The sequence below is a fragment of the Chelonia mydas genome, chromosome 1 (assembly GCF_015237465.2).
Source record: "Chelonia mydas isolate rCheMyd1 chromosome 1, rCheMyd1.pri.v2, whole genome shotgun sequence".
NCBI lineage: Eukaryota > Metazoa > Chordata > Testudines > Cheloniidae > Chelonia > Chelonia mydas.
The window spans coordinates 183,379,584-183,496,685 of NC_057849.1; the positions used below are offsets into that span (position 1 = coordinate 183,379,584).

The following is a 117,102-nucleotide window of genomic DNA, read 5'->3' on the forward strand; positions in this document are numbered from 1 at the left end:
AACTGCCAGTGCTGTAACTCTGCCAGTGTAGACATACCCTAAATCCTGTGCATCTACCAAAAAAATAAAAAAAAAAGAAAGAAAAAACAGCTTTACCACCACAACTGTAGCTTTATTTGTCAGTGCTCAAGTCTTTACTGAGAAAAGTAGCATCCTGAATTAGCACCTCTGACTAAGTGGTGAAAGAAAAAGACTGGAAGTGGAAAAAGTCAATCCTGTTTCAGTCTAGCAATTTACATCTCCAGTTGGGACCATCTTTTTATTCTGTGTTTGTACAACACCTACCACAATGAAGCCTTCATCCCTACAAATATAATAATGATATGTATCTCCTCCTCTTATGTTCCCCATGCCCATCCCAAGTGTCAGTTAAAATCTTCTCACCCAGCTACAGATTAAAAAGGTCAGAAGTTGAAAGAGGAGAAGAAAAAGACAGAAGGAACGGCTGCAGCAAAAGGAAAAGACTGCAGATCCAGAGAGGGAAAACGACGACAAACAGAGGAGGGAAAGAATGCAGATGTAGGGAGAAGAAGAAGAAAGAAAAGAAAAAAGAAGAAAATTATGGTGGGAGTATGGACAGAAGAGAAAGAAAGGGAGAGATACAGAGGAAATACACACTTAGTGCCCCTATGTTTGGGCAGAGCAGCAGAGTTTGCTGCTAGCATTCTCTTGAGCCCTGCACTCTGGGAAGGACAGTATCTGTTTAGATTTGTGTCTAAATTTAAACCCTGATTGCTTTGCCTCCCCCTCCAGTCCCCACCCTCCCTTCCTCTCAACCACCCTCCCTCCTTCCTTGTTCTCTAGTGCAGGGCTGCTCACTGGGCTCTGTCAGTTCTCAAGCTGAGCTGGGGCTTGGATATTATATTAGACGTGCCTCAGCAGTGAGTTCTCACTCTGGCTGGGCAGAAACTTTCCACAGCTAAGGGGGGAAAGGGTGGGGAAGAGCGACTGTCCTGAGGACACCCCTCACTTGCAGGATATGGAGGTAAAAAATTTATTTCAGTAGCCGCGTGTTGCTTTGCTGACTTACTTGCCCCAGCAGTTCAGATTGAATTAGCTCCACCTTTACATGGCACTTTCCCACTTAGGAGCAGGTAATCATTTCCATTTGCTGTATCAAACGGTAAATGACCCCCTCAATGCCCCTTGGAACTTCTTGCACAGGGTTATTCTAAAGTTGGGAGGGGAGGAGGAGAGAAGAGATCATGTGAATATGGGGTAGGAGTGTGGAGTATCATTCATTTTTGAGCCTCTTCCTCTGAGTTGGAGAAGGCAGTAACCTTCAAGGGCCTGCATAATTATGAGGCATGATTCAAACACTCGGTTATAAAATTGGGCACAGAAGGAGGAACTAACTGATAGAGCTAAAACTCAGGCTTCATGTGGATAGTTGTAGCCATACATCTTAGCTGCCCTTTTGCAGGAATGTCCTTTATTTTAGACCCCAGTGTTCCTTCTGTCCCTTATGGATCTTGCAATCTCATTTTCATTGTCAAAATCAGAGATTTTTGACTCAGGAAGCAGCGGACATAGGAAACCTTGTTTATGTAAAAAAATTCATACCATATAATTAAGAATTTCGTGTACTTTTCATTGTACCCCCGATCCAGGGAATGCAGGGAGCATGGTCTGATGGTGGGAGTACAGAGATATGGGTCAGGATTCCAGAGTTTTATTCCAAACCCTGTCCCTGGCTTGCAGCATGACCTTGGGCACAGTGCTTCTCCCCTCTGTGCCTCAGTTTCCATTAATGCAAAATGGGGTGATAGTGCTTCCCTAGCTCCTAGGGATGGTATGAGGCTGAATTCACTCGAGTTTTTAAAGCACTTTGAGAGCCTTAGATGAAAGTTGCCATAGAAGAGCAAAGAGTTCTGATAACTCCCAGTTGCTAAACCAGCCCCTGTGTGTGCTGTGATGCCCTAAGGGCACGGGTTAAAGATAAGGCACCTTCAGTAGAAAGTCCTCAAAAGGCAGTCAGACCTGTGCTCACCCAGGTTTTATGTGTGGAACAGAATCAAGCAGTGATCACACCAGCTCAAGATGAGCCATGTTGCAGGGGTCACAAATTAAATGGATTCCTACGGGGTTGTGGATTTGATAGAGCCAAGCCTGGGTCATTAACTGTCCTTAAGTTACAGTTAGTTTTATCCTCTTTCATTGTACAGCATTCTGTGATGTCTTCTGTCTGAGAAGGGGCTTTGTTGTTTGTCTCATAAGCCAATGAAACAGACTAAAGCTTATCCAGGGGTGATTCTCAGCCTGCTAGGAAACTCAGAAAATATATAAAGCTATAAAGCCAGACACTCATGAAATTCAGGGGCTAGTAGAAAATCTAACATAAAAAGTACTTACTATGCAGGAAATCACATGCTTATAGTCAGACTAATACTTAGAGTGGGAGCAGACATTAGGTCGCATCTAATCCATTCTCCACCAATACGGGACAATGTATTTTCTAGTGTTTCATGCAGTTGTGTTTTAAAGGTCACAAGAAATGTGGCTTCCACTTCCTCTGGGAGACACACAGGGCCTACCAGATCTCATTACCAAGAAGTTCTTCCTCAGATTTAATCTAAGATTTTCCTTCTCTAGGTGTTTTCCATTATTCCTAGCTATCTCCTTTTTACCATTATAAATTATTGTCCTGCCTACATATTTACTTGCTTCAACCATTTGTAGACCATCACATATCCTTTTAGTTATTATATTTAACAGCACCTTTCATCTTCAAAAACATTTTACTAATCATGAATTTAGTCTCTCAAACCTCTGTAAGGAAGGTTAATATTATACAGAGGTTTAGGCCACATATGAAGCCAGTGGCAGAGGTAGGATCAAAGACTCAGGAATTCCCAGGTCCCTTCTCAGTCTGCTTTTCTCTCATTAGAGCATTTTGCAGACAGCTGGGCCAGAATATAGTCATAGATGCAGCCTTTTGTCTGCAGGATCCATGCTTAATGCATTGGTGCAACAGGAACAAGTTCTGTCATTTCCCCCTTTGCCAGGCTGTTTGCTTCAGTTGTAGAGTGCAGAGCAGCTATATGCTCTGTAGCTGGTATAACTGGCAAGCTCCTCACACTAATGGGACAGATGATTACCAGCACTACAGAATGATATGGGCTACCTCCAGATGATTGCCATTTCCATCAGATCTCTAGAACCTTTAGAAGAAAAATAACTAGGGCTCACTTGCCTTGTGTGCTTTTACTGCTTCTGTTTTTCTTTGTGTTTTGTAGCTAGAATCTTATCCAGTCTGCCATCAGGAACATACTGAGCATTTAGTTAGGTCAGCTGCTTTACAAACAAAGATGGGTTAGCACCCCAAGTAAGGGAGAATACAGCAAAGTCCAAGGTTGCCAATTCCTATGGTTTTATTGTGAGTTTCATGATATTTGTTTTTCTTAATGCCCTTGCTCCTTGAGTCAGGTTTAACCTAAAAATTTCATCTTTCATTTTTAAAAAGTAAGCTTCTAGCCTTCATGGCTCCAGACTAAAGCTTGAAAACATGAATCCTAAAAGGTTCTACCGGCCGCCTGCAAATAAAAAGAACTAAATGTAAAACACTTGGGGTTAGCAATACTGAAAGTCAAACTTCCCTCAAGAGAACATTCACTATATTTTCTCCCCAGGACTCACAGAATTGGGAGTAGGGGAAACATGCAGCCCTGTTAGTTTGTAATTACCTTAGAAGGTTTGGAGTTTGATCTGAATAAACAGCCTCAAGTTCAAATGCATTTTGGAACTGTAAGAGCCTCTGAGATTTATGAAACACAGCTGGAAACCCTGTGAGATTAGGCCTCTTGTGGAACTACCTCCTGCGGCTGGTTAAGTAGGTTATTGTTATGGCATTTTCCCTGCCACCCTTATGCTGGAGACTGGTAGCGCAGAGGCACATGAAAGTTACAAATAAGGTAGGCAGAAGCAATCCAAGTCTCTGAGCTTCAGTTCGTTTTCTGGACTAAGGTGAGAGGTGGTTCTTATTTTCTCTGAACAGTAGGGATGCAGCTGACCACTTTATTTTGGGGACATTTACCTCTCCCTTCTCTGTATCCCTCAGTAGGCTTCATTTCTCCTCCTCTTGGTGTCTGTACTCCTATCTCCCTCCAGGAAGCTGACTCCTGATGGGTTCTCATTTTGCCAGGGAGGAGAGCAGTTCTCTGCTCCTTTGGCAGCTCATTTGGTCATGTTGTTTCTGTGGCTATGTACTGAATGGGTTCCCTGTCCCATAGCCTGTGTTCTCTCTGCTTTGGGGCATCCTCCACAGGAGGCATGTGCAGAAGCTGCTGGCCTATGGGTCCTCACTTGATACAGGCAGGGCACTGAGTGTGAGAATGATATCAACTCCTTACTTCTGTCACTGCCACAAGAACCCATGTTGGCCTGTCCCCCAGTCCCGATAGGTGAGATAGTGGGGAGAAGCAGAGGAGTGGAAGGAAGATTCTCTCAGCCCTCTGTTCCCCTTTCTTCCCACATGAGCTGTCAGACTCATCATGAGAGTCCAACACAACTGCTCCCTCTGAAGGGAATACAAACAGACTTACCTTCCTATTTAAAGGACATTCAGACAGACTGTGGTAGAGCATAGCGCTGAGCTCTAGTCTACCATTACTATATCATACTAAAAATCCAGGGGGCTATAGTCCTCTCTCCAAGCCCCAACACCTCTGCAGAAGCAGTTATTCTGTCCTACTAATAATTATTCGGCATCAGGCAGAGCAAGGACTTGAATGTGGGTTTCCCACATCTCTGATGATTGCTCTAACTACTACGCTATTGGTTATTCTGGCTGGTGGTACTCTCTTAGGGCATGTTTACACTTCAACATGGGGATATAATTCCCAGCTCAAGAAGATATACCCATGCTAGCTCTGATTGAGCTAGCATGATAAAAATAGAGCGTAGCCACTGCATGAGCAGCAGGAGGGGCTTGGCACCCTGAGTACACTCTCATCCGAGACATGAGGCATGTACCCAGGGTGGCTAGTCCCTCCTGCCACTCACCCTCTGCTGGCTACATTTTATTTTTAGTGCACTAGCTCCATTAGAGCTAGCACAGGTATGTCTCCTTGAGCTGGGAATTACACCCTCGGCTCAAAGTGTAGACATACCCTAAAAGTCTCATTTTCATTCTGATGAGAAACTAAAGCAATTTTTGAAACCTCAGGGGTTTTATTTTTCACAAAACAGAATTCTTGTTTTCCAACCAGCCCCAGTATGACCCTATCAGCCTCCTGAGCCAAGGACTGGACAAGTCACTCTTCCCCAGCCCATCACCACTTTTTAATAGGCTGGAAGTGTTGCGGTTGAGCAGCATAATACACTTTCTTTAGTGAGTGAGTACATCAGCTCCACCACATTCCAGGCATCTGTGTCTCTTGAGAGTGGAGAAGGGGAAAAGTCAGCTTGCTTTATACATACTGTTCATGTGGGTCTAGGAAATCCTGTGACCCTTCCTCATGAAAGTGATGGGATCAGTGCTAACTAGGGCATCTGTCTGTAATTTTGTCAAATAGTGCAAAAATGTTTTCCCCTGGATGATCCTGTGTGTGCAAGTCACAATTCCAATGACAGTTGGGGGAAGGCACTTGTGTGTGTGATCCTGTGTACTTGCTTCACAATTCAAATAACAGTTGAGTGTGTGAGGCAGTGGGGGAGGAGGTTTGAACTACCAGCCCTGCAGACTCAGTCTGGGATCTCCAGCAATAATAAAGACTCTGTATGCAGAACATAAGAGTCTATTTTGCTGACAGGGCCAGCTCACTCTCTCGCCGCTGCCTTAGCTCTGCAGAGTGAAAGCCTGTTCTGATCTGTCAAGTCAGCAGATATGACTTGAGGACAACCACATTTAGCACTGAGATGACAGGAGACTTCCACTTACTGCAATGTGAACACTACCTGCTTAAGCTAGGGTGGAGTTTGGTCCACAGGGAGCATGTATATTGTTTTAAAAGAGCTATTTTTATTTAGTCACTTGGAATATATTACTGAGTCATTAGTCTCATCTCTCGGCTATTAGTCCAAGGCCTTCCAAAGTCAATCAGTGCAGGATCCAACTGATCCACCAGCTAGGAGCCTCATCCAAGGAATGCTTTTACATTAACAATTCCAGCTTATAGCTTTGTAAAATCTTATCGCCAGCATGGGCAACATAGTGATGCAATGATACTGCCAGCAGGAATTGCAACAGGGTTATCTTCCCTGATATTGTCAACTAAATAGAACTGGACCAAATTCTTTTCACTTACATGCATATAGTCTCACTGAAAGGATTTAATGGGTGTAACTGAGTAGAATTTGGCCCTTGGTAAATATTCTATAAAATAACTATGGTGTCCTCTACTGAACAAAGGAAGAGGTTACTCCAGCTTTAGCCTCACGGCAGTCTTTACAGTTGGAAGGAAGTGCAGTGATGTTGTACAAGGTAATTCCATGGTGGTTCTTGTCCTTTGGACAATAGTCTCCAGTTTTAGAACTATTGTTCTAAGTAGCAACAAAAATGCTATTTAAGTAGCAACATTATGGTTCTTGATCAGAGCATGTCTTGTTACAAGCAACTCTCCGGTTGTCCTTGTCATTGACTAACAGGTGTTGAAAAAGGTAACCCAGTGGCTGTGCTGGCCACCACATGTGGGCTGTTTGGGATAATACCATAGTTGCCTTTGCAACACAATTTGTTTAATATTAGTACCTTGATTTCCTTGGATGAAAGGTGATCTAGATGGGCAAAGTGCTTTCTAAACACAGTGGATGATCACACACTGCCCCCACACTATGAAATGGCTAAGACTCTCAACTGCTGTAATGTAGAAGCTATTCAGTACAACATAGCCACATTAAAAGTTTAGACCGTGAAGTGAAAAAACAATACCATCTCCAACTGAAACTGCAGATGGAATTTTAGTAGGCAGAATATAATTACCAATGTTGAAATTTGGCTAGGACACCTGAGATCACTGTCCTGCTCCTATGAAAGTGTTATGAAATCTTGCCACAAAGTAGTACAGTTCTACATTTCATCTCCGACAACACCTCCAGTAGCATCATGGCCCCAACCCCATACTGGTGCATTGGTTCTGCATTGACTCAGTTAAAAGGATGCCACATTTTGAATCACCATTGTCATTCATTTCAGCACCTAGGTGTAATCTGGAGGTCTCAGTTTCAAGCATAGATCTAACCTCACTTGTGCAATCTGACAATATCACAGCACAAACTGATATAGCTGCAGACCAGGGTATTTTTTTTAAGTATGGCACTAGTGACCTTCAGAAACAAGTCTGTCCATACCTCACACTGTATGTAACCCATTGATCAGTGTGTGTTGTACCCAATCCACAGAGATATAGGTTTGTTACAGTCCTGATTCCCATTCCTTTAGTCAGATCATACTGTAAAGTGAATAATTCACATAGAGGGACTGCAAAACAAGAATAAAGACGGGCCCAGTGGGCCTAATATAATATCCAGCACAATCCTACAGACAAAATTGCAACTACATTTTCTTCACATATAGCATAAATTTATAACTTACTGCAATTCATAGACAATGAACTGCTTTTTAGATCTATGCAGAATCATTTTTCTTTCTATGCTTCATTTTAATACCTTGAGTTATTTTTAAAGAGTTATTTATCATTTCATCTTTGGCCAATAGTACTACAGTTTTAGTTTTAAAATTCTCAGTGGTTTTAGCCTGTGTATCAACACACTACGGAATCGTAGAAGTCAGAGATAGGCAAACAGTTTTTTCTATCAACCTGGCTAGTGCAGGATTGTTCCCTATAGCATGTTCTCCAGCACGTCTGTCCAGATTGGTTTTAAACGACTCAAGCAATGGAGCTTCTATCACTCTTTTTAGCAGAGTACTTTACAGGCTGTCTGACTTCACTGTTAACAAGTTTCTAATAGTTAGTTTGAGTTTTAATTGCGTCCCATTAGTCCTCACTGTACCACTTGTGACAGGGCAAGGCCAGATGACTATAGGAAAGTAGTGGGAGACAGATATATTAGTCCCAGGCTAAACAAATCCCTGTTACCAGGGTAAGCAAATGGTAGTTGCTCCAGGTCAATTAAGACCCCTGAGGCCAATTAAGATCCTTCCAGAAATCAGTGGAGATAGCTAGGTTGATTAGGACACCTGAAGCCAGTCAGGGGCTGGCAGAAACTACTTAAAGCCTCCCAGTTAGGTCAGGTGGGTGTGCATGTCCGGAGCTGTAGGAGGAAGCCATGCTGCTGGAGAAACTAGGCAGTACAAACCCTATCAGACACAAGGAAGGAGGCCCTGAGGTAAGGGTGAAGTAGATGGTGAGGAAGTGTGGGACTGCTGCGGGGAAGTGGCCCAGAGAATTGTACACGTCCTGTTTCAAAATCAACTACCAAAGGTAGCTGCTATTAGGGTCCCCTGGGCTGGAACCTGGAGTAGAGGGTGGGCCTGGGTTCCTGCCCTTTCCTCCCAACCACTCTCCCTGATTAATCACAGGGACTGTGAAGCAACAGAGACTGTGCGAGGGAGGGTTGCTTCTTCCCACCTCCCTTGCTGGCTTATGATGAAAATGGCTCAGTAGACTGTGACCCTTGCCCCTAGAGAAAGAAGTGCTATGTAGAAGGTCACAGTGAGTCTCTGAGGCTAGTATAATCAGCCTGGAAGTGTGGGACCCTCTGAGACAAGGTTGGAGCTTTGTCACACACTCTAAATAATTCCTTACCCTCCTTACACCTGTCAGTTACTAGAAGGATTCTTCAAGAGTCCAAAATTGCTTCACTTTCTCCAAAATATGCTATCACTTGGGGCCACACCTGTGCCAGAACTAGGCTTCTTAAGGGAGGAAACACGTCTATACATTTGTACAGGACTGAGCACACCAGTACTTGATCAATACAGTTATACAAGTGAACTGGATTGCTGCTTTCAGTTCTGGAAGCTTCCGCATCAGGAAGATGTAAACAAAACATAGCGTGTACACAGAAGAGCATCAAAATGTAAAGGGCAAGAAAGATTGACTTATGAGAATGGAGTTAAGTCACTTGGCCAAATAGTAAAAGGGAGAATGATAACTGTCTAAATATATTTGAAGGGTGTAGACCTCATGGTAAGGAATAATTTAGTTTACTGAACCAGGGGGTATTCCTTGGAGTAATGCGATGAAATTAAGAAAAGGAAGATGTTGGCTTAATAGCAGCAACGTTTTCTGGCAGCAAAATCTATTATGTTTTGGAACAGTTATCCAAATGCAATGGAAGCCCCATCCCTTGGGACATTTAAAAATAGACTGGACAAAGCACTGGAAAGAGAGACTGTCAGGAGCTATTTTGAATTGAGTTGGAACAACAGCACTGAGTAGAGGTCTGATCCTGCAAGCTTCCATGGACCAGTGTACACTACCAAGTGAGGTCAGCTTAACTACATTGCTCAGGGCTGTGAAAATCTTCACACCCTGTGTGTTGTAGCTAAAACAACCTAAACCCTGGAGTAGACCCTGCTAGGTCAGAATTCTTCTGTCAACCTATCTACCATCTCTCAAAGAAGTAGATTTACTCAGGTGATGGAAGAGCCCCTGTGAAGTTAGTGGCTGCTCTGCCCGTGATTGGCTTGTAGGAGCACCCCTCAGAGGACCTAGCAGGTCAGATGAGTTTCTCACCAGTGTCTATGGCTTCATCCTGCTCCCTCCGATTGTTAAAGACTTGGAAACTCCCACATATAGGAAATGTAACTCAGAAAAGAAACATGTACAAAGTTTGCAAAGCCTGGGAACTCTTTATTGCATATGCAAAAAGATCCAGCATTACTCTGTCTTCCTTTTTCCAATTGCTTTCCATAACAGCAATCTTTGTAGGTAACCAAGCTCTTGAAATGTCTTCTTGTCTGGACGTCATGTTTACTTTGTTGAAAATGATTTTTTTTTCCCCTTGAGTTTATGTTCTAGGTTTCCCTGGAATTTCAAATCTTTACCCTTGCTGTTATTAGTCTGTTTAACTTGTGAAACACACAATTTAATAGTTTGGTTTTTTTATACTCCATTAAAAAAAAAAGAATAAGTGGCTAATCCAACAGGTCTCGGAGTAATAAAGACCCTCCCTGTAAAGAACACGGCCTCTTTCAAAGTGTTTATCCTCTTGTCGGGTAGGGGGACTGTCAGTGCAAAGCTCCACTCAAGTTCATGCTATTCACTTAATTATAATAGCATTCAGAAAAACAGAAAGAAATGTGAGAAGGCCCTTGCATCACTGAACAGAGCTGAGTGGGAGGTACCAGAACACATGATGATAATATACAAAACCTTCACGAGTACCGAATGGAAACAGCAGCACTAGCGCAGTCCCACACCAGAGCTGAAGTATCATGAAATCATAGAACTGTAGGGCTGGAAGGGATCTCGAGAAGTCTAGTCCACCTCCCTGTGCTGTGACAGGACAAAGTAAACCTAGATCATCCCTGACAGGTGTCTGTCCAACCTTTGCAAGTTTTTAAAAACAGGATGAGGATTCCCAATCCTCCCTTGGAAGCCTAATCCAGAGTTTAACTACCCTTGTAGTTAGAAAGTTTTTTCTAATATCTAACCTATATTTGCCTTGCTGCAGATTAAGCCCATTCCTTCTTGTCCTCTCTTCAGCTGACATGGAGAACAACTAATCACAGTCCTCTTTATAACACTCCTCAGCATATCCAAAAACTGTTATCAGGTCACCCCTCACGCCAGCCTTCTTTTGTCAAGATTAAATATACCCAGTTTTTTTTAACCATTCCTCATAGGTCAGGTTTTCTAAATACTTGATCATTTTTGTTGCTCTCCTCTGGAGTCTCTCCAATTTGTCCACATCTTTCCTGTGATGCCCAGAACTGAACACAGTATTCCAGCTGAGGCCTCACTAGTGCTGAGTAGAGCAGTACAGTTGCCTCCTGTGTCTTACATATGGCACTGCTGTTAATACACCCCAGAATCATATTCGCCTTTTTTGTCAGCTGCATCACATTTTGTTGACTCATATTCAATTTGTGATCCACTATAACCCATACATCCTTTTCAGCAGCACTATCATCTAGCCAATTATCCCCCATTTTGTAGTTGTGCCTTTGATTTTTCCTTGTCTTTATTTAATTTCATCTTGTTGAATTCAGACCAATTCTCCAATTTGTCAAGGTCATTTTGAATTCTAAACCTGTCCTCCAAAGTGCTTGAAACACCTTCCATCTTGGTGTCATCTTCAAGTTTTATAAACATACTCTCTACTCCATTATCTAGTCATTAATGAAAGTATTGAATAATACCAGACCCAGGACTGACCCCTGCGGAAACTCACTAGATACGTCCCTTCCAGTTTGACAGTGAACCATTGATAACTACTTTTGACTACAATATTTCACCCAGTTGTGCACCCATTGTGACGAAATGCATCCCTCTATTCACACCCTACTCACGATTGTAATAATCTTTGTACAAAATTTGCCTTGTGAGGTATCATTTGAAAACTAATAACTCATTGGCCAATAATATCATGGTTAAATGTGTGTAGCAACATCATATGTAAGATTACGTGCATAAGCTGAAATTATGACTGACATGTTTACCAGACAAGTCTGGGGAGGGGGTAAACCTGTTCCTCAAAGACAAAGGACAAGCTAACGCCTCTAGCCAGGTGCCATCAAAGTTGACTGGCACTCACTTGTTAAGCAACCATTCTTTGGCAACAAAGGGGAGAGTCCAAGAACAGATGGATCTGCATTTTAGCAAAGGACATGCAACTTCTTGCACCACGAGACTCCATGTCTCAATTCTCACAGTGGGAAGGAACTTTATTTAGGGATAACCCTCAGGAAAATGCATTTCAAAGGGTGACTGGACTATAAAATTGAGGGGCAAAAATACCTCAGGATCGATCTCTCTCTTCCACCTAAGAAGCCAAAGGAGCCAACCTTTTGACTTTAGGAGGGACCCTGACATGAAAATTTGGTTAGCAATGTCGCTGGGAGCATGTGGTAAAGATTTTACTTTGAACCAAGTCTAGTTTAAGTTTTGGCTGCTAGAAAGCATTTTATCTTTATTTCTATTGTAACCATTTCTGACTTTAATGCCTTGTACCTGAATTCACTTAAAATCTCTCTTTGTAGTTAAATGTGTTTTATTTTTAATCCAAACTAATCCAGTGCTGTCTTTAAACTGAGTTTTTTGGTAACACTATTTAAAGTAGCAGGCTGCTGGATATTGACCCTTTAACAGGGGCAACGGACCTATAATATCTGAACTGTCCAGGACAGGACTAGACAGTACAGAACACACATTTGGGGGAATATGTGGGATTGTGAGTATGTTCAGGTCACCCTGCTAGTAGTAAACTAGGCTACTGGAAGCCAGAGAGTGGCTGGTGTGTTGCTGACAGGTTACTGGACCAGGGCTGTCGCTATATACAGACACTCAGGGTGTGACCTGAATGGTGTTTGGCTGTTTGTGAGCAGCCCAAATTGGGAGCTACTGCGGCAAAGCATTGTGAGGCTCCCTAAGCTTCAGGGGAGGTGGTGACACAACCCCTCACTGGTCTGGATTGCACCTCAGAATGTGACAATGGAACCACCTTATAGTAATTTCCTCTGGACCACATTTCCCTAGTTTGCTTATGAGATTGTGTCAAAAGCCTTACTAAAATCAAGATAAACCACATCTACAGCTTCCCCCCATCCACTAGGCCAGTAACCTTGTCAAAGAAGGAAATTAGGCTGGTTAGGCAAGAGTTGCTCTTGACAAATCCATGCTGGCTATTCCTTATAACCTTATTACCCTGTAGGTGCTTACAAAAAGTATTACTAATATTTATTATTTGTATTACTGTAGCTCCTAAGAGCCCCAGTCATGGACCAAGACCCCATTGTGCTAAGTGCTGTACAAACACAGAACAAAAAGGCAGTCCCTGTCCCTAAAAGCTTAAATACCTTGCACCTCTTCTCCATTCTCAATCTAAGGCCTTAGTGTCCTCTAGATTGCTAGGGATGTCTACCCCATTTGACATAAAAAAATATGGGCTTGATATACAGCTAGCACAAGTGACCTGAAGCCAAATTCACCAAGAGGTCTCTTCCCAGATGCATACTTCCTGTTCCTTTTTAGGAGATTTGGAGCATAATTTGTAGCATCTTTGCTAGTCAAGCAATCTGGTTTTAGTCTGTAGATTCCCACAAGGTAAGATTGAAGCCTTTAGGGACACCTTTTCATCAAGTAGCTCATGAGAAAGAAAACCCAATAAGTAATGCAATCATCTAGACTCCTACCTTACTGCATTTACTCCACTCCCTCTCTGCAACTTAACATTGTTTCTTATGCTCTCTAGAAGCCCAAGTATAATTTTTTCACTACTTTTCTTTCACACATAATTTTTAAATTAATTTTGTGCAGGTGAAGAGTGCTGTCTTGATAGCCCTGGAAGCTAATGTTCTCCATATTCCCCTCTAAATATGCATAGCTTAGGCAGTGACAGCATAAGATGCCCCTGCACCATGGCTCCCCAGTGCTTCATCTTTTACCTGGAGATCCTGTTTCTGGGGAGAGGAAATTTTAGTCCCCATTCAGTACTTGGCCTTTCTGTCATCCAAGGGAAATTTTATGGTTTAAACTACCCACTTAGGAAAGTACTGCAACTGTTTAGTTATAATACATTTCAAAGCATTTTAAGAACATTAATTTCTACCTTAGAGGTGGATTGTGAGAATGAATTATTTTATAGGTGGGTTAACTGAGAAACAAAGGATAAGTGACTTTCTCAAGGCTACAGAGGGAATCAATGTCAGAGGTTTGATTAGAACTCAGGAGTTGCTGGCTTCTACTGTTCTCCTCAGACCACATTTCACTCAGTCATTGTTGAACTTGTTTGCATAGGAAGATTATTGAGCGCCCGATGCATCATTAGAAGTGCCCCAGAGTAAGTTTAAAGTGTTTAGGCCCACATTCTCAAGAGTGACCACTAATTTTGGGTGCCCAATTTGACACAATTAGTGTAGGGCCTGATTGCAGAGGTCCTGAGAACCCAGAACTCCAGTCAAAGTCAGTGGGAGTTGTAGGTGTCTGCATCCTCTGAAAATCAGTCACTAGCAGCCAGATCCTTAGCTCTGCTATCAGCTCCCTGGAGCTGTTCGAAGGTATTTCAAAAAGTCCTTCCTTGTTTTAAAAACTCTCTATAGACTCAGCTCAACATTGACACTTAAAGCTAATTAATAAATTACATGCATACCGTCACTCTGCCACTAGGCTACATCCTTTTCCCCACCCTTTGTCTTTGTCTGTCCTCTTAAGCTCTTCCTGTGCAGGCTATCTATTCCTATGAGCGATCCTCGGTAAGCACTGACTATATCTTGGAAGCTACAACAATAGAATTAGTTTCAGAAATGAGTTCTCTCTACTCCAGTGTCTGCTTCCTCTTCTTGTCTACGGTCAGCCACCTCTTTTTCTCTTCACTCAGCTGTGTAACTGTTGGTGTGAGAGCTGAGTACTATGCAGCTCCACTCATCTGAAGCAGCCTTTTCTGTGTTCCATCCACCTGAAACACCCAACTCATTACAAACCTCCCCAGATAGCAATTTCTCCATTGCCTCTACCTCTCACTAGCTGAGGGATAGAGAAATTACTGAACTTTGCAATGTATATGAGGACACTGTTTGTTTGAAAGACATTTCTCAAAATGAAGTTGTTGTACACTGCTTAGGCCAAGTTCTGCGTTCAGTTACATCAGTGGTATTCATTCCCTTCAAAGCACTTATTCTAGATTTATGTTTGTGTAAGCGAAAGCAGAATTTAGCCCAGAATTGTTCCTACAGCTACAATTCCTGCTAGAATGGCTTAAAATATTACTCTTTAGATAACATTAATAATTATATTTTACCCTTTTTTGGGGAAAAAAATTCATCAGCAGAAAGCTACTTTGTTTACAGAGGGACTATGGTCTAGTGGTATACACAGAGACCCAAGGCTCTTTGATTTTATTCCTGACTATCAACTCACTTACAAGCACACATCCAAGTTGTCCTTGGCAAATTTACTTACCTTGTGTGCCTTAGTTTAGTTGGCTCTAAAACAGACATAATGCTTACTTCCTCACATGTGTGGGGAGTTGTCAGCCTCAATTAGTGTTTGCAATACTTTGAGATCATTAGACAAAAGCTGCTATTGAAGTGCAGCATATTAATTTAAATTATCCCAGACTGCATTATTCTCCCCCTACACGCACACATTGTAGATGGGGTAAGTGATTCTGACAGTTGTTTCCAGGAGCAGGAGGTATCTGACTTCTACAGAAGGACAAGGGATTAACACACAGAAGAACAAGACTTGGGGAGTGCGTATGGAGAGACACTATTTCGTTTGGGTGAAAGCTGACAAGTTGTGTATATTTCCCAGACCAAAGCAGTCAAATCTTATATCAGTTAAACAAACAAGTTTGGTAGCCAAGCAGGATCCTGTACATGGGAAGAGACAGGCTGGGAAACTCAGGAGTGGGAGGTGGGGTGGTTGTGGTTCAAACGGCATTAGCTAAATGGGCAATGTCTTAGTAGAGTGGTTATTAATGCCCCTCTCACTGAGCACTGCCATGTTCCCCTGATGCACCTTGGGGAAAGTGTTAACAGAATGGAGACCAATGACAAACCCCATATACCACCAATAGAGTTTCCTGTTAATGGTTCCAAGAACTTCATGGAGATGAAGCAATAGGGACCATCTCAGTCTGGCCATAGTCTTTGTAACAGCTGTTGTCAGCTGCAGATAAAAGCTGCCAGCATTGCTACATTAGGGGCAGGATCAGTCTTTGTGTCTCAAGAAGAGGATGAGGCAGGCTATCCCAAAAACATGAGTATCTCTAGATTCCTCAAGCTTCACATGACCTCAGAAACCTCAGTAGCCTGCTAGCTTCAAGGCCCCTTTCAGAGAGGATCAAATTCTTTCTTGCCCCAAACCACATAAAGTGTGTGCTTAAGTATCTACAGAAGTTTTTTGTCTGCTTGTGTCTAGAGCCAGTCCTGTGCCTTTGAGTTACGTCTGCCAGGGATAAGCAAACCAATATGAGAGTACAGTTTGTATGTCGGGAAGAAGAGGTCTTCCTGAACTGTGGTTACAGGATGACTTTAATAATTGCTAACTACTGCTTTCACACTCAGGAGAAGAGGCTTGAGTTTGAAAGTCCTGGGGACCAGGGACAATCAAGTGTGGTGCTTTTGGAAAGGGATCCTGGATCTTTAATTGTTCAGGAAAGTTACTGGTAAGGTGATGCACTGAGTCTCCTATAATACAGGAATTTAGCTGCCAGAATTATGGATGCCCCTTTCCCTCAGTTTGACTTCCCAGTAAAAGGAGCCCTGAGCTACCTCTCAAGCAGCGCATTTTCATCTAGTCTAAGATTCTTATTTTCAACATCAAAAACTAAGATTTATTTTAAAGTGTTCTGGTTTCACTACTGCCAGCTTTTGATTTAATACCAACCAGTGCTTAATTTGTGCCAGGGCTTGCCAGGGATGAGCCTCGGCACCTCTAGGCTTGGCAGTTCATAGCCCCAGAATTTCTGGGCTTGCTGCGTCAGTCATGAATGTAAAAAAATTGCTTGAGCCCCGGCACCTCTTTCATTACAAATTAAGCACTGAGAGCAACGCATGCTTATTTCTCAGAGGAATGGAGTATTTCTCCCCACTCTGACACACATATATTATCTTGGCATTCTCAATGATTTTTATCACAAAGCCCTGAACAAGTGCCACTAACAGTCGCTTGGAACAGGCAAAGAGTTTTGTCAGTGTCCCTATTCCTTTGACAGGTTTCAGAGTAACAGCCGTGTTAGTCTGTATTCGTAAAAAGAAAAGGAGTACTTGTGGCACCTTAGAGACTAACCAGTTTATTTGAGCATGAGCTTTCGTGAGCTACAGCTCACTTCTATTCCTTTGGCTTCTCTTTACTCCACACTGTTCATCACACTGAACACTCATTTCATTAGATTGTTTGTTCCTGGTAAATAAAGCAATTCTACTTATTCTGTAATTCTAAAAACAAAATGTTTTGATTAATAAAGTGAAAAGCCAGGACACTTCAAATGTCCAAAATTAAGTTCCTAGGACCACATAAAAACAGGACATATGGTCACTTTAATCTAGTGTGTCCTCATTATGAAAGTTACTTCAGTGGTCCTCAAAGTACTGGGGGCTCTTTCACTTTGGAGAGTGGATATGTGGTAGGGAGTGGCTCCTTATTTCCTTTCCCCAAAGACAGTATGCAGGCTACGCTAGACAAGGCTCCTGTCACAGGAAGTGCCTACTATACATATAGCCAGATATAATAAACAGTAACTGGGGACACAAAGGGTTTGCACTTTTCCAAGACAGGATGTTGACTGCCCTCTAACAAATATATTGTAGTATGTGCATATTTAAGACTATATACTACAGTTTTCAAATGAAAAAAGCTATCCGTTTCAGTCAAGACCATTTACCCAAAAGAATGAATCCCCCTTAAGGAAAGATGAACACTGAGACAAGGAGTAACCAATAATTCACTAGGAACTAAATAATCCTGTGCAAATGCTAGGCTGGTCTAGGCATGGGTTTGTGACAAGTGGAACTCTCACATTAGGGAACACTTTAACGTGTTGCACTAATAAAGAACCAATGTGATCTGGAGGAATATACACTGAGCTGGGAATCAGGAGGTCTTAAAGTCACATCTAGATTTTTTGTCTTGGACTTAGTGTGGCTGTGGACAAGTTGTTTACCTTTGTCCATCAGCTTCTCAATCTGTAAAAGTGAGGTAGTATTACCCACATGCCTTATGAGGATGTTGTGAGTATTCATATATATAGTGCTTTGATTATGTAGGCACTATGCAAATGCTAAGTATCATTATTACTAATGAAAACAATTTGTTTCCATCTTGTATTTTTCACAGCTTTCTTTTCTAGTTTTCCTAATCTCCAAAGACATTGTTTAGGCAGCACAGGCCATATGCTCCTTTGACTTGCATACCATGGAGTGAAGAAAAGCACAGAAATCTACTATTAATCTAGTCTCAAAAGTTTAAGCACCAGCCAAAAACTACTGGGTAGCTGGCATACCCTACCTCTATAAGGCCCTTTTCAGTCCTAATTGTAATGAAGCTAGGATACCAGATTACAGAGCTCTACAAAGGCAGTAGAGGTGTCTTTGTCTCTTCCACTTTGTGACCCATACCGCTATTTCAAGAGGCCCTAAGGCCAACACTGAGTCTCTAAACTGTCTCTCCTAAATAATTAAGCTTAGATTTCAGACACATTTACTCTTGTGGAACAAGAAATCTACCTGGAAGATAGAACTTGCACAGAAAGGTGTCTATTTCTGAGCTTGCATCTGCCATAGCAAGTCTGACACTATGTAGCATTAGTCAGTGCGTCTACCTTACTAGTGGAAAGAGGCCTCAAGAACAGGGAGAATGACTTTATCAGAGGATACATTTAAATAGAACTTGTATCATTTATTTTAATTACAATGACCATTTTCTTTGAAACAGGAAACTGCAACTGTAGGCAGCTTTTCTAAAGTCTACAGATGTTTCCTATAAGTCTGCTGGGAAGGGCAGAGCAGCTTATTTGCAGGGTTTGCCTCAGCTGCATTCAGCCACCAAGGTTCTCACAACTCCATACCAGAGTCACTGCTGGCATAAACAGCACTATTCAGAGCAATGGAGCTGCAGCTGATCGTGTGACTCTTTGATTAAACAGTCTGGAGGGTTGGAAGTCGCCGTAGTTGGTGAGGTTCATCATTAAGCAAGGCCACTTTTTTTTTTTTTTTAAATCCAGTACATGGGGTAACTAGGAGTGCTGGTGTGGAGGAGCCATAGGCAATCTGCTTTACGCTCCTCTGAGGTAATTTTGGCAACAGGACCAGAGAAGGAGCCATAAGCAAGTGCCATCTTCCAAACACACACAAACAGGAAACAGCTTTGTGATAGAGTCCCAGTAGGAAAACCATTGGGCTGTTTCTCCTAGCCCTTCGTAGTTGGTGACACAGGCTGATTGCATCATCATGAGTAGGGACTGCTAGACACCAAATTGGAACAGTGCACCCTACGGTACAACAATGTACAAGCAGGTGCTCTCCCTCTACTTTTAATAAACAAAGGCATGTTCACTCATAACATACCTTAACTATTATAGCTGCAGCTATCACCAATGCTTTGGCAAATTCCTGCTCTTTACTAATTTCCCCTAGTGTTGGGTTGTCCTCTTTTAGAATGTTTTCCTGAGAATGCCCTTCTGATTGTTGGCTCTTTAAATTTGGCAAGACCAAGCAGCCATAGCTCTACCTCAAAAAGGAGTGATTTCATAAAGGAAATATTGTTTTTTGACAACAAGTTAGTATGGTTGGGTGTGAACATAGTAATAGCATGGATTCCAGCACATGTTGGGATAGGTGGCAATGAAATGGTAGATGAGGAAGCAAAAAAAGCTTTAAAATGGAGAAATTGATATAAAGATTCCTTTCAGTAAGTAGGAATTTAAAAGTTTAATTCATAAAGGACTTAAAAGGAGTGGCCAGAATTTTTGGACCAAGGAGAAAAGAGGAAGAATATTCTGTGAAGTATGCCCCAAAATAGAGGACAATGTACTATTCCAAAGTTATAAAAGGATCAGTGAAGTAGTCCTATTTAGACTGCCAACTGGTTGCTCTGGTTTGAATAATTATTTATATATATTGAATAGACACAAAGATGGGCTCTGTAACACATGTAAGGTTAAAGAAACATTGATCACCTAATATGAGAGAGTGACGAGTGTTCCAGTAAAGAGAGGCTCTTTATGAAGAGTTTAAATCAGTGGTTCTCAACCCACAGGCCACTTGTAGCCCAATTAGCACAAAGCTGCAGCCCATGTGATATCCTCAGGGCCATATATGTAGAGTGTGTGTGTGGTGTAGATGAGGCCCACATAACACATAGAGACCTGCACATGTGGCCCACAATGGTAAATTGGCTGAGAACCACTGGTTTAGGTGATGTAAGGTGACAGACTATACTATGAAGGGTTTAGTGAAAGTATCAGGAAAGTGGGGTAACATTAAAAAAGCTCTACTACATTTTTAAAGGATCTAGAGTAGGGTAAGAGAGTAGTGGCATGAATGAATGAAGAATATAGTAGGTGGTGGTTATAGACTCAGTAGATGAATCTACTTTGCCATAGAGCATCATAAGAAGAAGCTGTAGTTCTAAAGTAGCCATGTTGTAAGTAGGAGCTGCTGTTCTTTTGCCTCTTCTGGCTGATTAAGTATCTATTTTATGTTTTCTATTGGTCATTGCTGCAGATGTAGAATACTCTTATGTTAACCATTGTAGGGTTCTTGCCTATGAGCTCAAAGACGGTAATTGTGCTACATGGAGTTCTCAGGAGAGAAAAAACAGGACTAGACTACTGGAAATCTGTAGCAAAACTTGGATTTTTTTTTTTAAAGCAAACTCTTTCAGAACAGAAACAAAAGGAGTACTTGTGGCACCTTAGAGACTAACAAATTTATTTGAGCATAAGCTTTCGTGAGCTACAGCTCACTTCATCGGATGCATTCAGGGGAAAATACAGTGGGGAGATTTATATACACACAGAACATGAAACAATGGGTGTTACTATACACACTGTAATGAGAGTGATCACTTATGGTGAGCTATTACCGGTGGGGGGTGGGGGGTGGGGGGAAGGACCTTTTGTAGTGATAATCAAAGTGGGCCATTTCCAGCAGTTGACAAGAACGTCTGAGGAACAGTGCAGGGGAATAAACTTGGGGAAATAGTTTTACTTTGTGTAATGACCCATCCACTCCCAGTCTCTATTCAAGCCTAAGTTAATTGTATCCAGTTTGCAAATTAAATCCAATTCAGCAATCTCTCGTTGGAGTCTGTTTTTGAAGTTTTTTTGTTGAAGAATTGCAACTTTTAGGTCTCTATGTATATAAATCTCCCCACTGTATTTTCTACTGAATGCATCCGATGAAGTGAGCTGTAGCTCACGAAAGCTTATGCTCAAATAAATTGGTTAGTCTCTAAGGTGCCACTAGTACTCCTTTTCTTTTTGCGAATACAGACTAACACGGCTGCTACTCTGAAATCTTTCAGAACACATACACTAGTGTGTTTAGTGGAATATTTGTATCTTGAATAATTTTAAGTAAAATTGAATTTTTTTCACCCAGTTTTGTCTTAAAAAAATCCACTCCCTGAAGTTTTTCAAGTGCACTTTAATGTGCTCATCAGAGAACTTTCCCTTCCTCTTTCAAACGAACACCCTTATTATTGTGAAATGTCTTTTCAAGAGAATTCAGCTACACTGACAAAGTGTTTTAGCCGTATGCTTCTATTCAAATTATCCAATGGAAATAATTAATGTTCCTCGTTGTTGTTATACTTCAGACTTAACACCTTATTCATTTGAAAAGGGGGAATTTTCCACTCTTATACCTATTCTTGTGGCTAATCTATTTGCAGGGGTAGGAAGATGGAACTGCAATGGTGTGGAAACAGAGGCTAGAAAATTATTCTGCAGAAACACTGGAATCTCAAAGAATCCGCAAAGAAACCCTAGGGCTATGTCTACACATGAGACCTTACAGTGGCACAGCTGTACCGCTGCAGCTGCACTACTGTTAGGTCTCCCTTGTAATCGCTCTATGCCAATGGCATAATTAATCCACCCCCAATGAGCGGCGGAAGCTGTCGGCAGGAGACGCCGTCCACATTGGCGTGTCTGTTGGTGAAACTTTTATGTTGGTTGGGGTGTGGCTTTTTTACACACACAAGTGCTAGTGTAGACATAGCCTGAATCAGTGCTATAGTGGAAGATTATGCTGATGCATGTTTGCAGTGACCCTACTTGCATGTCTTCCTTGAAGTTGCTTGTGATGGCTCCTGTTTTCATTGAAATTAGGGCTGAGGAAAGGTGGTGTAGAGTAGAATACTGGGCTCTAGCAACAAAGTAGCATTCACAGTTCAGGAGTTCCTTTCCTTTTCTTACTTCCTTGCCTATTTTTTTCCTTGCTTTCTGGCACTCATTTGCGGTTAATGAGCACTCACTTGTCAAAGGGCCACCAGAATCCACATAAAGGCAACAGCTGGGAGAGTCCACAGGGAGAAATGTGTAGTCAGAGAGGTCTCTAACCTGCCTTCAGGGCCTTGGAACTGAGCCAAGGGACCCATTCACACTACTGTGACAGCCTGTAGGGTCACAGAGTCTGGTCTGAGAGCCTTTTATATTAACAGCTTGTTGGTGGTTCTAGAGCCTGACCAGGGGCCTTTTAAAATCCATGACCTATTAGCATAATGTTCAAACCTTCCCCTAAACTAAGCCTGCAATATCAAATCTGTCACATTCTCAGGCTGCCTAATGAGATCATGGGGCCCCTTCACTCATTGCTTGTCAATCTGGGTTAGGGGAAGCCTTGACAATGGAAGTTTAAGGGCTTGACTACATGGGGAAATTAGTGTTACATAGTTAGGGTGTGTATTTAAAGTACAATAGCTATTGCACACTAGCTCCCCATGGGGACAGTCTGATTCCACATTAAAACTGCCTTTTTGTGATTTAGATTAATCCATGAAGTGTGGAATCAGTGTGTCAACACAGGGAGTTAATACAGAATAGCTATTCAGTAAAAGCTATTCTGCCTTAGCTATTCTGGGCTCTTCCCCTGTGTGTACAAACCATAATAAAACCATAAAGTTCAGACACTTGCCATCCCAGATGATTTGGGAAAAGGTTTTATGGCATTTAGTTTTCTTTACTATTTTTAATTCTCCTTTATAAAAATTCATATTGGAGCCGTGTTTACTATCCCTTTAAAATGGCAGACATTGCACACAGAGGGCAGAAATTTAGCAAAGCATGCTGGGAATATTACATCTCCCATCATGCTATGTGACTTTTTCACAGCCAGGTTGTGTACTGATATTAGTCTGGAATTTTTTTTTTTTTTTAAATTTCTCTCTCTTCCCCTCCCCTTAGCAATGTTTGTACCTTAAATGGAAGTCTGATTTTATTTCCTTGGCTTTCTGCTATATCTTACCCCTGCTGTCTAGCAGGGAGAACCTATGGACACTCGAGGCCAGTTGTTCTTCCTCTGAAATGGGGCATCAAATGAGTGTGAAGAGAAAGAAGATGGGAATTCCTGCATTCTGGGATCTTTAAACAACACAAAGTTCTGATCTATCATGTGGCTCGAATGCATTCAGCTTCTCTGGCTGCTGAGAGTTTCCTCTACGGTCAGCATCCTAACTGCATTCCCTAACATGGCTCCTTACAGAGGAGAGTGGGACTTGAATAACTGTGAACTCCTCCACAGCCAGAGCTACTGCATAAGCTCCTGCAGCACCTTCTTCTGGAGAGGCTGGGGTAATTATGGGAACTCTAGCCAGAGCCCCAATCTCTCTCTCTCTGCAAGCACTTCTGCAGACAGCTGCATTAAGTTAACACCATCAGAGCAAGGAGAGTCTTCGCTGCAGATAAGAAACCAAAAGGAGAAATAAATCACACAAATCCCTCCTAAACTGAAGACCTGAAGATGCCAAAATGCAATGATTTGTTGAGTGGGCTGCAGGGAGGGAAGAAAGCTGCTTTGTTGGGATGGAGGAAGGTCAGTGTATCAAGAAAAGGTTTGTTTACTCAAGTCTTACATCTTTGGATGTAATGTTTCTTGTTCTGGGGGCCCAGCATGATCCTGAGCTCTGAATCTGAACAATCATTGTGGGATTTCCTTCTAGGGATGTAAAGTACAGACCAATGTAAGCCTGAGCCCTCCCACTTCGTGGGTAACCTCTGCTTAGCTTTAGCTGATATTTTCATAAGTAATACAGAGAATTAATAGTCTTGTACTGTGCATAGGCTCTGCTAATTTTGTTTTCCTCTTTCTCTCCTGTTCTTGTGCTATCATTCAACTACTTTCCTAACTCCGTGCCTCTTGATTCATTTTTTTTTTCTTGGTTTTGTGCTCTTACTCCTCCCTTTTTACTTATTGTTCCACTTCCTGTTCTTACATGGCTCCCTTCTTAATAGCATCCTGATGAAAGTGGCAACATATCGTTTATAAAAAGGCTTAACTGAAAACATAAAATAGAACCACTTTTTTTCACCTTGAATTTCAGATAATGAACAGTATTTTTCAAAAGAAATCTGTTCATCGACAACCTGGATCTTAACTCTGCTCTGACCAAAGTAAATGGCTATTCCAAAGTTTTTTGTATTAAAATTAGTTTTTAAAAATGAAATTTTAATGAATACTCTGGTATAGGCTATTGTATGTTTCTCCTTTAATTGCAAACCACTGATTTAATCTGACCTGCACTTAAAAATCCATTCACTTAACAGGTATTCCCACATGGGATTCAAAATGAAAGCTTGTCTCCTGTCTGTTTCCAGCCACCAAATAGAAAAATGACTGACTTGCCCACATGCTGTGCTATATCTAGCCAGCTCTGCAGCTTTCCCAATTGAGAGAGCAAGAGACTGGACTAGACCTCTTTAAATTCTTCTTTCTGAGTAAAAATTAATCTGGGGGTGGGGACAGGATAGTTTTTGGGACTGACAAAGGTGGAGCCTTTCCTCTCTAGACCAGATTCAAATCCTGCCCAAACAGATAGTAAATAAAAGCTGTTATCATCTTATGGCTGTTTGGCTTTCAGTTTAGTTTAAACCCCTTCCCAAGTGACATAAGCTAAACCAAATAAGCCACTATTCTACCAGAATAAGAGTGTCCCCAAAGGGAGTTATAGTGATATAATTAGAGGTTTAAATTCACTCCTTAGTTTATACTAAAAAAACATTCCTATGTAGACAAAACCTAAAACTGTCTGATTGCCTGGCTGCTGAACTTCAAAGGAAACCCCAGTGTCTCTCCTCAGTCTATCTTGGTATTCTTATGGATCCCACTACTGCAGTATCTGAAAAATCAAACTGACAATCTTTTTCTTTGCAATTTTCAGGAGAAATAGGTTGATTAGTTAGTCAGGTGTGCATGGAAGACATGACAGAGGGATAGCTCAATGTAAGAGATGAGTTTTGCATTTAGTTCTGAATGCAGTGAGGCCTGTGCTCATTTTTATCTCCTGCAGGGGTGAATTCTGTAGTCTAGCCAGCTCCTGTGCAAATTCTGTCTCCCACACTGAAGAATCTCCCACTGTTGATGGACATTTGAATTGTTCCAGTGGAATGCAGCTGCTGCTGAAGGTTAAGGTAGTGGAGGGAGAGCCCTGGCCACACCATTTGCCAGGCTTTTATGAATCTTGAGATTTTATTTTATTTTTTTCCTAATCACTCAGCTGCAAACAACCTGCTGTGTCTGAGGCACATCACTAGAGCTGTATGGGAGTCACACTGACCGGACTTACCCAGGTATCAAACTGGGGGAAAGCATTTTCAAGGGTGGAATGGGAATTCAGAGAACCTACATCTTCAGCAATAGCCATTCAAAAAATAAAAGCGGTCTCTGCTATGCCATGCTGTACCAGGCAAAGCTGTCCAGTGTCCACTTCTGGCTTTAGGACTTCTGTCTAAACTGTATAGCAGGTTAGAGCAGAAATCTGAAGATCAAGATTCTTGGGTCCTATTCCTTTATCTACCAAAGATTATCCATAGTCACATAGATAAGATACTGATTACTGAGATTTCTCTGCCTTAGTTTCTCTATCTCTAAGAATTAACAGGGTAGATCTGGTTATTTTTGCTACGTTTGTTCTGTGCCTCTTTGACCTTTTGAAGTTATATGTGTGGTGGGGAAAGAAACATGAGAAGAACCACCAAGAAGTTAGAATATTAAATGGGGGGTGAAGAGGATTATAAGTTACTGTTGTTATCCAGCTGGTATTTAAAAACTACTTAAACCAGACCATTGAACTAGATTCTTGATGACCTAAATGAAACTTGGTCTTTCTTGACAGGCTATAAAGTAAACTGGTCCAAGAACAAGGTCATTTCTGATTATATGTCTAGGGTTGCCAACCCTCCAGGAATTACGGATTAATCTTAAATTAAAGATTTTGTCCTGTGATGAAACCTCCTGGAATATGTCCAATGAAAACTGGCAACCCTACTTCTGCCCCCATTGCCATCCTAACATGGCTCATTAAAGGCATGATCTAAGTAGGCATAAAGATGAACAAAACTGGGAAATGCCTGGTCAAGGATTCCTACTGGGATACCTTTCACACACAGGGACCATGAGGTTCAAATCTAACAAGAATCTGTACTGTGACCATCCAGAGGCTTTGGGGTAGAGAGGCAAAGCCAGGGTTGGCTAGAGTGGAGCTTCAGAGAAGGCCTATGTTAAGCACACAAAAAACCTCAGGGGTTTCAGGTTTAATTTCACAGGATTCTTGTGAAATGAAAAGATGATCAAATCTGCCCCCATCATTTAGTCTCTGGCTACATTCATTTTATGTGGATTAAATCCAGGATCCCCCACAAAACAGAACTTTTTGTAAATGCACAAACAATACACACAGGGAAGCTCTTCTGTCTCTAAATCTCCCTGTCCTGGGTGCTTCAGTAGAACTTCTCTCTTTTGAAATAAGCCAAGTCTAAGGCATAGGCTATGCCTACATTAGGAACTTTACAGTGTCACAGCTGTAGTAAATCCACCTCTCAGAGGCAGTAACTAGGTCAAAGAGCACTAGCTCGACAGAAGAATTATCTACCCTGGGTCGGCTTAACTACATCTCTGAGCGACGTAATTGGGTCGACCTAACTTTCTAGTGTACACCAGCTCCCAAGCTCTAACTAGGCTCAGTTGCATCTGATTACCTCAGCTCAGAAAGGCCCTTATTTCCCACACAACTGTCTGTCTTGCCAGGGCCTCCCACAAGGGTCATGAATGGGATAGGGTGAACCATGCCGGTGAGGGGGGGGAGGGATTCTCTCCAGAGGGCACTAAAAATCTGTGCACCCTGTCACAGATGGCCTGTGTGATCTCAGTCCTGTCCAGGGCAAAGTCAATATGTATCCACATTAAAACAAATCTGATTGGCCCTGGGTGGGACAGTGTCAGCAGAGGCAAAGAATTGGATGGGAAAGTAAATTCCCCTTTTAGCTCAATAGGGGGTCCCTCTAGAACAGGGAAGAAGGACATTGTCAGGGAAGTGTTGGGAAACTTGAGTTGCTGCAGTGCTGGTTCTGTGAATAAATAGGAGGCTTCGCTCTCCAGGGCTGCCTGATCAGCACAAAGTTGACTTTAAAAGAAAGTGAATAATAAGAATTGGCTTGGAAAACATGCTAATGTCCGTTTCAAACCCACTAACTGAAAAAGGAAAATGTGAAACTTTTATAAATATCGGTAAACTACACTCCCCTTTTGAAGGCAGAAACATTCCAAACTTGATGCTGCAATTTGAGTCCCTCTTCACTGCTCTCCAACAGAGAGTCTGACTGACATTACTCCAAATAACACAGGATCCCCTTGGATGCTCATTTTTGTGGGAAACTAAAAGACCTCTGAGACCAGCAATCACCATTTTACTGACTATTGGTGGGATAGGACTTCCTAACCTAGCATCTTATTAATTCACCTATAATAGAGTCATAGGGTTTAAGGCTGGAAGGGACCACCAGATCATTTGGTCTGATCTCCTGTGTATCACAGGCCAGCACCTGCAAACTAAACCCAGCAACCAAAATAAGACCAAAGTATTGCAGCCCAAAGGAGACTAAATGATTAAGAGGGATTGAGGTACACCACTGCCAGAGGCCCTCACCAAAGCATGGAATTGATTACAATTACAATGGGGCACTCATGACTGCTCTGGCAGGAAAAAACCCAATTCCTTCCTCAGTGATGCTACTCAACTAAAGTTGACTACAAACAGCACAACTTATTGGCCTGAGTAGATCTATCTTTCTAACAAGACAACAGCAAACCTATTCAATTTTATCAAGGTGACAGCTGGTCTTAGTGTCCTGTTTCCCAAGCACAGTCTCGGAGAGCCTTGTCATATCCCCCCAAAGTGAAAAGAATACCCTGGAATTGGCCAAACACTTGTCTAGTATATTTTTTGGACCATGAGAGAGTGAGAGCAAGGGTTCTACACACCTACTGTGAGGGTGAGGTACATGCCCCTGGAGGAGTGGGGAGAGAGGGGTCTAGTGCTGTCCCTCTAGTTGTGGGGAGGGAACCTTGGTGTACATCCTTTTAATTGGAGAGAGTGCCGACGTACATTCGCTAGACTAGGAAAAGGAGAATCCCACTGCACCCTCAGCAGTGAGAGAGGAGCCTTCTGCAATAGAAAGAGCCAGATGAAACACTGCAGTGTAATGGCCAGAGAGGATCTGAAAAATGGATTTTCCTGTTGTGAAATCGGAGGTGTAATCAGAGAGCCTGCAGCTGGCAGTTCTGTGGGCCACAGCCCGTGGACTACTTGTTCTAATATTAGAATGGCATGTTCACTGCTTCCTGTGGCCTGAAGGACAAACTTACTCACGCAAGCATGTATTCTATTTACAATGTGTTTTATCAGCTAAAGGGAAACTGCTTGGGGACATCCAGCTTTTGCTGTGCACTTGGGGCTTTGACGAAATCTGAGGGAGAAAGGGAGACAAGCTTTCAGGCACATAGTGCCAACAAGCCAAAAGAAGCTGCCATATCCTCCCAGGTGAAATCTGGGGCTGAGGGCTGGAGAAGGAGCATACTGTCCTGCTCAGATGAATCAGAGTGTACAAGTGAGGACAGCCATGCCATGTCAGGAAAAAAATAATGTATGGAAGAGTGGTTGCTCCTTAGACTTACAGTCAGAAGAATGCACTGCATGCCCTAAAATAGTTTATAAGGCACTTTACAAACATTAAAGCCTTGCAACCCTCTGTGAGGTGGGTCAGTTTTATCTCCATTGTACTGATGAGGAAAGAGTAAGGTGGTCCTTAACCACACTGTGCTGCATCTCAAAGTTTTAGCCAAGAACTTGATCCAAAACTGAAGTGAGACTCAGGCTAATTCTCAGTATAACCCCATCGATTCACTCTTTGTCTAGGAAATAGCTATCTAAGGACCTTTTAAGTTTCCACTGCTCTTTCTTTCAGCATTCCCCACTGTATTACAAGGGCCAAAGTCCCATCTTTGGGCTGCCTTGGCATACTGAGAGCGCCCTCTGCCTATCAGCTAAGCCAAAGGCGCAGTTCCACTGTCTTAACCCACAATTCCTTCCAAATGGAGTCAAGCGAAAAGGGAAGAATCTTGGGGGTTCCTGCTGTTGTGGAAAATGTGCGTTGGCCTAAAACCAGCTTCTGGTGGGACTTTTCAGACTAAGCAATAGAAGTGTGGAGAAGGAAGTGGTACAGGTCAAACACTAACACTGGTGCTGCGGGGATGCAGAAGTATGAGGTTCTCTAATGAGTGGGCTGCAACCTGGAAAACTCCCTGTTGTCTGAATTTTATGAGGTTCTGAAGAAAAGGCTCAAGACAAGCCAGTCAATGCGGTATTCGCAATTTACCCAGTTTGGTTTTTTTAATCGATGCTAACCAATGGAGCTTAGCAAGTTTGGTTTCCATGGACAGCTTATTACAAGGCTTTTCACCAGTGTCACATGATAAAAATGACAAAACAACAATATATGAGGTGACATGGGCCACTGGGCTGTGGCAGAGGGAACGCTGCCTGGGGGTGGGCAGAATCACGTGATCCAATTCCCCAGTTCCCAGCAAAGTACAGAATGGGTATGGGGGGGAGCATCTTTACCTAAGCTCCTACAGCCTGATACCTCTTTGCAGAGGTGAGATACTGGGAAAGGGCAGAGAGTAACACCCCAGTCACACTTACACATTCCCCAAGCAGAACATAGGCTTTGTGAGGGAAGGCTTCTGAAAGCCCAGTCTCCTTGCAGAAGAGTCATTGGAAAGGGGGAAATCTGATTGTGAGAGGCCTTCCATCACCGCCACACCACAGAAAAGACGTTGGAGGAGATGTCTGCTATTGCCCAGTTCTACCTGCTGCTGGAGACAGATGGTGACCGGGACGATGTGGGTAGAAATATCTCATTTAATTTCTTTCCACTGAAGTGGAGAACTGGAGACAGCATCTTCTGTTAGAGATGAAAAGTTCCCTGCTACACTATCAAGTCCCTGAGCCATTCAGGCCTTACTAATAACCTTGTATACTTTAAGATATTAACAGGTCCTATTTTCAGGGATGGTTTCTTCCTAGACCAGGTACTCACATCTGGCAGCAGTGCTCTGAGCCCTCAGTTACTCTTGCACTCAGTAATAAATAACCTGTCTACTTTTCAACCTTCCAACTTTCCATATCTGTGAGACCTGGGCACATACTATCTTGTTTCTGATTTGTCAGGGCAGACCAGCAGAGACCAATCCAGAGGTGGAGAAGTCAGCATCCCTATCTGTGGCTCAGCTGGCAGGAAAGTTCAAGGAGCAAGCAGCCACCATTTCTGGAAAGGAGGTAAGGAGCAATTCAGGCACAGATAACAAAAATGGAGAAATGGGAGACTCATCCCTGGCCAGTGAAGGTGGGGAGACTGGGTGATCCAAGCATTAAAATAATGGCTTGAGTTTTGGATAGCAACTTTTATCTTGAATGATCCCATTGTGCTTCGCAAACTGTAGTAGAACACACAACAATCTCATGCACAGTATACGCTATACATTCTAAATTTACATGTAGACATTCTTGCATACCTATTCCAGCTGCTACTAAAAGAAGTTTGTTAGCCAGTGGCAGGATGTTTGTGCTTTAGGGACACTGAAAAGCCTGCTAAGACATCCATGAGTTCCCCAGTGGTAGCTGGCATCAAAGCAAGGTGCACATGTATAGCTCAGCACTGGGCCTTTTTGGCTACTGATTAATTAGAAAGCACCCAACTAGCTTTTCTTACTCAAATGTTTTGATATTTATGAAACAGAAATGAGACTCTAAATAGTGAGGCTGAACAACAAACTAAGCAGCTTAGAAGCCAGCATGCATCTCACTAGCAGCTCTCCATCAATAATAAATAATAATAATAATAATAAATAATGGTGATAGGTTCCTTAGCAATCTTCTGTAAAGCTCTGAATCAGCTGTCCAGGGCTCAGAAATAGTGAACAAAGTTTTGTCCCTCTTTATTTGATCCTAAGCAATTCTATCCAGTCACAGCACAGCAGACAAACAAACTGCAGTTTAGTCCGTGTGTATACACACTGAGACCTAATTAACGCAGTAACTGTTGGATTAAAAACAAACAAAACTATTATATGCAAGGCATGCATCTCACAAATGTTTCCAGTGAGGACCAGCACATACTGCTATCAGGATTCCCCTCCTCCCCTAAAAGCAAGAAGTTGACGTTCAGTGGGATTTAAACAAATGAAGATAGCTGGATCAACTGTCTACAGCCAAACAAAAAACTATCTCAAAGATTATGCAGTTTTAATTTCATGTACGGGGGCTACAGTATGACTGAACTCAGGAGTAATAAATAGGACCCATTAGAGTTCAAGCAATGGTTTATTGATGGGTTAGACAGCATAGATTGGCACAGCAGGAAAACTGGTGCAGTCTTGCAGGTTGTTGGAATATTACATGAGACAGGACTCATGTTCTGCTAGCAGCTGGATTGACTCAATGTAATTGAGGACACTGGACATTTTACTAGCCCCAATATGCTGTCATTTATCACCAGAAAGCATCCCAGTCAGAGCAGCCTTGTCTTTCCTTCCTCTTCTACAAGGTATAAAGGCAGATTAAGGTAGAATAACTGAATCCTTGTAATCCAGGCCTGCTTTGCTGAGTCCTAGATGCAGCAATGAGTCAGTGAGAAACAGATTCTGTTGGGAAGCAGGAAGGAAAAACCTTTCTTGGTAAGGGGGACTGGAAGAGAAGTCTAGGAAACCAGGGTAGGGGTGACCGAAAGAACTTAAGCAGCAAAGGTACCCAAAACTGTGATGAGTCTAGGCCCCAAATGGCTTTAATCCTCTGAGGAGGCAGGGAAAGTCAAAGGACTCATGGCCGCTGATCCGCTTTCTGTGACCGAGCGAGTCCCCTACTACCATCACAAACACACGTGTCAAAAACAAAAATCATTTCAGCATATCACAATCCTGGTGAGTGATGTAATAATCATGGTTGCCCGACCTCACTATCTTTGTGGCCATCCTGATATCAGAATGGTGAGCTATGTCCTGCAAACTTAGCATACAGGACATTAATGGATGCCCACAAAATATCACTGCCTCGCAATGTGGTATCATAATGTTGTGATACGATGACTTTTCCACAGCATAGGATGATACTGCATACCAAGATTGTGATGTGTCAGGATGATATTATGTTGTGATGGGATGACATGGTCACAGCTTGATTACATTGCTTCACACAATGATATTGCATTGCTATCTGCTGACACAACATCACCAGTTAACAGTGTAAACCTCATAAAGCCATGGTGCCCAAGTTTGTCACTCCAGACAAACTCTCTAAAATGGCCAACTCTTCGAAGATGGAGTTTGCCACAATCTGATGTTTGTAACTTTCCAGATCTCTGGACACTAAGGGGGTAAAAATTATGAGAAAAGTCACCAAATACTGCACCACAGAGCATACTGGTAACTTGCCAGAAGGTCACAGAAATTGGCATAAAATAGAGGAAATTTCAGTTTCTCTCATCTCCAACATAGAAACATACACAATTCAAATCAAGTTGGAGCTTTCCACACTGGTGTAAGTATAAGTTTCAGGTTACTTGCAGGGGCATGACTGTGCAAATGAGATGGATTTTTGGAGAGACTGCGCTGATGTCTGTGCTAAGCCTCTCCTCATACCAGGGGTAAGCTAGATCCTCCCAGGAGCCTGTGTAGGTTCAGACTGAGAGGAGTGTTTGTGCAGTTAATAAAAAAGTGCTGTCCCTTCTCTCCGGACAAACCTGCTTTCTGAGTCACTTGTTAAACATCGCAACTTGGGACCTGTAGTCTCCGTGAGCTGCACCTCCATTTGAAAGATTAGCAAGGCTGTGGGCCGTGTCCAGAACTCTGAGCTGCCCTTCAGCCCCTGGTACCACAAGTAGGATAGTGAGCTCAGTGAATGAATGAAGCAGGAAGCTGAGGCCCGTTCAAAAGATGAAAGCTTAGTGATTAGCAGAGACAGGAAAGAAAACAAACATTACAAGACCTTCTACTGTGGGGCTTCCAATGGAATACTTGTTAGAGCATCTCCAAGCATGTGGCTGCTCTTGGAGACATCTCCACCCCCACACTGCTTTCTGTTGGGCCTTCTGCAGACACACAACACTGGAGGCTGCCTTCTGGTGCTTGAATGTAACCTCCTTGCACTTCCTTTGTCACTCAAATGGCTGTCTTTATCTTCAGGTACCAGGTAATAAACCAACCCGGAGGAAACCACCATGCTCCCTTCCCCTACACACCCAAAAGGTGGAGTTCGGCTACAATGGGGAGCCGGTGAGTACCAATGCAGTAAGGAAAGAGCTTCCTTTTTGCTGGGTCTTATTCCCTCTGATTCCCTAAAAGGCATGTGAACCTTGGGCCTATGTGGGCCTACCAGAGGGATCCTCTGATAGTGAAACATAAACCATAAGCTCTGAAGCAGAGAACACTTCCCCTATCCATCCACAGCAATACCCCACACGTACTCTGCTCCTTGCTGCCTCCTTACTGGTGCAGACACATGTACATTTCCAGTTCTGCTTGTGAGGTTTCTCCTTCTGTGGCACCACATCTCCATAGGATCCACCTGATTCTCCCATACCAGCTCCATCCTCACATCTTAAGCTCTTTAGGGAAGGGACTGTCATATGTTGTTTATACAGCAAAATGGAGTCCAACCTGGTTGTGGCCTTTAGGCACTACTGCAACATAAATATTAAGTAATAATTTGCTCTTGGATTCTTCCCTCCTTCTAGATTCACAGTTGAAAGGGTGAATGAGTGTGTAATTTATCCAGTGTCAAACATTTCTCTTCAGATATGCTAGAGGAATAGTTCATAAAACACTTTACAAACATTAAAGCTTTGCAACCCTCTATGAGGTACGTCCGTTTTATCTCCACTTTACTGATGAGGAAACCGCACCACGGAGAGGTTAAATATCTTGCCCAAAGCCATGCAGTGGCACAGCCAAGACTAGAACCCTGGGGTACTGACCCCTAGTCTTCTGGGACTAACCATTACACAATCCCTAATATGGATATACTAGTCGGAAGAGACAGAATCCCATTTTCTCTCAAAAGAGGGCACTGTTTGGGTGGTGGGAGGGGAAAGGGAAGATCATGTAGAGGGCTTGGCTACCTTCTTTTGATGATCTTCCTCACAGCGGAGTGATATTACTCTGTACAGTGCTCTCCGATTCCTCAGTCCTGTGTGATCTAATTCCTCTTTATCATAGACTTAATGGCTGGACAGCAGACGAGGTGAGAATAGTGGGAAAGGGAAGAACAGACTTCTTTGTAAAGATCCCGCCAAAGCCTTCAGTGACAGATTCTTCACTTTTCTTCCTCTTCTTCCATCTCTCACTTCTCAGGATCAATCTGGACCGGTTCAGGCTTCAGAACTTTTCTTTTCTTCGTCTAGTTTATTTTGGTCTTTTCCTGTTTGTTTACAGAAGCAGTCTCCAAATGCTTGCCCCCTTCCCAGGGTCAAGGTGAAAAGCTCTCCCCTGATTGAAAAACTGCAGGTAGGTGCTGGATGCTTTCAACATGGCTGTTGTAACTCTCAGGGAATTAAATTGATTAGCCTTTTAACATGGCTCCTATATTTGTATCCCTGAGGATATGTCTACACAACAGCATGAGTAGAAAGACAAGTACTAGCTCTGTTTGAGCTAGAAAGCTAAAAATAGCAGTGTGGCCATAGTGGCACAGGCTGCGGCTTGAGCTAGCCACCCAAGTATGCACCCAGGGGGTTGGGTGGGATTGTACTGGGCAACTAGCCCAAGTCACCACCCATGCCAGTGTGACCACACTGCTATTTTTAGTACAGTAGGTCAAGCAGAGCTAGCACGTCTGTCTGCCCGAAGCACCCTCCCAGTTGAAGTGTAGACATACCCTAAAAGCTTCTCACTTTTCTTTTATATTTCCCAAGGAACTCAACAGCTTACCCAGCATTTACTACTCCCCTGTATCTCTCAGTAGCTGGTTTATGCCAGTTAGGACAACTAACAATGTGAGTCTCTTCACATAACGTCCTGCTAATGCCAGCTGGCACGCCTGGTATTGTGAGCTTCCTCCTAGCAGTGCCCAAATAATAGCATCCTGTTCATGGCAGTGTTGTGCTCAAGTCAAGAACACTCAACTATCCGAACTAAATAGCACTGTTCAATGGGATTCCAGAAGTGGGAGCCCCATCACAAAGCATACCCAGTTATTTCAATGGTATTCTCTTGTTAAATTTAGTGATCATTTGAAGGGCCTGAGAGTGCCCACAGCTGCAAACTTCAGGTGCTATCTGGCAAACACAGAATGATTTAAAGTTCCTTGTTGTTATTGACTGCTCTGTTCACAGCCTCTCCTGTGCAAAGCTATGAGAGACATATTCACTTGGCTGGGACACTGGAAAATCCCTAACACTGCAGATGACACAGGAATGGTCCTGAGATCCAGCTGTTCGGGAAGGGCAATTGTCCATCCAGAAATTCTCCACATAGGATTGTTTGTTGACAATATCACCAGGAGAAACACAAAACCAGGAGCTGTATCTCTTATGTCAGCTGGGAGGCTATCATGTTTGTTAAGGGGAAAGGCTCCCCCACGTGGTCACTGTGTGATCATATTACCATACAAAAAGAAAAGGAGTACTTTTCGCACCTTAGAGACTAACAAATTTATTTGAGCATAAGCTTTCGTGAGCTACATCCGATGAAGTGAGCTGTAGCTCACGAAACTTTATGCTCAAATAAATGTGTTAGTCTCTAAAGTGCCACAAGTACTCCTGTTCTTTTTGCGGATACAGACTAACACGGCTGCTACTCTGAAACCTGTTATTACCATACAGTATGTTGTTTCAGTCCACTTCACCTCTGACAGGGGGAATTTGGGTGGCAGGTAGAATAACAACAAAAATCATGATATTAAATCTGAGGGGAGGTTTATTATAATGACTTCTTGTTTTTTTTTGTAGGCCAATCTGGCATTTGCTCCAGCTGCCCTGGTGCCAGGTACATCTCCAAAAAGCCCAGGTCTGAAAGTCATACCATCTCCCTTTAGCACTCCCCCTTCAACTCCCAGTAGCCCCGGCATCCAGTCCCATTCCAGTGAATCGGATGAGACACCAGTCAGTTTTGATCAACCACCAGAGGGCACTCACCTGAAGTTTTATAACAAGGTATAGTGTCTTCCAGGCCTTCTCCAACACAGGAAGCCAAAGCCAGTTTACTGCTTGGAATGGAAGTGGAACAGTTCTTACCCTCCAATTCAGTCTTCACAGGGTGTGTTTGCAGCCAAATGAGGAGATCGCTGCATCTGTTTTGAAATTCCCTCTCACTGTGATCCACTGGACTCCCTCTTTTGCCTACCTGCAAATAGAGTTCCATAGTCCAGATTCCAGCTGGCTTCAGGTGATGAAGTGGCATGACTCACCTGCTTCAACTCAACATGAGCTGGACTGATCACAGCTTTTCAAACAACATTATGTCAAAATTAATGACCAACGCTTAGTAGTGCAGTGCGTTAGTATATTAATACGGCAGCTTGCAAGTCAAATAAACCTTGAAATTCTGCAGTGTGTTCCATGCCCATCCCTTTAATACAGAGGCATAGCCCATGGAGAGCCAATCATACAACACTTAACCTAGATCTGAGCAGGACAGGCTGTATTGACTACTGGGAACTGTAGTCTCTGTAAACCACAATTCTGGATTAAAGAAGAAGGCAGCTGGTTAACTTCTCCAGTTTATGCAATTAGGTGCAGTTCTTAGTTTGCAGGCTAGCTGCCAAAACAGCCTTCAACTGGGAGAAGTTGGGAGGCCCAAGACATACCAGAATAGCAGGGGCTTCTGCAGATTAGGACTCAGATGAATTGGCAACAATGGGGAGAGAATCTGGACTGCTTGATTTCACCATTGGTCCTCAGATTACTGAGAAGTAAAACTTCTCTATCCTTTCTCATCACCCCAGTGCCCAAAATAAAATGGCAGAGGTTTCCAAAGTAATTCCTCACTCATAAGTAACTATATATCGAGTCTAGTGTCCTTGTAGTCAAACTTAATGTTTTCAGATTTGATAATGTAAATTGGAGAGAGAGCCACAGTTTAAATGGGGTAATGATCTCTCTCTAGTTATTCAAAGTGTCAATGAGAAGGAGAACCAGTGTCTTGAGTCACCAGCTAAGCATCAAAGTCATTCACCCTAAGTTTCTGGGCTGACACTGTACACTGGTGTGGTTTATTTAAATTCTTCAATCTCAGCTTTACCTGTTCTTAGGTGCGGACACGGGGATCACTGAAGCGCAGACCCCCTTCCAGGAAATTCCGAAAGTCTCAGTCAGACTCCGGAGATGGTGAAGATTTAAGGGCGACTGGATCATCTCAAGAAAATGGGGCCAAAGAAGAGGATGGTGATGAGGTATTCGTGCCTAAGAGTCAGAAAGAGGAGTCACAGTCACCTGTGTGTGAAACAGGCAGTAAACTGATGCAGAAACAGATAGGATCCAATGAAAAGCCACCCTCAGGGAGAAGGTCAAGCAGGACAGAAAACAAAGAGGAGAGAGAAAAAGAAACAGAGGCAGTGAAACCATGCAAGAGCAGCACAGGAGATAAGGAGAAGCCGTGCAAGAGCCCTCCAGGGGAGGAAGAGAGGAAGTCGTCCCAGAGCACGCCAGAGGAGAAGACATGCCCAAGTACCATGGGAGATAATGATAAGAAGTTGTGCCAGAACACCCCAGAGAATAAGGAAGGGAGCACTCTGGGGGAAAGGGAGGGTGGCAATGCCTCTGAACAGGAAAAAAGGAACAAAGAAAATAAAGAGGTGAAGAAGGAAGAAAACAGTGAGGGCAAAGACACACAGGAAACATCAGACACCCAGGAAAAGTCCCTGAAGATGGGGATGTCGCAGCCGGCAGCAGACACAGGAACTGCCAGTGAGCATCACAGTGTGCTGCCAATGCAAGAACCGGGCACAGAGTAAGTATGAAGCAGAGATGAGAGAAGCCACCATGGTAATTACTCATGAAATACCAGAGGTTCTCACAAGCGTTTTGCCTTAAAAATAAAAAGGCACTTGTGCCAGAGTGTCAGTGTTACCATTTCCCTCTGGTGCTTGTTAAATCCCAGTACAAATCAACTTCAATATCAGAGCATCTAATACAGACAATTAAAAGGCTCAGCTCCCCAGGCTGGCATGACAGTGAAAGGGATGGTAGGTGAAAAAGAGAAAGAAATGCTGACCTTTGACACTTTGCTCAGCTGCCCAGTATTTTGAAAGTACATGTGGCAAAAAGCATTTTTCACCCTGAGACCATTTAGATTAAACTGTCTGATTAAAAGGGACATTTTCAAATCTCTTGTTGGCACTGTCAGCCCTAACTGTGGTGCAAGCATACCAATTTCGTGGTCACCCACTGAACCACACAAACTTGTTCCTTCTAAATCAAAAAACACAGGCCTCTACCACTTGAGGTAAAGGAGAATTTCCACTAGCTATATTAGGGTTTACACTCATCGTACCTGGCCTTTAACCACTGGTGACCAACATAATCCCACACACCTAAACAGGTCTCCCATTCCATCCAAGAGGGCAGTGGTGCCACCTGCACACTAGCTATTACAGAGTTACATTGATGAAAAGTCACCCCAGCAACATGGGACCCTCTGCATTTCCCCCTGTCCTGCTTTCTAACTGAACTATCTGAGTTTGGAGGGCTCAGATCTGTGTCTTAAAGGGCATGTTGTAGGGAGAAAAGATCCAGAATGAATTTGGATAGGAAAGTTTAAAAACTGAAAAAAATTGATTCCCTGTCTTCAATCCAAGTCTGACCCAGCTTAGCTGGTGAGAACAGAGGAAATCAGTCTGGAGTGGTCTGGCTGCAGCTGTCTTTCAAATTTATAGCAGGAAAACCATAACCCAATTATAAAAGATGGCCAAAAAGACACTCAGATTCCAGACTTTCCTAGCGACTCCTATCAATATAAAATTGTAACATATGTTTATTTTTATAACTTTCCTTACTGTCTTCTATCATTCTTTCTCTCTCAAAATGCTGAACCCAATCAGGACACAGGAGACTTTAATGTGAAGAGAAGCCAAACAGTCCAATGAAGGTGCAGCTACTGGAGGACTCTCCCTTGCAACAGAGCAGCAGAATATTAATAACATCAAAGATGTCCACTGCTCTTACCCATAACATTCTGTAGCAATGGGAAGGAGAGACTGGAATTAAGACTTTTTTTTTTTTTGCTGCAGGGTTCAAAAAGGATGTACTGGCTGATTCTTCTTGGGGTATATTGAGCAACTTCATGGCTATGTCTGGAGACCTGATGCACAGTAGCGTGGGCATGACAAACACCACCGTTTCTGGGCCCACTGTTCACCATTACAGCAGAGTTCCAAATTTTGTTTGCTCCCCCATGTTGGACTTTGATGCAGTTTATCAGTTTTGGACATATATAAGTTGTGCCTTTTTAAATAGCTTCCTTTGAAATATTTTCAGTTTTCAAATGTAAGTAAATGAAGTTTTTAAAAATAGGGAAAAATGATTTTCTCTCTACACATATATATGCTGTATGGCAGACAATGTGAATCCTAAATCTGGAGAAGATCATTTTTAAATGGCTTATACAGCATCTTTGATGAATATCTACTTGGACTAGTGTTGGGCTGGCAAATCTGTATATGAAACACCTAACAGCTAAAGATTATTTTTCTATAGGATTTTTTGTGTGTGGTTTTTTTTCGTGCTGGTGAGAAGTAGCAACTGAAGTACCATATCCACAGAACACTTACAGCATGGGAAGTAATAGTGCAAGCTTTCCTCATACTACTCCACCACTGTATTCAACTGTTACACTTGATCCTTGCAAGTAAGTCAGTTGTCATGACATCTTCAGTCTTTGGACTCTACTGAGACTGCCAACAAGTGGCCAGTTAGAATCACTTTTAATTTTTTTGTGATATGGACACTTGTTTACTGCAAACTGGACTGAAATAACCTATACATTTCATGTAAGCTAGTGAACAGCCTATGTATGATTGAGTTTCACTTACTATGGCAGTGATGGGCAACCTGTGGCCTGTTAGGGTAATCTGCTGGCAGGCTGCCAGACCATTTGTTTACATTTGCACAGTCACCCGCAACTCCCAGTGGCCGTGGTTCGCCTATTGCCTAGGCTAAATTTGAACTGGTGAACTATCATCCCATGAAAAAATTATTTTAAGGAGCCAGGTTCTCTCCTTAGAGTGGGGTTTCTCAAACTGGGGGTCGTGACCCCCTCAGAGGGTTGCAAGGTTATTACAAGGGGGTCACGAGCTGTCAGCCATGCACAGGGTTGGCAGCCCAAGCCCCGCCAGCCCAGCACCATCCCCAACCCTGCTCCAGCATTTAAAAGAGTGTTAAATATAAAATCCTGTGTTTTTTAATTTATAAGGGGGGGTCCCACTCAGAGGCTTGCTGTATGAAGGGGTTTGCCAATACAAAAAGTTTGAAAACCACTGCCTTAGAGCATTTAGAAGGAGTGTTTGAAAGGACTGGATAACAGCAGAAGTACTCAGATACTATGGTGATGAGGCCATATAAGTGCTTGGAGCTGGCATTTAGGGTTCTGTTAAAACTTTCAAAGGACTAGCTGGCTCAGGGGACTAGTTGTGGTTGGGCTATGGAGCCATTTACCTCCAGATTGCATTAGCTATTGATTAGTCTACATGAAATGGGTTTGGGAAAGTATCACAATCCCATTCCTGACGGACAGGTGTCCACCTCACTAAAACCACCAGCACATTATCTGACACCCAACACCGCCCCTGACCCAACAGTATCACTGAAGAGGCCAAAGTCTGAAATGGCCATGGAGACCGAACTCCCTTTCATCTTTGAAGCAGTTGCACCAGGACAGGGGTTAGACACACTGGCAAGGCAGAGAGGGATGGAACCTGGCTCTGCTGCACCTGCTCTGTGGATGGAGATCTATGAGGCAGAGGGTCATTTTGTTCTGTGTTTGTACAGAGCCTACCACAATGGGATCCTAAACCATGACTGGAGCTCCTAGGCACTACAGCTATACAAATAAATAATATCCTATGTGTCACCTTTTACCCGCACTAAAGTCATAAAAAGACAAATGGATTTATGTTCTACTTAATGTGTCCTGCCTCCCATCCTCCCACATGAAAGCACTAAGGATTGTTCATTCAAAACCAGTGAAAAATGATTGGTGTTGCCATTTGTACCTAGAAGAGGTTTCTCAGTATATGCAACCCTCACACCCTCTCTGAGCCATGTCAGCAAGTGTCATCACCTTTGAAATGTGTTTTAATCGGCTTGCTTGGACTTGTATCTCAGGCCAGGCTGCAGGCATCACTGTAACACTTCTTTTCTCAGCTGATGTATCTGGACGTGTGTGATTGTCCATTACTGTATATATGCGTGTGCATGTTTAGAGAATGTGTGTGCTGGTCAAGAGGGTGGAATTTGTCCCCCTCATCTTGAAAATATAATGGAAAAACAGAGGAAATAAAACAGTGGAGTTGAAAAGAAAAATAAGTGTTTCTTCCTGGGGAGCTGCAGAAGCCCAAACCAGGATGGGTAGAGTTGGTAGCAGCAGGCAGAATGAGGGTGGGATTACAACAAGGGGATAGTGTAGTGTTAAACCATCAAATTTGAAATTTGTGGACTCCCTGGAGCTAGGTCCCAGTACTGATAGCTCTGACTTAACTATTCATCCTCTTAAAGTTCACTATGTGAAGGTCTTCAGGATGAGATCTTAAAAACACAAATCCTACCTGTGTAGCCATTAAAGATTCCATGGTAAGAATAGAGGTTTCTCCTTCAGACAAAATTGCCCCCTCCACACCCACAATGGTGTAGCAGGTATGACGTCACTCTCTGCTTCCATGTGGCAGACACTACTTAAAGGGTGTCTTTCTTCTGTTGTCTGTTTATAGGTCTGTTTTTATTCTATGGTAACAGACAGAGTCCTAGAAGGAGAGATGGGGAGCTGTTCAGTATTGGATTGAGGGAGTGTAGCCTTGCTGAGTGGGTGAAGGAATTTACGCCATGAAGGACATCTTAGATTAGGGGTGGGCAAACTTTTTGGCCTGAAGGCCACATCTGGGTATGGAAATTGTATGGCGGGCCATGAATGCTCACAAAATTGGGGGTTGGGGTGCAGGAGGGGGGTGAGGGCTCTGGGGAGGGGCCAGAAATGAGGAGTTCAGGGTGTGGGAGGGGGCTGGGGCAGGGGTTTGGGGTGCGGGGTGTGTGTGATTGCTCCAGCTGGGGGTGCGGGCTCAGGGGTGGGGCTGGGCATGAAGGGTTTGGGGGGCAAGAGGATGCTTTGGGCTGAGACCGAGGGGTTCGAGGGCGGGAGGGGGATCAATGCTGCGACAGGGAGTTGGGGCGCAAGAGAAGATCAGGGGTGCAGGCTCCTGGAGGCACTTACCTCAAGCAACTCCCAGAAGCAGCAGCATGTTCCCCCCCTCCAGCTCCTATGCGGAGGCACAGCCAGGCAGCTCTGTGCGCTGGTTCCTGGCCAATGGGAGCTGCAAAGCCAGCGCTTGGGGCAGGGGCAGTGTGTGGAGCCCCCTGGCTGCTCCTATGCATAGGAGCCAGAGGGGACGCATGCCGCTGCTTCCGGGAACCGTGCGGAGCCACGCCACGCGTGGAGTGGGGCAAGCCCCAGACTCCACCCCCCGGCAGGAGCTCAAGGGCTGGATTAAAAGGTCTGACAGGCTGGACGCAGCCCACAGGCTGTAGTTTGCCTGACCTGTCTTAGATCAAAGACACTCTGTGTGTGAAGAGAGGGGCGGAGAAAAGATATGCGTTAAAGCAGGCAATCTCCCCAGCTTTTCTGTGAGAGTAGGTTTGAGCTGCAGACCTCCACATATCTCCTGTGTGGACCTGCTGGATGATATTTACTAGTTACACACAACCTACATTAAAAACTATTTTATATAAAAACACAAGGGGCCCTGGACTGTGCATTCAGACCAAGGGTAGCCACAGGGGCATCTCAAAATCTCTGGATAGAAGAGCACAGGATCAGATCCTAAAACTCTTAATGATTGGACAGGAAAACACCACAAGTAAGGAAATTCTATTATTTATATAGCACCTTTGGCATGCCTGGTGCTTTACAGCTAAGTAGTGTAACAATACAAGCTTCCTGCCCAGAAGAAATTTAGAGAAACAAAACACAACAGCGTGGGGAAAGGAATGCAACATCAAAGCTAAGAGTCTGGGCAGTTGTGTTCAGCCGAGGTCTTCTGAGTTCTGTGGTTGTCTTCCGGTTTTAATGGTTTAGACTGAAACTGGAGCCAGATGAAAGGCCCAGGAGGTGAGGAAGGAGAGCAGCTATTGGTGGAAGAGTGATTTTTGGAAAGGCATTGCCAGCACTATTAACACCTAGTTCTTACCCAGCGCTTTTCAGCGGCAGATTTCCCTGCACTTCACAATCTTTTAAAGTATTAGCCCCGTTTCACACAAGGGAAACCGGAGCACAGAGGGAGGCTACGTGAACGGCCTGGCTCACCCAGAAAGCCTGTGATGGAGCCGGGGGTTCAACCCAGGGCCCCCCAGTCCCTAGGTCACTTGCTAAGCGCCCAGGCCGCAGGGCCCGAGGGGGCGCGGGCAGCGCGGAAGGGGGTGAACGGGGAGGCCAGGAGGCAGTCAGGGCTTCGGCATGAGGAGCAACCCGGCTCCCATGTGGAGCTAGAGGAGGCTCATCTAGGGGGGCGGGGGCGGGGGCGGGTCCCACCCCGGACGCTCCTCCAGGGGCCCCTCCCACCGCAGGCCCGCGTCCCGGGGGGCGGGGCTGCGCCTGACGCGGCCAGAGGCCCCGGGGCGGTGAATTGAACCTGGCCACGCCCCAGCCCGGGGAGCCCCGCCCCGCCCCTCCGCGCGCGCGCCCAGCTCGCCCCCCTTCCTAGATCCCAACAGGGCAGAATCAGGGCGGGAGGGGCCCGCTGTTCAGGGAAAGGGAGCGTGGGGAAAGGGAGCAATATCCGGGTAACTCGAGCGACCGTCACCTGAAGCCCAGTGGGGAAGGGGGGCGGGCGAAACCATGGTTCCACGATGGGAGCAGGGGGAAGGACGGAACGTCCGGACCGCAGCGTGTGTGTGGGAGCAGAAGCGGGAAAGACCGGCCCCCCCCTCCACTAGGGATGAGCTCGCCCTGCTCCGAACTCAGCCGCCGTTGGGGGACAGTGGGTTACCTCAGAGTTTAGGGGGCTGAGGCGTCCCCAGGGGAAAGCGCAGCGTGGGATTCCCCACAGAGGGCTCGAGTCCTACCATCAGGCGCCCTCCCCCACGGCAGGAATCGGAATAGTATCTGCCAGATGGGGGCGGCTGAGCGGGCTAACTGTGGGCGCTGGAAAGGCGATACCATCAGGTGGGGGGATCCTAGTGGGGAGCGGAATGGTATCTTCCAGCCGGGGCCGCCTGTGGGCGGAACCATCCGGTAGCGGGGCGGGGGAGGGACCACGCTGGTAGTGGCTGGCGCGCTGCAGGGAGGAGGCGGGATAATAGTGAAGAGTCTGGCTGGGGAAAAAGGAACAGACAGCGGCTCGTTGGTCTAGGGGTATGATTCTCGCTTCGGGTGCGAGAGGTCCCGGGTTCAAATCCCGGACGAGCCCGCTTCGAAGGGGGGGCGCGAGCCCTCCCGTTTTGTGGGTTTGATCCCTGAATTCATTTTATTGCATTACCTGCACAGCGGGGCCCCGAGGGCAGTAAGGGAGGGCTCCCAAGGTGAAGTGGGTGGGAGGAGGGCAATGCAGAGAAGGGAGGGGGGGGTAACTGGGGTGGGTGGGAGATGCACAGGGGGAAGGGGTGCACAGGGGGGCAGTGGCTGGCCGGGCGTCCTGGGGATGGGGAAAGTGGGGGATCGTGCAAGTGGAGACACAAATATTGAACAGTGAGATCAAGCTGGTTTTCAGGCTGGGGAGGCAGGCAAAGAGAGATTGCTGTATTGTTTCCCTTTGTAAATACGGGGGACGTGTCCCCCCGTGACAAGGAGGGTTAGGGTTAGGGAGGGCATAGGAACATGGGGAGGACAGGGTCATAGGGAGACGAAGTAGGGGGCACAGGAGGAGGGGGGAAATACACAGGCAACATCCGCTGTCCTCGTGCACCCCAAGATGTGTTTCTTCCCTTGTTCCTGCCGCCTTCCCTGACCCCCTTGGGCTCTCTACGTAGTCCCCCGCCCCGTAATGCTAGTCTCATTAAAGGGTTGAGCAATGTTATTAGAGGACGAAGACGGGGAGGATGTATGGGGGTACTCGTGGGAAAAGTGGGGCTAATAATAGTTCGTGTGGAGGAGGCCAGGGGACTCACGAAGCAGTGAGAATAAATGTAATATTCAAATTAATGCACTGTCAATACAGAAAGCAAGAGGGCCATGTTTTTAGTTGCAGATATTTCCTCATTTCTTTTATCTTGATGTGTAAATGTACTTTCAATAAAAATAATGTAAAATGATCGTAGAACTGTTCAAGTGTTGGGAAGAGAAAAACAGGGCTCGTCCGGGATTTGAACCCGGGACCTCTCGCACCCTAAGCGAGAATCATACCCCTAGACCAACGAGCCGCTATATAAGTGGCTTTCTAGCTACTGTAAAGGACGCTAACGTTGGTTCAATCCTATCCACGTGGATATTTCTGATTTAGCCAGTTGTTATGCTAGCTCTATTCTGCCCACTATGTAGGTTCTTCCACCAAGGATCGTTCATTACCCCTTCATTTGTTATTAGAATTTTTATTAGACTCAAATTAATTAATTAGATAAACAATAGTATTATTTGTAATAGAGATAATAATGCACATATGACTGCACAGACTCTTTAATCAAGCCTGAGGGCCAGTGCATGATCCCTTTTCATCCTTCAGATCTGTAAGAGCTGCCTTCTCCTTGGGAAAAATTCACCTCTGTGCAGTGACCCAGTACAAGATCTATAGACCATTTAAGAGCTCAAAATTAAGAAGGAATAAAAGCCCACAGAAAACAGGCTGTTATAACAATGTCAAGCAGCAAAGTCACCTTGTTTAATGATAGACAAATATTTAATTTAATAACTATGGTCCCAACCGTGCAATCTGAGCCACACAGATGGATCCCTCCAACTGTGAGGATCCTCACTGACTCCAGTGGGATGCTACATGGGCATAGGGGTGTCTGCTTTTATTCAAAAGTCTCTTGGGCATTATACACCTATCTGCCTGTTATATTTACAAAGAACCAATCACCATAGCATCCAGGTGCTGAAGTACAGTTATATAAGAGAGTCAGGACTCAGAACAAAATTAGATCTGCTCCTACCGTCTTATGAGTCAGTCACTGTATTTGGATTTTTAAAAATTATCTTAGCATTTTTATTATTGGTTGGCTTTGCAAAAGATAAGGTTTTGCAGCTCTAAAGGTGGTCAGACTAGGTTACATTCTGAGCTCAGTTTCACCTACAATAGTCTATTTCTTAGCAAGATCTCTGAGCCTTGGCTTACGCTAGGAGTGATCTAAGGGAAGCGCTATGTTTTTCTACAATGTAGGCTGCAGCTGTGCTCATTTTAATACAGAGGATGTTTTAATTGAGCTGGAACACCATTCTTGGACCTGTAGTTTCTCTGGAAAGGACCACTCCAAGGCAGTGAACTGGTGTACTGTTTGGTGGACCATGCAATATATGAACCATATTGCTTGGACTGAGACTGAGCAATTCCACAGTGGGACCTGCAGAGTTCTCAAGCAGCTCTGTTTGGATCAAAATAGGCTTTTTGCAGCACTGAATGCTGCATCCTGCTGCCCATTTGAGCAATCATGGAAGCTCAGATCAAGATGGGATATTGAACACTAGGACTCGTAGTTTCCGCATAGGGACATGATGTGCACAAAACAAAACCACCAGTATGATCTGCAGGACAATCTAAAAAGTTTGTTCCAGCACCTCCTCTTTTGACACTTCAGTCTTTTGTACCTCATGTTTATTACCTGAAAAGAATAGGTCCAGAGTAGGCCTCATCCAAATATACTTGAAGAGAGATGCTCTTACAACTCACAGGGTGAGCTGACACTTTAAGTGGTTTCGGGCTCAGCTGCTCTTGTGTGAGGCTTAGCCCACCTCCCCAAGTGAAGGGAATGAACGTAGGAGTCACATGACAAGGAGAAGTATGTGACTAAACCAAGCTTGCTGGGATAAAAAAAGGGCAGCCTATTTAGGAGAAAGATTAGGTGGGAGTGCTCTGTTAAGATGGAGGCTACTAGCTAGAAAAGGGGCTGGTGAGGAGGCAAGGGTGAGCATCCGATGAAGTGAGCTGTAGCTCACAAAAGCTTATGCACAAACAAATTTGTTAGTCTCTGAGGTGCCACAAGTACTCCTTTTCTTTTTGCATATTGGCAGAGGCTCTAGGAAGTAAAGATGGGACAGTTTGTTATGGGGCAGATATAATTGTTTCGCATCCCAGGATGGTAACTTGTGGTAGAGGGTAGGTGTGGGTTCCCCTGTGATCTTCCTTGTGCAGAGGTACAGCTGCTCCTGTCAACAGGGAGGAGAAGGGACTGATTAAGGACCAGGAGGGCTGGATGTTGGACCCAGGTGAAAGGCTGTTTAGGGAACAGGACAAATCCTTTGAGCAATGGTTATGTATGGCAAGAGGATGGGAGAAAAATTTTTGTTGTTTGTGTTTCTGTTTGGACTCTAATTCTGAAAGGGGTAGACTTTTGTGACTTAGCTGGAGTGATTTAACTATACTGGGGGCTGGAGAATCATCTGAGAAGGAAAACTGAGGTGTAATACTAACTGGAAATCAGACTAGGTAAGCCTCTGCAGTGGCCTTATCCTCAACTGGTCCTAACGTCATGGGAATCCAGGGTCTCCCTAGAAGACAGGGGAAGTCATTTTTCTGCCTGATACACTTTAAAAACCTGTTTGATGCAAGATGCACCCAGCAATGAATTTTAAAACTGCTACAGAGTGGAATAACATACAACATGGTTAAATGTGTGCATCAGTTATTTAAATATTAAAGAGATTGTCCCCCCCCACCCCCACCAATCAGATCTTCAAGAAAGAGATGGGAATAAAAGTGGGATGTAACCATGTCTCTGTCCTCTTTTGTGTATATAACAGCAGCCTAGTGACTTGACTGCAGTAATCCCCTAACCTGTCTTCCATGAAACTACCCCCAAGTCTGCAAAAGAACCAATATTTACTATAAACCTGCTTCAGAACATAGGCTGTGCAGGTCAACTAGGCAAAGACAATGATCTTTAGGTAGAAAAACTACAACAACCAAAATAATTCAACTTTGTTGAAAGAAATGGGAAAACACACTGAATTACCCTTACCCAAATGCATCGGGGAAAATCAAACTAGGAAATGGAAGCATTACGTGAAAAAGCCTCAGAGACCTTCTATTTTCCTAATCCATCAATCCTACTGTACGTAGTAAACAGTGAACCAGTAAAGTGCTTAAAACCACTATGGCTTATTGCTAATAGTAGTCAAGGTAGCAGGCCATACTGAGGCATTTTTGCTTATTGCTAAAAGTAGCCAAGTCAGCAGGTCCTAAATTGGTCATGCAGAGGCCTCAGCGTAAGCAAGACAGGAGGGGAGAGGGTTTTGGGTGCCACAGACAGGGTGGCTTGACCCCGTGCCCTTCCTGCTAAGAATGTTGAAATTGCTGATGCATGTATTTTAGAAAAACAAGAAGTCCGTTTATATGCACCCTCGGGAATGTTTGTCAGGGCCCTAAGGCATGGACACTCTGAAAAAAAAAATCTCTGGTTAATCAACAATCATAAGGTGCTTGATCTTTTAAACCTGCTTACTTAGCAAGTTTTCTTTAAGGGATATGTCATTGTATTACTAATGTATAAATAAAGGGGAAAAGTTTGAGGTAGTGGGACTTCTCAGAAGGGGCTCTTCAGGGACGCTCTCTCTGGACGCATCTTGGTCTCCACCGGCAGACAGAAGCCTGGCCAGCTGAAGCCTGTCACGGTGCCACTTGAAAGCCTCGCTCAGCTTTGGTAATTATCGAGGGTTGGGGGTGTTTTACTAACCTGTTGCGGAGGTGTGTAAGTGCTTGAGACTAAGTAAAGTTTAGCTTTAAGTGAAAACACTCTTGTGTTGTCCTGTTTGTGCCAGCCATCTTTCAGTCGAACGGCCATGTCTCCCTTGATTTATTTCCTGACACCACCTTGCGCAGAGTAAAAATTACCAAGAACTTTGGGTTAAAAAAACCTCAGGTAACACTACTACTGATAAAAAGAGAAGGAGTACTAGTGGCACCTCAGAGACTAACCAATTTATTTGAGGATAAACTTTCGTGAGCTACAGCTAACTTCATCGGATGCATGTAGTGGAAAATACAGCAAGGAGATTTATATACACACAGAACATGAAAAAATGGGTGTTATCATACACACTGTAAGGAGAGTGATCACTTAAGATGAGCTATTACCAGCAGGAGAGCGGGGTGGGCGGGGGGAGAAAAACCTTTTGTAGTGATAATCAAGGTGGGTCATTTCCAGCAGTTAACAGGAACGTCTGAGGAAGAGTGGGGGGTGGGGTGGGGAAATAAACATGGGGAAATAGTTTTACTTTGTGTAATGACACATCCACTCCCAGTCTCTATTCAAGCCTAAGTTAATTGTATCCAGTTTGCAAATTAATTCCAATTCAGCAATCTCTCGTTGGAGTCTGTTTTTGAAGTTTTTTTTGTTGTAATATTGCGACCTTTAGGACTGTAATCGAGTGACCAAAGAGATTGAAGTGTTCTCCAACTGGTTTTTGAATGTTGTAATTCTTGATGTCTGATTTGTGTCCATTTATTCTTTTACGTAGAGACTGTCCAGTTTGACCAATGTACATGGCAGAGGGGCATTCCTGGCACATGAGGGCATATATCACATTGGTAGATGTGCAGGTGAACGAGCCTCTGATAGTGTGGCTGATGTGATTAGGCCCTATGATGGTGTCCCATGAATAGATATGTGGACACAGTTGGCAACGGGCTTTGTTGCAAGGATAGGTTCCTGGGTTAGTGGTTCTGTTGTGTGGTGTGTGGTTGCTGGTGAGTATTTGCTGCAGGTTGGGGGGCTGTCTGTAGGCAAAGACTGGCCTGTCTCCCAAGATTTGTGAGAGTGATGGATCGTCCTTCAGGATAGGTTGTAGATCCTTGATGATGCGTTGGAGAGGTTTTAGTTGGGGGCTGAAGGTGACAGCTAGTGGCGTTCTGTTATTATCTTTGTTGGGCCTGTCCTGTAGTAGGTGACTCCTGGGTACTCTTCTGGCTCTGTCAATTTGTTTCTTCACTTCAGCAGGTGGGTTCTGTAGTTGTAAGAATGATTGATAGAGATCTTGTAGGTGTTTGTCTCTGTCTGAGGGGTTGGAGCAAATGCGGTTGTATCGTAGAGCTTGGCTGTAGACGATGGAGCGTGTGGTGTGGTCTGGATGAAAGCTGGAGGCATGTAGGTAGGAATAGCGGTGAGTAGGTTTCCAGTATAGGGTGGTGTTTATGTGACCATCACTTATTAGCACCGTAGTGTCCAGGAAGTGGATCTCTTGTGTGGACTGGTCCAGGCTGAGGTTGATGGTGGGATGGAAATTGTTGAAATCATGGTGGAATTCCTCAAGGGCTTCTTTTCCATGGGTCCAGATGATGAAGATGTCATCAATATAGCGCAAGTAGAATAAGGACATTAGGGGACGAGAGCTGAGGAAGCGTTGTTCTAAGTCAGCCATAAAAATGTTGGCATACTGTGGGGCCATGCGGGTACCCATAGCAGTGCCGTTGATTTGAAGGTATACATTGTCCCCAAATATGAAATAGTTATGGGTGAGGACAAAGTCACAAAGTTCAGCCACCAGGTTTGCTGTGACATTATCGGGGATACTGTTCCTGACGGCTTGTAGTCCATCTTTGTGTGGAATGTTGGTGTAGAGGGCTTCTACCTCCATAGTGGCCAGGATGGTGTTTTCTGGAAGATCACCGATGGATTGTAGTTTCCTCAGGAAGTGAATGGTGTCTCGAAGATAGCTGGGAGTGCTGGTAGCGTAGGGCCTGAGGAGGGAGTCTACATAGCCAGACAATCCTGCTGTCAGGGTGCCAATGCCTGAGATGATGGGGAGTCCAGAATTTTCAGGTTTATGGATCTTGGGTAGCAGATAGAATACCCCAGGTCGGAGTTCCAGGGGTGTGTCTGTGTGGATTTGTTCTTGTGCTTTTTCAGGGAGTTTCTTGCGCAAATGCTGTAGTTTCTTTTGGTAACCCTCAGTGGGATCAGAGGGTAATGGCTTGTAGAAAGTGGTGTTGGAGAGCTGCCGAGCAGCCTCTTGTTCATATTGCGACCTATTCATGATGACGACAGCACCTCCTTTGTCAGCCTTGTTGATTATGATGTCAGAGTTGTTTCTGAGACTGTGGATGGCATTGTGTTCTGCACGGCTGAGGATATGGGGCAAGTGATGCTGCTTTTCCACAATTTCAGCCCGTGCACGTCGGCAGAAGCACTCTATGTAGAAGTCCAGTCTGTTGTTTCGACCTTCAGGAGGAGTCCACCTAGAATCCTTCTTTTTGTAGTGTTGGTAGGAAGGTCTCTGTGGATTAGTATGTTGTTCAGAGGTGTGTTGGAAATATTCCTTGCGTCTGAGACGTCGAAAATAGGATTCTAGGTCACCACAGAACTGTATCATGTTCGTGGGGGTGGAGGGGCAGAAGGAGAGGACCCGAGATAGGACGGATTCTTCTGCTGGGCTAAGAGTATAGTTGGATAAATTGACAATATTGCTGGGTGGGTTAAGGGAACCATTGCTGTGGCCTCTTGTGGCATATAGTAGTTTATATAGTTTAGTGTCCTTTTTCTTTTGTAGAGAAGCAAAGTGTGTGTTGTAAATGGCTTGTCTAGTTTTTGTAAAGTCCAGCCACGAGGAAGTTTGTGTGGAAGGTTGGTTTTTTATGAGAGTATCCAGTTTTGAGAGCTCATTCTTAATCTTTCCCTGTTTGCTGTAGAGGATGTTGATCAGGTGGTTCCACAGTTTCTTTGAGAGCGTGTGGCACAAGCTATCAGCATAGTCTGTATGGTATGTAGATTGTAATGGATTTTTTACCTTCAGTCCTTTTGGTACGATGTCCATCTGTTTGCATTTGGAAAGGAAGATGATGTCTGTCTGTATCTGTACAAGTTTTTTCATGAAGTTGATGGATTTCCACTCCATATGGCTAAACGCAGTGCCTTGCATAATGACAGGTTTCAGAGTAGCAGCCGTGTTAGTCTGTATTCGCAAAAAGAAAAGGAGTACTAGTGGCACCTTAGAGACTAACCAATTTACTGGTATTATCTGAATTTACTACTGATATTATCTGAAAGGATAATCCAACCCATGTTACTAGATGGGAGTGAAGAGTGGGGCCTAACCTTTCCAGCTGCCACACCAGCTAGAACAAAACACCTGCAGTTTTGCAAGCAGATATTATGCATGCATAAAAACTAACTGAATTGTGACCACAGAGCAGAACGGGGACACTTTCTTTCTAATCAGTATTCCCAGATAAAAGTTAAATTAACACTGAGTTAAATTTGAGCGTATACTAAGTAATTTAGGGTGAAAAACATTACAAAGAGATCTATGCTTAAAACATACATTATAAATCCTAGAAGTAAGGTTAAACTTAAAAGAAATTTAAACAAAGTTTTGGAAATGCACAGTTAAAGCATTCAAATAACCTCGATTCTGCCCTATAGTGATGCCAATAATCAAAAACTAATCCCATCTGAAAACATAATTCTATCCTCTCCCTAACACCTGTCAGGCTCTTGCCTCATGAAATTGAGCAAAATGTTATACTCCTGTGTCCTATCAATCTACGCATAAACCAGGTCCAGATTTCACCCAGCCCAAATAGAACTCTCATTTGTGTGGTCTTCAATAAAACTATGTGGTCTGATAGTTGCTCTCTCCAGTGAAGAAGCTGTTATCTGTGAAAAGAAGCCAGGCTGCCGAGGTAGCACTGTGGCTGCTCTGCAGTTTTCTAGTGTCAGATTGGCTAAGAAAGGACAAGTGTGTTTGAAGAGGTTGAGGCCCAAACACAGAAGGTGTTGAACTACACCCCACTGGCCGACACCCTGAGAGCCCAGGGCTACAAGGTCCAGATACATACCCTGATCGTGGAAGCCCTGGGCGCATGGGACCCCCACAACGAGCTGGTACTGAGAGCATGCGGAGTCGGTCGATGCTACGCCTGGCTCATGAGATAGCTCATGGTGTCCGACACCATCAGGTGGTCCAGAGACATCTACACGGAAGACATAAGGGGACACCATCAGTAGCAGTTTGAGTAACCGAGATCACCGACCAGGGAAATAACCCACTTCCTTCCCTGACAAACCGAGGGACACATCCCACCCATGTACTTATTCTCTACACCAATACTGACTTGGACTCTTAATACATTCCATGGGTGGCATACCCGAGCCCAGTTATCCACTGACGCTTTAAAAACTCCTACACCCCAAAACTGGATCTATGCTGGCTATATGATATGTATGTACCTCGTGAACCTTGTAACCAATACTTGCAGTCCCCCATAACCCAAGCCCGACCCCAGCTGTACACTACCTTCCCTCTTACCTTGTGTATAAATTTGGTTTTAAACATTAACTTTAATAAAATTCCTTCATCCTTACAGTTCATGATCTGCTATTGATTTGTTACTGTTTTAAGACCTAAACAATGAATAACACTAAAACTTGAAGGCAGGTGGTCAGTGTGGTGCAGGCTGGGGTGCAGCAAGGTGAGTGGAAATGGCAGAGACTGGGACATAGTGGGGTGGGTGAGCACTGGGGCAGTATTGCTCAGCCCATGAGTGAGTTCCCCAAAAGCCTGAGGCTGACATAAAATTAATGAGATTGTTAAAATAAATTTGAAGGGTGGTATTTGTCTGCTGGTTTTTGAGCCCCTAAGCTCTTCTCTGCAACAGTGAGGGCTAGAAGCATTAAATAAATAAATAAAGAGCTCAGGTGCTTGTAAAATCACATGACTCCAGAAATCGGGGCTTTAAGAACCACACCCATTAAGAGTGAGCAGCCCTGGTGGCTTGGCCGGGAAGGCGAGGGGTGGGCGCGCAGAGCTGGCGCAGGCGCAGGCGCTGGGGCTGGGGCTGCGGTGCGGTGCAGCCCGTCACACCGGTACGGCCCGGGCTACATAAGCCACAGTCCGCCAGCAACGGCGGAACATCCCCGGCATCCCCCTGCACCCGCTCAGCGTCACGTGATCCACGGAGGGGCGGGGCGAGGCGAAGCGGGCAAAAGCGGGGCCAAGGCAACGACCCTCCTCTTTCTGGTAGGGCGCTCCTCTAGCGAATGACAAACCAACTCGCCAATCACGTAGCCGCATCGGACACGCGGGGCGGGACCAGGCAAGGGCGGTGGGCGGGACGCGGGAGGCGTGCGCGATTGACGGCTCCTCCGTCCCATCTCCTGGCGGGGAGCCCCTTTCCCCGCCCACCGTCCGGCCCGAAGGGGCGGGGCTGCGCCGGGGGCCGGGACAATGGGGGCACGGGGAGGGGGAGGGGGAGGTGGCGGCCGGAAAATGGCAGCGGCAGCAGGAGGCGGTGCGGGGCGGCCGGTGGCGGCTCCAGCGCTGATGTTGGCGGCGGTGGCGGCCGCTCTGGGCTTCCGTGAGTGCAGGGGCGGGCGGGGGGCTCCCCCGGAGCGGGCGCGGTGACCGGGGAGCCCTGGGCGGGGCGGCGCCTGTGCTGGAGACCCGCAAAGCGCCGCTCTCGGGGGCTCCGCGGCAGCGGGCGTGTCCTGGGCCCGTGGCCGCTCGCCGGCGGCTCTGGGCTGCCGGGCCCGCCGGCCGTGGGGGCGCCCCGGTGCGGCTGGGTGAGAGCAGCTGTTGGGGAAACACGCTGTCCCCGGCCCGCCCCACCCTGGCCCCGGGCTGCCGCGGGGCTTGGCTGGCGGTGACCAGATTTAAACGCTCTCCAAGGAGGAGCTGTTTTAAAACGTACGTGTCGCTTGCGTCCTTGGACGATATCCCACCCCTGGACCTGAGGGCGGCAGCGGCAGCCGTAGCAGCAGCAGCAGAAAGTCCTTGAGGAGCCTGGTCCCCTAGGCTGTGCTGTCTGACTGGGGGCCTTGAGGATTTCCCCTTTACCTGTAGGGACTGGACTGGTGGCTTCCAGCTGGAAGAAGTGGGTAAAGCATTGCGGGGTTCCGGCCAGAGCTAAATTCTGTGTTGTTGCAGCTGCTTCGGAAATGGGGCACCCGGTCCTGGGGTCTGAATTGATATACACCACTGGGCACAGAGTAGAGGGGCAGCTGTAAGGATACCAACCTCACCTGGTTAAGAAGGAAGCTACTGTTGGGTATAGCCTATCCTGCCAATCCCCCACCATACCTGTTGCTGTTTCCTGGGCATTTCCAAGTGTCCAGTCACTTGGAGAAAAGTGATATTAAAGGGACACTCAAGAGAAACTACTGTTAATACTTCATCTATTAGCAAGCACTAGGCTAATAACAGCCATACTGGGTCAGTCCAAGGTCCATCTAGCGCAGTATCCCATCTTCTGACGGTGGCCAATGCCCGGTGCTTCAGAGGAGATGAACAGAACAGGTAATAATCAAGTGATCCATCCCCTTAAACTCTCACTGTAGTTTCTAAAATCTGATGCGTTTGCTTTTTCAGTTAGGCCCTGCAATGAAACTGACTAATTTGGGTTTCCCCTTTCTTAAATCGTTTTACTTCCTGGTTCTGGAATGGTGCTATCCCAGGTTGGTAGGAATGCTTTTAAATATAAACCAAAACCCTGTCTTACATGGCAAAGAGAAAATCATATGTGGTCTTGGGTAAACTCTGTCCAGAAGGGTATAAACTGTAGAAAATAACTTCCTTGAAAATTTATTTTGATAGTGAAAAGTGCTGGACTGCTCACTCTTGGCAGTGATGTCCTCTATCCACAGAGCAGCGTCCATCTCAAAGGCAGAGATTCCCAAATGGTGGTCTAAGGAACACTTGGTAGTGGACTTGAGGGAGAGCTGCTTAGTCACATGGGGTTGGATCTCCTCTCCTCCATCTGCTAAATTTAGGGCTAGTTTACACTGGCAAAGCTAAAGCGCTGCTGCGGCAGTGCTTTAATGTGCCTTTTGTGGTCACGGCACACAACGAGCGTGGCTTCCAGCGCTGGGGCACTGTTTACACTGGCACTTTACAGCGCTGCAACTTTCTTGCTTAGGGGTGTGAAAAAACACCCCCCTGAGCACAGCAAGTTGCAGTGCTGTTAATTGCCACCGTAGACAGACCCTTAACTGACAGCTTAAAATACACAACTGTTCTGCTAATATTACTTTCATGTAAGGAATTGCTGTAGCTGTCAGAAGTTAGGCACTCATGAACAGGAGGGGAGACAATACACAATTGCTCAGAGATGTCCTTCACGCAATGGGGAAAACCCTGAAACCTCTGACAGTTCTTGCCCAGAGGCATTCAGCCACCACTTATATCGCAGAGTTAACCCTCAAATTCAGTTTGGGTATTGGGAAGTGAAGTGTTTGTGTGGTGGTAGGTAGCACATTTCTGAAATTTCTGATAACTGCGAGTAGGGAACAAATTGGATGTATGCCCTGTGTGTGGATGAATTAGCCAATGCAGAAGAAAGGCTGTATGTTTGGCTCACTGCTACCTGTTTGTGTGTGGAGGTGAAACACTGGAATTCACGTGTGGCATGGAGTTTATGCAAAACAGGTTAGAACATCCCTGGAGAACAAGACTCCCTCTGGCTACTAAATCCCACTCTGCAATAGGGTAGTTTCTATTAAGCAGTTTTCTCTTTGTTGTGAGATGACTCATGTGGAGGAGGTGGTAGCTATCAGATGCTTAGCTTTCTTTCACTGCAGAAGTGACACTAATCATTGGTGGTGGTAGTGGCTGAAAGGGAATGCAAAATATCCAATACCAGTCCCCTCTGAAAAACAATCCATGTACTAAAACATCTGGAAAGGCAGACTTGTCTTGTTTCAGAATAGCAGCCGTGTTAGTCTGTATCCGCAAAAAGAAAAGGTGTTCTTGTGGCATCTTAGAGACTAACAAATTTATGTGAGCATAAAGCTTTCGTGAGCTACAGCTCACTTTATTCGATGCATGTAGTGGAAAATACAGTGGGGAGACCTTATATACACAGAGAACATGAAACAATGGGTGTTACCATACACACTGTAACAAGAGTGATCAGGTAAGGTGAGCTATTACCAGCAGGAGAGTGGGGTTGGGGGGAAGGGAGACCTTTTGTAGTGATGATCAAGATGGGCCATTTCCAGCAGTTGACAAGAATGTCTGAGGAACAATGGGGGGGGGGGAGGGAGAATAAACATGAGGAAATAGTTTTACTTTGTGTAATGACTCATCCATTCTCAGTCTTTATTCAAACCTAAGTTAATTGTATCCAGTTTGCAAATTAATTCCAATTCAGCAGTCTCTCCTTGGAGTCTGTTTTTGAAGGTTTTTTTTGTTGAAGAATTGCCACTTTTAGGTCTGTAATCGAGTGACCAAAGAGATTGAAGTGTTCTCCGACTTGTTTTTGAATGTTATAATTCTTGATGTCTGATTTGTGTCCATTTATTCTTTTACGTAGAGACTGTCCAGTTTGGCCAATGTACATGGCAGAGGGGCATTCCTGGCACATGAGGGCATATATCACATTGGTAGATGTGCAGGTGAACGAGCCTGTGATAGTGTGGCTGATGTGATTAGGCCCTATGATGGTGTCCCCTGAATAGATATGTGGACACAGTTGGCAACGGGCTTTGTTGCAAGGATAGGTTCCTGGGTTAGTGGTTCTGTTGTGTGGTGTGTGATTGCTGGTGAGTATTTGCTGCAGGTTGGGGGGCTGTCTGTAGGCAAAGACTGGCCTGTCTCCCAAGACTTGTGAGAGTGATGGGTCGTCCTTCAGGATAGGTTGTAGATCCTTGATGATGCGTTGGAGGGGTTTTAGTTGGGGGCTGAAGGTGACAGCTAGTGGCGTTCTGTTATTTTCTTTGTTGGACCTGTCCTGTAGTAGGTGACTCCTGAGTACTCTTCTGGCTCTGTCAATTTGTTTGTTCACTTCAGCAGGTGGGTATTGTAGTTGTAAGAATGGTTGATAGAGATCTTGTAGGTGTTTGTCTCTGTCTGAGGGATTGGAGCAAATGCGGTTGTATCGTAGAGCTTGTCTGTAGACAATGGATCGTGTGGTGTGGTCTGGATGAAAGCTGGAGGCATGCAGGTAAGCATAGAGGTCAGTAGGTTTCCGGTATAAGGTGGTGGTTATGTGACCATCACTTATTAGTACCGTAGTGTCCTGGAAGTGGATCTCTTGTGTGGACTGGTCCAGGCTGAGGTTGATGGTGGGATGGAAATTGTTGAAATCATGTTGGAATTCCTCAAGGGCTTCTTTTCCATGGGTCCAGATGATGAAGATGTCATCAATGTAGCACAAGTAGAGGAGGGGCATTAGGGGACAAGAGCTGAGGAAGCATTGTTCTAAGTCAGCCATAAAAATATTGGCATACTGTGGGGCCATGCGGGTATCCATAGCAGTGCTGCTGATTTGAAGGTATTCTTTGTCCCCAAATGTGAAATAGTTATGGGTGAGGACAAAGTTCAGCCACCATGTTTGCCGTGACATTATGGGGGATACTGTTCTTGACTGCTTGTAGTCCATCTTTGTGTGGAATGTTGGTGTAGAGGGCTTCTGCCTCCATAGTGGCCAGGATGGTGTTTTCAGGAAGATCACCGATGGATTGTAGTTTCCTCAGGAAGTCAATGGTGTTTCAAAGGTAGCTGGGAGTGCTGGTCGTGTAGGGCCTGAGGAGGGAGTCTACATAGCCAGACAATCCTGCCGTCAGGGTGCCAATGTCTGAGATTAGGCATGGTGTTGGGCAGGAGTGCTGACTGGTAGAGTAGCTGACGTGGGTTGTTACAAAGAGTCTCAGTCTTACAGGTAGATGAGCACTCTCACTGCCCTTCGTAAGCACTGTTGGCGTGAACTGGAAGGTTCCTAGTTCACATAGTTGTAGTGCTACCTTAAGGCAAACTAGGTACCTTTTATATTGCACCAGCAAGGTTAGTGCACGGCACATAAGCATGCTTCCTGATTCATGCCCTCATAGACCACAGAGCTGTGTTGACAAGTCTGTGGGGTAGGAGCAAGGCCACAACGAATGCCCACCCCTGCCCCCCTTGGCCACGGCAGGGGAGGGGGAAGAGGTATAATTGAAAGTGATACCACCAATAACTCATTGCCCCTTGGGTTGAGAACCCTGAATCCACCACTGAATTACGTATTTTAATGTAGAGAAAATAAGTCTTCAAAATGTTGTTTTCCTATTCTTCTTGTGATTGGCTTAGATTCTGCCCCACAGCATAATTACAAAGCTTTATATACACTATACAGAGTTAGTTGTGTTGCTGGCCTATGTGCCTATTGGATACATGCAATCCATAGAAGAATTCATCTCACTTTGGAAGGTCATTGGGTCCCCTGCCAGATTTCAGAATGTTTGCCTTGAGACAGAGCTCAAAGGAGAGGATACTTAAATTAGTCTTTGAATTTAGGATATTCGCTTTAGGTGGCCTTATGCCCTCATGTTACATAATTCCCCAAACAGCTTCCTCATCTTGGAAGTAAACTACACCCATTATCCTATACACGGGTAGAGTGAGAAATTCCATGCTGGGACTTACTCCCAAGTCAGCAATAGGTAAGAAGGGACTGAAAGCCTGGTTGTGATGCTCTTTTTCTCGGGGGAACACCCAGCAACCTATGTTCATCCTTCTAATATAATTGTGTGGTATTCAGTGCAAAGTTTGTCATGTCGGGTGTCTTCGGAAGGCTCATGATGCACTGAGCATTGTTGTTATAGTAATGTTATAGGTTGTAATTTTATGTATATAGTTGAGGCTGAAAATGTGTCCTCGTGGTTTAAAACAAGCCCAGGCAAAACTCTCCAGGAACAGAGGCAGTTCATACATGCCCTGATGAGGTGTGGGTCAAACCCAGCGCAGCCTCTCAGGAACAAAGGACACTGGCCTAGGCAGCAACAAAGGGTCTGTTGGACTCTTGAGTTTGGGATGACAATGAAGTAATGCTCACCTGACCCTGAAGGGTCAGGGGGAGGGGGCGGCAAAGCCAAGAGGGAAGAAAGAACATGGTAAAAGGGAGAGATGTTTGCCATGCTCTTCCTCTCTCTTCCACCTCTATCAAAAAACACCACCACCAAGTGACTGAAGTGCTGATCAAAGGGGAGAACCTGGCTGAAGGATAGCCAGCTAGCCAGTGGTGGGAATCATCTAAGTTGTAAGGGCACTGAAAGTGTTAAGATCAGCTTAGAATGTGTTTTGCTTTTATTTCATTTGACCAAATCTGACTTGTGATAATAAGTCAAAGCACTTCAAATTTATCTTTTGTAGTTAATCAATTTGTTTGTTTGTTCTACCTAAAGCAGTGCATTTGGTTTGAAGCATGCCAGAGACTCCACTTGGGATAATGAGCCTGGTACATATCAATTTTTTGGTTAAATTGATGAATTTATATAAGCTTGCAGCGTCCAGCGGGCATAACTGGACACTGCAAGAAGGAGATTCCTAGGGTTGTATCTGGGACTGGAGATATTGGCTAGTATCATTTGGTTGCACAATCCAAGCAGCGGCTGGCCAAAAGTGCTCCCTCATGTAACTGGGAGCAGCTTACATGCTAGAGGCTGTGCGTGAGCAGCCCGGGAGTGGGGGTTCTCACAGCGGAGCAGGGTAAGGCTGGCTCCCAGAGTCGAGGATTGGAGCGACCTAGCAGATCACTGGTTCAGATAACACCAGGGGAACGTCAGACTGGTCTAGTCATGTCAGCCCGAGGCCTGGTCACCACTTAAATAAGAGGCTGACCTAGCTATGTTGGTCACGGTTGTGGAAAAATCCACACTCCTGACCAACATAGCTAGGTCAGACTCATATTCAAGTGGAGACCAGGCCTCGGGCTATGTACCAGGCTTGCCCTTCTGGAAAAAGGGTAGAGTTGAGACTTGAGAATGTTTGTTTGCGAAATTGAGAGAACGTGCACTAGGAGTGGAAAGTATTCTCCACTTAGTCACACCAAGTTCTTTGACACAGTAGGACCAAAGTGAATATTGCAAACCAAGAGCTGTAAATCGAGTAAAAGTCAAAGTGCAAGGAGCAGCAGAAATAACTGACTGCAACAATAGTTTTAAAAGCAGCAATGCAGTAGGGAGGAAAGCTGATTTAAAAAACAAAGTAAGTCAAGAGGGCCTGAAGAGCTCTGTGTAGCTCCAAAGCTTGTCTTTCACCAACAAAAGTTGGTCCAATAGAAGATATTACCTCATCCCATTTGCCTCTCTTTATCAATCTTGACTTTTTTTAAACAGTAGTCCAAAACAGGACAATACAAGAGGTTCCTAAAGTTTCTCCTTGAAACAGAGCAAAATCCTTCCTCATGAGGGAGAAATGTAAACTACTTAAAATTAACTCAGAGTGAGGGAGTCTGCCTACAAATACCAACATTTGGCAGATCTATTAAAGAAAATTTTTTTCTGGAATTGGATATATTGGAATTGAGTTTTAGATAATCAAGTCCCTAAAAACTGAATCTGTATCAGTTTGTTTGAGCATGTGCTTAGTAGCCAGATGTTTCAAGGACCAGGGCTGGGTTTGCGGGGAATTTAAGACTGCAGATGTTTGCAGGTCTCTGCCAGTGGCTGGGAGAAAAACCCTCATCCAGTTGAGCATCTGTTGCGAACACATGTTCAACTGAACTGATGTTAGCAATGTTGGGAACCCTAGGGTAGGCAATCCAGCAACTGCTGACAGTTTGCAGCATCATGTTGACAAAACTTGCAGTGAGAAGGGTTAGATGATCCTGTGCTGAAGACTGTACCAGCAGCCAGTGGGGTGTGTACACTAAGCTCCCAGATGTTGCTAACTCCAGTTCAGAAGTAGAATTAGCAAAGTTGGAATTTTTTCAAAAGTTTCCTTAGTATAGACAAGGCAATAAAAGCCTAAAAAGTTCCACCATCTATTGTCTTGTATCTAGAGTATACAAGAGACTAAAATCTACAAGCTTACAAGATAATGCCATTCCTCAAGTCTAGATAAGCATGGAAAATCTTATTATCTTATTATCTATTTCTTTAATAATAAATTACATGCACACATGAAGAGCTACAGGTCAGGTTTGTGGCACTTTTCCTGGAAATCTGCCTCCCTGTGAAATTAATGTTGCACGCCTTATTTTTCAATTGCACAATAGACTTGAAAATGTGCCACACACATACCTAAAGACTGTGGAAGGAAAGTTGCCCCTGTGCTACTGAAGTAACTCTGTCTTCTCCCAGTTTGAACCACAGGAAAAAAACTTGTACAGTGTATGAAAGGTACTGTCCAGGTAACGTCTCCTTTTGCTATGTCCAAACAGACTTGAAACCTCTCTTCTCCTCTCCCCCCCCCCCCCCCCCCCCCCAATGGTACTTTTCTAGCAGAGATGATCAAATGCAATGTGCGTGCTTTGTTACACTGGCCTGTGGGATTTAAACCTTAAGATGTGTGTGCAGCCCCCATATCCGGGGTCGGCAGCCTTTCAGAAGTGGTGTGCCGAGTCTTCATTTATTCACTCTAATTGAAGGTTTTGCGTGTCATTAGTACATTTTAATGTTTTTAGAAGTTCTCTTTCTATAAGTCTATAATATATAACTAAACTATTGTTTTATGTAAAGTAAATAAGGTTTTTAAAATGTTTAAGAAGCTTCATTTAAAATTAAATTAAAATACAGAGCCCTCCGGACTGGTGGCCAGGACCCAGGCAGCGTGAGTGCCATTGAAAATCAACTCGTGTGCCACAGGTTGCCTACCCCTGCCCTATATACGACAGGGTCCAGTATGCAATGCTCCATCTTGATCAGAATAATTTGTTACTCTGGCATTTAGTCTTCACTGGCTTCCCTGGTATATTAAGGATTGAGGGTAGCTGCAGTGTGTGCTCCATCTCATGCAAACTTGATACAGCCTTTGGGTCCCTTTCCAGCTCTCAAGATCTTACTGGGGCAAAGATTGGTCAGTGAAGCAGAATGGAGTAAGAGGCTTCTTAGAACAAGGACCCTTGCCAGTAAGTGTTGTCTCAGCAGCCTAGAGATAAAGGTGGGACTTCAGGACACTTGTAAAATGCCCAAAGCTGTCTCAAGTGGGTGTATTTTCACCCTTCTGATTTTACAATGGCAGTATGCCATAATGCCATTCTTTGACATACTTTTTTATTTTTAACTGGACATATCTCAAGCAATATTGTTGCTTAATTGTGGTGGTGTGGGGAGTGTCCCCCAGGGGAAAAGAATTGAATGTATGGTAATCATAGTTTGATTATACAACTTATCAGAGGTGGGCTGGCTGGGTTTTTCAACTCGCACTTACAGTCTTAAGCAAAAGACGAATAAAGTTCTTGGTTTATATAAAACATAGAAAATAAAGTGTGGTAACTGTTTCCTTTCCTGTTCTGCCTTAGCAATGACTCCTTAATTACACATGGGAGGGTGTAAAGACCCAACAAGTCCACTGACTCCCCATTTTTTGGTTAAAAACTGCCTTCTATGGAATTGTTTCATTTGCACTCCCTAAGTCCACCTTATGAATTTTCTCTCTGTTCCTCTTTCTACTCACACTTTATCATCAGTCTCTTCTCTCTTCCTTTATGGTCCAGCAGTAGGTATTGTCAATGCAAGAGAAGTGTCTTCCTCATTTAGATTGGTTTCATCCCCTAATTTCTCTTGGAAATAAAAAAATCTTCAGTTGTGAAACTTTATGAATATGTATTGGTAGGAATGGTTGTGAAGGCAGTCAAAAATGAGTCATTTGTTGCTAACTAGCAAACCTTAGAGATTCTGTTGGCTATCTGGATGAGGTGGTGATCCTGCAATACCAGGGTAGGATGGAGATTGTGGTGGGGTTTTAAGGACCCAAAATTTAGGCTATGTGTACACTTCATAGCTTTTAGTGATGTGGCTGTATCACTACAGCTGTGCTGCTAAAAGTTGCGCAGTGTAGCCCCTGTTTGTCAGCTCTCCTGCCGACAAAAATCCCCAACAAGCGGTGTTTGTGGTGTTGGCAGGAGAGCGCTCCTGCTGACAAAGTGCTGTTCACACTGGTGCTTGTCACCTGCAAAACTTTTGTCTTTTAGGGTGGGTTTTTGTTTTGTTTTTTCTCCAAACACCTCTGAAAGACAAAAGTTTTGTCCTTCAATTGCCAGTGGAGACATAGCCTTAGTCATCTGACATTTTTTCCTGTTTGGCTGTCTTCACTAGGAAAAAGGTTGTTAAGTCGAGTTAGCTAACTCACTTGATGCCTAGTGAAGACAAGGCAGGCTGGAGTCTTCACAAGAATTAGCAGGTTTTGTTAGATTTGATTTTCCTCAGTTTTCACACTTATCAGCAGGCTGAATTAAAACTCCAACCTGAAAATTAGCAGTTTGAATTAAAACTGGAGGAAATCTAATCTTTAACACTACCTAATCTTGTGAAAACACAAAACCTGCATGTCTTCACGGGGATGGGAGAGGAAGGTGTGCTCATGAGGAAGAGAGGAGATCTTAACAGCTCAAATCAAGAAGACAAAGCCTCAGTGGGTGGTGGGATTACTGGCCCCTGCAGAATTTCGCACTAATTACTACACTGCTACTTAAACCTACAACTGTCAGCAGGACTTACTCTGGGATGGAGGCTAACCTTGTGGTATCACTTCAACACTTCACTTCATACCTTTACTTGTCCTTTTTATCTTGCTTTATTTCATTACCTTGTTAACATCCTATTTACTTAAATCTTTTGACTTTCATTTTAACCTTAATCTTATTTCACTTAATTTTCACACTTATGCTGTGTGAAAGTTATCTCTATCACTTTTTGTATTACCGTAGCACCTAGGTGCCTTTGTTATAGACCAGGACCCAATGTGCCAGGCACTGAGCACAGAACAAAGACAGTCCCTGCCTCAACGGTTTACACTCTGAGGCCATGTCTACACTACAGCCTATGTTGACAAAACATGTGTGTGACTATTCTTAGTGACACAAATTACACCAACATAAGCATTCAGGTGCACAGCACTGTGTCAGTGGAAGAGCATCTCCCACCGTCATAGTTTATGCTGCTTGCGGAGGTGGGTTTTTTTATGCCAGTGGAGAGCTGCAGTGCTGTATGTATAGACAGAGCTTGTGTATAAGAAGAGACAGATGGGGGAGTACAAGGAAACGATATTGGTCAGCATGATAGGCAGTGCTCTCAACACAGCAATGGTCTCGTTGTTGTTTTTTTTTTTGTAGCCATCGTGGCAAAGGAGTTGAAGAGGGATTTGAGGGAGGATAATGGAGTAGGATTGCAGATGTTTACAGGGAACTCCTAAGTGTGAGGAGTGATGAGGTATGCAGGGGACACAAAGATGCTTGTTTGAAAGTTTAACAAGTGGGTGATGGAGGCTGGCTTCTTGGGCCAAGTGGAGATGGGAGCTGAGAGCTTGATAGCAAATGAGAGATGATAGGTAGGGCGGGATTAGGCTGTGGAGGACATTGAAAGTGAAGGTAAGTAGCTTATGGTTGATGTGATAGAGAAGGGAGAGCCAGTGGAGCGATGTAAAGAGCTGGGCTAGGAAAACTCTCTTTGGAGCAGTATTCTGAGTGGGTAAGATTGGGGTGAGATGGCATTTGTCAAGGCCAGAGAAAAGGTTATTGCAGCAATTGAGAGACATGATGATGATGACAGCATAGACAAGAGTTTGGCTGTGTGGATGGATAGGAAAGGCAGTATCTTAGATGTTATGTAGAAAGAATCAATAAAAGTTAGATGGTCTGGATGGCAGGATCTCCTTGGATCATCCTTCCCATCTTCCGTCACTCTGCTTCTACCAATCTTCTGGTTCCTGGCACTCCACTCTTTTTGGCTCTTCCAAGCTCAGTATACCTGTATACAACTTCACCTTTTGCTGACAATACCTGGTTCTGCTCCTTTACTGCCATTCATCTCTCATTTTCCCCCATCCAGAGAGCAGTGACACTTAGGCTTTCCCACTCCTGTCTCTTCAACCTTCTCTTAAACTGAGTGTCACCCAGTGGATAACAACCCCATGAGAAATGGGAGATGGGGGTAAAAATATATAGGACAGGTTTCTAAGCAAACTACAAGCTTGTTCTGCCACAAGAGCACTTGGTCTAATTGGTTGAAGATTAATAATTTTTAGGGGTCAAAATGAGTAACTTAGCTTGGAAACAGTCTTGGTGGTGAACATCTGTTCTGTAACGCAACTTTACAGTCACGCTGAATAACCTTCCATGCTCTCCCTACTACAGGATGATTGCTGTGGAGCCTGCCTCTGAGAGGTGAGAAGGTCTAGTAACCGATATAGTCAGTCTGTCAAATTGCTGATAATAGGGTCAGTTATGACCATCTCCAGAGAGGCTTTGTGCCACTGCTGTTTGTACTTTGCCAATGCACCTCTGATAAGTTGGTGTTATTAACCTACCCAAAGACTGTTTCTAGCTGAGAAAAAGTGGACCTGCACACAGTGGTGTCTGCCTCTTCGTAATTATACCTAAGACTTATACTTCCAGAGGAGATGTTCAAGTGCAATTAACTTTATTGGTGATTCTCTTGTCTTGTTTAATGCCAAATAGCAGAGTATGGGGTTCTGTATTTGGTATTTCAACTTCCTCCTTGGGTTTGTCTGTGCCTTCAGACAAACCCTATCTCCTGAATATTGGACTGTGATTCTGCTGATGGTTCTCTTTTTATTTTACTCTTACTTGGCTTGATTACACCAAATGGAGAAAAAATTATTCTGCAATAGCTATTTTGATCAAGAAAATACATTTAAGCTCTTCTCCACATGGGAAAATTGATCTCCAAACCTGTAGACACTAGGGTTCTCAGGACGAATGATTTGGTGACCTCAGAGTGCGGCCACCAACTCTTGCTGGTGGCCACTCTCACACTTTTTCCTAAAATACAAATAAACAACAAAAAACAAATAACAATAAAAACAAATAAATTTGCACATACACATGTCCACATCATAGTAATTTATTTAGTGCTGTCTAGTAAGTCTATGAAAAGTGATATCAGCAAACATACAAGTATCACTTTTCACAGCAGACTTACTGGCCCCAGCAAGTTTGGGGACAAATTAAGCCCTGGATGGGGGCATGGGGAAGGCAGCGGGAGGCTGGATCCTGAAGCCTCGCGGCCAGAGCCTGCTACTCCAAGGTTGAAGCCCAAAGCCTGAGCCCCACTGCCCTTGCGTAGATGGGGAACTCACCAGCTGCCTGCTCCTCTATTGTGCCCCAGGTGACTCCAGAGGGGGGCAGGGTCCAGCCCGTGCTGGAAGCCCCAGCAACCAACACCAAGGCTGTGCATCGAGGAGCACCAGGGAAGGGGGAGAGGCCACTCCTCTCCCCCCCGCACCCTTCCGAATCACAGCCACTGAGGCTGTGGCTGCAAGAAAAGCCCCTGGTGGCTGCATATGAGAAGTGCTGCACTAGATGGTTGGAGTTGTGGGTGCTGTTTGGAAAAACTGCACTTGTAGCTCTGGCTGGCTGTCTCAGCTGCTAACCTCTGTATTTAGGCAAAGATCAGGAAACTGAGTAAGGCACTTTCAAACCACAGTTTTGAGTAGAATGGGAACCTGTTCTTCAGCTGACTCTTTCCTTATGGAGAAGGGAAGAGAGGAAAAGACTTACTGATTTTTACCTACTTTTGTAGGTGCAGTGACTTAAGGGAAGGCAAATTTGGACTAAGTACCAATCTGAATGATTAGATAACTACACAGTTGGGACCTAATGCGTTTTACTGGCCTCTTAGCTCAATAGGTTGCAGTGGAAGCAAAAAACAGCAAGATTTCTGGAAAATCTAGCTTCCCTGAAGAACTTTGATAGAATTGCTTGGGGGAGCTGTACCATATTGTTCTGCCTGTGAGTGAGCATAATCTCAGAGGGGGTGTGGTTTAGAGACCAGCCTGTTGTTTGGTAGAGCATAACCTATGAGAGTGCCAGATATTGGTGCCAAGTTCTACCTTTGGCAGCAGCACTCTAAGTTATTTATCTTTGTGCTGAAGTTGCTGCGTTCCTTGGTAATTTTGGGTTTTACAACATCCATTTATAGATCTGATGCAATCTTGGGACATATTTTACTGGTATAGTTAAACCAATAGAATTCCCTGTGGGGGCACTCTTATTCCAGAATGTTCTGCAACTGTGTCAGAGGCACTGCATGAGGTGACCCGGAGCTCTTTCAGGCTAATGTGACTCCTGACTGTTGCAGGGAGTGATGGGAAGGGATAGCTGAAGGATGGTGTTCTGTATCACAGTCCTCTGAAATCTGCTTGGGATTTGAGGATATGGTCATAGATTCAATGAGGCTAGTATCAGGGTTGGCTGGAGACTATAAATGGGAGCTGTCTTTGTTCCTGAGATTAATGCAGTTATGTTGCTGCAGGGTTCAAGTCTGTAAGATCTAATCTTTAGTGAGGTTACAACTTGGGAGACTCTGTAGAATGGTATGATCTAGTGCCGGCTGGCTGTTCATGTAATTCAGGGGGTTATTACCTTCTCCTGGCCTTAACACAGTTCTATCAAAGCATCAGGGTCTGTGGCTAGTGAGAATAAACTATCCATTGTTTGTGATCGGGTCAGCTGGGAATCTTAGTTTGGACCTGAGGAGACAGAGTCCACTTATGAACTAATTGGGAAACCTGGCTTCTGTTCCAGGAGTGAAAGGTGGTTATTATCCAGGTGTACAATAGTCCTCAGATATTAAGCAGGAGTTTTACTAAGTGTGGGCTGAAAGAGGGAGATGAGGCTTTTCTTCACCACACTTCCAAGGGCTATTTATGTACAACAGTGGCTTCTTGGAATAAACAGGTCAGTGCTTACTCCTTCCTATTGGTAGCAATGAATCCTCTGTCCCCTATAAAGGCAAGCAATGTCTCAGTGCTGATTCTTCTTCCTACGCTAATGTTGAGGGCATCTTGCTTGCTTTTTGCCTGAAAGGGAGATTTGTTCTGTGGTTTGGACTTGAAACAATGGATTGTTTTCTGTTATCATAATATCCACTCCATTAGCAGAAAAATCTTCTTACAGCACTGCAGCTATGTATTCACTTCACTGAATTGCCAGAAGACCTCTTGTGTGTTCAGAATAAACATTTGGTAGGAGGGACCCAAGGAAAGGAGCATTTCTTGGCCTGTAGTTAGATTATATGTAGGGGAGAAGGGAAGCTCAGACGCAACCTTTTGTTGAAAATCCACCTCTCTTAAAGGGCTTTTCTGTTTGTTTGATACAAGGGCGGTGATGACAAGGCAGTCAGACCCTTCCCTGGCCTCTCAAACAAGGTTGTTCTGTAGGAGAATAAATAACTAGCACTTCTAGAGCACTCTACAGACTAACTTATACAGAAGATGTACTTACTCTAATGAGCCATATGCAGTCTTCAGGGCTCGCTTTAACTTTGAATACCTGCAACAGACTTACCGACCCTCGTTGTTTTGACTATCCCTAGTTAAACCACAACTCATCACCATGATAGCTAGGTGTCTGGACGCTGCCTCAGTTTAAAATATTATCTGTCTTTAATAGAACTGACATGTATAGGCTGTTTTCCAGGCTTGCTGCGTGATGTGATCCAACTTCCTCTCAGATTAAACTGGGATCTAATGGCAATAACACACACCAGAGTTGCTGTTACCAACTTCTCCATTGTAAAATACTCTGAAGTTTACTCTTTTGGAAGTGAGGAGAAGGATGGGGTGACAAAGATTCCAGTCTGTATGACTGGCTGTGCACATCTATCACCGGCTCAGTAATGAGAAATCTTGGTTAAACAGATCCTTTACCTGAAATGCTGTAGGAGTTAAAAGCTTTGGTAATGTTGTAAGTCAAACAATTCATATGTATTTCGTTGATGATTTATTTAGGACTCCTGCAGAAGTGAGCCAGGGAATGGTAACATTACGCCTTATGGAATTAGGTGGTGCACTTAGGCAAAAGGTTAGTTTTTTTGTTTTTGTTCTGCTTCATAACGAGTGGAGTTGAATTTGGTGTTTTGTTCCAGTTGCAGCAGAAATTCAGAGTGTTGTGGGGAGGAGAGAGATGAGAACCAAGCAGGAAATGGATTAGCAGCAGGCCCAAAACCTTTCTCAAAGTTAACGTCTCAAAAATTGCCAGTGGAAGTCAGAGCTATAAATACGAGGGAGTTTCGTACTATACTGTTGTCTCCCACCAGCTGCACTACAGGAAGCATCTGTTGGCATGGAACAGCCCATAGCAAACATCACAAGAAAGGGGAAGCAGGATCCAGCCAATGTGTCCATGCTATAAACTTGATGTGATGTCTGCACAACCCATCACCATAGGGGTGATGCTGCTTTCTTGGTTTTCTTGTGTAGTTCTTGAGGTGGTACCAGTTCATCCCATGTTGCTTGTGCTTTGCTGGTCCTTAAAGACATCTCTTGACTCTTTCATTTTTCCTTTTCCTCTTTCCCACCCCCAAACAGTCAGAGTATCAGCACTTGATGTGAAGACACCAGAGGAGCTCTTTGTGGAGAATGGGACAGAAGCAAGACTTCCATGCACATTTTCATCCCGAGATGTGATCAGCAGTGCAGCGTCCATCTCCTGGAGCTTCCAACCAGAGGGAGCAACAACCCCAATATCAGTAAGAGCCCTTTGTCTGGGTTGATCCTGCTGTTTGTGGCAGGGCTGGGAGGGGAAAATCTTGGGTATGTTTAAGAAAGAACTCTTTGGTTTGGTATGTTTGTAGGGCAGGTCCCACTCCATGTTGCTGCTCCTTCACCCATCCCTCACGTAAGCTTTTGTTTTTAGCTTAGCATGAAATGTCACCAAATGCTTGTACAAAGTGTCACATCTTGTGTTTTAACATCGGTTCTCTTCTTGCTGCCATGTAGTTTGGTTTGGAAAAGGCCAGGGTGGTGATATGTTTACACTGCAGCTGGGAATGAGCCTTCCAGCTTTGGTAGACTTGTGCTAGTGGGGCATGATCTAGCATACTAAAAATAGCTTTATGGACGTTGTGGCTCTGGCAGAGACTTGGGCAAGCCACCTGAACTGAAGCCTAAGCGGTCAGGTGGGCTTGAGAGGGTGAGCCGCAACATCCACACAGCTATTTCTAGCACACTAGCTTGAGCCCTGGTACTGTGAGTCTGTGTCTATCTGGGCTGTGGGGGCTTGCTCCCAGCTGCAGTGTACACACACCCTTAGGCTTGGTCTACACCTAAAAATTTGATCTAGATACGTTGCTTGATGCTGTGAAAAATTTCTCTCCTTGTTTGACAGAGTTAGGTCAACTTAATCCCCACTGTAGTGGGAGGCAGGTCTAGCTACAGTAACTCATTTAACGTTGTAGTTATGTTCCTGGAAAAAGCTACTTTAAGCTAAATGATATTAAGCTAATCCAATTTCCCCATAAGAATTAATGTAAATGGGGGGAGGTTAGGTTCCATGGAAATGTTTTTTGCCAGACAGGACTATATACTTTTTAAATATATACGCACACACACACAAACTATAAGTTTTTAAGCAATTTAATTCTGTACACAGCAGTGATGATTGTTAAGCTTGATTGAGGTGGTGAAGTCAGGGGGTGGAAGAGGGAGGGATATTTCCCAGGGAATGCCTTACTGCTAATTGATGAACTAGCACTTGGCTGAGCCCTCAAGGGTTAACGCTTGTTAATGTAGCCTCTCACTCTACAAGGCAGCACAAATGGAGGGAGGGGAGAAAGCATGGCAGAGAGACAGACATACACCTTGCGTGAGAGAGAGAGATGTGCATTGCCCCTTTAAGTATGCTGACCATACTCTAAGTACACTGCCTTTTTAAGTAGATCAGCTAGTTGAGACAGCAGCTGCTACCAGCAATCTCCCTCTGTCGTGTGTCGTCCCCCCCCCCCCACCCCGCTCTGTGCAGATGGCCTAATGGGGTAAAGGAGTGGGGGGGAAGGGGACACCTGACATTAGTACCCCTCTTCCCCATCATCCCCGCACAGCAAGCAGGAGGATCCCAGGAGCAGCTCCAAGGCAGAGGGCAGGAACAACACATGGCAGTAGGGGGAGGGACAGCTGAACTGCCCGGCAATTGATAGCCTGCTGGGTGGCTGCTGCACAGGGAACTTAGGGGAGCGGGGAGCCGATAGGGGGACTGCTGGTCCATCCTGGTTCCAAGCCCCCACCACTAGCTCCAACTGGCTGCTCTTTCTGCAAGCAGTGGACAAAGCAGGTGGCTACCAAGCCACGTTATAAGGGAACGTTGCACAACTTCAAATGAGCATGTTCCCTAATTGATCAGCAACATAACAATGAAACAGTGTTAACAGGGATGACTTTAAGTGAGGAGTTACTGTACTGCCTATTGAGAGGGTGGATTTACTACAGTGACAGAAAAACCCTTTCAGTCATTGTAGCAAGTGCCTGTGCTACAGTGGCCTCGCTGTAGTGTGCTGCTGTAGCATGTGTAGTGTATACATACACTCAGCTTTTTCGAGTGCCTCAAAAAGGTGCACAGTTAGGGAATAGGGAAAGTCAGAGCAGGGAGGAAGCATTGGAGCAGTGTGGAGGAGTGCACTGGGTTTGGAAGGGTACGAAGTGAGGGACCTGCCCCTGTATCATGTTTTGCCCCTTGGAGCTGTGCACTGAAGGGCCAGCACATCCCAGATGATAAACCTTATTGATGTAAAGAATTCAGGCACAAAACAAGAAAACCCAGTTTGACTAGAGCTTTGAAGAACTGGGTTTCCTAAAGAGGCTTTCTATCCTTCCTCAACAAATAAGGGATTGATGTGGTCTGGGTTGGGGAACAGGGAATGAGCATGTGCAGTGCCTGGGGCAGGGACTGCATCACCACTTTCCTGCCTCCATCTGGTACATGCACTCTTCACAGCCTCACCATCTCCCCTCCTCCTCATGGCCTCTGCGAGCTTATGAGGGGTGTGGAGTGCAAGGGTGCGGGTGAAGCAGCTTGGGGGTATGTTTGCATTTGAAGCAGTGTATGCGAGGGTGCCTAGGGGGCTTGGAGCCTAGGGTTTGTGGGGGTGGTCAGCAAGGGATGTGATGGAGGGAACGTTGGAAGAGTTGGAGCAGGGTCAGAGCAGTGATGGGGGGAGAAGGGCAATGTGAGGGGTGTTGGAGCAGTGCAGGGAAAGGAGGGGTCACAGCTGTCCAGTGAGGGATGTTGGTCAGCTTCATCTGCCTCCCCAAATTTCCATACATACATGCTCTCCTGTCTTCCCCCACAGGCTCCATGCTAGTTCCTCCACTGTTCCTGCCTCTTATTTCCAGCTCCTCAACATGCAGGTGCTATGCTGACACCTGCCACTGCATGTTGCGGTGGATTGTGCTGGAGAAGCAGACTGGAGATGATGCAGGGGCAGTGAAATGACATGCATGCACCCAGTGCATTTTGTGATAATCTTGCCCAGGACCAGAAGCAGTGGAGGTGGAATGCTGAGCTGTGCTAAATGGGAACGTTGAAAAATTGGGGAATTTTTTTTATAACTAAACGTCAGTAACACAGTAAAGTTGCCCAGTGGTGTCTTGTGCCCTTCTAGAATGTGGAACCTCGCTAAATTTAAACTTCTGAAAACCAAGAAATGAAGACTTAGGTGTATACCGTCCCTGCAATGGAGCCTTAACTCTACTCTCCTTGAGCGATGCCTGAATACACACAGACTAGCCCTGTACCGGGCCTAACAGATGCTATAGAACGCATGATCACTGCAGGGCTAAGTCTAACACCTTCTCTTTGCTACTGTAGACCTCTAATTTAGAGCAGGCATAGCATACAGGACCTGCTGATTCTACACACATTATGCCAGACTTGCTACCACCCTTTGGCCTGAGGATTTTTTTCAGAGATGGTGCCTTCACTTCCCTCTCAATACAAGAAGGGCACAGTGGTTGTGACCTGTGACACCTGTGTGTGAACCCTTCTCTCGCATCACAACACCCAGACTGAGACTCCTTCGCCTAAAAAAAAATTTGCATTGGACTTGAAGGCGAAGTCATACTGTGGCTACTTGAATGTGTGATTAGTGGAGCGACAGCATGCTTGCTACAATCTGCAAAGCTAGAAGTAGCTGGCCTCTGGAGGAATTTCTACTCCTACCTCCTAATGTGGTTTTGGAAAGGGCCCAGCAGATCTGGAGAAACTATCTTAGTGAAGGAGGGGTGTAAGCTTTGCAATGTTCTGATGTGGATGTTCTTACATGCTCTCCTCTCTGGCTGCAGTTCTTCTATTACTCTCAAGGGAACGCGTACCCTGGGAAGGACACACCATTTAAGAACAGAATCAGTTGGGCTGGAGACCTTAACAAGAAAGATGCATCTGTCAGCATAGCAAACGTGCAGTTCCGGGACAACGGCACTTACTTCTGCGATGTCAAGAACCCACCTGACATAGTTATGAAGCCAGGAGAAATCAGACTTAGAGTCGTGCAGAGAGGTACCTCCCCTCACTAACTCTTCTTTTCTTTAGGTGCCATTCTGGGCATGGGAGAAACTGTTGATTTTATCTCTAGTCTCCAAAGCCACAACAGCCACTCTCAGGATTTGTTTTCAAAGTTAATTTTTAAACACTGAAGATACCAGTCTTAACCAGTTTTTCTTACTCAATCCACAGTATTCCCAAATCCTAATTTTTCTCATACCCTAAAGTCTGCAAACAAATCCCATCTCTCTTGCATGACCGTCATAGTCAACAGGCTGCGAAAGGGCTTAGGTGGGGTGTGGGTGACATCTTGCAGGGAAACTAACATTTTGTCTGCCTTTGTGTTGGTGAAATAGATGCTTGGTTCCATGCTGTTTAAATTTCAGATGATGGAAGTCACTCCTCTCATAACAGGAACTAACCATGCAGGGATTTGGAAGGGGTCTAATGAAGACCTGTGGACTGTCTGTATGTTAAGGCTGTTACCTCCCTGAGAGCACTGGAAAGTAGAACTCATCCAAATGTTAAAACTTCCTAAATAGTTATTAGAAGAAACTGTCTAGAGTTTAACAGGTTTACAAATAATTTTCACCCGAAATGAAACACTAATCATTACAAACTGAGCTAATCTCTGTTTAGAGAAACGTTATGCAGTAGTATAATCAAATCTCTCAATTTAGCAGGGTGTTATATTACAGGTGACAAAAAGGGGTTTTATGTATCTCTCTGAGCTACTCTAAGACTTCCATGCAGCCAAGAACCCACTTCCCTCTTTCGTTTCAACCACATCTTAATGTGTGCTTGTGACTTTTGACATGTAAAATTGATGTGGAAGGCAACTATTGAATTGATCCTGATGAAATCATGGAGTGAAATCCTTTATTTCATTAAATTAAGGCTGGAAGAAGTCAAGAGTTTGCTTTGCTCTCTGAGTCACAGGAATAAGAGAAACTTTGGTTGTGGGGAGTAATTGGAACATATGGTGAAGTAGGTGTCTGTTTTCCAAAAGCTCATCACTACTTCAGGGATTCAGAATAATTTGTAATGCAAGCGTTTGTCACAGTTCAAGGCAACTACACCTGTATTTTCCCCTCTATGGTCCACCAAGAACATCCACTCTCTGTTTTTCTGGCTCCCTAGCTGTCACCTCTCTTGGGTGGAGACAGGCATCTCACTTTTTTCCTGACTGGGGTATTTCCATGGTGCACAGTTCCCTGCCTACACTGTGAATTCCCCAGGAAGTCAGACTGCCTCAGCAGGCCTGCTTTGCTTTTCTCCTCAGAGGCTGTAAACAGCTTAAGTGCCCACAGTTATAAGCTGTGACACAGCTTTTTGTAAGCAAGCACTTTTATTCATAGGGTGAAAGCATTACAGAGAGAACATATAAAAACCTACATGTATGCTAATAAGATTACCAGAAATCACCCCAGTGCTGACAAGGGCTCTGTAGGAGTCAGTCTTTCAAACTCCAACGGGTTTTTGTGGTTAAGATTATAACTTAGCTCAGGACTAGCACACACATGAATTTTTGTGTCTCCTTTATACAGGTTAGGCCTCTCATCCTGTCTTCATGTAACAGGTGTTGAGCAGACTAAGGTCCCCTCTTCAGGGTGAAGTTTCAAAAGGCTGCGTTCTTGCATAACTGGAAGGGGTACATTTACATATACCTCCGCCGAGAAATGCACTGAACTTTAAAAGTTCATTCTTGTCTGGCACATTGTTTTGTATAGTTAGGGCCCTACCAAATTTACGGTCCATTTTGGTCAATTTCACGGTCATAGGATTTTAAAAATGATAAATTTCATGATTTCAGATCTTTAAATCTGAAACTTCACGGTATTTTAACTGTGGGGTCTTGATACAAAAAGGAGTTGGGGTGGGGGGGAATCTCAAGGTTATTGTAGAGGGATTACAGTACTATTAACCTTACTTCTGCGTTGCTGCTGGTGGTGGTGATGCCTTCAGAGCTGGGTGGCTGCTGGCCACCTGGGAGCCCAGGTCTGAAGGCAGGGTCGCTGCCAGCAATAGCACAGTAGTAAGGATGGCGTGGCATGGTATTCCCACTCTTACTTCTGTCCTGCTGCCTTCAGAGCTGGGCCATGGTCAGCAGCCGCCACTCTGGCCACCCTCCTCTGAAGGCAGCAGTGCAGAAGTAAGGATGGCGCGGTATGGTATTGCCACCCTTACTTTTGCGGTGCTGCTAGCGGGGCGCTGCCTTCAGAGCTGGGTGCCCAGCCAACAGCTACCACTCTCCAGCTGCCCGGCTCTGAAGGCAGTGCAGAAATAATGGTGGCAATACCGTGACACTTCCCACCCCCAAGATAACCTTGCAACCCCCTTTGGGTCAGGACTCTCAGTTTGAGAAATGCTGGTGTCCCCCTTGAAATCTGTATAGAATAGGGTTAAAGCACACAAAAGACCAGATTTCATGGTCTGTGAAGCATTTTTCCTGGCTGTGAATTTGGTATGGCCCTACATATAGTCCTCTGAAATGCATAACACTTCTCAGGGTTTACATTAATCATGTTCCCTTCCTTTCTCTCTCTCCCCCCGTGTCTACCCCCGCCCCTAAGACATCACAGTCCCATAATAGATAGATACAGTGAACTCATAAAAGACTGAATTCAGTAAAGTTTGTCAGTGCAGTATATATCATTGCGGAATAAGGAGGAGAGTTGGGTACACTCCTGTTGGAGCATAGACCCTGACCTACGCTAAAAAAAATTGCCATTGTAATTTCCTGGCAGGCTTGTAACACCACACATCAATCTTCAGCTTTGCTAGCTCCAGTGCACAAATGTTCACACCACTTCTGGAATTACATTTGCTCTGAGCAAGGCTGATGTCCATGACCAGTGCAGAGCTAGCATAGGCAGCAAGGGCGGATTATGTAGCTGTTTTGGTTTACTTGATCTTCCCAGCGGCATCCCTCAATGCTCCTGACCAACCTTTGCTGGCTACTTTTACAGCTGAGAGCACCTGTCATGTCAAGTTGGCTGCATGGTCTTGTACTTAGATTATAAAGAGCTTTGGGGCAGGGACTGTTTTCGTTTTGTGTTTGTGTTGTGCCTAGAAATAGAGTTTGGGTCTGTAGCTAGGCCACCTAAGTGTTATAGTAATACAAATACAGTTTATAAAAAGATTCCTGGAGTGTCACTCTGGAGCCTAAAATGTTTGAGTCAGTGTGAAGCCGTGGAAACACCTACAAATATGGGTGAGAGCTCTCTTTGTTCAGAATCTCACCTGGTTGAATAATCCACTGGGTTTTATGGTATGTTACTGTCCAATTTAAGTTCTCAGCCATTTTGACTTTAATTACACCCATGTGGTGTACAGCTACAGTGAGGCACATGTCTATGCCATGCCAAGAGACCTAGACCATTGTGATTTCAGAGATAACTCAACCAATTACCACCCTTGGTCTACAGCTAATCTGCATGCAACAATTTCATTGGTTGTATTAGGGAGACTGCACAAATGTTGTATTACCTGGCCAAACTGCCACCCTCATAAATCTTCCAGCACAACCATCAGTGTAATAGCTGCAAACACACAGCCCCTCACTGCAGCACACCCCCCTCATTCTCCACCAACACGAATCCACACAATTTTCCCAGCACAGTACGATGACGCAATGCAGCCTCCCCTCCCCCAATATGACCACCACACAATAAACCCAGATATCACTCTGAAACCTAGAATGTCTGAGTCAGTGTGAAATGATGGAAACAGCTACAAGCATGACTTAAGAGAACACTCTTTGCCCTGGTCTACACTAGGACTTTAGGTCGAATTTAGCAGCGTTAAATCAATGTAAACCTGCACCCATCCACATGTTGAAGCCCTTTTTTCGACTTAAAATCGATTTCCTTACTCCACCCCTGACAAGTGGATTAGTGCTTAAATCGGCCTTGCCGGGTCGAATTTGGGGTACTGTGGACACAATTCGATGGTATTGGCCTCCAGGAGCTATCCCAGAGTGCTCCATTGTGACTGCTCTGGACAGCACTCTCAACTCAGATGCACTGGCCAGGTAGACAGGAAAAGAACCGCGAACTTTTGAATCTCATTTCCTGTTTGGCCAGTGTGGCAAGCTGCAGGTGACCATGCAGAGCTCATCAGCAGAGGTGACCATGATGGTGTCCCAGAATCGCAAAAGAGCTCCAGCATGGACTGAACGGGAGGTATGGGATCTGATCGCTGTATGGGGAGAGGAATCCGTGCTATCAGAACTCCATTTCAGTTTTCGAAATGCCAAAACCTTTGTCAAAATCTCCCAGGGCATGAAGGACAGGCCATAACAGGGACCTGAAGCAATGCCGTGTGAAACTTAAGGAGCTGAGGCAAGCCTACCAGAAAACTAGAGGCGAACGGCCGCTCCGGGTCAGAGCCCTAAACATACTGCTTCTATGATGAGCTGCATGCCATTTTAGGGGGGTCAGCCACCACTACCCTAGCCGTGATGTTTGACTCCTTCAGTGGAGATGGAGGCAACACGGAAGCAGGTTTTGGGGACGAAGAAGATGATAGCTCACAGCAAGCAAGCAGAGAAACCAGTTTTCCCGACAGCCAGGAACTGTTTCTCACCCTGGATCTGGAGCCAGTACCCCCGAACCCACCCAAGGCTGCCTCCTGGACCCGGCAGGCGGAGAAGGGACCTCCGGTGAGTGTACCTTTTAAAATACTATACATGGTTTAAAAGCAAGCATGTGAAAGGATTAATTTGCCCTGGCGTTCGCGGCTCTCCTGGATGTACTCCCAAAGCCTTTGCAAAAGGTTTCTGGGGAGGGCAGCCTTATTGCGTCCTCCATGGTAGGACACTTTACCACTCCAAGCCAGTAGCACGTACTCGGGAATCATTGTACAACAAAGCATTGCAGTGTATGTTTGCTGGCGTTCAAACAACATCCGTTCTTTATCTCTCTGTGTTATCCTCAGGAGAGTGATATCATTCATGGTCACCTGGTTGAAATAGGGTGCTTTTCTTCAGGGGACACTCAGAGGTGCCCGTTCCTGCTGGGCTGTTTGCCTGTGGCTGAACAGAAATGTTCCCTGCTGTTAGCCATGCCAAGAGACCTAGACCATTGTGATTTCAGAGATAACTCAACCAATTACCAGGGTTGAGGGGGTAGCCACGTGGTGGGGGGAGGCAAAATGCGACCTTGTAACGAATGCACATGTGCTGTGTATGTAATGTTAACAGCAAGGTTTACCCTGAAAGAGGTGTAGCCATTGTTTTATAAAATGTGTCTTTAAAATACCTCTGTCCCTTTTTTTTTCTCCACCAGCTGCATGTATTTCAATGATCACAAGATCTTCTCCTTCCCAGAGGCTAGTGAAGATTAGAAAGAAAACAGACACACTCGTGATGAAATGTTCTCTGAGCTCATGCTGTCCTCCCACACTGACAGAGCACAGACAAATGCGTGGAGGCAAATGATGTCAGAGTGCAGGAAAGCACAAAATGACCGGGAGGAGAGGTGGCGGGCTGAAGAGAGTAAGTGGCAGGCTGAAGACAGGGCTGAAGCTCAAATGTGGTGGCAGCGTGATGAGAGGAGGCAGGATTCAATGCTGAGGCTGCTGCAGGATCAAACCAATATGCTCCAGTGTATGGTTGAGCTGCAGCAAAGGCAGCTGGAGCACAGAGTGCTGCTACAGCCCCTGTGTAACCAACTGCCCTCTTCCCCAAGTTCCATTGCCTCCACACCCAGACGCCCAAGAACGCGGTAGGGGGGCCTCCGGCCAACCAGCCACTCCACCACAGAGGATTGCCCAAAAAACAGAAGGCTGGCATTCAATAAATTTTAAAGTTGTAAACTTTTAAAGTGCTGTGTGTCATTTTCCTTCCTTCCTACACCACCCCTCCTGGGCTACCTTGGTAGTCATCCCCTATTTGTGTGATGAATGAATAAAGAATGCATGAATGTGAAGCAACAATGACTTTATTGCCTCTGCAAGCGGTGATCGAAGGGAGAATAAGAAATGGTGCACCTAAGTAATTGTTCTTATTGGAACAAGCAGGTTGGTCTGGCCTCTGATTGATACATGGCTAGATTTACCTCGCTGCACCTTCTCTGTGAGTGACTGCAGTGTCCCCATAGAGGAATGAGTCCCCTAGACTGGGGTGGGGGGGAAGCAAATGAGTACAAAACAAATCTGGTCTATTTCTTGTTTTGATCCACTCCATCTATCTTTTACATCTTTGGCTGGCAGCAGACGGTGCAGAAGGACTGCAAGCCATCCACATCTCATGGCTGCTCGGCAGAAGATGGTGCAGTAGGACTGCTAGCCATCCTCCTCTCTTGCCTGCCCGGCAGAAGATGGTACAATAGGACTGCTAACAATCCGTATCGCCTGCCTGCTCACCATAAGATGATTCAATAGGACTGACTGCAGGATTAAAGAGAATGACCTGGTCAAGTCACTTCTAATGTAGTCCCTGCACCCAGGTCTGCCCAGGTGCTCCTGGCCAACGTGGGCAGGAGCATCTCAGACGTGACGATGACGGCTACTGGTCCTACTGTGCCATCTGCTGCCACAAAGCAAGGGGTTGCTGCTGCTGTGTAGCAATGCAGTACCACGCCTGCCAGCACCCAGGAGACATACGGTGACGGTTACCTGAGCGGGCTCCATGCTTGCCATGGTATGGCGTCTGCACAGGTAACTCAAGAAAAAAGGTGCGAAACGATTGTCTGCTGCTGCTTTCACGGAGGGAGGGAGGGAACGGGGGCCTGACGATATGTACCCAGAACCACCTGCGACAATGTTTTAGCCCCATCAGGCATTGGGATCTCAACCCAGAATTCCAATGGGCAGCGGAGACTGCAGTAATTGTGGGATAGCTACCCACAGTGCAACACTCCGGAAGTCGATGCTTGCCTCGGTACTGTGGAAGCACTCCGCAGAGTTAATGCACTTAGAGCATTTTCTGTGGGGAGACACACACTCGAATATATAAAAACGATTTCTAAAAAAACGACTTCTATAAATTTGACCTAATTTCATAGTGTAGACATACCCTTTGTTCAGAATATCACCAGGTTCAGTCATCACTGGAAATCAGACATTTTTGGCATTTTATGCACAACTTTATGAATTACACCTCTGCAAGTCCACGGGCATTCAGCTACTACTACTAGTGATGCTCTTGGTTCTGCCTGGCCACTGAACACCTCACCTAATACTAGGCAAGCTGGATAGCAGCCTAGGCAGTGCCTGGGTGTTTTCTTGCCCATCCCTACAATACAGATATCACCAGCTCTCGTGATGTCCGTATCCCCAGATCAACAAGTGAGGACAGATCAATATGGAATTAATTAATGATAATCATGGATATGCATATCAATGCTATAGATCATGTCTGTACACAAGATTCACAGGTTTAATGGTCAGTTTTCGGGTGTAGCTACATTAGTGCAAACCCCTCTTGATTTGAGAGGCTTATATCAATTTAGCTTAGTTTAGTAAATTAACTGGGGTTTATACCAGTTTAACTAAATCACTTTTACAGAAACACATTTATTTAAATCAGTGCAACTTTTTATGCAGGCAAGGCCTTTCTCTCTTCTAAGGTACTCAGTAATTCAAAGTCTATATAAAATAGATCAGTTTGATAGCTTATAGGTTTTTTTTTTAAAAGATATAATAAAAGCTCTTAAGCTACCTAAATTGGATTCCAAGTCTGAAAGAGCTTTGTTACCATGGCAACCTTAAACAAAAAGAGGCAGGTCTTCACTAAGAACATATATGTAACTGATCACTAACAGAAGTATTACAATTTTTTTGTGATACATTGACTATAATGCAAAACCTTTGAAGAAGCACTGAACAGCGAATGCCTATGTGGTCACAGAGTAGTCATCGGCTGGTAAACAGTTACACAAACAGCTTAGTGTACAAAAGCAATTTTAAGTTTACACCTGAAATTAAGAATAATCAGGAGCTGAGACAAAGGTGTGCAGTTCCCTTGTCTGCAACAGAATATCACTCCAAAAAGATGTTTGTAAACTGTGCAAGCCATTTTTTTCCACTTCAAAGATCATGGAATTTTCCATGGACAAAGCAGCAATAAACTATTGCAGGAATTCAAGGGACAACTTTTCTCACTGGATGGTGAGAAGGTGACATAAGACACTTGTATTCCAAATGGAACACTGCAAGTCTTTGTCAGAAGCAGGAGGTAACTTTCTGATTGGCTCACATGGGCTTTGCCAAGAACAGGTTAGACAGCCCATTGGTAATGGCTGAGAGGCCTTTTTTATGTTCAGTTATTTGATCCTTGAGGCTGAGGTATCTCGACAAAAAGAGACAGTCCACTAGCTGCCTACTGAAGGGTCTCCCTATCCCCCAACACCTTATCTTGTCCTAAGACACATACCATATTATCTGTTTCTTTAAAGTCCTTGGGAGACAATGAAATCTGGGAAAAGAGCCAGCTATAGCTGTCAGAACACCTTCGTTGAAATTAACTACCTGAATGTTCAATCTTAAGAAATTAGTTCTTGCAAATGTTGAGATGTTTGCAAATGTTGATACCTTTGTATCCATTTCAACTGATAAATAGATTTTTATGCATATTTTGCCATGTGATAACTTAATATAACCAAGTTAAGTACTTCCCAAAGCATGTATCTGAGAGACAAAGTGGATGAAGTAATATTTTTTATTGGATCAACTTCTTTTGGTGAGAGAAAGGTCCTGAAGAAGAGCTCTGTGTAGCTCAGAAGCTTTTGGATCAACTTCTGTTGGTGAGAGACAACTTTTTGAGCTATTCAGAGCTCTTCTTCAGGACCCCTCTCTCTCTCTCTCCCTCCCTCCCCCCCCCCCCCCCCCCCCCAAAGAAGTTGGTCCAGTAAAATATATTACCTCACCTACCTTGTCTCTCTAACATCTTGAAACCAATAAAGCTGCAACACTGCATACAGCATGTAGCTGAGTCAGTTCTGTAAGTGACTTACAGGTATGCATTATACATTTTGTTTTAGTTACAAGCTTAACCATAGTTCTTTAGAAATAATACTAAATAAGTAACTGAGAGCTAAGGTTTAAAGAACTTGCTGCATATATTTAGCCTTACTCTAACAGGAAACTGGTCACAACAAGGTTTGCTCTTGGGACAGAAAGTCCCTGAATAGTATCAATCTGGAAGTGATGCATCTTGTGGTTTCAAGCTCTCAAGTTCTCCGTTAGGAGGGAGACACTCTTTGACTTGTCAGTAAAATAATTTTACCATTGTTTGAAAACTTGGCTATTGTGGCATAAAAGTCTACAATACTGGTAAATTTGAGATGAATTAGGAATAGTTTTCAATTGTTACTGGCATATTTGAGAGTAAATTGCATCTTAAGATATGTCTACACTACAAAATTAGGTCGATTTTGTAGAAGTCAATTTTTAGAAACCGATTTTATACAGTCGATTGTGTATGTCCACACTAAGCGCATTAAGTTGGCAGAGTGCGTCCTCACTATTGTGGCTAGCATCGACTTACAGAGCGGTGCACTTTGGGTAGCTATCCCACAGTTCCCACAGTCTCCGCTGCCCATTGGAATTCTGGGTTAAGCTCCCAATGCCTGATGGGGCAAAAACATTGTCGGGGGTGGTTTTGGGTACGTGGCGTCAGGCCCCTCCTTTCCTCTGTGAAAGCAACGGCAGACTATCATTTCGCGTCTTTTTTCCTGGGTTACCCATGCAGATGCTATACCACGGCAAGCATGGAGCCCGCTTAGCTCACAGTCACCATGCGTCTCCTGGGTGCTCCTGGCAGATGTGGTACTGCATTGCTACACAGCAGCAGCTCCTTACCTTCGCAGCAGATGGTGCAGTAGGACGGATAGCCGTCGTACGTCTCCTGGGTGCTCCTGGCAGACCTCGGTGAGATTGATCGGGGCGCCTGGACAGACATGGCTATCCTCCTCTTAGAGCACCAAATGGGAGCCAGAGACTTCAGGTCATTCTCTTATTTAAGTTTCGTCTCATGGAGATTCAGTCCTACCTGGAATATCATGCGAGCTGGAGGCTTCTGCCTCAGGCTGCTCTCCCAGCTGGCAGCACTGCACGGTCGTACCTACCCCAGCCTACCCATGGCTCATGAAGACTGGACAGTAGTAAGGAGCAGTTCAGCTATAGGCTGAGCAAGTGCAGAATGGTGGTAGAATGTGCCTTTGGACATTTAAAAGTTTGCTGGCGCTGTTTGCTGACTAGGTCAAACCTCAGCGCAACCAACGTTCCCATTGTTATTGCTGTTTGCTGTGTGCTCCATAATATCTGAGAGAGTAAGGGGGAGACGTTTTTGGCGGGGTTGGAGGTTGAGGCAAATCGCCTGGCCGATTTTGAGCAGCCAGACACCAGGGCGATTAGAGGAGCACAGCAAGGCGCGCTGCATGTCAGAGAGGCTTTGAAAACCAGTTTCATGACTGGCTAGGCTTCAGTGTGACAGTTGTGTGTATTTCTCCTTAATGCAAACCTGCCCCCTTTGTTGATTTTAATTCCCTGTAAGCCAACCACCCTCCCCCTTCAGAAATAAAGTAACTATTGTTTGAAACCATGCTTTCTTAATTTAAAAAAAAAAGATAATGGACAAGATAGCCTGGGTGGGGTGGGGGAGGATGGAAGGACAAGGCCATGTTGCTTATTGTAGCCACACTAAAAATCAAACTGTTTGAATGACAGCCTTCTGTTGCTTCGGCCATCCTCTGGAGGGGAGTGGCTGGGTGCCCGGAGCCTTCCCCCCCCGCCCCCGCGTTCTTGGGCGTCTGGGTGAGGAGGCTGTGGAACATAGGGAGGAGGGTAGGTGCTTATACAGTGGGTGCAGCGGGGATCTCTGCTCTTGTTGGCTTTTCTGGAGCTCCAACAGATGCTTCATCATGTCTGTTTGCTCCCCGATTAGCCTCAGCATCGTGTCCTGCCTCCGCTCTTCGCACTCACTTAATTCTTTCCTGGCCTCTGCCACTGAATGCCTCCATGCATTAGGCTGTGCCCTGTCAGTGTGAGAGGACTGTATGAGCTTGGAAAACATGATCGCGAGTGTGGTGTTTTTTTTTTTTTTTTTTTTTTTTTTTGCCTTCTAATCTGCGATAACATCAGGGACGGAGATGATAGGTGAGCGTAGAAACATTCTACGCTGTACGATTCTGGGGGGACTGCATGGTCACCTGTGCTGCTGAGTTCGCCGTGCTGACCAAACAGGAAATGAAATTCAAAAGTTCCCAGGGCTTGTCCTGTGTACCTGGCTAGTGCATCGGAGTTCAAAGTACTGTCCAGAGCGGTCACAATGGAGCACTCTGAGATAGCTCTTGGAGGCCATTTGCGATTGTCGATTTGCGTCTGCACTATCCCAAATTCGATGCAGCAAGGTCGATTTTAGCGCTACTCCCCTCGTCGGGGAGGAGTACAGAAGTCAATTTTAAGAGCCTTTTAGGTCGACGGAACGGGGTTGGTTGTGTGGACGCAGTCATTTTTAAATTGACCTAACGCAGCTAAATTCGACCAAACCGTGTAGCGTAGACCAGGCCTTAGCTAGGAGTATCATTAGAAAGGGTAACATTTGAATTAAATTGACAACTTCGTAAAGCAAAGTGTGTTTTAAATTTAGGCTTGAGTTATAGGCAATTGCACCAATATTGCAGTTCAGCCAGTTGTTTAATTGACAAGTTGATAAGGATTCATAGTCCTGTGTTGGTACTCAAACCACATGTCCCAAATATAGTAGAACTAAGGTAGCTTACCTGTAGAAGACTGTCATAAGTCTCAGATGCATTTGATAGATTTTAACATTCCTGTTAAAGTAATTCGTTTAGATTTTGTAAAAACTAGCATCTTGCTTTCTGTAACCAATTTTTAAAAATTCTGTTCTGGCTAATAAAACCTATAGATCTTGAAGTAGTGCTCCAGCCTTTACCCTAAGGAATAAAAATCCAGAGCATCATGACAAGCTTGATATCCATACTGATTAATTAAAAAAAAAAAAAAGTGTTTTGATACCACTCTCACAAAGCACACAAGTATAATGAGAAATAACTTTTTAAATATTTTAAAACATGGTCCTTTGGGATTTTCCTGAATTACACAAGACAATCAGTGGTGGGTTAGCAGACATACAGAGGCACGTCTTCCTGCATCTCTGTGCTTTACTGCGGGATGCTAGGGCTGTCTGGGTGCTATTTCAGCAGCATCTCCCACTCTCAGATGTGAAAACAAAAACAAAGTGACTATTTTCAGAGTAGCAGCCGTGTTAGTCTGTATCCGCAAAAAGAAAAGGAGTACTTGTAGCACCTTAGAGACTAACAAATTTATTTGAGCATAAGCTTTCGTGAGCTACAGCTCACTTCATCTTATGCTCAAATAAATTTGTTAGTCTCTACAGTGCCCTAAGTACTCCTTTTCTTAAAGTGACTATTGGCTCCCATGTACACCACAGTAATTCCACTTATCGCTGCATGGTGCTCAAGCATCTCTCCCCTTCTGCCTGTGAGAAGTGATGCATCCGCTGGGGCTCCTCTTCCTTAAGTGGGGAATGGATCACATAGAACGGCCTAGAGGGGATATCCTGCCTGTAGACCAGGGGCAGATGGCTCCTGTTCATTTTTAGTTCCTAAAGGGAAACGGAGGGGAAGTAGTTCAGCTGCAAAACAAAAACAAACAAAATTAAAACTAAAAGATGGGGAGAATAAAAAGCTGCTTATCACTAGTTTCTGCACAGACCCCAGCCGCCCAAAAAAGCAGGGTGCCCACTGTAATAACTACCAGTGCCTCTGGCACTAGGTGCAGAAGGAAAAGGTGCCTCATCATGACATCCGCTAGAGTGGTGACAGAGCCGTGACAATGAGTCGGCAGCTCACGCAGGAAGTAGGGGGCAAAACAAAATGTGGAAAGGACAAAATGTGCAAATATTCCATAAACTTCGTGCATTTGCACAGGGAGCTGTACTGGGCATTTGCAATAGTCTAGGGTACAGCAATCTATATAACCTACAGTGCTTGCTGTGGGAATGCCTTATGTGGACATAGTACATCATGAGCAGGCTGAAACAAATGCCTAATGCAAATGCTCTGCACCCTTGAAACCTGAGTAGTTCAACTGTACCCGGGGCCGGTTGCAGTGGTGCTGTTATCTAAAGTAAATGCAACCCTGGACTGTCTCATTCAAACTCTTATAGCTTTAATTGGAGACCTTGAAACAAGTGAAGGGTATGGAAAACCTTGCAATTATGTATGATAGCTTTTCCAAACAGCAATGGTATAGTTAATGCACTCAGGGTATGTCTACACTATGAAATTAGGTTGATTTTATAGAAGTCAATCTTTAGAAAGCTATTTTATACAGTCGATTGTGTATGTCCCCACTAAGCTCAGTAGGTCGGTGGAGTGCGTCCTCAATACCGTGGCTAACATTGACTCACGGAGTGGTGCACTGTGGGTAGCTATCCCACAGTCCCCGCTGCCCATTGGAATTCTGGGTTAAGCTCCCAATGTCTGATGGGGCAAAAACATTGTCACCGGTGGTTTTTGGTACATGTCGTCAGTCTCCCCTCCCTCCTTGAAAGCAACGGCAAACAATCGTTTTGCATCTGTTTTCCTGGGTTACCTGTGCAGACGCCATAACACGGCAAGCATGGAGCCCGCTCGGCTCAGCACTGCTGTTGTGAGCATTGTAAACACCTCGCACATTATCCTGCAGTATGTGCAGAACCTGGCGAGGAGATGCCAGCATGAGGACGATTGTGAGGAGGACGTGGACACAGACGTTCCTGAAAGCACAGAATCTGGCAATTGGGACATCATGGTGGCAGTGGGGCAGGTTGATACAGTGGAACACCGATTCTGGGCTCTGGGCCCTGCAAACAAGCACAGACTGGTGAGACCGCATAGTGTTGGAGGTATGGGATGATTCTCAATGGCCGCAAAACTTTTGCATTCATAAGGCCACTTTCATGGAACTTTGAGTTGCTTCCTCCGCCCTGAAGCGCAGGAATACCAAGATGAGACCTGCCCTGACAGTTAAGAAGTGAGTGGCGATAGCCCTGTGGAAGCTTGCAATGCCTGACTGCTACTGGTCAGTCGGGAATCAATTTGGAGTGGGCAAATCTACCGTGGGGGCTGCTGTGATTCAAGTAGCCAAGGCAATCTGTGACCTTCTGCTAATGGGTAGTGACTCTGAGAAATGTGGAGGTCATAGTGGATGGCTTTGCTGCAATGGGGTTCCCTGACTGTGGTGGAGCGATAGACGGAACGCATATCCCTATCTTGGCACCGGACCACCTTGCCAATGACTATATAAACCACAACGGGTACTTCTAAATGGTGCTGCAAGCACTGGTGGATCACAAGGGACATTTCACCAACATCAACGTGGGATGGCTGGGAAAGGTGCATGACACTCGCATCTTTAGGAACTCCGGGTTGTTTGAACAGCTGCAAGAAGGGACTTACTTCCTAGACCAGAAAATTACCATTGGGGATGTTGAAATGCCAATAGTTATCCTTGGGGACCCAGCCTACCCCTTGCTCCCATGGCTCATGAAGCCGTACACAGGCAGCCTGGACAGTAGTAAGGAGCTACAGGCTGAACAAGTGCAGAATGGTGGTAGAATGTGCCTTTGGACGTTTAAAAGCTCACTGGCGCTGTTTGCTGACTGAGTTAGACCTCATTGCAACCAACATTCCCATTGGTATTGCTGCTTGCTGTGTGCTCCATAATATCTGTGAGAGTAAGGGGGAGACGTTTATGGCGGCGTGGGAGGTTGAGGCAAATTGCCTGACGGCCAATTTTGAACAGCCAGAGACCAGGGCAATTAGAAGAGCACAGCTAGGCGCGCTGCGCATCAGAGAGGCTTTGAAAAACCGTTTCATGACTGGCCAGGGTACGGTGTGACAGTTGTGTGGGTTTTCTCCTTGATGCAAAACCGCCCCCTTTGTTGAATTTACTTCCCTGTAAGCCAGTCCCCCTTCCCCCCTTCGACACCAGCTGGCAAAGGAAATAGTCCCTGTCGTTTTGAAGTCATGCATTCTTTATTGATTTAAAGAAAAAAAGTGAGATCACTGACAAGGTAGCCCAGATGAGGTGGGGAAGGAAAGGAGGACAAGGCCACATTGCTTATTGTAGCCACACTACAAATCAAAGCTGTTTGAATGACAGCCTTCTGTTGCTTGGGCCATCCTCTGGAGTGAAATGGCTGGGTGCCCAGAGCGCCCCCCCGCATTCTTGGTCATCTGGGTGAGGAGGATATGGAACTTGGCGAGGAGGGCAGGCGGTTATACAATGAATGCAGCGGTGGGCTGTGTTCTTGCTGCCTTTCCTGCAGCTCCACCAGACGCCTGAGCATGTCTGTTTCCTCCCCCATTAGCCTCAGCATCTCCTGCATGTTCTCATCACACTCACTGAATGGTTTCCTGGCCTCTGCCACCGAATGCCTCCATGCATTCAGCTGTGTCATATCAGTGCGGGAAGACTGCATGAGTTCGGAAAACACCTCATCGCGAGTGCTTTTTTTTTTTCCGCCTTCTAGTCTGCGATAACTTCAGGGATGGAGTTGATATGGGGAGCATAGAAACATTTGCACCTGCAGAGGGAATAAAAAGGGAGAGTAAAATTTAAGATACATTTCTGTGAACAAAAGGGAGACTTTCACAGTGAATCAAGCAATTCACAGCAGACAGCACATGTGCTTTAGATACAAGGTCGCATTTTGCCTTTTATATTGAGCACCTGCCGGTATGGTAACACATCACACAAGGCTGGGCAACAGAATTCGGTTTCCCGGCAGCCATGGTAAGCCAAAGGATACACGGGGTTGGCTTCTAAAGCCTTCATAACATGTGGGAATGGTTTCAAACTGCAGCGTTCTTCTTTCTCTTAGCAAGCAATGCTGGTTGGGTTTGCCATTTAAAAGGAGGGGCTGCGGTTTTGGGTTGGATGTGCAGTACACCCCTCCCCCCAGCACATGGCTATTCTCTGGGATGATCCCTTTTAGCCAAGCGCAAACAGCCCAGCAGGAACGGGGTCCTTTTACTGTTCCCTTACAAGAATTCCCCCTTTCAGTCAGGTGACCATGAATGATATCACTCTCCTGAGGCTGACACAGAAAGATAAAGACCAAATGTTGCATGAATGCGAGCAAAACCGAGGACCATTTGCTGCAATGCTTTGTGCTGCAGTGATTACAGATTACTTGCTACTGGCTTGGCGTGGTAAAGTGTCCTACCGTGGAGGACAAACTAAGGCAGCCCTCCCCAGAAACCTTCTGCAAAGGCTTTCAGAGTACCTCCAGGAGAGCTTCATGGAGATATCCCTGGAGGATTCCCGCTCCATCCCCAGACATGTTAACAGACTTTTCCAGTAGCTGTACTGGCCACGAATGCATCCTAGTTCTTCAGGGCAAATAAAACATTAAACACAGTTGCTTTTAACCCCTGTAGTGTAGTTACAAATGTGCTCTCACCAGAGGTACCTTCTCTGCCTTCAGGGTCTGGGAACCCGCCTTGTGAGGATATTGCCTTCAGGGTGATGAAAAGGTCCCGGCTGCTGGGGAGAACAGATTCTCGGCTTGCCTGCTGCGCATTCTCCTCCTTCTCCTCTTCTTCCTCATCCACAAAATCCTCCTCTGTGTTGTGTGAGACAACCCCCCTTGCAGGTGTCCACGGACAGTGGTGGAGTAGTGGTAGGGTCCCCCCCATAATGGCATGCAACTAATCATAGAAGCGGCATGTATGGGGCTCTGACCCAGAGTGACTGTTTGCCTCCTTTGTCTTGTAGTAGGCTTGCCTGAGCGCCTTAACTTTCATGCAGCACTGCTGTGTGTCCCTGGTGTAGCCTCCCTCCTCCATGCCCTGTGTGATATTTTAGGCATATATGTTAGCATTTCTTCTTTTCGATTGGAGTTCGGCCTGCACAGATTCTTCTCCTCATACAGCAATCAGATCCAGTGTCTCCTGTTCAGTCCATGCTGGAGCTTGTTTGCAATTCTTGCACTGCATGGTCACCTGTGCTGCTGAGCTTGCCACGCTGACCAAACAGGAAATGAAATTCAAAAGTTCCTGGGGCTTTTCCTGTGTACCTGGCTAGTGCATCGGAGTTGAAAGCGCTGTCCAGAGCGGTCACATTGGAGCACTCTGGGATAGCTCCCGGAGGCCAATCCTGTTGAATTGCATAACACTGCATCTGCACTACCCCCAAATTCAACCCAAGAAGGTCGACTTTAGCGCTACTCCTCTTGTCAGGGAGGAGTACAGAAGTCCATTTTAAGAGCCCTTTAGGTCAACGGAATAGGGTTGGCTGTGTTGCTGCATTGCTTATAAAATTGACCTAACACTGCTAAATTCGACCTAACCTCATAGTGTAGACCTGGGCTCAGACTTCCATTATAAGCAGTCTTTGTGCTCATTTTGTTTTTTTAACTGTTCTGGCTGTTCTCACTTGGCCTCACTCAAAAGGTATGTGTTGGAGACTATTTGAGCAAACTAATATTGTCACTCTTCGATAACTTGAAAAGGAAACATTACAGATATGTACAGTGATGTATTAAGGTTGAGGAAGCACTTGTAAGGACTCTAGAAGTAGCCTTCCTTTGCTCACATATATACTCTTGGATTATAGTTGTGCTGTATGCATGCTACTTAACTGTGTTACAACAACTATATATTATTTATCAGTAGATCTCAATATATGTTACTTATGCCCATTTCTTCCCTCAAATGTGCCTACTCTTTGCAACTGACCTTAATGGGATTTGCACAGATGTACCGGAGAACAAAGTAATGTGTAACATGAGTCAAGGTTCTTGCTGTACGTTTAACTTCTGCATTCCTTGACTTTTGAATGGTTAAAATGGAGGCTCTATCCTTGGTTTATGGAAACTTTTGTTCTTATGTAAAGTACTTGGAATGCATGCTCAGAACAGACAGAACTCTGCTTGTCCTCGGCTAGCTTTTCCGTTTGTGCTGCATGTGTTCACCCTTGACTCTGTGACTTCCTCCTGCTCTGAAAGGATCTAAGGGAGGAAGGAGACTTTTTGTGGCTCACATTTTTGCTAACTAAAAAATGAAGCAAAGTGTTGAATCTTTTTTCCCCCCAGACAATCTGCCTGCGTTCTCCACTGGCGTGGTGGTAGCAATAGCCATTGGTGTGACTCTAGTTGTCTTGGTGCTCATCGCTGTTATCGTATGTGTCATCAGAAAGAAGAACTCTAAAAAGCATTACTCTGGGTAAGAGATAACACTCTTTTTACCAGTGTTGGGGGGAAGTGAGGGAAGAGTGAAAGGACCACAAGTGGTTGAGATGAGGCAGGAGTCATTCCAGCCAAGTCCTGTCTTCAGCTGGCCATCGTGACCTCCCCAAAGGGATGTAGTACAAAGAGGAGCAGTAGTCTGATAGCTGGGGAACTGTCATTCCTACCAGTGCTCTCTAGGTTTATGCATTATTATTGGTATCTTTCTTTGTAATACTCTTTAAAGCAGTGGCTCTCAAACTGTGGGTTGGGATCCCAAAGTGGGTCGCGACCCCATTTTAATGGGGTCGCCAGGGCTGGCTTAGACTTGCTGGGGCCCAAGCCCCACCACCCAGGGCTGAAACCTGAGGGCTTCAGTCCTGGGCATCGGGGCTCAGGTTACAGGCCCCCTACCTGGGACTGAAACCCTTGGACTTCGGCTTTGGTCCACCCTGCCCGGGGCTTGGGCTTTGGCTCCCCCACCCAAGGGGTGGGGCTCGGGCATGCTCGGGCATTGGTCCCCCCTTCTGGGGTCATGTAGTAATTTTTGTTGTGAGAAGGGGGTTGTGGTACAATGAAATTTGAGAACTGCTGTTTTAAAGGACAAATCGACCCTCAAGTGGTTTCATTACAGTGCAAACAGGAGACACTTTGATGTTTCAATCCGTACTAAATAACATCTGCCCTCAGTGATTTTTAAAAATAAAATAGTTGAAATATTCTATTTTAAATTTGTTATATTATGACATGTCAGTAGTGCGCATTGTATGGTACTACTAACATGAAACGTAAGAATATAAAAATGAGGAACTCATTAAATGAAACACAGTATCCAAAACATTTTTTAGAAGTTCTGTTTCTCAGGAAACTTTTTGAAACTGTTTTAATTCGATTTGGAAAGAAAACAAACTTCAAAATGTCCAATTTTTCAGAGTAATGGAAATTGAGTTTTGACCTGCTCTTTTTGTTAGTGGTTGTATTGCTAGCAATACATGGGTAAGATAGAGAATGATTCCTGCAGGAACTAAGGACACCAGGAGAGCAATTAATGAAAATTCCCAATACTGAAACAATGCAGGTTGCAAGTCTAAATTTTACGCCCTGGGGAAAAACGCACAGGCTGATTTGAACTGGTTCAAAGGCCTTTGTAAGTCATGGCCTGGAAACTATAAAATAACAGATCCTGACCTGGGTCTGTGACCAACACAGAAACGGATCCTGTGGGAGGACCTGAAGTGTATTAGACCAACTAGGTTCTCCATGTGGAAGGTGGGCGACCGCCTGGTAAGCTAGGCTTGTGTATAAGCTTTTTATTATGTTTTCTCTGAAATGCTTTTGCTTTGAATAAATAGTACTTTGCTTTATGAAAGCTGACTGGGTCACTCAATAACCCTGTTGCTGTTCCTGAGAGAAGAGAACTGCAGGTGCTGAAGTCAGACCTGCTGAGGCGATCATAGTGACTTTCAGGGGTCTGCAGCCGAAGACCCCAGTCTAGAGGGAGAGAATCACAGGATTCCACCCCAAGGAAGGTGAGCGCAGAAGGCTCAAAGCTGAAACCTAAGCAGGAGAACCTCAAGGAGACCATGATGGGGACAGAGGTGCAGTTACCTCTGGCACTGTGCCATATGTGGTGGTGGTAGGTGTGGGATCTATGACAGTGGTAAATTTCCAACAGTACCAACAGCAGTGAAAACAAGTATTGTAGAAAGAAGCACCGAGAAAAGTCAGTCATTCAGCGAAAGAGATAAAACCAAGAAAGATGAGTTATGAGCAACTAGGAAAAATCAGCTGGTGGAATTATGCAGAGGCAGTTAAACTCAAGAGCTGATAAAGGCACCTGCCATTGATATTGACCTGCCATAGTCTGAGGCCCAGAAATGATATTTCAAGGCCACAAGAGCACCCAGGTCTCAGGGAGAGATGGCAGAGGTCGAGGGAGACCTTGGAGACTGCTTCCTAGCAGGAAGTGGAGAAGAGGAGGATCACAGGCAGCAACTGTGCTTCATCCAGACTGAATTCAGTACTTCAGCGGTCGATGTGGAACAGCTTGCAGTTTGAAGCGAAAAAACTGCAGCTTGCTAGAGGCAGGCTGCACTTGGAAACCCAGAGACTTGTGGACCGGGGACCAGGAACAGCAGCACCAGCACAAAGACAAACAGCACCAGTGTGAGCAAGGAGAGAGGGATAAGCAGTAGTAGGAAAGAGAAAAGGAGAGCCAGCTGAAGCTTGAATTGGAGAGAAAGTGCTGAGCACCCCCTGACACAGGAGGTGGAGACAGATCCTGTATATTTGGTTCCCCTGAAGGCATAGACTCCAAATTGTTCCCTTGCTTTAGGAATAGGTGTATTTTTAAATGCTTTTGAAATGAGTTGTGAATTGAACAGGGTGGGTGTGAGGATATGGTAGTGTCTGGCTTCACTACTGACAGGGAAGACCTTAAAGCTTTCATCCATGTGGCCAGAGAGGACTATAGAAACTATGAGCAATATAAGCATGTGTTACTGCTGAAGTTTAAACGGACACTTGAAGTGTATAGGAAAAAGTTCCAGGGTGTTGAAAAGAGGCTATGAACTATGCTGAGGTTGCAACCCAAATTAGGAGAGCAGGTCTGGGGACCGCAGCTGGAAAATGGAGGCTGTTTGCATATTCATTAGCCTAACAGGGATGCAGTGGGCTCAGAATCTGGGGATCAGGCCTAGATAGCGATCCAGCTCTACTGGGAGGGAGGCCACTTCAGAGGGACCCCTGGGTGAATGGTGAAAAGCAGTACAAACTGGATCATGTTTCTGGAATTGCCTAGTCTGTCTGCAAAGGCCCAGTGCAGTCCTGGAAAGGTTGTCTGTATCTTAACCTTAGAGTTAACTCTGTGGCTTAGTCTCCAGAGGGAGGAAGTCACACAGCTAACTTGTTTGGGGCATACAGTGTTCATGCTGATGGGTTTACACCCCAAACAACTGCACGTAGGCCTTAGCAGACAAAGGACTTGAAGCTATATAAAATAACAGCTCTGGCCTGTGGTGAGAGACCCTATCTGGGAACTGACTGGCATGACACTGTGGCCAACAAACAGGCCCTGCAGGAGGACCTGAAGTGTATTAGACCTCCCAGGGTTGGCCTCCCGTGAGGAAGATGGGTGACCACCTACTGAGTTAGGTATGTATGTGAGTTGTTTAAGATTTTTTTTATCTCGAATACTTTTGTTCTAAATAGATAGTAAGTTGCTTTCTGAAAGCTGGCTGGTCACTGGATAACCCTAACACTGCCCCTGAGAGAACAGAACATCAGGTGCTGAACTGAAGTCAGACCTACTGAGGTGATCACAGTGACTTGTAGGAGTTTGCAGCCAAGGACTCCAGTCTGTAGTGAGAGACTCATGGGATTCTGCTCTGACAAAGGCAGCAGCTACAGGCCTGAGACCTAAGTTGCGTGCCCTCAAGGAGACCATCGGGGTCAGAGGTGCAATTAATTTGAACGGTGACAGTGTCTAAAGAACTCTTCCCCACCCCACCCTATTCCCAGCTGGAGACCTTGGAGAAAATGGGTTCATTAGAGTCTAATGGTAAGACTGAGTGAAGTGAAATCAGCTGTGTGTGCTCAGAGTTCAGTGTGGAAAGCCTGGCTTCCTTGCTGTATGTGTTTTCCCCATAACTAAAGGAAGCATGCACTGATACTCATCAAAGGTGCTTATATCAGGATTCAAATGCCTTGCTTCAGGTTGTTCCACTCTAGTGTTTTCCAGGTGAAGGATGGCAGTGCAGGTGCCAGGGTTGGGTCAGTAATATTTGTGCATTGTAAATTCGAATAGATTTAACTATTATAGGTTGCCTTCCAGCAAAGTCATCTTTTAACTTAATACTGCTTTCACTGACCATACCAGCCCTGCATGTGTTGGTTAAGGGGAGGGCCAGATGTGCTGTGATTGCTATTAATATCACTACCAAAGGCTCATGGACTAATTTTTAAATGAAACTACCCCAATTTGTGGCAGTGTAATGCACAGATTGGGATAATGGTTCTGTCTTGAGCTCAGGTGGGGAGGGGGCATTTGGGTGGTGGTGGGAACCCCTGCATGGCAGTGCCAAAACCTCCATTCTTCTTCTGACTTTGGTTTTTTTTCCTTTGTGCCTTGATGTGCTGGGATCGGATCCTGCTTATCTTCCTCTCCTTACAGAGATCCTGATATAGACGCCAGATTGGGAATGTAACAGGGCTGGGTCTCCTCTTCCAGTCCCACTAGACACCATGGTAACTAATCACATTGGTGGTTGCTGTTAATAGCTGTGTGTATGTGTACACATTTCCTCTTCCCTCGCTGACTAACCAGCTAGCTCTGTGCTAACATAACTCCATTGTGACTTGTGCTGGATTGTCCTGTTACAGACTGTTGGCAAGGGGATTTCATTGGGTGCTTGGGTTTCATTATCTTCTGTCTAATTGGGGTGGGGATGCTACTTATCCCAAACAGTGTACCTCAGTCTCTTCTAGTCGTGGACTCACCAGTGGACTAGAACATTAGACCATTCAGAGTTATTCCCTGTGAGAATAAAACTTCTATATTACTGGTGCCTATTCCTCTTTGCGACAATAATGATGGATTTCTAAAGTACCCATCACCATGATCTCTAGTTTCAGAGTAGCAGCCGTGTTAGTCTGTATCCGCAAAAAGAACAGGAGCACTTGTGGCACCATAGAGACTGACACACTTATTTGCGAATAAGCTTTTGTGGTCTACAGCCCACTTCATCGGATGTATAGAATGGAACATATAGTAAGAAGATATATATACAGAGAACATGAAAAGGTGGAAGTAGCCATACCAACTGTAAGAGGCTAATTAATTAAGATGAGCTAGTATCAGCAGGAGAAAAAAACTTTTGTAGTGATAATCAAGATGGCCCATTTAGACAGTTGACAAGAAGGTGTGAGGATACTTAACATGGGGAAATAGATTCAATATGTGTAATGACCCAGCCACTCCCAGTCTCTATTCAAACCCAAGTTAATGGTATTTAGTTTGCATATTAACTCAAGCTTAGCAGTATTTCGTTGGAGCCAGCAATGCCTCTCTGCCGTGTACATTGGCCAAACTGGACAATCTCTATGCAAAAGAATAAATGGACACAAATCTGACCTCAGGAATCATAACGTTCAAAAACCGGTAGGGGAACACTTCAACCTCTCTGGTCACTCAGTAACAGACTTAAAGGTGGCAATTTTGCAACAGAAAAGCTTCAAAACCAGACTCCAGTGAGAAACTGCTGAGCTTGAATTAATATGCAAACTAGATACCATTAACTTGGGTTTGAATAGAGACTGGGAGTGGCTGGTTTGTTATACATATTGAATCTGTTTCCCCATGTTAAGTATCCTCACATCTTCTTGTCAACTGTCTAAATGGGCCATCTTGATTATCACTACAAAAGTTTTTTTTTCTCCTGCTGATAATAGCTCATCTTAATTAATTAGCCTCTTACAGTTGGTATGGCTACTTCCACCTTTTCATGTTCTCTGTATGTGTGTAATGTGTGTGTGTGTGTGTATATATATATATTCTTACTATAGGTTCCATTCTATGCATCCAGTGAAGTGGGTTGTAGCTCACAAAAGCTTATGCTCAAATAAATTTGTTAGTCTCTAAGGTGCCACAAGTACTCCTGTTCTTTTTGCATGATCTCTAGGTGCACAAACTTCTTAAAATTGCATTGTGACCTTTAGGTACAATACAGACGTGTAGAAATACTCAGTCAACCCCAGAAATTCACTGTAACACATTTTAGCCACTTAAAGGGCTGCTCTCAGTCAGTTTCAGCCAGAGTAGAAGCTCCTCACTGCTGGGTCTCCAGGTCCCCTTTCCCAGTATTCCCCTTTTTACTGTCACATGTCTGAGATGCTGGCTCTCTAAAGGTTTGATTAACCCTTTGGATAACAAAAAGGTTGGCCTATGAGGAGTTGCATTCTGCTCAATGTCATTGTCATTATTCATGTGTTTGTATTTGCTGCATGTGTTGTTTGTGTAAGAGGTTGGGCATTATGGGGGAGAGGGGAGTTAATTAGTGGGCAGAAGAGTGGTGTTAAAGGGAGTTCATATATTTGTTTTGTGTATAGGAAGAAGTGGCATGTTTCTGTAGTGTATCCTTGGGTAAGAGGAGAAAGATGAGGCCAGTGTTCAGAGGAATAGGCTGCTCCTGGGACCAGGGGTTACCTAATGAAATATTAGAGGACCATTGCTCATTTTGGTTTCCTTAATCTCAGGTCCATCCCAGATATGTGGAGGTTTCCTTCTACCTTCTCTCCCCAGTCTCTTCTATGGAGATTGAAAGGAGCAGGTGGAAAAGCAAACCTAACTGAACTAACTTTAGAGCTGTCCGCCTCCTCCCCAAAACTGTTCCCAGAGTTTCTAAGTGAAATGTCTTTGATCTGTCCTGTTAGAAGTATAAGGGCCTGGAATTACGACCTAGCCAGTCTGTCAATTGTGGCTACTATGATAGCTACTACAGGAACTGGCATCCAGAGAACAAGAGATTGAATTAGTCTGGAACCCCAGACAAGTCAAATACAAAAGAATTAGCCAGGAGACATATGGCAGCCATCTACGTAGCATGGAAGAGCTGGTGGCTCCTGCCACTCTTGTCACTAGATGTAGTAATGGTGAAGTCCTCACTTATCTGGGCTGGGGAGGGGGTTATTTAGCCTATGCGCAGTTAGAAAGTAGTTTGTATTCACACCTGGATGTTCTCTGATGCCTCATATGTAGGACAAGCAAGTACATTCCCAGGTTCTTATGGCTTAATCTGGCTTTATTGGGTAGAGGAGAATAGCTGTGATATGTATGAGGACAAGTATACAAGTGACTGGGTAGGCAGGGAGAATGTGTGAACTGGTTCCAATACCCATTGTGATCACTTTTACTTTGGCATAGCCTGCCACTTCATCCTGCCATCACTCGCTTTTGTTTTTGTTCCTGTTTTTTGTTTGTATCTCTTGAATGTTGTCCTGCAAATTCTGCTCTGCCGCCTCGTCAGCTGCAGTACCTCTGAGAGCTTGATGTCGCCGGTTAAGCAGGCTCCACGGAAGTCACCCTCCGACACAGAGGGTTTGGTAAACCACGTGCCCGCCAGATTGCACCAGGTAAATTTCAGTACTCTCCAATGCACAGACCTCCCAGGGTGTGGGAGAGGTGGATCCATGCTGTGGAGTGGATGAAGGTGGGGTGGGAGAGGTGAATTAGCTGGCTGTGTTGTTCCATGTACTCAGGCAGCTGGAAGGAAAAGGGATCTGCTCTGTATGGGATTGGATGTAAAGCTGTAGTTGGGGTTTGTGAACTATACTTAGTAGCTTTAGCATTTCCAAAAAGCAGGCATTCAACCTAGCAGTTAATGAACTGACAATGAGGTATATATCCCCTTTGGCCTTGTCCTCTCTATGGGAAAGAGACTTGTTCTTACCTCGTGTTAGTTAACGTGGTACCTGACATGAGGTAAAACTCTAGTGAAGACCCGGCAGTTTGCTGCCTTGGCTTCTGTTAGCAGGTTGAGGAGGTCATAGTCTCTGTGTGTGCTAAGGTGACACGTGACCAGGATTCATCCCTGAATTTGGTCTGCTGGTTGGATCGTTAACTTCCCTGGCTTGGACCAGGTACTGATAGGGAGTGTGATGTGAGTGCTGATCTGTGCCCCCCCAGATTGAAATAAAGATCTTCTTACATGTGAAAACTACAAAACTACCTTATCTTCACTAGCATTTTACCTCATGTCAGTTAGCCCATGTTAACTAACATGAGGTAAGAACACACCTCTTTTTCCTAGTGCAGATGCACCCTAAGACTCTGTCTACACAGTAGCTGGGAGGTGTAATTCCCAGTTCAGGTAGATGTATATGTGCTAACTCTGCTTAAGATAGTGCTCTAAAAATAGCAACGAGCCCATGGTGGCATGGGCAACGGCTTGGGGTAGCTGTTTGAGTAAGTACCTAGGATCTTGGCCAGGGTTGTACTCTTGCAGCTAGCCGAGCTGCTGCCCGCACTGTTGCAGCCACGCTGCCTTTTTAGTGTGTCAGCTCAAGCAGGGCTAGCACATACGTCTTCCAGAGTTGCGCCTTCCAGCTGCAGTGTTGATGTAGCCTAAGTGGTGAATAGGCCTGTGTTTGAAAGAATGAGTCAATGCAATTGAAGCACGAAACAGTAACAGTCTGCCTGTGAGCATGATGCCTTTGGCTCCTGTGTGTTCATTCAACCTTGTGGACGTCTAACAGTTCATTTCACCCTCCTGGGGCTTTGAACCTCTTTCTTTCCACTCAACAATTGAAGGCAGAATCTGATACTGACCTCAACAATCATCCCACAGCAAATGAAAAGTGCCTTCATGAGCTTTGGGAAAACTCTAGTGGAAAGCCTAGAAACCTCTCCAACAGGGACACTATATAATATGGGTGTGAGTTGGCAAGAATGTTCAGAGCTCCTTGCTACATCTACATTACAGCACTTGCAGCAGCACAGCTGCGCTGCTGAGGCACTTCTGGTGAAGATGCTCTAAGCCAATTGGAGAGAGGTGGTAGCTATATCAACAGGAGAGGCCCTCCCGCAAGATAGTGCTGTCTGCACCGGTGCTTAGGTTGGTGTAATTTATGTTGCTCAGGTGTGTGGATTATTCACACTCATGGCTGATATAACCTATACCGAAGTAACCTGAAACAAGTACCTTGTAGACAAGGTCCTCGTAATGCATAACTAGATGTCTGACTGGAGCTGATTGAAGAAATGAGACCTAATAATTGAAATGAGTGATCTGTATGAACACTCTAAACGTACTGTATGAAATCTTTTATGTTAATAATGCTAAGCACTTCATAGAGCAGAATGAAGGCAAAGTCCCTGGCCCATAGCGTTTACATTTTACATGTATGAAAAGCCACTGTGTGACATTCTGAAAAGGAAGATTAGGTGGTTTAATAGATCTGTATTTCTGGTGACTTTGAATTTTAGCCATGGCGTTAGCTGGAGGACTTGTAAGTGATTGGAAAGGAAGCATACTTGTAGTTTTCAGAACTGTTTCTTAATTTTGTAAAATCACTTTGTATTCCCTTTGGATGGAGTTTAATAGATTAATAGATTTTTTTTTTGACTGCTTCCAAGAACAGATGAATGAAGATAAAACTTTCCTTTCAGCTAGAGTCAAAATTAAATATTTCAGATTTATAGTAATGTTGGGCTGCCCTGACCAAGGAGGTAGGCGGGAAGCATGAGGCTATTGGTTTGAGCTGGGGTAAGCAAAGTGGTGGGAGGGGCATAGTTTGAGAGAGATGAAGCAAGAAAAGCTTTTCTAGACTAGGAGAAAAGGTATTCTTAAAATCAATAGTTAATCCATTAAGTGGAGCTTAAAATGGGTTAGCACCTAGTGTAGACAGGATTTAACATATTTGAAAACATGTTTTCCAATTGTGGTGAGTCTAGGCTTTCCTCTAGGTTTAACCTTGACTAGTTAAATGGAGGTAAAAGATACTAATCTGTGTGTACAACTAGAGAAAAGGTTAGCAGCTAACTCAGACCTCTTAATCTAGGCAAACCCTTCTATAAAAATGCCAGTGTGTTTTTTAAAGATGTCTATGCTAGTGCTAAGTGTTTCACAACATGTTAATTAAAAGGTGTTCTTGATTTTTTTGGTTTTTTCCCCCCCAGGGCTTTTGTACACAAGAAATTTATTCCAGAATAAGATAAGGTGTGAATTTAAAGCACAATAGCTGTTCTGGAATAGCTCCCCATGTGGATGAGTTTATTCTGGAATCAGAGTGTCCATGGGGAAATCTATTCTGCAATAGCTATTCCAGTCAATTTTCCTGTATAGACAAGCCTTTAGACCAGGGGTTCTCAAGCTTCATTGTACTGCGACCCCCTTTTGACAACAAAAATTACTTCATGACTCCTGGAGGGGGGACTGAATCATGAGCCTGCCTGAGCCCCAGTGGGTGCAGGGGAGGACAAAGCCTGAGCACAACCGCTCTGGGCTGGGGGACTAAAGCTGAAGCTCAAGGGCTTTAGCCCCAGGCAAGGGACCTGCTATGTGAGCCCTGCCACCCAGGGCTGAAGCCCTCGAGCTTTGGCTTCGGCCCTGGGCAGTGGGGCTCAGGCTTCAGCCCTGGGCCCCAGCAAGTCTAAGCCAGCCCTGGTGACCCCATTCAAAGGGGTTCACGACCCACAGTTTGAGAACCGCTGTCTTAGACTAAAATAGGGAGCTGAGGACCAGTTTTACTCTCCTTCAGTCTGTCTACTGTGGTCTAAGAGCTCGCGGCAGGAAGTGCCTTTCTGTATTGGTGTTGGACTTAATTACATATATATATATATATATATATATATATATATATATATATATATATATATATATATATATATATTCAGACGTGTTTATCACTGCAGAGAGTCACTTTCTAGTTTGTAAAATTGCTATCTTCCCACTGTCTCTTGTCTGGCTCTTATTCCTTGTCTTACAAAGCTCCATGTCCCATGTGGCATATTAGATCTAATTTAAGCACTGGAGACCTCAGTCTTGTGGGACTCTCCTCTTCCTCCTCACCCCTCTAGTACAGTTAGTACACTATTCCATGTTATAAATTAAATTAACAAAATATTCTGCCCCCACATTTTAAAGTTTGCAGCACATTGACAATAACAGTAACTATGAGTATGTCTACACTGCCCAGGTTACAGCACGGCTGCAGCTGTGCTGTGACATGGGCAGTGTAGTCACACTATCGCCAGGGGAGACCTCTCCCGGCGATTTAAAAAATAACCATCCCAAATGAGGGTGGTAACTTTATTGCCGGGAGCGCTATCTATACTGGTGCTTTTCAGCGCTAAAACTTTTGTTGTTCGGGGGTGTTTTTTCACATCCCTGAATGACTAAAGTTTTAGAGCTGAAAGTGGCAGTGTAGACACAGAAATTGTTAACATTCCAAAGGGAAAGCTAGAGGTGTTGCTAGCTGGGTAGGGAACACTTGAACTTTTTAGGTGTAGAGAAAGTTCTGGGAAGTGGCTTTGTTTGGTTTAAGGGTGATAAGTAAGGCTTTTAGTACATCCTCATCATTGTATCCACTCATTATACTCCACACCTGAACATAGCCATTATATGAACAACATACCCTCATATCTCAATGTCTATACTTTGACCCGTTAACTTTTTACCCCCAATTGGGGATATTGCAGATTATGTATTCCTTACACTACCCAATCCTAAACCGAACTTCACACCCCTTGATAATCTGTACGTTATTCCCTGATAACCAGAAACTTCTATGCTTAAACTCTGTACCGTTTTCTTTTTATTTTAACATCATCTTAATAAAATTATTACAGTAGGGATGAGTTTCTTTCAGAAGGTCAGAGGGGATTTTGAACTTAATTCCCCTTTTTCCTCATCTATTTCAGCAAACCTAACAGCAACTAGCTGTTCCCCCGTCTCTTACCCCAATATTTGTCACTGTCTCCAGAAATGACACACATTTGCTCGAATGTGTTCGTTAAAATGATTTACATTGAAGTGAATGTTGACATTTAAGTGGTTATCAAACTTAAGGGTTGATGCCCTTTAAATGAATGGGACAGTTCACACCGCTTAGAGCTATTGTGTCAGGCTGTCTGTGGGCTTGTGCAGATCTCAGTGCATTGGCTTAAACTCTTCATTTTTAAGATTATCTGTGTTGCCATAAAGGCTAGGGGCTTATACAAAACTTTCCAAATCTGAATGGCCCTACTTCCAGAGGAGCTGAGCACCTGCAGTTACATTGATCTACATGGTAGCTGTGGGTACACAGCACCTCATTTGTCTGGTTTTTTTGGATGTTTAATTCTTACTCTAACTTCACGATGTAGAAGTGCTCTCTCAGGATAGCCCACTGTCTACCTTACCAGTCAGTACCCAGGAAATCCAGATGTTTTCTGCATCTGGTTCTCTAAATGTTCAGACAGTTGGATAGCTCAAGTTCACTTTCACTGTACTGTCCTTTCCTTCCCAGCAGATCTGTGTTCCATCATGTCAAACTATGTATTGTCTCAAGTACCCACTCCCTCCTCCTCCTCCTAGTTGTTTCATAGTACTTCACTCCATCCTCCTAGTTATGGCTATTCTGCCATCACCATTATTTGGATGAGAGAGAGAAGCATCCATTCTTGAGTGCAAAAATTTTCTGTTGTCTGAATGACTTCCACATTAGCATAAGAAATAGCCATATTGGGTCATACCAATGGTCAGTCTAGCCCAGGATCCTGTCTCTGACAATGGCCAGGGCCAGATGCTTCAGAGGGAATGAACAGAACAGGGCAGTTTCAAGTGATCCATCTCCTGATGTCCAGTCCCAGCTTCTGGTAATTGGAGGTTTAGGGACACCCGGGGCATGGCATTATATCCCTGATCATCTAGGACTAATAGATGGAGTGCTCGCGCGTGCGCACGCGCGCTCTCTCTCCCCTCCCCCCTCCCACCTCTATCAATGGGGGAAGATGTGGGGGGAATCCTCCAGCCTACCTGGTGCTCTGGATTCCAACATATTTGGCAGGCAAATTAGAAGGCAAATACCTTCTGTTACAGAACTATGCCAAATACAGTGAATAGTCAGCACCTTTGAATACTGAGCTCCTGTATCCTGGGTTTGCAAACTCTTTTCTGGTCGTGCAGAAGCAGCATTGGCTCTAAAACTTGCTTGCAACTTCACACACACACTCAGGCTAAGTCTACACTACCACTTATATCTGCAAAATTTATGTTGCTCAGGAGTGTGACTATTCCACCCCCCCCACCCCACCCCCGAGCGACATAAATTACACTGGCATAAGCGCTAGTGTGCACAGTGATATGTTGGCAGGAGAGCTTGTCCTGCTGACATAACTACCATTGCTTGTTGTGGGTGGATTAATTATGTCAATGGGAGAGCTCTCTCCTGTCAGCATAGAGTGGCTACACGAGAGATCTTACAGTGGCACAGCTGCATCTGTACAACTGCACTGTTGTAAGCTCTCTTGTGTAGACATAGCCTCAGTTCTTCTCCCCTGAGACACGTTTTTAATTTGGCTCTACAGATCAAAACCAAATAGTATTTCACTAATGATTAATACGTAATACTACATGAAGATGCACAAACAGCCAGTACACAGGTGCATCAGACACTTACAGAAACTGTTTTGTCTGTAATGTGTTATTCAGTCCAGTACTTAATTTAGAGCTGGAGCTTAAAGTTGTAGAACATTTATTTAGCATCTTTTTAAGGAATCTAGGAGCATATCCCCATTGCAGTCGTTGTAGCTGTCTGAGTCACAGGCCTTATGTATGTTTAATTTCAGTGTTCCTGTTGCTCCAGTAACCTTAATTCCCTGGCTCTCCATTGACACATTTTTAGTGAGATAATAGCCCTGTCTACTTCCTCACTGGTTCGCTTTGAATTATGCCCTATTTATGCATATACAGGTTAGCGTGAGGCAATGTTTGTTCTTGAATAGCCAAAATGAACTTCAGTCCCACCACAACTGGGCTTAAGGTAAAACTATTGAACCATCCATTAAAACTCCTTTTGGCATTTGTGTATGTTAAAAGTTAATTGACCAGCTTTCTATATAGATTCAAGTAACCTTTCCCACCCTACCAGGTTTCTGAATAGGTTTTTGTCATGGATATGACTAAAACCACAGATATGGTTTTAAATGTTTTCCCAAATATGTACCAGGGCACCACTAAGGAGATGGAAATTGCCAGATATTCCCTCTCATTTTATAAGAGGTCTGCAGAAGGGTGTCTGGAAACATGTCTGTACTTTGTGTAATGAAGCTCAATGTAACCCGACTACATCTGGTGTCTTAAAAGGCATGCTGGGTCATCCTTAGCCCCAGACTATATTCTGGTTAGGACCATTGTCTCTAGTTTAAATCTTTGAAAACTCTGCAAGTCTTTCTGCTCCTTCCCCCACAGGGTTAGTGTTTTGCTATGGAAGAAAAGACTGAGGTGTCTCATTAGTGGCATTCACCAGTGTGATTGCATTTGCTTCTCAGGAATAACTACATGACATTTGATCAGTTACCCAGCAGACAGATATGTAGAGTACAAATTCCTCAGAACAGGGCGTGTTTGCAGAGATTCTACTTTCTCATATGGTGGAGAGGTCTGTTGGTAGCTTACGATCTGATCAGACAGGTGGCAGTGATCTGAATAGGTGGGATATCTTTACAGTATATTGGCGTGTAACCCTTTGTGCTTCACAATCACATTGTGTCTGAGGAGTAAAGGAGCTTTTTCTCACTCCTAAAGAACAAAATCTTGGGTCATTTGGCACTTTCTGTACAGGCGCATTAATTTGCATGAGGCACCCCTGCATTCTGACTGTAAGTAGTGACAGAATCTTGACGTAGCATCACAGTTAATAAACGGACCACCAGTGCCTACTGTCCAGTCCAATGCATGAAATTGCTGTATATAGACAACTTTTTATTTTAAAAACCTCATTAGACCATTTCCCTTGGAATTCTTCACCTCCCAGTTTCCTGTTTAATAATGTGTATATCTTTCCAGTACCCATGCGTCTCTGGAGGGCATCAGCCTTACTTTCGCTGTTACCTTTCTTGTGCCTCCCCTTTTTCCTAGGAGGCTTTTAGCTTAGTTTGATAAATATTTCCCCCAGGTATAATTTATAACCTCCAATTCCTCTTTTAACAGAGAAGTAGAGTATTGTTGAAGAGCTGCTGAGCAGCGGCACGCAAGAGCTGGCTTTCAGATAGCACATCTCTCTCAGTAGAGGGCCAGACTTTTCTCACCCGTGGCTTCTAGTTACTCTATTGGAGAGTAGATTGTAGGGGCGTCTGATTCAACACAATCAAATTTGAAACATGTCCTTCCAGGAAAGAAAGGGAACCATAGTGGGTATGTGAAGGCCACTTTCATCCAGAGAGATCAGGGAAGCTGCGAAAATAACTCAGACTGACGAAAGGGAAATAAGTGCTGGTGTAGAGACTTGGAAATATCTCGATTTTTAGAACCACTTTTTGGGTATGTCTACACTTTCAGAGTTTTTGCGCTGTAAGTTTCACCAATGATAGGGAACCGGTGAAAGAAAAGCCCTGGTTTGTGTACTCACTTAATTCCTCAGGTGTCAGAGTGTTTACACTAGCAGCGCTTCCATTGCGGATGAGAGCAGCGCTGTAGGGCAGCTATCCCACAGTGCGGCTCTCTCGATAGGTCTTGTGGGAAAGGGGAGTGAGTGGAAGGCATTCTGGGTCCCTGCTCAGTGCCCCATGATGCACTGCTTCATGTCCCAGCAGCCCCATTACTTCCTTGTTTCTTTGGTAGCTTTTTAAAAAAAAAAAAAAACCCTGCTGTCTGGCTGCTTTCCCCACCACATCTACAAGCAAAGGGAAAGGGAGTTTCAAAGTTCCTGGGGCTTACAGGGGGAGGGGCGAATGCCCCTTTACCTGGTGTCAGAGCAGTGGAGATGCTGGCCAGAGTGGTCGCTTTTGGAACTGTGGGACATCCTCCAGAGGCCAAAAGGTGTTTACACAGGTAGAACGTGTCTTCACTTTCACAACAGTGCAAAAAGAACAGCAGAAAGAGCTGTATGCCTCTCATGAAGTTGGTTTTCTTTTTGCAGTAAAACTTCTGAGTTTCACCACAAAAAGTTATTAACAAGTGTAGACACTTGGTTTTAGCGCAAAAAAGAGACTTTTTGCCCTTTAAATGGCAAGTGTAGACATAGCCTTAGTGACATAAATTTTTTTCCCAGTGGGGCAAAGTCAGTCACTTCCTCTTAGTTCTCATTAGGACTGGAAGTGTGACTGAGGCCTGGTCTGTGCTTAAAAGTGAGGTTGACGTAGCTAAGTCAGTCGAGGTGTGAAAAATCCACCCCCTGACCGACATAGCTATGTTGACCTGCCTGTGGTATAGATGCAACTATTGTTGCTTCTGTCGACAAAGTCACCATTATTCCAGGAGGCGGTGTTCCTACACAGAGAAACCTCTTCAGTTGGTTTAGGCTTTGTCTACGCTTCAGGGTTATACCTATGTAGCTGTGGTGACGTAGCTCTGCTGGTATAGCCTCCGTAGCGTAGGTGCACTCTGATAGTGCAAACTCTGTTGTGCTGAGACCACTTCTCAGGTGACTGTACCATCCTCAGCCTTGTATCCAGGGGCCTCATTTGCTATCTGGTAAGGGGGGCAGTTTCATCCCCATACCTTTGCTTGCTGCCCCAGGCTTTCCAAATGTGTGTCTGCTCCACTTTTTGCCCCCTCCCCCAACTTTGTAGGCTATAATATAATCACATATAAAGTTTTTATGCTGATTCAACTTCCCTCCCTTCCCCTTTAAATTTTCTGAAATGACGCCCCTGCTTGTATCTAACTCACTCAGAAAGTGCAATATCCTTGCACTGTAGCGAAGTAGTTTTGCTGAAATCAATTTCCCACCCTTTCGCCTGCTTCTCAGATACCTGCTTTTGGGATATGGAGCACTCCAGTCCCAACCCCATCCCACTCTGCACTTCACATTCCTGCAGGTTGTGTTTCAGGAAGCACAGATGTTCGTGGTGAACCTATGGGTTTCAGCAGAGCATTCAGTACCTCTGTTCTGAAGCTTCATGTGCATTGCTGCTCTCTGGGGCACTGAAACAAAATTGTTTGGCAGTGTCTGTCGAGTTCTTTGGCGTGAACCACAAACTACATATGAGGATTCCCTCATTGATCACTGAAGTGCAGCTATCTGAACACGATAGTAGTTTAACAGAACATGTTAGGTCATGGAGAATACTAAATCTATTTAAAACTGCAAGAGAATGAGATGAGATGTTTTGGCCGGAACACAATTTGAGGACCTGCACAAGGCCTGATATTGCTACTCAAGGGCCAGGGGAGCCTTGATGACCCCCATGGTCAGATCTTCTGTTTTAAAACCAAGCTAAGGCACTGAGTCAGTACTGAGGGAGGTGCACCAACTACAGAGTCATCACTAGCTACAGCATTTAAGTGGTCCTTGTCACTTTATCATAGGATTGATCCGGTTGCTTACTTAGCTGGTGAATAGTGACTACATCATATCACACTGTGGCTGCAGGCTAGAACTCATTCACTCTACTTGCGGAACTGATCTTCCAGTGTTCCAAAAGGGAAGTTGTACTGAGGATTTGAAGGTCTGCAGTTATAGTGCATAAAGTGAACTCTATCACTTAATGGCAATCTGTAGCACAGTATGATGCTTAAAAAATTAAACCCTAGCTTGCATCTGACTGAGCTACGTATCATCATAGCTTTCTGTGTCTGTTGAGGAAACTCTGTTACATTTCAGAACTGTGGATCCTTCCTTGCATTCTTCACACGCCGGCCAATCCAGTTAAAATGAGCCCCTATGCTGCATGGTACACTGGGGTTGCAAGTAAGGTGACACACCAGATTTCTTGTATAGGTGAAGGCTCAGTCCACTTGCTTTGGGATTTCACTAGCTATCAGAGACTGTGCATTTGCTGTCTCTGTATTCTCACAGGAGACCCTGCAGTAGGGAGAGGGAAGTGCAGCCCTTTCTTAAAAGCACTGATTCTGTGTTTTGTCTCTCTGTCCTCAGGGCCCAGTCATTTATGCGCAATTAGATCACTCCGGCGGGCGACACAGCGACAAGATTAACAAGTCAGAATCCGTAGTTTATGCTGACATTCGGAAGAACTGAGGAGATCCCACCATATCCAAAGCAAAACAAAAATTCAAACTGGAATGGCTTGAATCAAGTGTGACCCAGAGAACTCACATGTGGCCTTTGATGCCTGGGCTAGGACCAATGCATGTGAATACAGAGAGATATATATGTGTTGTGTGTAAATAGTCTATTTAATCGTACAGAAGTGAGACCAGTGTTGCATGTTGAGATGCAGTAAGAATTCTGCTTATAAATGGCCAATATTCTTTTTTTGTATCTAGGATAAGGGGAGAAAAAGTGAAAATGCATAACATGGCAATTTTTAAGTATTTTTTGTCTCAATCATTAATGGAGAAACTGGAAGGTGCTAGGGGATTCTAGATTTACCTGATTGTTTTTCAACAGGGTTTTCCTTTTTTGAAGGGATGGATATGAGGAAGGTAGTTTCTGTAGGATATTTCCTCTTCTCCAATCTATACAAATTGACTGCCACCTCATCTTACTTATACAATTAGATCTCTTTGCTCAGAAAAACCCTCCCCATCTGCATGGGAGAAGGAAGAGCTAAGCTATAAAGGGTCTGGTAAATTTAGCCATTTAAAATGTCTACCCTTCACCCCTTTAAATATGTGAGAACTTTACATTTCTATAACGGTGATGTTGCTCATAGATTAATAGATTTTATGGCCAGAAGGGACCATTATTAGCTCATCTAGTCTGACCTCCTGTATATCACAGGCCATAGAATTTCATATAGTTACTCCTGTATTGAGCCCATGTATTGTTAGAGCTTAAAGCCAGTCCCTTAGAACACAGGGACTGTGTTGGCCCAGTGGGGTTTGTGCAGTGATAATAAAACCCAACTTTTCATAAGTAAGCAAAGGGGACATCTAGGAAGCTTCATATCTGGGTAACTTGCTTCAGTTAAGATCCTGATGTGCCCTTCCCTGAGACAACCTGCTTCCAGTGAAACCTGCTGGGTCGTTTGTCCACTTGTAGCAGGAAGCAGGGGCTCTTCTGGAGAGAGATGACATTGCACTTTGTGGAAAAGGAAAAGTGATAAAACTTTACTTGCAATAATCTGCCTATACTGTCTTTCCCTGAAGCTAGTTTAGAGTAAGGGGGAGAACCGTGATGAATGGGACCATCACAAGCCTGCTGCTATAAGAGGACAGGGCCATCCTTGGTTCCACTGTCACTGACTCTTACTAAAGTCCCATCTCCTGTGATCTGCTAAAACAGGAAAAATTGAATAACGCAGGAAGCATGCAGCCCCACCTATATCACTGACATTGTGGCTAGCTTGCTTCTTTGGGAATCTCCCCTGTGACCTGTTTAGTCTAGTTGAAGGCATGTGAGCTGGACCCACACTGGAGAGATTCATTTCAAGGTTTTAGATCCTCTTTGTTCTTCCCTTGCTTATATTTCCAAAGGTTCGTTGAGTCCTTCTGGAAGGAAACAAGCTGCCTCTTGTGTGTAGTGAATTGCAGGCATCATGACCTGAGATCTTGTCTGAGCCTGAGTAAGGACGTTGAGCTTTTGGATTTATGGGAACATAACCAACATTCCATGGCTGGAATAGACAGCTTCTATGATGTGGCTGTCTTAAAGCTGTAGCCAGAAAGACTTGATGCAATATGGGACTGAAACTATTAAGAACCTACTCTCCCTTGACTTGTCTTAACTTTGAAGCTTGTTTATCAGGAACAGTAACCTGTGTTAATGGAAGTGGATTGATTCTGACTGAGGGCTTGGCTACACTTGCAAGTTAGAGCACATTAAAGCAGCCCTGGGCACTCTAACTCCTGACGCGTCCACACTGGCAAGGCATGTAGAGCGCCTGGACTCTGCAGCTGGAGCGCTTCTGGTAATCCGCCTCCACAAGAAGCGGAAAGCTTGCTGCGTCCTGGCTGAAATGCCTGGGTGTCAGTGTGAACGAGCTGTTGCATTACTGTGCTGTGATTGGCCTCCGGAAATGTCCCATCATCCTCTGAAGTCAAGTGGCCACTCTTCTCATTGTTTTGGAATCGGCTGCTGGCATGTGGATATCCCCTTTCAAAGCTCTGTTTCTGACAGCCGGCATGCTTATCTGGTCCGGAACAAAGCAAATCATTACTGTGGAATGCTGCAGTTGTGGGGAAAAGGGGTCTGCCGCTATCTGAACTTACAAGACAGTATGCTGACATGCTCTCAGCCCCCCCAAAACCCACTCTCCCCCCACATACACACAACACACTTCCTGTCATACTCCATTCCCTCTCCTCCCATTTGAAAAGCACGTTGCAGCCACTTGCACGTTGGGATAGCTACCACAATGCACTGCTCTTTGTGGCATTGTAAGAGCTGCTAATGTGGCCACGCCACTGCGCTTGAATCTGGCAGTGTGAACACATGGCAGCATTTTCCCTGCTGCGGTCTCTGAAGGCTGGTTTAACTCCCAGTGCTCTACATCTGCAAGTGTAGTCATGTCCTGAGTGAGCTGTCTTCAAGTTTCACTCAGTTCAGAGGAATTCATGATTGCCTTGTGGCTAATGAGATCAGACCAGAGACCTGATCAGTTTTAACCCTATACTTTTAGCCAATGGAGCATGCAGTTTCCTCTTGATTCCCTGCCACTAACCCAGGTCTTTGTCAGTTAAAAGGAAATGCAAAATTTAAAGGGCTTTTAAAATTCCTCCAGGTTTGCTGCCCTTGTCCATCTCTGGCCCTGCTGAGGTTTGTGCTGTGTAGGACTACTTCTGATGAATGCCTAGTGCTAAGTCGGAGAAGGCAGGCTTGTAGCACAGCTCAGGGATAAGCAGAATCCCTTTCAGGGTAAAACAAATGTAAAAACTGAAATGGGGATGAGGCTACAGTTAATACTTTGTGACTAGGCTTGGAAGGATTAGATTTTTATTGGTAAATGTCAAAACGTTGATTTCACTGTACATGCACAAACTGACGCATAAATATTTCTATCGATAATTGAAATTTAGAGGTAAGCAAAGTAAGAAAAATGCTGCTTGAGAACTTATTGGTTTGATTTAAGGCTATATACTTTGTATATTTTGACATATGATGTTGACAGTTTGTGTGCTGTGGTTATAATGCTTTAACCTTTTAAATCTCAACATCTACTGTCATTAAATAATTGTCTCATCCCTCAATTTCCCACAACTGTGAAAGTTTAAACTGAAAAAATGCTTAAAACCCATAATTGTGCGCAACTTTGAAAATTTAAATTGATAAAAATTGAAAAAGATGCTTAAAAATAAGCATGGATATTGTCCATCAAAATGATAAAGAATAAAAAATAGAATTCTGCCAAGCTGGTGTAGAAGTGTTACAGCTCAAAACCTCCCTGTCCCTTCCCTTCCCATGTAAAGAAATATAAACTGGGGGCTGCTCTACACTGGGAATTTACCTTGGCATAGCTACATCTCTCATGGGTGTGAAAAATCCACCCCCCTGTGAGATGTAGCTATGCTGACCTAACCCTCCTCGGTGTAGACAGAATTCTTCCATTGACCTAGCTACCACTTCTTAGGGAGGTGAATGACCTATGCTGAGGGGCGAACCTAGTGTTTATACTGAAGTGCTACAGCAGTGCAGATGCAGCTGTGCCACTGTAGTGATTAAAGTGTAGACATACTTTGAATGAAGCTATCGTAAAATTCCAGGTTATGGTCTGATCCTATTAGCCCATTTTGAAAGCTGTAAAACTGAATGAATTGGCTGCATTCTTCTCCCCACCGCCCCTTTCTGTATGGCAGTCAGTTACTCAGGGCTTGTCTACACTATGGAGACTGTACCAGCAGAGCTACAACCGCAGAGCTATGCCAGCATGACCTTGTAGTGGAAGCACAGCCTACAATGATAGAAGGGGTTTTTCTGCTGGAGTAGAAACACCACCTCCCCCAACGATGAAAGCATTGATTTGTCAATGTAGCTGTCTCTACGGTGGGGGTTAGGTCAGCTTAGCTTTGTTGGATGGGGTGTGTTGTTTTTTCGCATCCCTGACTGACATAGCTGGGTCGACCCAACTTTTAAGTCCTGGTCTGCACTTCAGATTTAGATTGACCTAACTGCATTGACCAGAGGTGTGAAAAATTAATCGCCCTGAATGCTGTAGTTAAGCCAACCTAACTCCCGCCGTAGGTGCAGTTTGTCTTCTGTCGATGTAGGAAGCATCTACACTAAGGCACTGGAGCTGTGCCGCTATAGCACCCATACTGTAGACATGCCCTACATGTAGACCAAGCCTAAGACAGCTGTGTTGTCCCAAGGGCTCTTATAATGGAGGCAACTCTTAAATAACGAGCTGAGGTGAGTTCCATGGGAATTACATTGTATCCAGGATGGCCAATTCTTTATAAATTTTGTCTTTACCGCTCAGGGCATAATACGTCACAGCACAGAAACTAGAGTCGGTACCACATACAATTTTCTACTTGTCAGGAGAACTCCTTCTCCCGACTATAACTGACCTTGTACTCACTGCAGACAAAGACACATACCCTTTGGGATTGCCGCCTGGGCTCTGTCTGCTACAGGAACTGGCACCTTTTTGAGAGCAAGGCTTGGATGCTATCACTTCTGTTTTGCTTGTCTTTCCCCTGAGAAAACATGCTGCTGCTGCTCCTCGCTGGAACTGAAAAGCTGGCAAAGCAGCAAAATTCTATTTCAACATCTCAGGCCTTTTAACCCTTAGTAGACTGCCCCCAAATGAGCATATAGGTGCAGCATCCGGAGGGCTGGTGTTGCTACTTGCTAACTCGAGTGTCTAGTGAATGAATTGGCAGCTGTATTCTTCTCCACATCTTATCTCCACCACCCCTTTCCATGCGTAGGTCAGTGTTTGACTGCAGTTCTCCAGGGCAGATAACCCAGGGTTGAGGGGGTAGGACAAGGGTATTTTAGGTTGTGTTTGGAGGAGCTGTTACGTTGAGAGCCTTCCCACAGTAACAGTGATCCCTGTTGGTGCGTAAGGCCCAGTCTATACCTGGAGTGCTCTGTGTTTTGCAGAGTTCTATTGGCATTTCAGTTTATGATTAGAGAAACTGGAATTAGGTTTTTTATTTGTCTTTTAATATTCCAGAGTTGTTTGTGTAAATGTGTGTGTGTGTGTACATGAAACTTAAAGGCTTCATTTCCCTAGAGAGCGGACTGTTGAAGTGGTGGGGTGAAGAACCATATGATCTCGAACATAAATGCCCCGGAACCTGTTTTAAACCTTGCTTGGCGTTTACATTATTCTCATATCTGTCTAGGACCTTTAAAACCAGGATTTTTCTCTTATGTGTATTGGGGGGCGGGGTGTTCGAGGAGTATTTTTCCCTCTTGAAAATGAATCTGTGGTCAAAGATCTGGGGAAGTATCTGACATGGCTGGGGTTGCAGTCATTTTCCCATCATACCAGCATCTAGGTCTTGGCACATTGTATGATAAAGGCCACCAGAATGCATCGAATCATAGAAATGCTGGGCTGGAAGGGACCTCAAGTAGTCATCAAGTCCAGCCCCCGGTCTGAGGCAGGACTAAGTGATGGAGATCCCTAAATCATAAACTACTTTGCTCAGACTTTATTCCATTGTGTGGGTTGTTTTTTTGTTTTTGGTTTGTTTTTCTGTTTTTTAAAGGCCTCCCTCCTCCTTCTCCTCAAACACAAGCAATCCCTTTTATTTTTAAGGTATTTCTGCACTTTCTAAAACTGGAATTTAAGTTGAATAAAGTTTCCTGCCTTCTGGGGTGAATATGCTGTGCAGTCTGGTCTCCCGCCCCTCCCCAAAGCAGCCACAACATGGAGTATTAGAGAGACTTTGACAGGGAGACAGGAGCTTTTGGTTCTTATTCCTGCATATCTTCTTCCTGTATCTTCCTAAACGGGGGAGTAAAGCCCACTCCTCACTAAGAGGATAGCGCACCAGGATCCTGCCTGGTTTTGGGGGTGGAGGAAGCAGGACAAACACCTATAAAATGGGTGTATAATTATTGTGGGAGGGAGCCAGGTGTATACTGCGTGGCCTCACTCTATAAAGTTAAAGGTATAGAGAGCCGGGGATAGCAACTGTGCTTTGTGCTCTGCTTGGACAGATTCTTTTGATTTGGATACTAAAATCATACTGTAATTTTTCTTGACTGATTTTAATGTTTTCTATTGTAATCTTTTGACTATTTTAATACACTTTTTTCCATTACTGGTCTGTTGTGGTCTGTTGCACAAGTCATATCTGGTTGGGGATGGGATAGGGGAGGGAGACTGGAATACACAAGCCTCCTCCCTTGCACCTTAGAGACAACACAAAGATGACATTTTCCACTCATCTGACACAAGCCACCAATATCCAAATACTGCATGGCTGGAGAACCTTTCACCGGGGGATCTTGGCACATAAGCTGCACAATTCCCTTGTGAGGCAGGTAAGTGAGGTTATTTCCCTTATCGACCTGTGGAGCTGCAGGAAAGGGTAAAGAGGCTTGTCCAAGGCTACTCAGCAAGTCAGTAGCAGAGTTGAGAATAAGAACCCAGGGGAGTGCTCTTCCAGTTCCCTGTGTCACTAACCCACCGCACTGTGAAGCTGCCTTTCCAGAATGCTGTTTTCATCAGTCTTGAAAAGTATCTAGACCAATCCTGTTAGACAAAGGCCTCCTGTTGGAAGAGAAAATGCTTTCCCTAACCTGCCACTGAAC

The 117,102-nt window shown here is 44.7% G+C and overlaps 2 protein-coding genes, 1 long non-coding RNA gene and 2 other non-coding genes across 10 annotated transcripts; 3 read left to right on the plus strand and 2 right to left on the minus strand.

The window, feature by feature from the left end:
• Positions 1–792: 792 nt before the first annotated feature.
• RCSD1 (RCSD domain containing 1) lies at positions 793–39,809 on the plus strand. 5 transcript variants are annotated; one of them, XM_027819981.3, is made up of 7 exons: positions 793–985; positions 30,294–30,401; positions 33,302–33,391; positions 34,550–34,621; positions 36,064–36,267; positions 37,365–38,062; positions 39,342–39,809. In XM_027819981.3, exons 1-7 carry the CDS (start codon positions 980–982, stop codon positions 39,364–39,366), a joined length of 1,203 nt encoding a protein of 400 aa, XP_027675782.2. In that variant the 5' UTR covers positions 793–979; the 3' UTR covers positions 39,367–39,809. The 5 variants fall into 5 exon arrangements, with proteins under 5 accessions (XP_027675782.2, XP_027675783.2, XP_043394383.1 ...); XM_027819982.3 differs by having other exon boundaries at positions 801–985; positions 39,153–39,809; XM_043538448.1 differs by lacking the exon at positions 793–985 and adding an exon at positions 3,864–3,911.
• Positions 36,267–44,458, minus strand: LOC119566923. Its single transcript, XR_005226490.2, has 3 exons — positions 44,304–44,458; positions 41,874–42,068; positions 36,267–36,457 (listed from the first exon to the last, which is right to left on the minus strand). It is a non-coding gene; the product is annotated as an uncharacterized LOC119566923 (long non-coding RNA).
• Positions 44,459–44,651: 193 nt separating this feature from the next.
• On the plus strand, positions 44,652–44,723 carry TRNAP-CGG. Its single transcript has one exon. It is a non-coding gene; the product is annotated as a tRNA-Pro (tRNA).
• An 877-nt stretch (positions 44,724–45,600) lies between these two features.
• On the minus strand, positions 45,601–45,672 carry TRNAP-AGG. Its single transcript has one exon. It is a non-coding gene; the product is annotated as a tRNA-Pro (tRNA).
• Positions 45,673–54,625: 8,953 nt separating this feature from the next.
• On the plus strand, positions 54,626–116,609 carry MPZL1 (myelin protein zero like 1). 2 transcript variants are annotated; one of them, XM_037906762.2, is made up of 6 exons: positions 54,626–54,755; positions 70,643–70,803; positions 74,390–74,603; positions 92,659–92,788; positions 99,813–99,918; positions 110,365–116,609. In XM_037906762.2, exons 1-6 carry the CDS (start codon positions 54,626–54,628, stop codon positions 110,464–110,466), a joined length of 843 nt encoding a protein of 280 aa, XP_037762690.2. In that variant the 3' UTR covers positions 110,467–116,609. The 2 variants fall into 2 exon arrangements, with proteins under 2 accessions (XP_037762690.2, XP_027675816.1); XM_027820015.3 differs by lacking the exon at positions 54,626–54,755 and adding an exon at positions 54,972–55,693.
• The last annotated feature ends 493 nt before the right edge of the window (positions 116,610–117,102 follow it).

Bases quoted from the DNA above. Each gene is read 5' to 3' on its own strand.
- RCSD1 (XM_043538446.1), top strand. From the start codon at position 23,531: ATGCCAAAATGCAATGATTTGTTGAGTGGGCTGCAGGGAGGGAAGAAA. The intron at 23,603-30,293 runs GTCAGTGTATCA...CTGATTTGTCAG, and splicing joins CTTTGTTGGGATGGAGGAAG to GGCAGACCAGCAGAGACCAA. The intron at 30,402-33,301 runs GTAAGGAGCAAT...CTTTATCTTCAG, and splicing joins CCACCATTTCTGGAAAGGAG to GTACCAGGTAATAAACCAAC.
- MPZL1 (XM_037906762.2), top strand. From the start codon at position 54,626: ATGGGGGCACGGGGAGGGGGAGGGGGAGGTGGCGGCCGGAAAATGGCA. The intron at 74,604-92,658 runs GTACCTCCCCTC...TTTTCCCCCCAG, and splicing joins ACTTAGAGTCGTGCAGAGAG to ACAATCTGCCTGCGTTCTCC. The intron at 99,919-110,364 runs GTAAATTTCAGT...CTCTGTCCTCAG, and splicing joins TGCCCGCCAGATTGCACCAG to GGCCCAGTCATTTATGCGCA.